The following is a 144,179-nucleotide window of genomic DNA, read 5'->3' as shown; positions in this document are numbered from 1 at the left end:
GATAAGTGTTTCTGGGTGTTGTCTAATCAGCCTATGATTGAAGTTTCTTTTCGCTTTTAGTGTGAGATTGGGGGAAAGATAATGGAGAAAGAGTTAGGACCGTGGGGTTCTATGCATTTTGGTGTCAAGGGGCAGTGGGAAGTTGATGTGGCAGGTAGCATCATGACTCAGTGGGTGCTCTGATGTAGTTTGCGCGTAGATAGGCGGATTTCTGCTAAGGGGTCTCCCCAGGCTATTGGTATAGGAGGGGCAAATCTAGGAGGTGCTGGAGGAGGTTTAGGACTAGCCCCACCCTTAGTGGTTTGGTGAGTGGGAGTTTACCCAGTATTTATTGTTCATTTCTTATTATATTTAAATTAATATGTGGATTCCTTACTGCATATGTAGTTGGGGAGAAACAGATTATGTGAAGATTAAGTGGTGCGGGAGAGGAGTAGGATTCCTTCGTATTTCTCCGACCTCTGAGGGAGGACTTAGTTCTTTTTTAGTTTCACTAGTAGTTTTGTTATCCCTTGGTGAGAGTCCTCTTCCTGTTTCCTATTTCCCAACCTGGCTTGGGAGAAAGGAATTAGTCCTTTTTTTGTTTCCTCTTTCCAGGTTGTCAGCCTGGATTTTGGAAGAGGGCTTAGGGGCTCATTACGATGCTGGACGGAAAAGGCTTCCGTTCGCCAAAAATGCACCTGCATGACCCTCAGCATCTCCGTCGGTCAAATTACGATGCAATGCAAATCCGACTACGGCGGACGGAACTCACAAAAGACCATCAACCAAGGTCTGAAAAGCTGCAAATCTGACCGTGACAGATGGGGAAAGCTGTTCAATGGACTGAAAAGGTCACTCCTGCCGTGGTATGACCACATGGCCAATTATGATGAGACTGCGTAGCTGGCGGCCCGAGCATTGCGGTCTGACCGCCGCGCTTGCGCATAGGCAAAATGAATGACGGTCGGAACCAACTAAACAACAATGCTCAAAGTGTGCTTGAACTTGAACGCTGCCCACAATCACATCACACACGCCCCAATGATACACTCCAACTGTCTCATGGCAATGAAAGCCATACCCAGCATGGAAGAAACACCTGGAGGAATCACTCATGTGGACACACCCACATACCACAATATGAAACCAACCCCTTTCTGGACCAGCATCCTTTGCACACCAGAAGCCGAGACAGGACACCATTTATGCACACAGCACAACATCACATACACCCATCTCCACACAACACCACTTCCCACCTACACACCTGACATACTTCACATAACTCTACCACTTCCTGCACCATGCACTTTTCTCACCTTTGCACCATGGCCAAACAGATAATGCCCAGATTCACCGACACTGACTTGAAAGTGATGGTAGACAAGATAATAAGGGTAGAACCACATTTGTATGGTAGCCTGGTCCAACACACCCCACTTGTGTGCAAAACCCAGATGTGGACAAGGATCTACAACAAACTCAATGCTGTAGGGACCACCCTACGTACACTGCGTGACATCAAAAGGCGTTGGGTCGACCTCAAGGGCCGGGTCAAGCATCGGGCCCAGAGGAACAACGCAGCGGCCCAAAGAACTGGTGGCGGCCCTCCCATTACTCCACTAACCTTCACTGAATGGGAGGAGAATGTGCTTGCCACACTACATCCCTAGAGTCTCACAGGAGTGAAGGGGGGAGTGGAGGGTGGTAAGTACAAACAAAATGATCACATCTCACTGTAATGTACTGTTGTGCACACTAAGTGAGCCTCAATTACCAGACAACATCAAACTCATGTAGAATGCATACTGTCAATATAAATGTCTCACAAGGCTAGCATTTCCTTCTTCTGCTTCACCTCACAGGTAGGTAGTGAACTCATGCACCCTGGCCTCCCTCCCAAACAGCATGGAGCACCCTCCCCACCCCACAGCCATGTGGCAGCAATCACCCTCGACAGTGCCTCCTAACAGGTAGATAGCCATCTTACTGGGGAGGGGGTTATTGGGACCTGCTATCAAGACCACAACTCCCACAAGGCCCTTTGTCTTCCCTCCCAAACAGCATGGAGCACCCTCCCCACCCCACAGCCATGTGGCAGCCATCACCCTCCTCTGCTTCACTTAACAAGTAGGTAGCCATCTTATTGGGGAGGGGTTTGTTGGTACCTGACAGCAAGACCACAACTCCCACAAGGGCCTTTGTCTTCCCTCCTAAACTGCATGGAGCACCTTTCTCACCCCACAGCTATGTGGCAGCCATCACCGTCGACAGTGCCTCCTAACAGATAGGTAGCCATCTTACTGGGGAAGGGTTTCTTGCCACTTGACAGCAAGACCACAACTCCCACAAGGCCCTCTGTCTTCCCTCCCAAACAGCAGGGAGCTATCTGGCCACCACATCACGCACTTGTGAGTCAGCTGTGTAAAGCTGAATAATTTGCAGCCTGTGCACACACAGCTAATACCATAGCGAGGTCATATGAATCCCAGTGTCATTGATGAAGCCACATGTAATTGCAAAGCAAAACCCAAGGACACAATGGCCAAAATCCAATGAGCAAGTCCCATTGTCTCAAATGATAAAGGCTCACATCAACACAACACAGGCATGGAGACTCAGTCAAACATCAAAAACCACAGGAGGACAGTACAAAAAGCACAACAGCAATCAGGAAGTTGCGGCATAGTAGACAAACAGTCATAGAAAAGTCCCATATATCCTAGCATGAAAAGAAGTGCATGAGCAAAGGTTTGTACCAGAGGACATGTACTTTGAAATACAATATCTTCACACATGAAATTGTTGCCACAGCCATGTCACATATTCAACTAGCAATCTATTTACCTCCACATCATGTCCCACTGCTGACGAAATGTTATGAATGACAAGTAATGGCAAGCTGAAAAGTAATGTCGTCTCAAATGAATTGTGCCAAACATGAATATTAAAGTTGTGCCGTGTACTGAACATGCTGACAATCCACCCTCTGTTCAACAGGTAACTCAGCAGCAACAGCAGGCGCCCGTGCCATGGACGAGCCCAGCCAGTCTCTCCCCCACCCCCCAAGAAGCTGAACCCTTGGATGCAGACTCCCTGTTTTTTACGGATGAGGAGGACTGACCTGGCCCCTCCGGCGTGCCCAGACAAGCTCAGTCTCCAGCCCTCACTGTCCCCACCACCACCGCCACCACCACTGCCACCACCACTCCCACAACGATGCTGACTCCGGCAGCTCCGACCTGTGTGGCAGATACCTCAACCATCACCACCGCTGCCTCCAACACTGTCCCTGTGGCAGTTGTAGCCAATGCCACCAGGCAGCCGTGGGATGCTGGGGACAGTGTGCTGCGGCAGCGCCAGGCGCCGCCACAGGTCCATAACAGCAGGGCAGGTGGAAGGCCAACTGGGGGACAGTCACACGAGGACTTTGAGACAGAGTCCCAGGTCACCATGCAAACTGTCCTTGGGGTACACCAGCGGAACCAGGGACAGATGGTCAAGGTCCTTGATGAACTGCGTGAACTCAGAAACCACAGGAGGACAGTACAAAAAGCACAACAGCAATCAGGAAGTTGCGGCATAGTAAACAAACAGTCATAGAAAAGTCAAATATATCCTAGCATGAACAGAAGTTGATGAGCAAAAGTTTGTACCAGAGGACATGTACTTTGAAATACAATATCTGCACACATGAAATTGTTGCCACAGCCATGTCACATATTCAAGTAGCAATCTATTTACCTCCACATCATGTCCCACTGCTGACAAAATGTTGTGATTGACAAGTAATGGCAAGCTGAAAAGGAATGTCGTCTCAAATGAATTGTGCCAAACATGAATATTAAAGTTGTGCCGTGTACTGAACATGCTGACAATCCACCCTCTGTTCAACAGGTCACTCAGCAGCAAAAGCAGGCGCCCGTGCCATAGACAAGCCCAGCCAGTCTCTCCCCCACCCCCCAAGAAGCTGAACCCTTGGATGCAGACTCCCTGTTTTTTATGGATGAGGAGGACTGACATGGCCCCTCCAGCGTGCCCAGGCAAGCTCAGTCTCCAGCCCTCACTGTCCCCACCGCCAACACCACCACTCCCTCAACGATGCGGACCGCGGCAGCTCCGACCTGTGTGGCAGCCACCTCCACCATCACCACACTGCCTCCAACACTGTCCCTGCGGCAGTTGTAGCCAATGCCACCAGGCAGCCGTGGGATGCTGGGGACAGTGTGCTGCGGCATTGCCAGGTGCCGCCACAGGTCCATAGCAGCAGGGCAGGTGGGAGGCCAACTGGGGGACAGTCACACGAGGACTTTGAGACAGAGTCCAAGGCCACCATGCAAACTGTCCTTGGGACACACCAGCGGAACCAGGGACAGATGGTCAAGGTCCTTGATGAACTGCGTGAACTCTGCGTGCTGCAGAGGTCCATAGACACTCATTTGGGACAAATTGCAGAGTAAATGGCCCAGCTTGTGGGTGTTCTGAGGGACCTGCATGCAGCACAAATAACTGCACACACCCGCCACCGTGGCCAGTCGGATGACAGTCACAACACCTCAGCAGCAACCACAGAGAGGGGTAAGCCCCATCACAGTGAATCCTCAGACACCTCTGAGCATGCAGCAGGTTCCATCCTGGCCAAATGGCATAGGAGGTGTCCAGAAAAGCCTCGGGGAGGATCACGTGGCAAAGTACCATGCCATATCAGTTCTCGGAGCCAACGTTGATGTCACCAGTGTCACACACAACATTGACTTTGCTGTAAATGTGAGTGTTTTTTTAGACTGTGGAATCCCACCATTGTGTGTTCTACCCGAAGTATACATGTACCATCACTTTTAACTTCAACCCTCACCTGCCACTCATTTACAAATAAACACAAAGCACACCCGTATACCTTTGTGTAAAGAGTTATTTTTATCATAGTAAGTAGCATGTTAACTCAAATTGCAATGTATCATGAGATGTGAATGCGACAATCCATTTAGAGAGTAAAGGAACCTGGAAAGACACAAGAAAAAAACAGTGATTTGATACATGATGGCATTACAGAACAAGCATTTGCAATGCAATAGGTCTCGCATTTATGAGAGTTTGAGCTATTGACATTCCAGCTAACAAAGCCTTTCATTTTTTTTAAACATAAATGAAAGGCATGGTCATTTACAATGCCATTAGCTGAAACTAGGGTAACTGCGAGAACTATTGCATTGCAAATGCTTGTTCATTCCTTCCATGAGTGAGCTGTCCTGAAATACACTTGAGGAGAGATTGCACTGCTCTGCGGGGTTCAAGGTCCCCTATGCCAGCATGAAGAATAGTCAGTCTGGGGGAGTCCTGCTGTAATGTTTCAGACCTGCGACTGCCATGGCCTTTGGCTGGACAGTGCCAACAACCCTGCAAAAATGGTGCTGTAGTCTGTGACCAAACCCTCCCTCTATAGTAGTTTGTGAAAAACAAAGAGGTTTGGTGCGCTGCGCATACAAGATGGCTGCTCTGCACCAAACTTTCAGTTACTGTGCCAGCGACTACTCTGTAGGCACAGAGATAACTGGAGGACCAGTGGTGATCTCGTAATTTGGCAGGCGGTATCCCTGACGGGGTGGTAGAGAGGATGACCTCTGCCTCCCCACCCTCCCCCGACTGGCAGCAAGGCACCTTCCATGGTCAGAATCAGACCCTTTAAAATAAACTGCACGAATTTAGGGATGTAACAGACTTGGAGAGAACTTTTTCTTCAGGAATTTGTGGCATGGATTTATTGGAAGAGAGTTTCCTATGCTATATGGTCTCCTGGAAGTTTTTATTTCCATTAACGCGTATATGCTGCAGAAAGGGTACATTTCCAATAATCCGGAGCCAACAGGCCTGATTTACATGTAGTAACGCATCGAAGCCTAGGCATTCACAAATACAGTTTGCATGCACTAACTCTTGAAAGCCAGATCTGTTGGCTTGCCCATGCTTGTAATTATATGATGCTTGCCAGAAGATATGGATGTGTCTCAGAAAGACCTACCAATGGGGCCACGCCCCTTGCTGAGGCCACGCCCCTTTTGAGCCCTTAAAAGCGTTGAATACGAACGCCTGGCAGATTGACTGTTGTCTCCTGAGGCGGAAGGCCGGGAGCGTTATTTCTGTGTTTTTAATATTTGAGTGTCACAACTTAATTGTTTTTAATACTTACCCTGCGCCCCTCTAGTACCTCTTTGGGACATTTTTACTGATCCGGACCACGCCGCGCAGCGGAGCCAGCGCTGCTGCGGAAACTTAACAGGGATACTTTTGGCGCCATCACCGGCGCTCGCCTAGGCCACGCCCCTTGCTGAGGCCACGCCCTCCTCTTTCCTTGTCCTTACTCTATAAATCATGTGTCGCTTTCGGACGCGCAGCGGACGAGCGCAGCGGGAGCGCCGTTTGCACGCCCACGGCGCGTTAGGCAAGCCCGTCTGCGCCCGTCCGCGCCAAGGTAGCGCCTTGTGCCAGCCACGCTACATGCCTCGATCTAACTGACCCTAGTCCGTTACCCTCTGGCCCTCCCTACTCTAGAGAGGCGCTCCTTCAACTGGGTAAGCTACATGCTGACAAAGGAGCCTTCACAATGCTACATACGGCTTCCCCGCGAGCAGATTTGCTGGGCAACAACTTGTTAAAATGTGGGCTTTTGAATGTACGGTCCCTGCCTAAACATAGTATCGAAATCCAACTACTCATCGAAACTCACAAACTAGATGTTCTATTTATGACGGAAACATGGACCCGTCCTGACTGCCTGGTTGATCCGGGCTTTACCTGCCCTCCTGGGTATAAATTCCTACACACCCCTAGGGCTATTGGTAGAGGAGGCGGGGTTGGTGTGATTTTTATTGCATCCTGCAATATTAAGACACTTGTTCTAGATCCGACCGAAGGAACAGAACTCTTAGGTCTATCAATTCAGACTCACTCCGGAACCATTGTTACCGGGATAGTCTGTTATCGTCCACCGGGGGCTTTCAGTCTTCCGCTTCAACAAGCGCTCTTGGTCACTTTGACCAACATTTCTATCTCGCACCACAAACTGATGATTCTGGGAGACTTTAATCTTTGGCCAAACGGCACCCTTGACTCTGGTCTCCGTAACTTACTTCACTCCTGTGAAAGCCTTGGACTCTCCCAGCTGGTCTCTGGAACTACACACAGGGGCGGACATCGGTTAGACCTACTGTTCGCAGGTCCACAATTGGTAGCCATGGGAGAAACCTTACCGATGGATTGGACTGATCACTCACTCATCAAATTCCTCTTACACTTAAAGGACGATCTTTACAAAACCCCTAGGTTGATCAATAAAATTAAGTGTAGAGACTGGAAAGCTCTTGCACGTCTGCACTCCTTAGGAGAAGTATTTCATTTGGAGCCATTCTTTGATGAGGATAAAGTGGTAGATGACAACTATTCCTCTCTCTGTTCCAGGATTACTACTATCCTCGATGTTCATGCCCCTTTAAAAACTCGCAGCTGTAAGAGCGCCTTGGTTTAATGACAGCTTAAGAGATCTAAAGCACAACTGCAAACAAGCAGAGAGACTGTGGAGACAAGACTATACTGAATCCTCTAAGGAACACTGGAAAAATAAAGTTCGAGAATATAAGAACCTAATAAAAAAATCTAAAGCCGACTACCACTCCTCCATGATCTGTAACTCCTCCAATAGCTCCAGAAACATCTTTAATATTTTGAACAGCGTCACTAACCCGGAATGTGTCAAAAACACCATTGTCCCGTCACAAGATCTTTGCGAGAAGCTCGCTGTCTTCTTTAAAGAAAAAATCGAACTTATTATTAAGGACTTGGAAGTCTCACCTGACTCTATCCCCCCCTCCGAGATGAGACTGAGTCCCACAGTGAACCAGCCAGCAGTGCCAATTCTGGCCTCTAATGATCTTTTACTTGAATTCCCTTCCCTCACGTACGAGGCTTTCTGCAAATTAGCCAGAAAGATAACCTCTGGGTCTCCATTAGACCCTGTTCCTCATAAAATATGGCAGGAATTTGATAGGGAACTCTTTCCGTCCCTTCACTTAATTTGCAATCAATCATTTGCGACTGGGACTGTTCCTGCTCAGTGGAAGCGAGCATTAGTATCTCCCCTGTTGAAAAAGCCCTCTCTTGATCCGGACTGCTCAAAAAACTATCGTCCCATCTCTCTGCTGCCTTTCCCAGCTAAAATTGCTGAAAGTTGGGTTAGCACTAGCCTTTCTAACCATCTGGAACGTCACCTACTTCTTGACATTGACCAATTTGGCTTTCGACCGGCTCATGGAACCGAGACCGCACTTCTCACCGCTATGGACGAGCTTCAGAGGCGCGCAGACAGAATGCAGGCAGCGTTTCTGATCCTGCTTGATATGTCTGCCGCCTTTGATACCGTGAACCACGACATCTTGCTAAAACGGTTGTTTGAGGCGGGAGTAAGAGGTTCGGCTCTTCAATGGTTCCACTCTTTCCTGCAGGACAGGCAGCAGGCGGTGTCAACTCCTCCTTTTCAGTCGGCCTTCACTCCGATCTCACATGGGGTCCCCCAAGGCTCTGCAATTAGCCCCATTCTCTTTAACCTGTACCTAAGACCATTGATCACACTAATTAAAAGCTTTAATATTAAAACTGTTAATTACGCCGACGATACTCAATTGATCCTCTCCCTAGAGGGAGAAGACTCTATTTCAGCTGAGGCCTTCCACAACTGTTTACGCGACACGTCTCGCTGGCTAAAAGACAACTCCCTTCAATTTAATGCAGGGAAAACGGAGATACTCTTTAGCGCTGGCACTAAGATTCCTCGACCTTTCCCTGACAACTTTTGGCCCCCGGAAACTGGATCTCCAGTTTAGCCGGTGGAGACAATCCGTAACCTAGGGGTCATGCTGAACCAGAGACTCAACATGGAGACACACATTCAAAAGACCTCTACTTGCTGCTTTGCCATTCTCCGATCCCTTAGGAAGGTACTACCTCTCCTTCCGTGTCACGCTCGTGCCCAAGTGGTTAGATGCACCATTCTTAGTCGAATAGACTATTGCAACGCCCTTTTGTTGGGATCCTCTGGTTTCCTGCTGGATAGGCTCCAAAGTGTCCAATCAGCAGCTGCCAAACTGGCCTTGGGGCTTCCCAGAAGAGCTAATGGATCGTCTTCACTGAACAAACTCCACTGGCTTCCTGTGAGGCAGAGAATACAATTTAAAGCCCTATGTATAGTGTTTAAGGCGCTTCATGGAATTGGTCCTGCCTCCCTTCGATCCAAATTTGCGTGGTACACCCCAGTCAGGCAACTTCGCTCCTCTGAAGCCAAATTGGCAGTGGTTCCCAGATTCAAGAAGGTTAGATCCGGAGGTAGATCCTTCGAGGTAACAGCCGCCAAGCTCTGGAACACGCTTCCAGTGGATATTAGGCACATCACTGAGCTTCTCCCGTTTAGGAGAAGGATCAAAACTTGGCTTTTTCCTTAGACTATTGCCTCTTACTTTAGTCCCTGCTGTCTCCCGCTTTTTGCCCCTATGGACTTCAGTCAGCGCCAGGATGCCTGCAATGGTGACAGTTCGCGCTCTACAAATGCTGAAAATAAATAAATAGAACGGTAAACACTGTTGAAAATAATGCAGTATTTGCTTTCCTAGATGCTGTTAAAAGATACAATTAAAAAGGTACACACTCGACATTTGAGTACATTCTTTATCAGTGAAACTGTATCTGTTGAGCCATGTACTTTCATATAGGCAGGCTTGATAGATGGAAATTCTGTGTTATCGTTATTTGTGCCTTTGTATTTTAAATGCCAACGTGTGAGAATAAAGTCAGGCATATTCTGCTTTGCAGAGAACCTGAGCCTGACTTGATTACTCTGCATTAATTATGTTGTTTATTACATCTTAGTTTTGCTTCCATTTTAAGGAGCCTAGTGAGGTCCAGATTACATTTGCTGTGATTGTGCTGCTGACCTTGAACAAGGGGGACCATTTAACCTTTGTCGGCGGAGTGTGCTGTTTAGCAAAACTAGGTGACCAGATTATCTGTGTAGCAACATATCTTACATTTCTTTACTTCATGATTGAATGTGGCAAAGACCCCCCTTGGCTCAGTTAATATACCATAAATGTCCCTCCACGCAGCTTATTGTACAAACCAGTCTTCAATATTTACTGGCAACTGCCGGTGCCAAAGGGGTAACGTTCACTGCAGTTGGTTTTATAACAAAAACAAACATTGAAGATTATCTGCACTTAGTGCAGCAGCTTCAGAAACTCCCCCTTATCTACCGAAGGACAGCATGACTCGACATTTTTCACCTAAATTGTTAATTTTACACACTCGTTTGCAGCTTTTTAAGAAATGCCTAGGGATGCTTAAATGTTCTGATTTTACCATTGGGTGTTAAGAACACTGCTGGCACCTAGCGATCTCAACAGATGGCCATGCTCTGCCGGTCCCGGGCAGGTGGAGAGCTGCCGGTCACTCTGATCTAGGCACGCTGAACAGGAGCAGGAAGGGATGTCTTGCACCAGTTGAAAGATGCCGAGCCATCTGATTTTTACAGGCGCGTCCAGCAGGACATTTGCGTGAGCAGACAAAGCGCTGCCTGGCTCTCTAATTTTATCAGGAAAGCAAACATAATGGATTTGCTCTTTGTACCTTGGTTCTGAAATTGTGTCCACACTTCTAAGCAATTTAAGTAATGCAGTGGAGCATGTACATTGCATCAACAATACTAATACAAGACGTGCACTCTTCTCTAAAAGAGAGAGTAGCAGGTACTATTTGTAACTGAAGTTACGATTACTGTCTTCAGCGGACACACTTGGAAGAGCAGGTTTACACAGTTCAGCTCAAACTGCTCACTCACACACACTGGGGACACTAGCCAACCTCTGTTTGCAAGCAAGCAGCACTGAAATATGGAAAGCTCCTGCCTGAGGGATGAAAAGCCGCACGCTGCTCTTCCAGAGGGAAGGTACCGGTGAAAGCTCTGAGTGACGCGCCGTCTGTGGCTCACTGACAGATGCGCCATACGTCAAAAGAACAAGTAATCATCAACACTGCACTGGCACCTCCCTTGGATGGATGTCAGCAGGCTAACAGCAGCATGCTATGATCTCACCTCACTCACCAACAGACAACAGTGCACTTCAGAACAGAACTCACAGCAGCCTCTCAGCAGAGTTTACATACATCGGCAGAAGGCGATCCGCACTTGCAGCCACTTCAAACTTCCAGTTAATTCAGAGACATTCTGCAGTTAGCAGCCAGCCTGTTTATCACCGCCGCGCGCCTCGTGAAGAGCGCCGCGCGGCCCTCTGCAGACTCCCCCTGCATTCCAACAGGCGCGCGTCGCGATCCGGTCTGCATTGCCAGGCTGTGGAGACAAGACCTGGCCGCGCGCACAACGTTATCCTATGGGAAAACGCTGCGCGCGGCCAGGTCTTGTCTTACTTCGTCGGTCTCAGACTGCTGAGACGACGACTATAGTTCTCGCTTGCGAGAACGCGCTTTCAGCGCGTTCGTCTTAGGCGAGCCCTAAAAAGCACTGCACTAGGCAACATTGTACAAGATGCATAGCAGTGAACACAGGCCAACACCATCAACATGGACAGAAGGGGGATGGGAGCACACAACTTCACCTCCCTGCACAGTTTATCCTTCAGCATCCTGGTAAATGCACTTCATTTGAAATGCTTACTTGTTTTTCCATGGAATTGAGTCACTACAGCTGGATGCAGGTTAGTGCTGTCAATCCCTAGACACGTGTTGCACGAACTCATACCACATCAGTAGTGGTAAGATAAATTGAGTTTGGTGTCTTCTGAGAAAGCTGCCACAATACACTAATGTCTCTTGACCTCTCCCTGCCCAACTCAGGCGAAACACCATAAGCTACATTACAAGTAAGCATTTTGACAGAACTGCATTTACCAGAATGCCAGGGGGTGAACTGTGCTGGGAGGTGGAGTAGTGTGCTCCCATCCCCCTTCTAACATCTATATGGATATGACATAAGTTATCCCAAAACACACAGTGATGATCAATGGAATCCTTAGCTGTGTGCCCACAAATGCCAGCATCAAAACAAATCCTGTCATGTGGTCAAAGGTGACATTGTCGCGTTCACAAACTCATGCCCTTTTACATGGAGCTTTTCATGGGTCATGTCCATTTTTAGCATTCGTTCCCAAATGAACAACAGTCCCTTATGACATACCCACACGGAATATCCTTCTCAACGGAAGTTATCTTATCCTGAATGACCACAACTGCTGCAGTTTACGGGCAGGCATCCCGTAAATAGTAACACTTGCACTACGTGTTCCTTGCTGTTGCAATGTTCTCCTTACTCTCCCATATATGCTTGGAGATAGTTAGCTGTGGCATCCCATTCCTACAAGGAAAGCTGACTTCAATTATTGATGCCGGCCCAAAGGGCTTTTGTTTCAACAAGGAGTCGCTCTTACAACAGCTGGTGGGACCTTCGAATACCAGGTGCCTTGACCGTCCCATGCGATTCAGTCACTGCGAGACCTGACTCTCCCACTTGATTTTGGTCTACTGACACACCTCAAATATTGATAGGGTCTGATACTGAACCCCTTGCACATTTTTCTACTTGTAGGCTCTGGCCTTGTCACTTCGTTGTACACTAATATAGGAGTACTACCGGGTGTCACTCCTCCTATTTACCGATTGCATTTGTCTGTTTCACATCAACCCTTTGCCACTTTTGCAGAGTGCTGGTTTTCCGAATGCTCTCACGCAATGGAAGCCCATCCTGTGGTCCAGGCCAACCCTGGTAATTTGCAACTGTATTGTGAACAGATGCAGCTCGTGTTTGGATGTATCCCATTGGCTGTGCTCCGCATCAGTTATGGACTAACCTTCCGCTATGCCTATTTCACCTGTGTGCAACCTGTGTTCTACTGTTGCTGATGCCGCTTTCAATGGGCCATGGATGTCTGCCTTTCCTACACATCCCTTGCTGATCTGGATTATGACCTGTGGGTGAGTCCTTTGTTGGCCCACAACCAGGACTGTTTCTGGGATAGCTGTTTATGGGATGCCTTTCAACGTGTCAGACAGGCTCCCAGCTGCGCTTGTGCTTATCCGTAACGGCTCCTATGCCATGCCTACATCAAGCCACTTCCAGGTTGCCTTGAAATGCTCCTTTCGTTCTCGTGGTACGAGGAGCACATCTGTTACTTCATGCTACATGATTGGATGGCGGTCCTTTTTGCTGAAGCTGATTTGGATCGTCTTTTGGAACTGGTTGCCTTCGAAGCTGCATGTGCCTTCTTGGATCCATAACTACTTACCAGCATCCGGAACTGTTGGTGACTTATTTAATATTGTCTTAACTTTGCTCGGCTCCTTCTGACATTGATGGTCATCCTTCTCTGACTTTGGCCCTGTCTGCATTTGCTTTGAATTTGCTGACCTCTGCGGTCTGTTTCACTGGGTGCCACAGAACATATGTCCGTTGGGGACAAAGTCGCATAGTATGATTCTGGCTTCCATCATGCAGCTGACACACACATAAAGCCCTGACTTTGGAGTGTAGCAAGTAGCTTTTTTTATGTCTGTCACATGGGAACTGCCCGCAGAGCTTGATCTCTCCGCGCTCCTGGAGTACTGTCTGAACATTCTCTCTGTGGTCGGAGAACAATGTCCCTTGTCATTCTGTTCTTGTCAGGCCCTATCCCCACGACTCAACATAGTCTTGCAGCTGAAAGTGAACACAGGTGCCTCTTAGATATAATTGTGCTGCTGGCTAAGGGTCCCACACTATCCAGAGTGAAAAGCGACAAGGCACATGTGATGTACATTTCACCATATATGGGCTAGGGAGTGGGTTTGGCTGTCAAAGCCCATAGTTCAGGGACATTTAATACAGGTTTTTCCAGCAGGGGGAGGGGGGATGAGTTCATGGGTCTCCCTTCAGAGGGCTTATTGATATGCCATCTTATTTATTGATATGTGGACATGTTACTCTGCTAAATTCTTTGTATGCTAAATTAATTTCTCAGATACTTTTGTGCCGTATACTGCATGTTCTTACACAGTAGTTGAAATAAAATTTCTGAACCGTTTCTTGTCTTCAAATGAACCCATTGTGGACAAGTGTGAGAGCCAGGGTGACAGAGTGTGTCTTGTTACTGCTATTCCTGAGTGATCTGAGAGTGTTGTGTCCTGGGGGGTCTGTGCACTTCTATGACTGAACGTGAGTAGGAGAACAAGTGGGGCATTATGGCTATTCGGTCCAGTTTTTCAGAGTGCTCAGGTGGTAGGATGACTCGGTCCCGGACTGCCCAAGTCCTCTAACCCTGCGCATAGTTATGTGTGTGGACAGAATTCCTGCAACAATCCTCAAGGTTTTGGAGACAACAGCATAGCACACAGACACAGCCATAGTTGCTCATTGTTAACTTACAGTCAACGGAAGTAGTTGGAGATGAGATGTTGACCAAGGTCAAGGCCTTCTTCCTCACCACTGTCATCATCACTGCGCATGTGTGGGTTTGAAGTTGGGGGTTGCTGCTGCTCCTCATCTTCCTGAATCAGGGGGATCTTCTTGTGCAAGGTCAGGTTGTGCAGCATGCAGCAGGCGACTACTATCTGGCACACCTTCTATGGGGAGTAGAGTAGTGCACCACCACTCTTGTCCAGACACCTAAATCTAGATTTGAGCAGTCCAAAAGTGCGTTCCACCATACGACGTGTTCTCACATGGGCATCATGGTAGTGGACTTCCTAAGTGGGTCATTAACCACGGACGATTGGGATACCCTGTGTCACCTATTAGTGAGGAACACAGACAAATATTGCAAGCAGAAAATGTGAGGAGAGCAGCATGACACACATACATCACAGTCATTGGCACAGCCCACTCACCAACAACCCAGGCCAGCTCGGGGTGCAGATTAGCCATCAATTATGGTATGCTGCTGTTCCACAAGATGTATGAGTCATGCGCAGAACCAGGAAACTTTGCACAGACGTGTGATATAATCTGATCCGCCCTGCATACCACTACACATTGATGGACTGTTGGTATTTGCGGTTGCGATAAATCTGCTCACAATCCTTTAGTGAAACAAGGCCAATGTGGGTTCCATCAATAGCTCCCACCACATTTGGGATGGGATGCCTCCCAGATCAAAGAAATCCCCCTTTAAAGCAACAAATTCAACGCGCCTGGGAAATTGGACATAGCTGTACTTGTACACTATCAATGATGACAGGACGTCATGCAACACCATGCTAAACATGGGCTGTGACATCCCAGAGGCGCTGGACACAGTGTACTGGAAAGACCCAGTGGGGAAGAAATGCAGTGCAGCCTTCACTTTCACTGTGGCAGACAATGCAGCAGGATATGTTCAGTTTGGTTTCAAATGGGGTTCCAAATTAGCACATAGCTCTCACAGTGTGGAACGATCCAAACGATATTTCCTGATGATGTTGATGTCCTCCATCATCGTCAGGTCTGGGACATGTTGGAAGATAGGTGGTCTCCTCCTAAGTATCCTAGCAGAGTACAAATGCATGAGATGAGTGAAAGATGGAATATGGTACACAGCTTAAGCGAAGACTCACACAAGCACAACATTGCCTTGACATCCATAGTAGTCGATGTGTATGTGTTGGAAAGTGGGTTATTGGTAGGGGCGAATGTAGATCTGCCACTGGCAATAAGGCCACTCATACAGTAGAGGGCTCAGCATAGGTCTTTTTGTCAAATGCTCATCCCTTGGTAGCTTGGCTGCGAGCAGGCAGGCTTAACTTCTAAGACAGGTATGTAACGCATTGTAAGACACCATTTCTGTTGACAATTGAGACACAATGCATGCCACACCAGTACTTGTGTTGGAAGTGCTAGGCATTACCAGTATGTCCGAGTTGAAGAGGATGGACACCTCGAATTGCCAGCCTACATCACTGGCCCTTCTGTAGAAGGGCCATGGTCTGGGATCCACAAAGCCAATAGGAAGGGATTTACAGGCAGTGTTAACAGGTTGCAAGTTACATTACACAACATTGGTACAGTGCGAGAGGCCTTGGGTCGTTTTACCTCCTTGACTCATTTAAGTCCATGCTGGTCACATGCATTACGGAGTATGTAATTTCACTCTCCTTTTCTTGAACAAGCCATTTGTGTGCAAAGGTCACACTCTATGATATCTTCACTGTGTGCATATATCACTTTAGGCTACTGTTTTGGGGGGGTGTGATGCAATTTACATGACGATAATGCAAATGCATGATGCATTTACAGGCGCAGTAGCTGGCATCCACAGGGAAAACACGCATTGGGCACGATTGAGTGATGCAGGATTGCGGACGGCGCTTCCTGCCCGACGTGGTGTGGCACCACCTAAGCGAATGAGCCATCAGCCAATGGGAGCTGCCAGCGGCTTACATTTTATAATGTCGTGGGGTGCAAGCTCTGCATCTGCGAGGCACGGCATTGGCCCCACTTGCCTTCAGGAGACCTGAGGGTGTCACTCATGTGAATTGGGTTGGCCTCACACATTGCAGTTGGCAGGTTGTCACATACATCGTGGAGCCAGCCGTGCCTGTACCCTTGCTGGGAGTTGTAGCGGGGTTGCATGAATGGAGATGATTAGTACGTACCTCTGCTGTAGAGAACAGTGGCGTCTTATCTGTCGGAGGTTCACCAGGTAGAGCATCAGAAAGGCCTGTAGCACAGGATCCATGGCGGCTCAGTAGGTCTGGATGTGCTCTGGGTCGGCTTCTCTTCTCTGTTGTTGTGTTTCCGCCATCCGCGATGTGGTGGTTCTTAGCAGCGGTGGGACTGGCTGTTTGTTACATCGTAATCTGGTTGGTGGACAGAACGTGATTTCGCATGGCAGTCTTGCTCTATAGGCTCTGTCCACCACCCTTGCGTACAGAAAAAACGTGTGTAGCCGGTAAAACTGCGTTGGACGGATATTGGCCTCTGTTGGCCCATTGTAATATGGTGGTCCCAATGACCACATGATGGGCGGAAAAAAATATGTTTTCTGCCACCGCCACCACAACGGATCGGCTTCCGTCCTGCTTCGTAATGGGCCCCTTAGTCCTTTGATGGTTCCTTGAATAATCTAAGTGATTAGGTTATGGAACACCTCACAGAAACTGTGGCTGATTTTAGATAGGGTAGATGGTTTCTTGTGCACTGGGTCAGGAGTCTTTCTTCAGTTTCTGTGGTTGAGATTGTCTAGAAGCAAGGTCCAAATTTGAATAGTTTCTTAACCTGTGCATGGAGGACCTCTGTCCCTTTCATTGGGCAGTGGATCACCATCTTAGGAAGTCATGCAAATAGTCAAAGTGAATTGCTGTGATAGAGAGTGCCAAGGAACAAAGTCTTTTTAAAAAAAACTTTTTGTTTAGATCTCTGCATGTGAGATCTCTGTCCCCTACACTGGGTAGAGGGTTACCATCTTAGGGGGCCATGCATAAAGTGAAAGAGGAGAGAGTTTCCAAAATGCAGGGCAAGATGTAACCCCAGAGAAAGTAGAGCCCCGACTGCGAGGAGATTTCTATACAAAAAAGTTACCTCTTGTACCATAGATTGAGTATATTTTTTAACCAAGACGGAGCTATAAAATTCTTCATCTCGTCTCACTGGTTCAACTAATGAACAACATGTACATTTTAGTATAACTAGTATTTCCCATATCATGTTTCAGGTGTAAGCCCAACTGATTTCAATCAAATTGATACTCATAAGTCAGGTATTTAAATTATGTTTTTTTTTCTATTTTGTAGATTTCAAATCATTTTCTCTTTCTTTCACATTAGAATACAATGATGACATATATATTTTTACAACAAACTTTATACATTACAAACACCAGGAGAAGCACCAGAAAAAATTCAAGCTAGGCGAGTATGATTAGCACTGTTCGTACCAGCAACAGAAGAATTAGCCCCAGTGATAAGCCTTACCAGGGACAGAATTATGCCGCTCCACTCGCAGGTCCCGGTCACCACATCCTCATCTCGTCATCTGGGAAGTTTCCGCGAGATAAGGAGGGAGGCTGTTGCGCTGTAGCTAGTCACATAGATCTAGTACAGAGAACTTCTCTGGGCGAGTTCCAGCAGGCGAGCAAGGTCAACAAAAAAATGCCGGTGGTCTGCGCGATGGACATATGCCTACCCCAGAACAATCCCCTTCGCGGGGGCCGAAGGGTTAGGCATCATAATTTAGCAGTATTGAGCCTGAAGCCTCCGATTGCGAAGGCAGACAGCATGGCATAAGAAACAGCATCGCGGGGGTGACTCACCACCGTGGATCGGAGAGGCAACCGCCTCTGGGACCGGTAGGGCTTTCAGACAGCCATACCTTCGAGAGGCACACAACCTGCAAGGCCTCACTGTGTAGCAAACCAGCCCTGCAGATCCAGGGGGTACTTCCCAGTTCCTAGCGAGGCGGAACAAACAGCAGCAAGGGACGAACCACCGTCTTGGACCGAGCGGTATTTCCCAGTCCCGACTCAAAGCACCAGGAAGACGATTGCGGAGGCCCCCAATGATCCGCAGGCCAGGACGGCACCGAGTAGGCGATACCGGGAACCATAGCAATGGCTCCAGGCTTCCCTAGCAGGCTTGACCATGCTCCAAATAGTAGCCATCGTCGGAGACCAGAACATCCACTTTAACTTCACGAAGTTTGTACCTGATCCAGCTTTGGAGTGAATCCTGATTTGTAGCAAGCACAACTCATCAATCCCGGTGTCTAAAGTTCAAACAAAATACCATTACTCACTCTAGAATTAATTCTGTGAACATGCTAGGAAACAGATGGGTAGATGGCGGGATTAAATGCAGGATTTTCACAGATTCGTGATCCCAAATCCTGGAGCTCCCTTTAGGTGCTCCATCTTGGCGGCCATCTTTATAACCTGTTGCCATGGCACAGGTGTTAAAGGAGCAGGAAACAGCTTCAGCATCTTGTCACTGTTGATACACACACAGCTGGGATGCGGGAAACAAAGGCAACACACCAATGATCTTTACCACACTTCTGATATAGCACACTGCCCACTCAACACAAGCTAGCATCAACAGTAACAAAGCATAACTTGTTCACACAAAATGGTTTCAATATAGGAGCCTGTATAATTTCATCTTTGATCTTTTGAAATGCATCTTGTTGTCTTTTAGTCCAACAGAACTCTGCTTTCTGCCTAGTAAGTTCCCTAAGAGGTTCCATCTTGGTAGCAAAGTCCTTGATGAACTTCCTATAATACTCGCATAACCCAGCAAAAGACAGAAGTTTTCCCTTGCTATATGGGGCCTTCACAATAGCATCCACCAGGGATTTTTTAGGAACTCCAGAAAGAGTTTGTCCTAAATACGCAACCGAGCTGCAAAACATTTTACATTTTTCATTCCTAAGTGTTAAACCATGCAGCTCTAAACGCTTACAGACTTACGATGAGAGGTAAATGAACATCTAACTGTTGATGATGCTTTGCACTGCACCGGAACTGAAAAACATTGAAATGTGCGAAGTACATTGGTCCGATGCAGAAGTGAAATCCTTGCAGCGAGGGATGCTGCTACGAAGTGCAGAAGATTGCGGAAGTGGCATGAATCGTCCACACTGACGCTGCTCCAAAGTGCAGAGAATTGCAGAAGAAAGAAGGAACGCCGATACGTAAACCACGTACATGCGTACAACGTATGCTGCAGAGGAAGCAAAGATTCTGTTCCACCTGACGCTGTGAAAGAATGCCCAGTGATCATGGAGTCAAGTCTCAAGGAAGAACGTTCAGCAATCACGTAAGTGTTTGAATACAAACAAAGCATCAGCAGATAGCAAGCAAATCCAGGAAGTACACAGTAAAGGCACGAAGAAACATAACACCAATAATAATCCAAAAACTCCACAAGAAGATTTTTTACCCTTGAAGACAGATCGCCCCTGTGCTGAAAATGTAGCAGAAAAGTGTTCAATTGTCCACAAAATTGTAATTAAGTTGTCCAAAGCACGGAGTATAAAAATGAAGTTTAATAGGTTTGAGCACAGTACATGCCAACTGCTCTGGGCAAAACCTCCTCAGCTTCTGCCACCTGGAATGTAGAACCACCACAGACCGTAGCAACGGATTACAGAAGGCATTTCAACACAAAATTGTAAGGCAAAGTAATCAAAGAAACAAGACATCATAGAATAGAACACAACCCTCCCCTTAGCAGAACAAACACAAAAGAACAAGACAGGCCTCAAGCAGCAGGGCAGTTCTATGTGGAACAAGGCAGTCCTTCTTCTGTAATGTCCACAGGGCAGGGAACAGCTAAACCACTCCCATCCTGGCAGGACGGCCCCCTCTCAGCTATACCCAGGTCCTACTGTTCACCATCTAGACCTAAGATGCATACCTGATGGGAGAGCAATTAACAGGCATAGGCATCTAGAAACTCCTAAAAGGTCTCAGAAAGTTTAGGGCAGGAAAATGCCAACTTTCTAAAAGTTGAACACACACAGATGAAGGACGGAAAGCAGAACAAATCAAACATTCACCCCTCGTTAAGAGATCTGGGTTAAATCCATTGTTCTTTTGCTCACCATGCCACCCCAGTTTAGACCCAGCCATATGCAAATCAGTCTTGACCGTGTGCCTCATGGGAACAGTCCAATCCGAATTGCCAAGCCAGGTCCTCCCTGGACCAGAAACAAGCATCCTGGGACTGCCTCCAGGCATCACCCCTCTTCAGCCAGACTAGCTTGAATTCAGTGGCACAGTGAGCCCGGAACCCACATCTGGGCATACCCGGCGCACTTAAGCGAGAAAGCAAAAGACACATGGATGATGGACGGAATGCAGAGCAAATCAAATATTCAGCCCAGTCAAGAGATCTGGGTTAAATCCATGGTTCTTTTGCTCACAATGCCACCCTAGTTTAGGCCCAGCCATATGCAAATCAGTCTTGACCCTGTGCCTCATGGGAACAGTCCAGTCCAAATTGCCAAAACCAGGTACCCCCTGGACCAGAAACAAGAATCCTGAAACTGGTTTCGGGGCATCACCCCTCATCAGCAAGGCTAGCTTGAATCTAGTGGCACAGTGAGCCCGGGACACACGTTCTTTTTGCAACTTTCTAAAAGTGCCATTTTCAAAATTGAAATCTAAAATCTGACTTTACCATTAAGAGGATTTTAAAGTACAATTCATTTGAGTCCAAACATGATGCTGCAACCTGCTTTCAACCAAAAGTTAGTACTTATTAAATGTAATAAGGTAAGTCAATGTTATGCTATGGGTAGGCTTTACACTAGTGAAAAATGAAGTTAGGGGGTTTTCATTAGCAGGACATATTAAACTTAAAAATACGCCCTATGTTTCAAATACAATGCACCCTGTCTTCCGGGCTGTTTAGGGCCTGCTTTATGGGTAGCTTATATGTATTAAAAAGGAAGGTTTAGGCCTGGCCAAAGGTTATTTTGGCAGGTCAAATTGGCAGAATAAAACTGCACTACAGGCTGGAATGGAAGGCCTGAGGCATGTTTTAAAAGACTAATCTCAGTGGGTGGCACAATGATAATGCCCACTAGAAGCATGTAATTTACAGGCACCGGAGTATTCGTGGTACAATATATGAGGGACTTACAAGTAAATTAAGTATACCAATTAGTTGTGAGCCAATTGTAACGTGCTTGAAGGAGAGAACACAAGCACTTTAGCAGCACTGGTCAGCAGTCAGCAAAGTCCTAAAAGCTAACAAAAAAGATATTCATAAAACCGGAGGGATGAAGGCAAAAACCTTTGGTGGACCCTGTAGAGAGTGCAAAGTCCAACAGCACTCCTTTCAAGCCAAAAGCCAGGGCACACTAATCAATACTTTGATTGGCTTCCCTGCTTAGGTGATAGACAATGGCTCTCTTCTGCAATCTCACCTGTCAGTTCTATGCCACTCTGATCCTAGTTGGATCCCTGTTTTACTACTCCTGAGCCACTTGAATGACCTATGAGGAACCCTTCTCCTCACATTTGGAGCCCATCTGTGAAACACCTAACCTTAATTTACTCACCTATACATCCCAGTAGGCAGACAGGACAACCTTGGCCAGCAAAGTGATTTGGCCCATTCCGGCCTTTGGACTAAGCTTCAGTCCCCAACCAAGGAAAACCCTGTCCATAAGTGAAGAAACTAATAGAGGCCACTGACAGCTATCAATGTCAAGAGCCAGGCCGTAGACCATCCACAGCCAGATGGAGGATCCAATCTGTGGCCTTGGGTAGGCCTCACTTCCAGCCTTGGTGCTGGCAAGTAGCTCCGTACTTGCCCTATAGGTCCCCAAGCCTCTGAGGTTTCTCAGAGTGAGGGGCGTAACAGCCCCAGGTATTAGGAACCCTACTTCTACTCTCCTTCCCACCAGTCCAGGGGTGCTATCCTGAGACTGGCCACTCATGCCAGGGTCTGTACCCTGAGGCTGAATAGAAGCCTGGCAGCCATTATGCCCAGGAGGGAATCAACAACACCCTCAAGGAGGACACACTCTGTCTGTGTCATGTAGGGGTCTGCCTGGTGAAGGTCTCTGGTTCTTTGTCTCTATGACAGTGCAGGGAGCACCTGCAGGTGGTCATAGGTGGGCTCACCAGAGTCGTTTTAGGCATCCCCTAATCCACTCGTCCTCCAACTGTGGACTGTTCCCATATCCTGGCTTCTCAATCTGGGCCTATGCACTCTCCTATTGGAAGTAGTACACCAGAAACCAGAGCTTACAGGGCTTCCTAGATGGTCGCCCCTCTCAGCTGTTCTAACACTGGTCATAGTTAATCTGAAAAGGAGAGGGCAGGAATGCACCATATCTATCAACGCATGGCGCGTACCTTCTTGCTGCCTGTGCTGGCGCACAACATGCTAACTAGAGCCATTACAGGCACCCCTGTGCCTGAGTTGCATGTAGGATTGTTTTTGTGACGGAAGGGACCCCTTTCTGCACAAAAACAATCCTCTGAGACCTTTTTCTTTTTCTACTTGTGCTGCAAAATGCCACACATGTAGAAAGAGGAAATAACGAGAAGCAATACAAATATTTCTCCTTGTGATGCCTCTCCTGGGAAGGTGTAGCATTTTGACGCATTCCCAAGAAGAATGAGGGGGAGGAAAATGAGAAAATATTTGAGATGAGAATAAAAAAAGGAGGGGCTTCCAGGGAGGAGAGAAAGGTGCAGGGTAGTATGAGAACAATGTCAATGGGGAAAAAGGACAGAGAAGAGCAGAGGGCAGTAAAAGAGGAACACAGGCAGGATGTGATCGAATGAAGACTGAGAGGTGAATGGTAAAATGAGAGCAGTTGAAAGGAAGAAATATTCGGTGATGGCATGGGCAAACAAAAACAAGGAACACAGACTTAGACGAAGAAAAAAGAGAATGATTATGTGTTAGATTTGGGAGTCTCTAGTTGGCATAGATAGGTACCTTTGACAAATAGGGACCCTTGCATCTAGTCAGGGTAAGGAGGTACACTCCTAAAATAATACCTGCTCACCCACTTGGTAGCTTGGCACGAGCAGACAGGCTTATCTCAGAGGCAGTGTGTAAAGCATTTGTGAACACATACAGTAACCCTGTGACAACACTACAGATGGACACCACACAGTTGTATATTAAAAAAAATAAGTATTATTTATATAGAATTAACACAAGACCACAAACGACAAAAATCCACAATACTTGTACTTAAAAATGGTAGAATTGGCTTAGTTCTCTTCACATCTTAAAATGCAACACTTTGAGTCAATGTACCTGAAGATGTGACACGCAGGGCAACAAAAGTGTTGCAGGAAAGGTGATGCGGTGGTCCCTGGCACGCAAGGACGGTGATGCATTGAAGATCTGATGCAAAGAAAGAAAGATGGCGTCTTCTTCTTGATGTGGCGTGCTTCTCCGATGTTGCGAGATGTCTCGACTCGATGCGACAGCTGCAGCGGCGACACCCTTATTCAGAGATGCGATGACAGCGGCTCCGACGGTGGTACGCTTCTCCATGGATGCGAGGCGCTTCTGCGGTGTAATGCGTCAGCTACAGCGGCAACATCCTTGTTCAGAAATGCGACGGCAGTGGCTGTGACTCGCTTCTTCGATGGTGCGAGACGTTTCTTGTGATGTGGGGCAATGCGTCAGCTACAGTGGCGACACCCTTGTTCAGAGATGCGATGGCAGCGGCAGCGACACGCTTCTTCCTCGTGAGTCGCGCTTCCAGCTCCTTGCGACACACAGTCCCTCAGAAGGACCAAAACAGCAGCAGGCACTTCCAAAGAACTCTTGGGGAGCTGGGGGTTGAAGTCTGTTGTCCCTAAGACTTCAGCAGGAGGCAAGCTCTTCTCTCAAGCCCTTGGAGATCCTTACAAGTTGATGAACGTACACATAGTCCCTTTCTCCTTCCTTTGGCAGTCAGGCAACCACTGCAGGCCAATCCCCCAAGCAGCACTTCTGCTTAGGGATAGTCTCTCCTCAGTTAGTTTCTTCTGGTTCCTCTCCTCAGCAAAGGTTTTTTCTTGTAGTCCAAAAGTGATCTAAATTCTTGGGATCAGGGTCCCACTATTTATACCCCAAAATCCTTTGTCCTCAAAGGGCAGAGGGGCCTTTGCCTAATCCAAACCAGTTCTGGTCAGTCCTGGAGCACTCTGTTTACATGACTCCTTCTCTCCTTTCACAGTGCAGGGCAGGGACATCAGACGCACCACAGGAGGTGGAGCCAGCACTGTGGAGGGAAGGCACAGCCCTATTCAGGTCCCAGGTGCAACTCCTCCCTCACATTTAGATGCAGATCTCTCTATTCACCACTGGGCTGACTCACCCTGTCTCCTGGAATACCCCAGCCCCTTTCACTCAAACTCCAGACAAGGAATACACAACCTAGCAGAGGCAGGCTTGGATAGTTAGACAAGAAATGAAATGAAATGAAATGAAAAAGAGTATTTGTAAAGCCCGGTAGCTACCCTGAGGCGTCCTAGCGCTGCGAAACAAACGCGTGAGAGAGGGCAGACGGGTTCTGTTCTAGTCCTTAAAGAGCTGGGTTTTGAGTTCTTTCCTGAAGGACAACAAGTTCGGTTGCATACATAGTTGCAGGGGTAGGGAGTTCCAAAGTTTAGCAGTGTTGTAGGAGAAGGAACGTCCACCGCATCTGGCCCTCTTAACTCGGGGAACTGAGAGTAGGTGAGAGAGGGTCGATCTGAGTTGTCTATTTGGTTGGTATGGGGTGATCAGTGAGTGGTTGATGATGGCTCCTGTTTTCCAGAATGCTCGGTGTACGATGCAGAAGGCCTTGAATGCGACTCGGTCCTTGACGGGGAGCCAATGTAGATTCCTGAGTTTGACTGATGTATGCCGTGGAATCTGGAGAAGGGTGCGCGCTGCGCAGTTCTGGACAACCTGCAGCTTGTTTAGAGTGGATTGTGGGGCTCCTATGTAAAGGGCGTTTCCAAAGTACAAGCGTGACAGGATTAGGCCTTGAATCATGATTTTTCTGGCATTGAATGTTAGGAAGGGGGTGATTTTTCGTATAAGTCTGAGTAGACCGAAGCAGGTGGCCGATAGTTTTGCTGCTTGGTGATTGAAGTTTAGGGATTTATCCAACCAAATGCCCAGGCTTTTGATAGAGTCCTTGGGCACCGGAGGGGGCCCAAGGCATTAAGGCCAAAGCTGTTTGATGTTGGGGTTGGGGTGGTGACCTAAAAGCATTAGCTCGGTTTTGTCCCCATTTAGTTTCAGACAGGAAGATGTCATCCAGGTGGTCACTGCCTCGAGGCAGTCCCTAAGATGGCCGGGGATGTGTGGGGCTGACTCAGGGCCACCACTAACTGGGTGTCGTCCGCATAGGTGATTATTTTTAACCCGAAGGGGCGGACAATCTCTACTAGGGGCCTCATGTATACATTGAAACGCGTAGGGCTCAGGGAGGAGCCCTGCGGCACGCCACAATTTAGAGGTTTTTTGGCGGAGGCAGTGTCGCCTTCGAAGACTTGGAAGGATCGCTCCTTTAGGAAGGATGCGAACCAAGAGATTGCCAGTGATGAGACTCCTATGTTGAATAGTCGTTGTAATAGTATGCTGTGGTTTACAGTGTCGAAGGCGGCACTTAGGTCTAGTAGGATGATGGCTGCTGTGCCTCCCTGATCCATGATCTTCCGGGCCTCTTCTATCACGTTGATGAGGGCAGTCTCGGTTCCGTGCATGGGTCGAAAGCCCGTTTGGGTGGGGTCAAGTAGTTGGTGGGTCTCTAAAAATTCTGTCAGAGTCTTATTGACGTGTTTTTCCAATATCTTGCTGAGCCAGGGCAACAGGGATATAGGTCGATAGTTCCCTGGGATATTGGGGTCTAGGTTGGGCTTTTTGAGGAGTGCTCTAACCATGGCCAATTTCCAAGGGAGCGGGACAGTTCCAGTGGCTACTGAGGAGTTAAGTAGTTCTAGAATAGTGGGGAGGATGTGCGTCGTGACTGCCAGCAGAGACCGTGGTGGTGCTGGGTCATTAGGGGATCCGGATTTTACCAGATGCATGATGGATTGTAGTGATGGTAGGTCAAGTGGGGGAAGGTTCGCAAGTGTCGCTAGGTTTGGTGTGGGCGGCAGTGGTTCGAAGGGCGGAGTAGGTGAGATTGTTGGAGTTGGGGCTTGTGTGTGGGGGAAGGAGGTATAGATGTTTTGTATTTTACTATGGAAGAATTCTGCCAGGTCGTCGCAGCGGGCTTGAGGGTTGATGGGGGTTTGAGATTTTTCTGGAGGTTTTAGCAGAGATTTTGCAATTTTGTAGATTTCTCTGGGTTTGGATGCAGCTGCATTGATCTTGTTCTCGTAGACTTGGCTTGTGCTGTTCTGATTTCATTTTTGTAAGTTCTTATTGCAGCCCTGTACGCCATTTTCCTGGGGAGGGAGTAGTCTAAACGCCAATATCTTGCTGAGCCAGGGCAACAGGGATATAGGTCGATAGTTCCCTGGGATATTGGGGTCTAGGTTGGGCTTTTTGAGGAGTGCTCTAACCATGGCCAATTTCCAAGGGAGCAGGACAGTTCCAGTGGCTAGTGAGGAGTTAAGTAGTTCTAGAATAGTGGGGAGGATGTGCGTTGTGACTGCCAGCAGAGACCGTGGTGATGCTGGGTCGTTAGGGGATCTGGATTTTACCAGATGCATGATGGATTGTAGTGATGGTAGGTCAAGTGGGGGAAGGTTCGCAAGTGTCGCTAGGTTTGGTGTGGGCGGCAGTGGTTTGAGGGGCGGAGTAGGTGAGATTGTTGGAGTTGGGGCTTGTGTGTGGGGGAAGGAGGTATAGATGTTTTGTATTTTACTATGGAAGAATTCTGCCAGGTCGTCGCAGCGGGCTTGAGGGTTGATGGGGGTTTGAGATTTTTCTGGAGGTTTTAGCAGAGATTTTGCGATTTTGTAGATTTCTCTGGGTTTGGATGCAGCTGCATTGATCTTGTTCTCGTAGAACTTGGCTTGTGCTGTTCTGATTTCATTTTTGTAAGTTCTTATTGCAGCCCTGTACGCCATTTTCCTGGGGAGGGAGTAGTCTAAACGCCAGACTCTCTCTAGTTTTTTACAGTGGCGTTTCTTTTCTCGTAAGTCTAGGGAGTACCAGGGGGCGGTCTTGGAGGTGCGCTTTTGGTTTGTGGTGGTAATGGGGAAAACGGAATCTAGGGATTTAGAGATCCACTTGTTGAAGTTGTCATTAGCTAAGGAGGGATCCGCATTGTGGGGAGGTTTGAGGGAATCTAGAGATAGTGTCCATTCTGCTAGGGGGAGTTTGGACCAGTTGCGTTCCTTCTGGGTGGTGGTATTGGTTGCTTGATAGGGGGCTGGGCAGTTCCAGAAGGCCGGGATTAGAAAGTGGTCAGTCCAGGGCAGGGGTAGAGGATTCCCTACCGAAAGATCTGGACAGTTGGTGAAGATAGGGTCTAGGAGGTGGCCCTTAGAATGAGTAGGCTCTAGCACTAGTTGTTGGAGCTGCAGTGCAGTCAGACTGGAAATTATTTCTGAGGTATCGTTGTCGGAAGCATTATCAAGATGGATGTTCAGGTCTCCCAGAAGGGTAAAGTTGGCGGAGCTGCATACTAGGTTGCCTATGGAGGATGATAGGGAGCCAAGGAACTGCCCCTGAGTTCCAGGGGGACGATAGATAAGAATTCCAGACAGGGTGCTTGTGGGGGAGAAGTCTAGCGCGAATAAAAGGCTTTCGCAGTTGGGGATAGGGTGATGGGAGCTGCGGCAGCTGTAGCAATCTTTGTAGATGATCGCCAGGCCGCCCCCTCTTCCAGTTGTACGGTCTGATCGCACCATTTAGTATCCATTAGGTAGAGCCTGGACGATGTCGGGGTCTGAGTCATGGTGGAGCCAAGCTTCGGTTAGAAACAGGGCGTCAGGATTGTATTCTTCTAGTAAAAGTGAGATCTCGGTTGTGTGTTTTGGGAGGGATCTGCAGTTTACAAGAAGGATACTTTGCGGGATCGTTTTAATTGGGGGGGCGAGGGAAGGCTGGAATCCACAGTGAGGGCACGTTAGGTTCTGAAGTGATGGATTACATTTCGTGGAACAGGTGAGGGCTCTTCCTTTAAGTTTGTGTAGTGCCTCGGAGCTGTATTTTCTAGGTGTGGTAGAAGGTGGGGCAGGGGTTGTGGCCACTGGCCCCGGTCGGCCGCGGACGGGCGCAGACGGCTTGCCTTTGGCGGCGCGCCCACTGCGCGCGTCCGCTGAGCGGGACAGCCGGCATTTGATTGAAATAGAGGACTGGGCTCTAGGTTACGTGACCGTCAGAGCTCCGCCGGTAGTCAGGCAAGAAAGGGTTCCTAGGCTACGTCACCCTCCACATCAATCAGGTGGTTGAGCCTGCGGTGGACCGGGGTGAGTGCCAGTGACTTTCAAAGTTAAGTTTTGTGCAGGTGAGTTTTAAAACAAACAAAGCGCCTAAAGCAAGCGGAGTTTCTTAGCTGTTTTCGGGACTTTGCAGGTAATTTAAAACAAACAGAGCGCCTAGAACAAGCGGCGCTTTCTGAAAGTGGTATTTTCAAACACAGAATGTTAAGACCAACTTCACTAAAAGATGTATTTTATCATTCTGAGTTCAGGCATACTAAACTTGAATTTCCACCATGTTCCCTGAGTCAGTTAGGATTATAAATTGTAATAATCTAACTGCCTATTCTGGCCCATGGAGAACAGGTAGCCTTGCAATAGTGAAAAACGAAAATGGCTGTAATTCACTATTAGGACATGCCGCACACACCAGGGCATGTCCTACCTTATACTTACAATGCACCCTGCCCTTGGGCCTACCATAGGGGTGTCTGATATGAAGAAAAGGGAAGGTTTAGGGACTGGCAAACGGTGCACTTACCCAGTCAGCATGGCAGTACCAGACTGCACACAGGCTCTGCAATGGCAGACCTTAGACACACTTTTACAGGCTACTTCGGTGGGTGGTACAACCAGTGCTGCAAGCCCACCAGCAGCATTTGATTTACAAGCCCTGGGCACTCCTGATGCCCTGTACTAGGGTCTGACATTTAAACCAAACCAGCCAATCATGGAATCACTAATCCATACAATAATTTACAATAGGGAGAGCAAATGCTCTTTAGCACTGATCAGCAGTAGTAAAGTGCCCAGAGTCATAAAACCGGTCAGACAAAATACAGGAGGAAGGCAAAAAGTTCAGGGATGACCCTGCAAAAAGGACCAAGTCCAACACTGGGGGAAATAGAAGCTGGAGGACATGAAGAGAGTGAAAAGAGAGAAGAGTAGGAAAAGAGAGGGAAATGGCTAATGGCAAGAAAACCATATCGGAGAGAAAAAGAGGAAAGCGGGCTGGATATGAGGAAAGGGAGAGAGACAAAATGAAATGACAACACAGAGAGACGGGCTGAACATTGAAAAGGTGATATGAAGAGTGGAGGAGAGGAGATGGACAGGAGGGACAAGAGTGAAGGTCAAAGGTAGCTATCAGGTAGATGATGATGTGAAACGAGCTGATAAAGTCATTGGAGGTTAAGTTCGGAAAATAACTCTTTATTTTACACTTTTTCACCACAACTTAACCCTCAGCACTAACCAAGCAGTAGTTAACACAATTTTGCGATTCATTTTTTGGAGATGCTTTTGTGTTTGAATCCTGGGGGGCTATTTTTTAGTCCCAATCTGACTCCGTAAGTAAGAAAACACAAGAACGCATCTGAACAAGAGTGACTGCACACCAGCCCCACTTGGTGCCTGTAAAGTGTGGCTAATGTTGCTGTACCCTAAACCAAGGAGCTCTTGGTTTAGGGTACAGCAACATTAGCCACACTTTACAGGCACCAAGTGTGTCCCTGTATACAAAGCACCTTTGCAGTGCTGAGTGGTAGCCCATCAGCTGCTATGGATTGCCAGTGATAGACTCTTCTTCCCAATCACCAGAACAATGTAACCATTGCAAGGTGTAACCTCCCAGAAATGCAGTAGGCTTGTGGTATTGGGTTTCGTCAGGTCTACATACTCTGTGAAAACTCTCGAACACCATAGAATAGAAGTTGGCACGGAAACTGGAAATGCAAAAGACAAGTTTATTAAGACCCCATGGGGTGGTGGTACATTCCTACAGCACCCTTCGGTAATGCAAGAAGTATCACACCGAACATCGGTGCGCGACCTCTTTTATACAAGTTTAACAGTAATAAAAAATAGGCTGTATACTCTTTTCACAGTTTAGGTACATATAAGGGCATTTTTGGAACACAGCCAACATGTGGGAGGAGTTTAGTACCACTGGTCAGTTGTAGAGAACATTCCTGAGAGGTGATCACTCATTAACCCGAATGCTCAAATACGCATGCGTGAGCTTGACCAGTGCTAAAAATAGCCTGTTGCCGGGCAAGATAAATGGTCATTGGTACAGAGGAAGGACAAAAGGGCATGCTGACCACGAGGCCGCATGTACATACAAAATGGCCGCCAGAAAATACAAAATGGCCTCCGCACGTTTGGTCAAGTTAACAATGGAAGTTCGTGTAGCTGAGCTAAATGCTAACTCAGTTGCTGCCAAATTACGACAGACGGCCCTTTTAGCATTTAGCTGAAGCTACCTCATAACTTAAGTAATCAGGATACTCGTCATCAATATTAATCATCATTATTTGCAGCATTTCTTCGTTAATCATTTGCTCGTTCTTGGCAATAGCTCGTTTGGATGGAATACAGGCTGTAATACATACAGAGCATAAGGTAGGGCCACATTGAATACATAAACAAAGGAAAAAGAGTATTCCAATAATCATACATAGGATCGTCAGTAATTTCCAACCCCAGGTACTAAGCAAAGTCCAGAACCAATTAGAGAATGTCCATGTACCATTTTCTGGGTGAATTTCAGCACCAATTTTATGCAATTTCGAAATGGCATCATACACGGAAGGCGAATTATCTGGAACGTAAACACAACAACTACTTCCGATAATGCGACATGCACCCCCACGATCAGCCAGTACTACATCTAGAACCATTCGGTTCTGGAGCGTTACAATTCTGGTAATTTGGAGTTCCTCAGTTAAGTTCCCTAATGCAGAGGCAGTTTCATTAGCAACAGCTTCCACAACACGTGTTAGCCGTCTTATTTTTCTGCTGTTTAAAGCAGCACCAACGAAGGAAAACAGGCCTAAATTAAAATCTACATATTGTTGCAAGGAAGTGTCTGTTTGGTCTACATTTTCAGTCTCTAATGTTCTCTTAACTCTATTTAATATAAAATCATGATATAGTACAAAATCATTATGGTACATAGGCGGGGCAATAAACACAGGGGGTAGTACAAAAGATATATAGCAAGTTCCTAACCACCCAAAGGGAAGACGATGATATCCTTTATTTCCACAAATAAAATAAGTATTTCGGGAGGCTACAAAAGCGATACCATTTGGTGTATCAAATGTGAAAGTAGTATTACATTCACTTCTCACCACCGGAATTGTACCTTTATTACGCACACACAATTCAGCCTTGGTATCAATAACAGTAATCACATGTAAACTAGACATATTTGTAATTCGTTGATTAGTGAAAATGCGAGGCGTAGATACATTGTCCGGTCGATATTCTTCCCACTCAAATTTAGTTCCTTCTGCCTGTGGGTAACCATCTCTATCATTGTAACACATTTTATTTAATCGAAAAAGTAGTCCACCTTTTGTTGTCCATCTCAGGGTAAAAAGAAGAGTGTACCAAGCATTGCAAGAACCATTATGAGAAAAGGGAAGAGGAATAAGTGGAGTTCCTCCTTTCTTCTGATGTCCAGGCAACATTCCACATACCCAACAGTTCAAAGTGTTCGTCATATTATGGGTATGATGTAGAATCTGAATGAAGCTGTTATTTAAATAAGTCTGTCTATGTCTCTCTTCATGATAAGGTAGAGTAAAATGGAAATGTTCAGATGGGATTGGAGTGGTAGGCAGTAAATATTCTCGTGCAGGAAGCAATTGTTCTACAATCCAAGCTATTACTGCTACTACCACTATAGTCACAACAAAAAGCACTGCACCAAGAATTCTCCTGTTCCTCATTGTCGTAGGTGCCATAGTGCAAAGGACAAAGTTTCAAAAAATAAACTAAAAAATAAAAATTGAGTGCTAAGATCCGAGGTAGCCGCTGGTATCTTCTCCGAGATTCAAGACGGGTGTCGCTACACTGGCCAGAACTGATCCCCCCCCCCCCCCCCTTGATATTCTCGGCTTCCGTTTTCGCAAACCTCAGAACGGTAACTCAACCAGTCTCGCACAAAAACTATTTCCTTGAACGTAGGTTATACTTCACTCCACCAGAAACAGTGTGGTCGGGAAGGCTTCCTCCGACTCGTGAGGCGTAGTAGCTGGGCTCTTCTCTACATCCAAGATGTCTCGATAATCAGACAGCACCGCAGGATTCACCAGGTCCGGAGAGACACGACGGCAGTGAGTAGAATGTATCCACCGCTTCTTATTCGTGACCCGCACAGCCGTCCGAGTTGCCAACAATACTTGTTCAGGGCCACGCCACCTCGGCTCCAAACTGCTGGTTCTCTCGAATGCACGGATCATTCACATGGTCCCCAGGACGGAGATCGTGAGCCTCTCCAATGGAGTTGTCGGGAAGCGCTTCTCGAACCTGTTGATGAAATAGAAAGTAAATCATTTGTTAATCGTGCCAAATAATCGTTCATCATTATACAAGGCACATCATGTATTAAGCGAGGCTTTGGAACTCCCCAGATGTTCATAGGCCTTCCAAACACCACTTCATAGGGTGTGAGGCCAGATCGGGAATGTGGCACTGATCTAATAGATAGTAATGCCAAAGGCAAAGCATCCGGCCATTTCAAAGACGTGGATGCCACAATCTTTGCTAGCTTCAATTTCAGAGTTGCATTATACCTTTCCACCAGACCTGCTGACTGCGGGTGAAATACAGCGTGGAATCTTTGTTTAATTCCCAATCCTTTCAGGACATACTCCACTACTTTCCCAACAAAATGAGGACCATTATCATTCCACAGATATTTACAAACACCATAGCGTGGGAAGTACTCTTTGAGTAACACCTTAGCTGTTGTCAACGCAGTATTATCCTTCGTGGGGAAGGCCTCAATCCACTTACTGAAGGCACACACCACCACTAAGACATACTTCAAGTTGTTACAATGCTCAAACTGGATGTAATCCATTTGTAAAACTTCGAATGGTGCAGTAGGTGGAATAAACCCTCCTTTAGGAGTATAAGTCCCTTTTGCAGGATTGTGCTGCAAGCATATCAGACAGGTCTGAACCATTCTCTTAGCCGTGCTGGCAATCTCAGGATGCTCCCAAACTCGTGTAAGCAATTTAGTAATTGCAAGAGCTCCAACATGTGCCAGCCCATGTGTCATTTGAACCATTGCTTGCAAATAAGCGGCAGGCAATTTCCATCTCTCCATATCTTTGCTACGCCAACAACCCTCATCATCCAACACTCCCTCTGTCCCCCAAGTTGCAAGTTCAGCTTCAGATGCTGATTTTTGTATGTCCAATATTTCTTCTCTAGCATCATGCCATCGCTCTGCCTGTGATTTCACCACATACATGGGAGAGACATTTTGTAACATGGCAGTCTCTCTTGCTATGCGATCTTCAAAAGCGTTTCCTTGTCCTATTTTATATGTCACCTTCTTATGTGCACTACATTTGATTATCGCTACTTTCTTTGGACATAATAGTGCATTCAGGAGATCACGTACTAATTCTCCATGCATGATATGCACTCCATGTGAGGTCAGGAACCCTTGTTCCTTCCAAAGTAGGCCAAAATCGTGCACTACTCCAAAAGCGTAACGGCTGTCAGTATAGATATTCACGCATAATCCAGCACTTAACTCACAGGCTTTCGTTAAAGCTATTAATTCAGCTGCTTGGGCCGATTTTTGCGGTATTCGTGCTGTTTCTACCACTGTCTTAAGTGTCGTGATCGCATAGGCTGCAGAAGTTGTACCATCTGGCAGCTTCAAACATGATCCATCAACCCATAGTTCCCCATCTACATCTGGAAGTGGCGTATCCTGTAAATCGATACGACCCTTTGTCTGTTCTTCGGTCAGAAAAACACAATCATGTTGTTCTTCCTTCTGGGTCTCAGCAACAGGATATGGCATTAAAGTAGCAGGGTTCAAAGTGGCGCACCTCTTCAGTGTAATATGTGGCGCCAACAGCGTTAACTCGTATCCTGTTAAACGAGCACTAGTTAGATGCTGTGTTTTCGTTTAGTTCAATAAAGCATCTACTGCATGGGGAACTAACACCAACAATTTGTGTGACAAAACTATCCCCTCACTCTGTCGTATGGCCACAGCTGTTGCTGCGACTGCTCGAAAACATCCAGGCAATCCTCGAGCCACAGGATCGAGTACTGCTGAGAAGTACGCACAAGGCCTCTGTTTATCTCCGTGTGTCTGCACTAAGATTGACAATGCACACCCATCCTTCTCATGTACATATAGTGTAAAGATCTTTGTATAATCTGGTGTACCTAACACTGGTGCAGAACAAAGGGCTTGTCTCAATTGTTCAAAAGCATTCTGACATTCTTCTGTCCATTCAAGGGGAATTGGTGTAGTTTTGGACAACAAAGCTAGCAAGGGTTTTATAATGTATGAAAATCCTAGTATTCACTGTCTACAAAAGGACGTCAAACCTATGAAGGCACGAACATCTTTTTGAGTGCAAGGGACTGGTGTATCTAATATTGCTTGAATGCGGTCTGATGTCAATGCACGTCCCTCCTTAGACAAAAGATGACCGAGGTAGGTCACCTTTGGTCTACAATATTGCAACTTCTTCTTTGAGACCTTGTGATTATTCTCGGCAAGGAAGGAAAGCAGGGAAAGAGTACTCTCCTCACATTGTTCCTGCGTGTCTGCTGCAAGTAAAATATCATCTACATATTGAATAAGAGCCACCCCAGACTGCAAATGAAAGGAATCAAGCTGCCTTTTTAAAGCCTGGCTATAAATGCTAGGGCTTTCTGTGTAGCCTTGGGGAACCCGACAAAATCTATATGATTTGGTATTTAATGTGAAGCCGAACAAATATCGACTATCAGGATGAATAGGAATCGAGAAGAAAGCATTCTTCAAGTCGATGTAGTGGCGGTAGGTGGAATCAAAGTGAGTAAAGTGGTAATATCAGACACCACCGGGTATTGGGGTACGACTATCTTATTAATTTCCCTCAAATCAATAATAAAACGATAGATCTTAGTGTCTGTGTCTTTCTTAAGGACCGGAAGAATTGGGCTATTACAAACATTATAGGAGACTTCCTCCACCACCCCTGCCTCAATCAAGTCATTCACAATATGTATCAAAGCCATTTCACCTTCTCTGCATATCTTATACTGTGGTATGCGGGGCAGAGACACTCCCTCCTTTACAGTAATATGTACGGGAGGAATAATCATTTGACCCACATCAGTATCAGAAGTGGCCCACAAAGTGCTTGGAAGAGAAGCTAACGCATTGGCCTCCTGCATGAGGCACGATCTCGCAACCTCTGGGTAGTTCTCGTTCAAAATAACCCGTACCCCTTCAGGGGCACAGCGTATAGTTGCTCGAAAATGTTTTAGCATATCAAGTCCCACAATATTATCTGGCGTGTTTGGAGATAACAAAAGCGGGCATGGGGCAGTAAATTTGTCAATGTGAAATGTAAGAGGTTGAGACAATGGGCTAAGAGAAGGTGTTCCATCGAACCCTATTGAAGTAATTGTTTCACCAGACAGGGGAGCCCTTGGAACCAAGTGTATGGACAGGGCGCTACGAGTAGCTCCTGTATCGACCAGAAACTGATCAGTAGAACCAAAAACATGTGCTGACATATATGGACCCCTTTGATCGACTGGTACCTCAACCGATTCCACACCCCATCCTACGCAATCCTATGCATAATTATTATCCTGAGACTCAGTAAACTCTCCTTCAGCTATCTGATACTGATTCCGTCGATCAAAAGTATTATGATCAGCCTGACCACGACCCCTCACTTCAAACCTACCGCGATCATTCGCTCCACCCCTCGACCCTGAATAACTATTCCGTGACCTTCCACTCCCCCGACCATGCTGATTACACTGTTCTCGAAGCACCGGACAATCTGAAGCCCAGTGTCCAAACTGTTTACAGTATGCACACTGATCCTCAGAAATGTCAGAACGGGTGGAAGACGCACCATACAATCCTCGTCTACCCCTATCATTCCCTCTCGACTGCGTAGCATAAACCTGAGCCAACGTCACCTTCGTCTTTAAATCCTTCGCTTTCTTATCACTACTTTCTTTAGCCTCCAATTCCTGTCGTTCATAATACTGAGCCATAGTGAATAAAGAAGCAGGGGTTGCCGTGGTCTATGAACTTTTACTAGTCTTTAATCGTCGTGCAATCTCCGGTAGGAGATTAGCCACATACTTATCAACGAACAAATGCCTGCCTGTGTCTTCCGTTAATAATTGCCCACTGTAATCATGAAACGCTTCCTCGAAACGGGAAAAGAAGTCAGAGACCGATTCATCCGGCTTCTGTTTACAAGAAGCCAACATTGTCCAATTAATTTTCTTAGGGGGGACAAGTGTTTTTAATTTAGTCAAAATAGCCGCCGGGAGATCTAAAATCATTTGACACGGCTTACATGCGGGTTCCCTATCCAAATCAGCCTGAGCTAAGTCCTTCCAATCTGCACCTAAAATCACTCGATCATCAAACTTACGAATAGCTCTCTACATATCAGGGGGCAATATTAACCCAAAGAAAAGATCAATGTCAACTAATGTCATAACACACGAAGAAATAGCACCTTCCACCCCTTCATAGAAAGCTGCTGGATTTTTACGAGGATCAGGCAAAGCATTTTTAAGTGTCATAACATCTGTTCTATTCCAGGGCGTATAAACCCAAATATATATAAAATAGCCCTTCGCATCTTTAGACGTCTTTTCATCATCTGTACCTTGCCCTTTAGGAGGGACATACAAAGGCGCAGCTTCTCGCATGGGCATAACATGAACTACAGCGCTCTTATCTGTTTCAAAGATAGGACACTCTTTCAAAATTTCCGTCGATCCGGACGCAGGCGGACCCGATGCCTTTTTCGCCGCTCGTAGTCGTGACGCTTCATCCCGCATCTAAATCAAACACTGAAAAAATTCATCCGCATCTGCAAGAACAAAAACACCTTTACGTAAATTATCACGACCAACTGATATATCCTTAGGTTCCAACTCAGATGAATACTTTCTAAATCATTCAACAACTTCATCTCTTAAATGATCCAAGAAATACAATTGTTCTCTATCAGACCACTTACGCATAAGACCATCGATTTCTGAAACAGTTATAGAATTAATATTAAGTTTACGAGCAAACCCGCGTAATTCCGAGGCTCGATCAGCACTTAGCCTGGTACACTGATCTCCCTGTCTATCCTCGTCGGAGTCCTCATCTGGGGCCATAGGCGGAACATACGGAGGCGGGCAACGATCTAGTAATGAAAAATCATCCGATTCATTAGTAAGGACAGGATAAAGAGGACGTCGAATAGGAAACTGACCATTAACTTGTAAATTACGTTCTCGAATCGCTCTCTCTTTCTGTTCCTGCAATTCTTTTTCCTGCAACTGTAAAGCTTTATCACGAGCAGCCTTTCGCTGTTCCTTGTCCGCCAAGGCTTGATCACGCTTCATTCGTTCACGCACCACTTTCTCCCACATACGCACACAATCAAACATATCCTGTCTAGACCTGCGCTGAAACAGACACTGCTCCACATATTGAACCTTTCGCAGATCAGACGACCCATGTAGAGGCCATTGCAATTCACGATCAGTTTTTGTATATTTATGCCATAATGTACTATACATAATGGGGGGAAGGCCAAATTTTATGTACATTTCACGATTAGGTGTTCCCTCTGGGGGAGCCGGCTGAGATTCATTTAATCGATAATTGGTACCATTTCCAAAACAGCACATTCCTCGAAGTGTGCTGAAAACAGGCATGTCAAAATATCACGAAAAACGCAATACTACATAAAAATGGCACTTAAATATGTCTTACACACAGTGTGCCGTTCAAACAAATACAAAGTCAGAGAAATATCCCTACATGCCTGTCTATGTGAGGTGCACTCCACATATAACTCAAAGCATAGGTCCAAATGTTAGCTAACACAAACAAATCCAAAAAGCCACAGTAAGTGTCAGTAGACTATCTTACCAATCACAAGCTTACCAAATATTCTCAAACGTCCAGGTTCCAACTGCCAAGTTCTTTAATCGAATCAGCCAAACGGGCACTTCACAACAACCCAACCGATCAGGATCTCAGTCGAGGACCGGCACCACCTGGAAGGTCGGGTCAGAAGGAAAGGAAGAAACACCGTGGGTGCCAAGACTCGGGTCACTCAGTGGCAGCGTACGCGTCCATGGCGAGTTTCCAATCCTTCATCGCGACCTCTCCTTCGGGCATCCGAGTTGCCGATGAGTCCCTTCGTGGTCGCCAATTTGTGGTATTGGGTTTCGTCAGGTCTACATACTCTGTGAAAACTCTCGAACGCCATAGAATAGAAGTTGGCACGGAAACTGGAAATGCAAAAGACAAGTTTATTAATACCCCATGGGGTGGTGGTACATTCCTACAGCACCCTTCGGTAATGCAAGAAGTATCACACCGAACATCGGTGCGCGACCTCTTTTATACAAGTTTAACAGTATTAAAAAATAGGCGGTATACTCTTTTCACAGTTTAGGTACATATAAGGGCATTTTTGGAACACAGCCAACATGTGGGAGGAGTTTAGTACCACTGGTCAGTTATAGAGAACATTCCTGAGAGGTGACCACTCATTAACCCGAATGCTCGAATACGCATGCGTGAGCTTGACCAGTGTTAAAAATAGCCTGTTGCCGGGCAAGATAAATGGTCATGGGTACAGAGGAAGGACAAAAGGGCATGTTGACCACGAGGCCGCATGTTCATACAAAATGGAAGCCAGAAAATACAAAATGGCCTCCGCTCGTTTGGTCAAGTTAACAATGGAAGTTCGTGTAGCTGAGCTAAATGCTAACTCAGTTGCTGCCAAATTACGACAGGCTCATCTAAAACGTGAAGGACAATAAACCCAATAACTGAAGTGAGTTGATCAATGCAATCTAATGGAGCAACAGGTATGGCTTAAAACTTATATGGATTTGTATATAGGTCTGTATTTGGTCTGACCTAAAAATGGGAATCCTTCTTTTCCATTACTCGTGAGATGGAAACATTCAGCACACCCCCAAAGTGGAGGAGTAGGAAGGGTAGGGGTGCTTACATGGATCTGTTGGGGTCCTCTCGAAAGGGGCTTGCAGTCGGGGAACGGTCTTGAAACTCTTACAAAATCAGCATGGGTTGATACAATCAAACTTTTCTGCATGAGTTGGGATGTGCAGACATTTTAAGTGCACCACTGCACTGGGATCTAAAGGTGCATCAGAGCCCCTAAAATGTTGGCCATTTGCTGGAGAACAGGTTATATTTGGGGCTCTATGCCCACCTCAAAAGTCAAAGTATCTGGTAGCAAACCCCACAGAGCTCGTGCCATTTCAACACTCTTTTAATGGTGCAATGGCAGTGTGCTGGTGCTGCTGCAAAGGATACATTAACCTACAAATTATTTTCATTTTGCAATAAAGAGTATGATGGAAAGTTTTTATTTGTGTCTTACAAAGCCTAAGGACCATTCGTATTGATTCTGTCCGGCTATGATGTCACATCTAGTCACCATGTTTTTGTAAGTCACCAATGACGTATGAGACTGTTTATTATTTGCTTTTATACATTCAGAGAAATCATAAATGCTTTCTTTATTTGTATATGTGTACAGAGCTGGTGGTTCTTTTTCCTTTATGGATGCATCATTTGCTACATGCAGAATACATTAGGTACCAATGTATAAACATTCTTTGTTGTAATACATCTCTTTTATAGCTCTTCAGTACCAGGCACAGTTACACACGTTTGGTCTTAAGTCTGCCCAGTGAGATGCCTGTAGAAGTAAAACTCATCACTGTTCTGTGATTCAGAAACTACTTGCAAATGCAGAAAGATATATTTATTTGGGATCTCAGAGCTCAGTTTCCGCTTTCAGCTTGTAATAAAGGATTAATTTAACATCTGCCATTTATTCAGGTCTGCAACAGTTCTTACAATTGATGTACATAGTTACAAGTTGGTAATTACAATTGTATGATGTTTGAACATAACATTGTAGCTAATACACGTAGTGGAGTCAAAAGAACACAAACATCCGAACCCCATTGCATACAAAAGCCAGGTATTTATATGGATTACATACCTACAATGGATTACATAGACCATGCATAAGGGTAATAATAGCAACCATTGTAAGGATTGTTGGAAGATCTAGCCATCATATGTAGGACAGAATCTCTAAATGGTGGAGGGGTGTGAAGCGCACAATAGTGAGCTGATTTTCAGGAACAGTATGCAGTCAGTAATAGACTCAATTCTATGACAGGACCGGAGGCCGCAGATTATGCTAATCTTTCCGTGCTTTATTTTAACAGCAGCCATTTTTAAAACTTTAACTGTGGACCACATCTCCCAAACACCCTCGGGAACATGTTGGTCAGAAAAGAAACAAACAAGGGACCACATGCCCCTTATGTCCGTTAGCCAATCACAGTGCCATGAGCCCGATATAGTCTCTCCTCCTGTCCCTGTCCTTCCTCCTTATTTGCTGCTCACAGCCCAAAGATGAGTGTTTTTCAATGTTTTTCTCATATTTGCTTGAGATCTGTGTGATAGTTTAGCGCGATCACGGGTTGTCGCTAGGCGCCCGCGATCGCATGTGCTTCTTAATTATACTTGTATTTACTTGTGTTCGCTGGTATTTACATTTAGGCCCGGTAGCAGGTTAGGTGCATTTACCTGAGGTATTGTTCCCATCAGCCCGGTGCTTCCCGCTCTGGCGGCCGTTGTTCGGGGTCAGCCTCCTCCCGGCACGCGGGTTCCTTGTGGGGCCTGCAGAAGGGCGCGGTCAGCCTCCAGCCACCAGAGGGCGCTGCAGGACGCGAGTTTCAGCGTCTCCTCGTCTCGTTGGTATCGGGCGTGAAGTACGAGTTTACAGTTGAAGGGTTCTCGTCACTCCGCGCTCGCTGCCTCTGCCCTGCCTGTGGGGTCCGTATTTGGCTGGCATTTGACACTCAAGCTTCTGCTTGGGTTAGTATGTGTGTGTGCTCAATTTCTGATGCCCTCTGGGTGTATTAGTGGCCAGCAGCAGGTTAAAGTAAGACCTGCGGGAACGGTCCTAGGCTATATTTTGTCTAAAAGGAATGAGTGGTTTAATTAGGTGCAGGCGGTGTCCCTGAAGGGTGGTTACCCCCCTCTTATTTCATATTTGAGCTCTGCCCTTTACAATACGCTGGTTCCCAGTACTATTAAGCAGTCCTCGACTGCGCAGGCTCTAGATTTGGTACAAGGTTGTGTTTTTGGAGACCTTAATCACACTTCTTAGATGCGTAGGAGGAGGATCCCCTAGCACAACTGCCCTGGGACGATTCTATCTACTGGGCAATTGAGGAGGTAATGCCTTCTATGGAGGAGCGTGTATCGCAAAAACTAGAGCAACTATGCTCTTGTTGGGCTCCCTAAGGGCCCAATGCCCCAGCTGCAACCCTTGGTACCCCTACTGATCCCCAGAGTGCCCAGGGATCGGAGTTGGTCCCTGCTAAACACCCTAGGATGGACGGGGTAGATCCAGATGCATTTGAGCGCTTACGGGAGGCTTTTGTAGCTTGCAGCCTGCTGGTGGTTACTCCAGTGCTTAACACCCCCTCCCCAGCCACCACTGCCCCGGTTAACCCGTCCCAAGGTGATGACGACCAGGCTGACACGAATGAAGAGCCGGAAACGTCTAGACCTTAGCTACCAGCGTCGCAGGCAGGACCCTCAGATTTGCAAGGGGTGGGAGGGGCGTTGGATATGTTGGATCCAGAACTCCTCATGCACCCCAGATCATCTGAATGGACCCCCTCCGCAAAGGTGGCGAGTTATGTGGTGGGTAGAACCAGGACTCCCATGGGAAAAGATGTCTGTAGTCGTCTCCGGTCCCTCTCTGGATGACAGGGTGGCTCACACACCCGAGCTAAACCCCAGAATGGCAACTTTTTTGGTCAAGTTTATAAAAGATCCTTAGAAAGGGATTGATAGATTGTGACGGGTGTTCCAGGACAAGTTGTTGGACACGAAGGGTCCACTCACAATGATTTTGGATACGGCAGAGGACGCCAAATCGTCCGGAGCCCTTATTTCTCCTGAGGCCCTCTCCGGTTGGGATCAGCGGGCCGTGGTTTTTCTCGGCTACGCAAACTGTGCGCTCTCTACAGAGTGGCGAAGGTCCTTTTTGATCAAGGTTGACCCTAAACTTGGGGACCTAGCCGACTCTGAGGCGGGAGCTGTAGCGCAAGGCGGTTTGTTTGGGAGCCCTTTATTAAGGAGCTAGGCAAGTTTGTCAACACGTTTACGTCATTGGACAAGGCCCAGACTTCTATAAAGAAGGTCTTGTCGCCCCGGGGTTTCTGGGGGGGCAGACCAGGCATGGCCAACCTCCCCACATGTCCAGGGGTAAAGGCTCCAGCCAGGAGCAGTACCAGAACCAGCAGCGGTACACAATTTTTACCCTTCCTGCGGACGCCGTGGCAGAGGTTGTGGATTCAGAGGAGGGGACAACTCCTCTGCAGCCGGTAAGTGTAACTCCGGAGGCCCTGGAGTGTGTGGGCGGCCGTGTGTCCGAATTTGTGAGTCAATGGGAGCGAATCACGTCCGATGCGTGGGTGTTACAAACTGTTCAGGGTTTTCAAATAGAGTTTTGTGGCGAGCCCAAACAGTTGGTTCCCCCCCCGGCCTATCCAGTTTTCCACCAAGAGGCACATATAATAGACTCAGAGGTCTCTATCTTACTAGCCAAAGGTTCCATTTGCAGTGCCGTATTGCATCCACTGGGTTTCATAAGCAATATGTTTCTGGTGGACAAGCCGGAAGGGGGCCAGCGCCCGGTTTTGAATCTCAGAGAGTTCAACAAGTGGTTAGTTTACCGCCACTTCAAAATGGAGGGCATTCGTCTTCTCGGAGATGTTTTGTGTCCCGTGGATTGGATGGTCTGCTTCAATTTAAAAGATGCCTATCTGGCCATTCCTATTTTTCCTCCGCACAGGAGGTTTCTTCAGTTTCAATGGAGAGATCGGGTGTTCCAGTTTGTCTCTTCCTTTCGGGCTCTCCTCCGCGCCGTGGTGCTTCCCGAAGGTCCTCCGGCCGGTCGTGCAGTACCTCCGTGAGCGAGGCACCCGTCTGATTGTGTACTTGGACGATGTATTGTTTTCTGGCCCAGGACCCGCATGTGCTTCGGGACCAGCTGCAGCAGGCAGTCACCCTCTTAGAGAGTCTTGGGTTCGTCATAAACATGAAGAAGTCTTTGCTGGTTCTGGCGCAATCAGTCACGTTTCTAGGCTTTGTGATAAACTCTGTCGACACGACCCTCAGTCTCCAGGCACTCAAACTGTCCAAGATCCATCACGAGTTACGATGTGCTCTGGCCAAACAGATGATTCCCTTTCGGCAAATAGCCCACATAGTGGGGCTGTTTTCCGCGTCCATCCAGGCGATTTTTGCGGGCCTTCTTCACTACAGGGCCTCGCAGCGCCTCAAGGCGCAACACCTAAGGAAGGGTTGCCCTTACTCCCATCTGGTTTCTCTGTCTGAGGAGGCACAGGAAGAAATATGTTTGTGGCTCTCTCACGTGGAAGCCTGGAATGGGAGAGCAATTTCTGGTTCAGCACCGGATTTCGTCATCGAATCAGACGCCAGAAGGGCCGGCTGGGGCACCAGATGTGGAGATTTCTCCACAGGCGGCTCCTGGTCCCAGCAGGAGCAGGCACTGCATATCAATTGTCTGGAGCTTCTAGCGGGCTCTTTTGCAGTTAAGTGTTGGACCAAGGAGAGAGCGCAGTTGTGTGTCCTGTTAAAGATTGACAAAGTCTTGGCGGTGCAGTATATCAACCACCTCAGAGGCACCCGATCAAGGTGCTGTCGGACCTGGCAACAAATCTTTGGCAGTTTAGCCTGGACCATCACATTTTGTTACAGGCGGAATATCTCCCTGGGAGAATCAGGTGGCAGACTGGCATTCGCATCATTTCAAATACTTCAGTCTCTGGAAACCGCATCCAGATGTTTTTTCGCTGATACAAGATCGTTGGGGTCCTTTTTCAGTGGACCTGTTTGCATCCCGGCTGGACCATCAGATTCCTCGGTTTTTCAGTTGGCGGCCGGATCCGTTGGCGCTTGCCACGGATGCGTTCCTGCAGGACTGGACGCAGGAACAACCCTATGCATTTCCGTTGTTCGCGATGATCATTTGGGTCCTAGCCCAGGTCAGGAGGCAAGGAGCAAACTTGGTTCTCATCACACCAATTTGGAGGTCTCTAGTCTGGTTTCCAGTTCTGCTGGAACTTTCTTGGGATTTTCCAATCTGACTCCACCACTTTCCAGAACTCCTTCTCAGTCCAGAGCACCTTCCTCATCAAATGGTGCTCAGCGGAGCCCTGCAACTCATGGCGTGGAGGATTACAGGAGTAGATGGTCCCTCCCTGGCCTTTCAGACTACGCTGAAGACCTCATGTCCAATTCCTGGGGAGATAGCACCATTAAACATTATAAGTCTGCTTGGCGACAATGGTGTTGTTGGAGTGTGCAACGGGGTTGTGATCCTGTGGGCGCGGGCATAGTGCATGTATAGAACATCCTAGCGGGTCTGCCACAGCAAGGTTTGGCCTACCGCTCGGTTAATACTTTTCGGTCCGTGATTTCAGTGGGACACGTGCCAATTCAGGGTAAGCCGATGGGGGAACACCCTTTTGTGTGTCGGCTCTTGCGGGGGTTTCGGTTGTCCCTTCCCCCAGAACCTCGATATTCTGAACTGTGGGATGTAAATACAGTGCTCAATTTGTTTTTGTCATGGCAACATAATGAGTATTTGTCAAGGAAGAAGTTATCAGCAAAATTAGCCATGCTTCTTTGTCTAGTCTCTTGCAGGAGAGTGTTGGATGTGCGTGCCCTAGATATCACGGGCAGGGTTTTTTCTCCCTCAGGTGTGTCCTTTACAGTCCAAAGACGGACTAAATGCCATACGAGAGTCATTGAATACCCGGCTTTCCCCGATGCCCCCAATTATGTGTGATTCGTTGCTTGAAAGCTTATGAAGACATGTCCTCTGAGTTTCAACCTCCAGGTGAAAGGCAACTTTTGATTGCTCTTAGAAAACCACACTAGGCGGTTTCTGCTCCAACAATCGCATGATGGGTGCGATGGGTCATGCAAGAAGCATGCATCAGCCTGCAGCAGTTCGGGGCCCATTCGGCAAGGGGAGCTATGGCTTCTAAGGCCTTTACGTTGAGGGCTCGGTTGGAGGATATCAAGAACGCGACAGATTGGTCTTCCGATTCTACCTTCAAATGGTTTTAGTTTAATCCTATTATTGATGTTCCTCAGTTGGTGGTCAGTAAGCTTTAAACTAGGATAATCCAAAGCCTCCAGTCCTGACATAGAATGAAAAATGTCCTAGCTATCGTAAAGGAAAGTTTCAATTCTATTAAGGACTCGGAGGTGAGGATTATCCCTCCCGGAGATTTTATTTCCTTCTTTGGCAAATGGTTCAGTGATATAACAGCTGCTTTTTCATTCTGTTTGTGTCCCACTGGTTTGACAACGTTCAGATAGCTCATGTCTTTTAATGGCTAGATTTGAGATAGTATCTTCTTCTTGGATTTCACGTTTGTGTTGGGATATTCGTTGTTTGGCCAAGCCCTGATATTGTCCTTTCCATTCCAGGAGCTGATTCTGGGAAACAGGAAGGTTGATGGCTGATGAAGATGGGCATGGCTCGTGCTTCAAAAGAGGAAGGACAGGGACAGGAGGAGAGACTATATCGGGCTCATGGCACAGTGATTGGCTAACGGACTTAAGCTCGTGTGGTACCTTGTTTGTTTCTTTTCTGACCAACATGTTCCCAAGGGTGTTTGGGAAATGTGGTCCACGGTTAAAGTTTTGAAAATGGCTGCTGTTAAAATAAAGCAAGGAAAGATAAGCATAATCCTCACCTCCGAGTCCTTAATAGAATTGAAACTTTCCGTTACGCTAGCTAGGACATTTTTCATTCTCTCTACTCAGTGAGGAGAGTGTTCAACAGTGGCATAAATAACTTTAAAGATGCACAACTTGAAGGTGGCCTGGTAATCTAGCTGGTAGAGATGGGCCAATTGTAATGACTGAGGAATGGTTTACTGTGCAATGAGGCAGCACCATCATGAATAGCTTGGGTGATGGTGCAGGTTGTGGAGTATTCTGAAGGCAAAATAATAGATCTTGTCTAGCGGGGAGACGTCAGGTAGAAATAGAAGAAGAACGTTTTGATGCACCTCTGCAGAATTGAACAGGTTCTTAGGTGTAAAGGAGGGGGTTGGGAGGACAAGTTCCTGATATCAAATAGTTGGAAAGAAGAAGCAGTAGAGGAGATAAATGATTCCAGAAGCATGCACACAGGAACCTGATCTACTACTGAGAGTATCTTGCAGGAGAGCACGATGTGTGTATCAGCATACGACTACATAAGAAGAGAAAAAGATATTATCACTAAAAGAGGTAATTTTAAGGAAGAATAGGCCCGGGAATTGAGCCTTCATGAACGCCAGCAGGGAGGAGGGTCTGTGTTGAAAGCAAAGAACACTATGAGACTGAAAAGAACCATTCGGAGAAGTTAGAAAAGCAGTCTGGTACCTTATATCTGAAGCACAAGAATGCTGTTAGCATGGCAGGTGATCAATGGTGAAAGCTGCAGAAAGAACCAGGTGAATAAGAATAGCCACAAGTCTCTGGACACTGCAGATATTGTATGGCTACAAGAGAATAGCTGTGCTAATATATGGAATGGAGCAAAGAAGAGTGATAGATTGCTGTGTAAGTGGTTAAATACATCATCCTTGAGGGATGGCTCCGACTCTAGGTCATCAATGATCTTCAGTTCTGTGGCCTCTATTTCCTCAATAGGAAATAAGTTGTTTCTGCTGGTTGCTGGAGCCCTTCATCATTGGTTGGGAGAGTCAGTTATTTGCTGCTTGCATGAACTGCGGGTGGTATTGGGTGTTTCTTGTCTTCATCAGAAGGAATGCCATGTTTTTCATACTATATTTGAAAATTAGATCCAATTCCACCAAACCATTCCTTCTTGTAGGCGGTTCAGTTATGGTGCCAGTTTGGACTGGAGCTTTCAATTCTGTGGACATCTTTGCAATTTTACTTGAATGAAGGAAGGGCCCTTGCTAGAAATGGCCCTATGAGCCATTCAGAGTGTCTTGAAGTCAGAGTCGTGTATGAGGGTTGGGTGGCATGATCAGGCTGAAATGGCAGTGATTTTCTAATCAATCAAGGTCACAGAGCTAGAACTAAAATGAAGAGAGGTGTGTGAGAGTTATAGAAGTTAATGATGTGTATGTTTCTGCTGAAAATAAATATGGCATGGTAGTGGGGAAAAGAAGTATGTTTAACGTGCCTTGGATATTGAGATAATAAGTCATAACCATGTTGTGGAAGAAGACGTACTGGGGTGCATTTGGAGAACCAATCAATCTATCATGTATTTGAAGAGTGCAGCTTGTCACTCTAGAGGGTATACAGGCACTTACTGCTGGTCTCATACGAACAGCCAACTAAGGAAGGAGTAAACACTCAAGGTCCCTCTCTGGTGGTACACAGCAAAGATCTCAAGAGCATAGAAGAGACTGCAGGACCACAGGAGAGATTGAAAGAGCACAGATGAGACTGATGGGTAACAGCACAGAATGTGTGCAAATAGCAGAAACTGTCGGAGCACAACACAGACTGTCAAGGCACAGACGTTGTAAGCAAAGCATAAGGCAGACTCATGGAGAACAGACCAGTCTGCCAGATGCAGCACAGACTACTATAGCTCAGCTGGCAATGCAGGTGCACCAGAGACACAGCAGAAGCATACCTTAGAGGAACCTTTACATGTGAGCAAAGCACAGGCTGCAGGATCATGACCAAGACTGCAGAGGCACATCAAAGACTTCAGAAGTTCCAAGTGCAGAATAAAAGATGACTGAAGAAACAGAAGGTGCACAGGAGCAGCTTATCATATAAAAGACTACAGAAGTATGCTTGAGCAGAGAGGTAGAGTAGGAAAGCTCTAGCGGACCAAAGAGATCAGGAAATCAGCAGTATCTATTTGTGAGCACTCCAACAGTCCTCTTTTTCCCCTCTTTTTCTGCTAAACCTTTTAGAGGTCGGGCCTTAATGTACTAAAATATGGAAGAAGTTTTTTGTGGATCCCTGTCTCTGCACGTGTTAGCACATTAGCTTTGCAAATACTTGCTGTATATAAATTGCTGTCATTTATATAGTACATTTTCATTTATATTAAGAAATAGCATACAGTACACACCTTTTTGGATATCTCAGTTGTACTATTTATTTCTGCTAAGCTTCATCTTCTCATGTGCGATTGCAATACTGTAATAGTGCTGAAACTTGACCATCAAGATTGGAATTGGTATCACAATCGTTAAGATGGCCGCCATTGCTGTCAACGCTGCTGCCACCTTCCCAAAGTTGGTTAATGGAATCACGTCTCCGTATCCCACAGTTGTAAGGGTGACCACAGCCCACCAGAAGGCCGTATAGATGTCTAAAAACTGGAGTTCATGAAACATGTATTGGTTTGTAGCGTAATACTCTGCGTAAAACATTAGTGCAGAAAAAAAGATTGTTTCAAAAGCCAAAACAAGCATCAAAATAAGGATCTCCTTGATAATGGATCTAAGGGAACCCAATAGGACCCTGATGATCAAACTGTCCTTGAAAAGCATGAAGAATTTAAGTAATCTGAAGATGTAACTTATACGCATAAATCCAAGAACCATCCACAGAATAGCTATCACTTCATGGTTTCCCACAGCAGAAAACTCAATGAATACAGGAAAAATGGAGATAAAATCATTAATGTTCAGGATACTTTTCATAAATTTCTTCTTGTCTGGACAAAAGGCGAAGCGCAAGCAAAACTCAACGATGAACCAGACGACACAGAAGAGCTCCACAAAAAGCAGTGGGCTGCTGCGGGTGAGTTGTAGCTGCACCCAGATGCTGGAGCTAGCATTGGGGAGGTGAGTTACTGTGGACCGTGTGACGTTAGCCTCGTAAATAAACTGGTCTCTTGTCTCTGAGAAGAATATCATGATTGCTCCTATGGTGATGAGTAGGGAGACCAGCATCATGCACTGAAAAGAGGAACAGAAGATTATTTTATTTCATTTTGTTGTATTTTATTAGTACGTTTTTAAAATATATCGCAAACAATATCTGTATAAATCATAAAGATAAGTCATCATACAATGGAAATCACGCTGTTAATCAATAGAAACTATCCAAAAGACAACTTATTAGTCTTTTCTGAAACTCCTCTATCAAGACCGAGGTAACCCAGAGGTTGCTGCTATTATCACTCTGAGGTGTGGCTGCTGCTTGATTTTTGTTTTAGTACATTTTACAATTTCCATCACAAATTTAGCTAGACTTCATGAGTTATGAGGCTCCTCAGAAATGACAACTCCAATAATGAAATGAAATGTAATACTCAAACTAATGTCCCAAACTTTAACACAGGCCATACCGAGCTCTAAATGAAATGATGCAACCCCAAATGATTGATTTAACCATCATTTCTAAAGTAGATGATCGAGGGGGCTGCAGGATCGTCAGCCCTCCGGTGATATCTAGAGTCATATTGAAGCCTTGTTGCTACCCAAAATAAAATAAAGCAAAAGGTGGGAGAAGAGCCTTTGTAGAAGCTATGAGCCTTTAGAGGACGCCGCCACAACAGAATAGGACTACCTGAATCACACCCTGAAAAATCAAGAGGTTAAAGCCACTAACAGAAATGCAGATGTGCAACCAAACAAAAGACTGACTTGTTTTGGAACATCTCTCATATTTTTGACTATGCTGAGGTTTCAGGAATCAAAAGTCAATGTTTCTGGTGAATTACCCATTACCAGAGTAATTGCACATGGCAGAACCTGCTATCAATCAGTAAGAAGTCAGTTTTACATCCTGTACCCGATGTATCTCAGGGGCATATTTACAAGCCCCTATTGCCAATACAACGTCACCTTTAAAGATGTTGTGGTGGCAATACGGGCTTTGCCTTATTTACAAGGTAGTGTTAAGCCACTTAACGTGTTTTAAGGCCCCCTAGTAAATAAGGCACCCTTTTACGCTATACTATGCGTGAAAGGGAAGGGCAATGGGTGTTGCTGTGGTCGTTCCACTGCAACACTCATTGATTTTGACGCTACCCCATATTTACAAGGGTGGCGTAAATATGGGGCAGCGGCAAAATTAAGACCACGGAAAACCTGGTCTTACCCTGGCTAAAGGAGGAGAAATATTTAATTTCTCCTCGTTTTTCCTGTTTTTATGTGTGCTGCAATGTGCAGCAGACATGGAAACAGCAAAACGCCTTTAAGTGTTTATGTGCAGGAAGGTGTTCCTTCCTGCACATAAACGATCATTTTTTTTTCCATTTTGCAACTTCTAAGTGAGCTACATTAAGTGCACACATAAGAAGTTTCAAATTGCCATTTCAGAATGTTTATGTGCGGGTAGGGACACCTTCCTGCACAAAAACAATTACTCACCTCAATGCAGGGACCCTTGTGCTACGCAGCCAAATTTAGCCCAAGGGCAGGGGGAAACACAGGGCTGCACCATATTCTGGTAAATATAGTGCAGCCCTGTGTTTCTAAAGTGACCAAGTGTGTCGTTAGCCTTCTTGGCTTAACGACACGCTTCTCCACTTTCCTTGTCAGTGCTTTACGTGCACACATACTAGTGCTTAGCCCCTACATACTTGTTAATGCAGATTGCAAGACACTCAGTGATATCAAATGAACTAACATGAGGGGATAGGATAACATCCCGTGGTCCAGTACTCAAACTGGATAGGGTTAGATTCACACCATCGTCATACACTGATGATATCTTTTCAGAAATAAGACTATGCAGCCCAAGACTCTGCCCAATAACCCGTCTGACCTCCAACAGTGATTTGAAGGACTCAGTGGACAATACTTTGAATGCTGCCAAGAGAAACAACAAATATGGACCTTCACACAGTGGCAGTTGCCACCTTCGGGGAGTGGTGAGGCAGGCAAATGGAAGGTGGGTGCTGGTGCATGCGGCCCAAAATTACATCAACAAAATTAAGGACATGCATTACATTATCGTAACTTTAAGAGCAGCACCAGGATTGGATGGAGCAGGCTTTCTCGGTGCTCCAAAGAGCACTAGATGCCTTTGCTCAATCTCAACCCAGCAAGACGGCTGGCCAAAGGGACATGCACACTTTAAACATAAGTACCCTGCCCATATCTTCTTTCTGCTGCTGCCAGTCAGTAGCTGTCTTGTCGCAGTCCTGACGCTTGGCTCGGGACGAGGTTATTGAAAAATAAAATGATAATACATTAACTGTATTACAATTGTATTTTTCATCTCTGGGGCATGGGGGCATTTCAAACCAGATTGGAAACCATTTGACAAAAGGAATATGAAGGGTGAAATCAACTCTAACTGCAACACAAACTCTCCTTTTTAGCAAATAGGAGTAATCACTCAAATGTTAAGTTGCATCAATGTATTTATTTGTTTTCAAGTTTCAAGATTTATTGCAATATTGCGGAGCACACCTGTCAGGATATGAACCTGTGAGGTTCATATCCTGGTGGTCCAAGAGGTCAAACAAAGATTCCTGGAGGTAAAGAATTAACCCACTGAGGAATCAGACCCACGACATCAATGTACCTCAAATAATAGAACTTGGAACATTGTCAAGAATCAGGTGCTATGGCAGGCACAGAGATGCAGCACAATTTGGTGAAAAAAGGATAATTTTAAAATCAGTATGCAATTCTTTTGTAACACAATGAAGGTTGAAGATCCTCTCAACGCCCACAACAACCACTAATGTGAAAGTCTGTTGAACTCGAGTCTTCATGCTACAGGAACCACCAGTGACGACCATCAACGGGAGTTCTGCACTTAGTGCTACAATATTGACAGGCTGCCTTGACTGCTAATGCAAAGTTCCAGTAATGACCGTCCACAACAACCAAACAGATATTCGCGCTAAAGCAATGACCATCCATACACCAGGCCTGCTCTTCACACTACAGAGATGATGCTTTCCCTGCTCCTCTCAGCATCCTAAACCGCAAAGATTTTGAGAGGCTAACTTTTTCAGCAGGACTTATCTAGTACTATACCAATCCCACACTCCATCATGGTTGACCTGAACTTGGGTCTTTTCCCCTCTCTAGCATGACCAGATGACTGAGAATGGCGCTTTGTGCTTTTAAGCACTATATCGACCTAAAGCTTTGAATTTGCATATCTCCAGTTCCACTGATCTAGATTTTTCTCAATACAAATTGATATTTACTATATAAATGACTGCAATTTATATACAAGTATCTGCAGAGTCTCGGTGAGGAGTCATACTCAGGTGAATGCTGGGGTTTTACCAATGTTGTTATTAGCTCTGAAGAGTGACCAGAGGCTTGAGAATGCTTCAGATAGTTTTGGAGCAATCCGGACAAATGACTCACTTTTAGAAAGCACGATATCCAAATAGATAAAAATGGAGACGCAGGGTATCGTTTTTCACATTGATATAACAACTTTTCAAGCCCGCATCAGAGTACATGAGGGGTAAAGGTTAGGCAATTTAAGGACTTGAACTCTGGAAATACTTATTTTGTATGAAGTACACTATTGCAAGTTCTAGAATGATTAAAAACGCACATGGTAGTGGCATAGTTTACTTTGTCATTCACCCAAGCCTTGATTTTCCCTAAAGCTTCCCATGTCTTTTGGTCACACATTTTGGTTAAGTGGGGAAGCCGGAACAGGTCCCAGGAATTCTGTTTTACCATTTGCAGTTCAGATCCTGGGTCCTTGTGACTACCTTGCTCATCCCGTGAAAATTGGAAAGAACTTTTATGCCTCACCACTTTCAAAAGTCACCAGCCGCCACTGATCAAACAGCAATGCAAGAAGTGGCATCTTCTATGGAAATTTGCAGTAATCACTTGATATATTCCCAAAGATAACTCAGCAAGGGGGAGGCTCTAATCCATGTGCCATTTCCGACCTCCTGTGTTTGTAGATGAAGGGGTGGTCAATGCATACTTTGAATGTATTTTACCATTACGGCATATAGCAGCGCTTAGGCTTGTTATGTTAATATAAACTGAGCAGCCTCTTAAGAAACTTCTTGAATATTTCTTCTCTGAACACGCCTATTCGAAATCATAACTAATTTGGCTAATAATGATAGCGCCCTACTGTTCTAACTACTCCTGACGGCCGAATCTACTTGCATTTTCACTATGCCTCTATAATCATAAAAGCCCCCAGATCTTAGGAGCTTTTTTGACCTATGCAAACTCTCTCCCTCCCAAGTTTCCACTCTACCTCACCCGAATCTTTCTCAGAAAAACTTGCTAATAAGATCAGTTTTACCTGTAGGGACACCCAATCTTCATATATTCACTTCTTCAAAATGGATAAGAAAATACTGCTACGCAAAAACCTGCATAAAAATCTCCCAACTAACAGGACCGTCTAAAGCATCATTGACCACTTGAGGGCCTAACATTCAGACCACTACACTTTAAAAACTGTAAAAAGCATGTAACATAGGCCTGCCCAATCAATGTATTGATCCAAGTTCCATAACAAAGTCAGGCACTTAAGAAAATATACATAACTGTAATCCGCACATATCAATTGGTGATAGATGAATCTAGTGAGTAAAAGGCTCATCTCAGTTTCACGGAGGGGTTGTTTTGCATATAGCGCTGGGCGGCCCGTCTGGGTATACCATTACATTACCTCCAAACGTATCGATGTCATGAAATTGACAGCTTCCCTTATCCTAATCCATTTCATAAACATAATCCTAACCCAAACCACCTAACATCTAACCCAAGCCCTGCATCTAGCCTAGGCTATAACTCAACTTTTAACCCTAACCCCAACTCTATTGCTAGCTTCCCTTTTAAACACAACACAAACACCAAACTCTAACATTGACCACTAAAAAAAATCGAACTCCTAACAGTAAACCATACACCTATATTGTCAACCGCAACACTAACTCTCCACTGCTAACTTTAACCCCCACCCATAGTACGGACCCTATTAGGGAATCAAACTTTATATATGGCACTGATCTAAGAGATATCCCAAACTTACAGGCATACTGTGAACCACCAGAGTTTCACAAACAGCTGCTCATAAGATAAAATTCAATCAAACTAGTTGATAATATTCATGCCCATACCACTGAGCATATTCCAACACTCTATGCTTAAATCCTAACCCCAATCCCTAAACCTAATTTTAACAGGTGCTTCGCAATCCTAAAATCTACCCACCTGTTATCACTCATCCTAAACTTACAACAAAAATCAATTATAATAATCACATAGGCGAAACCTAATGCATTTACCAATGCTTATTTTTGTGTGAAGTGGACCCTGAGTGTTTGACCCTTCCATTTCCACGGGCCTAAACTCATAATTGTGGGTACTAATGGTGTAAAGAATAGGGTGTGGATTCTCGTTTCTCAACCAATTCCTCACGACTTATAGCAATGCTTAGGCCCGTTATGTTAATATACCCTACACAGCCTCTTAAGAAACTTCCTGAATATTGCTTCTCTGAACTCTCCTAATCAAATTCATAACTAATTTGACTATGCATGATTGCACGCTAAAAATTCCCACTACTCCTCACTGCATCATCTATATGCATTTTCACTATGCCTTTAGAATCATAAAAGCCTGCCCAATCAATGTATTTATCCAAGTTCAATTACAAAGTCAGGTACTTAAGAAAATATACTTAATTAAGAGTTTTGTATAGCGCTAGCCAGACCCGAAGGTATCGGAGCGCTTTACAACATTAGCAGCGGAAAGATTACATAGTATAGCAGAAGTATAAGTGTTGATTCTAAGCATGGGCGGATTTTGCGGATTGGCAATCCGCGAATTTGCGTATTTACGGATTCGCAATCCGCGAAGATCCGCGAACTCTAGCGGATTTGCGGATTTTTCCGTTTTTTGTGTTGGCGCGTGTTCGCGCCGATTTTGGGACAAGTTCGCAATTGCGAACTTACTTTTCGGCTTGCAACGGCCGCGACTATGTTGTTTCTACGTCTGGTTTATCATCACAGGTTCACAGCACCCTCTGTTTCACCACTGCCACCCTCTGGGACACCCATGCCACCCTCTAGTACATCCTCACTGGCACCTATTAGGTTTATTTATCACTGTAGATTATGGTGGTTGAAAAAAGCAAGCACACCTGCCCTTCTTCAACTGCCATCAATTAATTTGTGTTTCATTAATGTGTCAGTAATTTTGAAAGTTCCAGTCTGGCTGGCACCTGCTTCCTTCCTTATCTGTAATTTGCTTTTTGTTGCAGTGAAATTTTTTTTTCACAGGACCTTTATGGTGCTATTCTATGAGCCTGCTGTTTGGGTCATAGCAGGGTCATAGAATAGTTGCAAACTCTGGAGGGGCCCATCAGGAAGCACTACCTTGAATGTTACTAATGTTAAGTTTGAACTTTTGCACCTGCTCATTGCTTTCAGTTTAGCTAAAATCGTTTTTTCTGCAATTTCGCGCGTTTTTTGGGGCGCGAATCCGTGCGAGATCGATTTCGGAAGCCGCGAATACGTGCGAATACAAAATTGTTTTTGTTGCGACGTGTATGTTCGCGTGATCTTGCGCGTGTTCGCGAGGCGCTTCTAGCTATACGTTTGCCAAGTTACCCTATCGGTCGTACACGGGCGCGGCCATCTTGTTGGCGTGACGTAATTCCGTTTCCGCCCGCTATGTGTAATCTCGCAAAGTGTGCTGCTCGCTAGTACAATTTCGCGCGTACTCGCAAGGAAAATCTCGCGCGAACTTACCCACGCGGTCGTGAACGGGCGCGGCCATCTTGTTTCTCATTCATTGCTATGGTTCTGGGCATGCTTTCTCTATCCTCTCTCAATCTCTGCCATCCTTTGCTTGTTTGAAGTTTTTTTGATCTAATTTTACTTATTATCGAACCCTCTATTTTTCTAGCTCTATATTTTTGTGTTTTCTGCAGCTTTTAGTTACTTTTAAACTACTTTTTTAAACTCTTTTCTTTTCTTCTTCACTATTCTATTTCTTCTTTATCATTTAAGTTTATTTCTGCCCAGACCATGGTAAAGGGAGCCGGGAAGCAGCCTGAGAAGGGGAAGGGTCCCGCACCCCGTGCCCGGCTCCCGTGCGGGCGTTTAAGGGGGGAGCAAGTGGTCCCGAGGGAGATCTTCAGCGCGGAGGAAGTGGCGGCACTGATCTTCCACGTCCAGCGCCGCCTCCCCAAGACGATCCTGGGAGGCGGCAAGATCGCGACCGGCTATGGCATCCGGGAGCGTCGCAAGCGGTGGGAGAAGGTGTGCCGGGCCATGTACAAGATCTCTGGGGTCCGGCGCACATATAACCAGGCCACCCACCGCTGGACCGATGTCATGGACCGGGAGCGGGACTTGCTGGACGCGCTCGGCGTAGAGGTCCCCGGGCTTGGTGAGTAGTAGTAGTAGTACATTTACTACTCTGTTTTATCCTGCTCTGTTATTTGCAAATCTTTGTTCTTTACCAAGAGCAATAATGCTGCCGATTACATTGAGGTAAATTATATTTCAAAATCTTCTATGCATTTCAGGTGCACTGCTCTCCTTCTCAGTAGCCTTGCTTGCTACTATGCTTCTTTGTTTTGTATGTTGTGTTCAGAAGCATTTCATTGGCCTGAGAAATTATGTATGAGTGTACTGTAAAGAAAAGAACTGCGTAATGCTAGACAGTAAGGGTCATATTTTCAATTACCGGCGCATCCCTGCAAAGTAGCAGGGATGCGGCAGTAATTGTGTGCCATGCCACCACCACCCATTGGCCCAAAACGTCACAGAAGCCTTACGCATCTGTGCCGTAAAGGCAGCGCATTGCTGGAGTTGCGTGCCAACGATGGCGCAGCTCCAGCAATGCTCTGGGGTACCCTATCTCCCCAATGCTGCATCAAGCCGTACGTCGGCTTCAAGCGCGCAGGGTTTGAGTCATGCATCATTGTCCTAAAAGTGACTGATTGACATCTTGTAGATTTCCCTCAGCCACTTTTAGGATTCGTTCCTGCGCAGGTACGCCCTCCCTTGCGCCGGAACGCCCCCTGATGGCGCAGGGCTTTACAACGTGATGCATCGCCCATATGCCCATATGTGTTTTTTTTTTTTAATATATACGCCGCACCAACACCATGGCGAGTCTTTTGTTCTGCCGCTGCGTCAGAAAAGGCACGCAACAATGGAGGAAAATCAGCCGCAACTTCCGCAAGGAACTTATAAATCAGCCCCAACAGACTGAAGTCCAGTCCTTCCTTTAGACAGTCACATGGCTATCAGAAGAAATAGTGGCGGTGGTGGCGGGTGGATTGATAGTTTGAGTATTCACTGATCTGCAAGCAGGATGGACTTTGTCTGTCACGTGTTGCGCACTGCTGCCTGCAGTGCCAGGCCTAGGCAAACCTCTTTAGTAGTCTGTTTATTGAGTTACATAGGAACTTTCTAAGTCAACGTTCCGCAAATCAGGCAATACGAATAACGTAGTATACCACATGAGATAGATCCCGTGGAATAGTTGTCTATCTATTTGCTATTTTTCCAAAATATGTTGTTATTGTTCTTTTGAAATGTTTGATTTGGTTGAAAAATCTCATCCATGTTTTCTGGTTTTTCTTTCTTTCATGTTGTACATCAGCTCCCCCCAAGGGCAAGAGGACACAGGAGGAGGGTGCTGAGGATGCAGGCCAGGATCGGGCAGGCGAGGGCTCCTTTGCTGGCCCCAGTAAGTTTACATTTTAATAAACAGTACCTATTTTTTCCTAGCGTTCCTCATTCGATTTTTTCTAAATCGTCTTTGATCTTCTTGTAGACTGGATATAAATTCTTATCCTGCCTCGAATATGACTCCCTGTGGTATTACTAGACTATTCTTATTAGTCTGTCTGTGTAGCTAACTAAGATTGGACATTTGGCAATTCCATTGGACTCCCATTATATTCAGCAATACCTCTATGCACTGTCTCCTTACTGACTAGATAGTGTGGCAGAGTCATTCAGCTCCCGAAGTCACCGATTATAGATCCCCAATGATCTCTAGATTATCGTACGCAGGACAAGAGAGTAGTACGGAATCACAGCACAGTCAAGAAGTGTCAGAGGCACTCATGCTTGCAAAAATTCCAAAACCTTTAGCTCATCCACTCTAGTCTAGAGGAACAAAAACCACAGAGTCTATTTAAGTGTAAAAGCTTTATTAAAAGTAAACACATTTATTAAAATCTACTTTGTCATAAAACTATTTAACTGTAAACGGAAAAGTGGTTAGTGCTGACGATTAATTGGACACATTTCTTGTGGTCGAGCCGAACTCTCACCTAGTTTGAACTTGATCCTGGTCGTGTTCTTAGGACTCAGGAGTCAAGCTTCTGTCTGTTAGGAGAAAAAGTGGTGCGTGTTAAAAATCAAAAGCAAGCATTCATCAGTTGTGCATAAAAGTGCAGCAAGACAACAGCCTTCCCTGGAAAATGGGACATTTTTACTATGGAGTAGACAGTCACAAATTATTACATTGTATTCTGTTTTTTTAACATTTCTCCTAGACCAAATATTATATAGTAGTGAGTGGTGTATTCTAACATTCTTAAATGTACTTTGTAGGTGTAACATCTGGTGACGGGGCCAGCGCGGAGGTGGCTGTGTTGGACTTGGACTCGGAGGCCTCTGGGGAGGAGGCGGCGGTAGAAGAGCTGGTGGCCGTTCCTGTGGGGGATCAAACGGTGGTGGCGGAAACAGGTAAGCTATATATTCCTTACTTATTGAGATTGAAGACTGCATAGTGTGCTTTCTGCACGGGTGTATTACAATTACAAATCAACCAGGTAGTAGCCTCCTCGAAATGTACTTCGACTTAGCTGTGAAGTTTTTGGTGAGAAGAATCCCAATAAGTTCTTAGACGAACGTGATGGATGGGATGAACGAAAAGCGAAAGAAGGGTGTAAGTAAGTGGGACGCGAACTTGTATGATGGCTGGCAAAGAAGAACGATATTTGTTTGCTTGGACCCAGAGGTGGCTGGGAAGGAAAGAATATGGTATGGTGCATGCCTGGGTCAATGATGAAGCAAGGATGGGTGGAAGGACAGCAGCCTGGGTGGGTGAAACAGAAACTGTATGTGTGCGTATACTTTGACTGAATGGATGCCTGGAGCATGGTATTCTCTGACTCTTACATAGCACATGTGTATCTAGAGAGAGTAGATGGTCGCCAGGTGAAGTAAGTGTTACCTTGAAGAGCATGTACCACCGCACCCGCACGTCCGTCCCAGTGCAGGGAAGGCAAGGAAAAGAAATTGTAAATGTGTCCAATACTACCATGAATAGTAGCAGTACTTTGTATTGCGTTTGCATTCACAGCATATATCTGGTTATTACGGTGGACACTCCGTACCTCTCTTAATAACTTTAGTTTACTTGTAGTACGTCATTCATGTGTGGGTGTATCACTGTTCACTCAATATTAAGCAAAGCACCTAAAGTCATCTCATCTGTCATTAAATACGTCCCATGTGAAGTGATAGATAATCAAATTAGTTAGCTTCTTCAGTTTCCTTTTCTAGTACTCATTTGCACTGTAGGGTGAAAGGTAAATTAATTAAGCAGTAGCCCTTGTAACAGAGTATTCTCAGTGCCACCCGTAATAGAAAAGTAATAGCTTCACCACCTGCATGTACTGGACCGGTACAGTAACGCAAGTCTGTCTCCATCATCATGGTGTGCAACTTTTTTTCTCGGGTGCAACTTCACTGTGCTGTGTCCATGTCATTCTGCCGGCTTGCATAAGATAACGTACCCATTTCCCTAAACAAGAGAGAAGAAGAAGAATAAGACTGGTGTACTGTCATAGTCGACTGTAATGGAAGTCCATAGTGGTCGTAGAATTAGTTCATTAAACTACCACTACTGTTAGAGCAAGGATGCAGAAGTGGGAGGTTACATAGATACTGTCCTCAATAGTTATGTACTGTGCTTTCAATTTGCTACTTGTACTCTGTGACCCAACTTTCGGCTCAATCACTTTGTGTTATTAATAAGGAGCATTGGTTACAGACTATGTCTTTCTTTCTTCATATAGTTGCTCCTTCCAAATCAACAACAAGGAGGGAGCAGGCTAGATTGGCCCGGCAACGGAGGCTGGAGGCCACAGTCGCCGAGTATCGGCGGCTGGTGGCCCTGGAGGAGGAGGAGGACACGCAGTCGAGCGGGGCAACATCTTCGACTGTGACCACTGCATCCTCCTCCGTGACTAAGCCAGCGGGACCGAGCCGGGCTAAGAAAGCCGACCGCCACCGCCAAGCAACCGAAATACCAGCTGCCCCCCACAGGAGCTGCAAGGAACGCCAACGCCGCCTACGAGTCCGCATGTCCAACCTGGAGCAGGAGGTCCTGAGGTATAAGAACTTGGTTAAGGGCCTCCGCTCCGAGCTTGCCACCCTCCGCAAGGAGTATGATGCCCATGCCGCATCATGCACCAGCACCAGCACCCTCCAGTAGTGGAGTGTCCCTTGCCCTTTTTTTATAGACTTTTGGGGGGTGGGATTTGGGAGTTGGGATCGTTTTGGGACGTTTCAGAGACAATCGTTGGGGTTAGGGTGGGTGAGGGAGATTATTTTGTTAGGGCTAAATAAATATATTTTTCAACTTTATCTGACCATACCTGTTTTTTACTGCTTTTCAGTCTGGTGGGTGGGGGGCGGGGGTGTAACAGTAACTTTGTTTTCCTGAACAGTCGTAGGACTTTAGTAGTACAACCGTCAATCTCTTGTCTACTCCGAAATAATACTCCATTATACTACCTCCCACCAAACGCTTATCTTACCTGTAATTTGTGTTAGAAATTAGGGCTAGGCCCAGGGCTGGCTCCAGGTGAAATGGGGATTAACGTTGTCAATCCTGGGCGGGTGACATTTCCTCATTGCGGTGGTACTAGTGGTGTGACACAGTGGCAGTTGCATGCCTATGGAAAAAAAGAAAACGAAACCTTGTTTGTCCTCCTTACTGTAGCATTACAACGGTTACGGTACGATCGAGAAAATAGCAGGTGACAGTACACTAGAACAGTGCCATAATGTAGCCTAACAAATGGTAAAGTATTTGCTTGCAAGTATAACTAGTACTTGCGTTGAATTTATTTGACATTGGCTACTACTACTAGAAGATATAGTACTGAAGCTGAGTAAGTCTAGAAGATATCCTCGTATTCCTTCACCAGCCTGTTGCTGCTATCACCTTATCCTCCCCAGCAAGTGTGTGGAATTATTGATGTCATTTTAGTCAGACATCAAGCAAAACAACACAGCCCGGGGGAAGAGGGTTAGGGTTTGTAAAATGGATGGGAATGGGGGTTTCTTTTTGGGTAGGTTTTGTTGAGAGAAGAAAAAAAAAGCAGAGCATGGACAAACAATAATTGAAGATACAGAGTTTACAGACAATCTTTGGTTACAAACTAAAGGTAAGCACATGCAGTCACACTCATAGAATAAAAGACAACAATGGATACTGTATCTGTATTGCGTATGTTGTTGGAGTTGTCCTGTTGAAATTGGTAAGTAAGTTGCATGCAGCAAACAATTCCTCTTATTGGCGGCACTCCTCCATTCCAGCTGACGCTTCGTCCATCAATGTGGTGGTGACCACTGACAGAAGAGACACCCTGTCCACTGCCTGCCTGGCGGATGTTGACTGAAACCCGGCCTGTAATTATTGAACGGAAAACAGGAAGTGCTATTACAATACCACTGATAAATAAATAAAAGGTATGTACGCTGTGTGGTTCAAAAAGTGACACTTTGATTTCCCTAATAGACAGTACAATATTTTTGAAATTGCGTGCTCTGTCTGAGTCACCTTTTTAAGGATCAATAAGTATGGCCAAAATATTATAGCGGATCTTTCCCCTCAAGGTGGGTGTACTACTGTGTTTTAGAACAAAATTTGACCTTCCCAGCAATGCTCCCACCAAGACCCTTACTAAAGCCAGTCGCAAAAATGTAGAAGAACCCAATCATATCTCCAAAAACGATGCCTAGCAGAAAAATGGTTACAAAACGTACTTTGAAAGTAACAGTAGGCCCAAATACAGACCGTGGATTGTATTCAAACCACTTGCCTGCAAGCAAAAGTATCCATAGCCAGCATCGCTCCAACAGTGCTCTACAACAACAGAACCGCGTTGCAATAGAACCCCCCTAAACACATGCAATCCTGCTGCTAGGGCTAACCCTAACGAACCCTAACTTACAAAAAGTGCCAAAACTGGTGTTTCCTTATGGATTTTGTCCAACAAACTTCTAGCCGGTATTAGACCTTCCCAGGAATGCCCCAGGCAAGACCCGCCAACCCACCCGCAAAAAAACACCCGACACAACACCACCAAACAGCGAAAAAGCTAAATCTCATACTTACAATGTCTCTCGGCCTTCGGTCCAAACGCGGCGCTGTGCAGCTAGGTCGTCATCATCATCAATCATCATAACTCCTGTTTTCCACCACGGATTTCCTGAAAAGCAAATGCAATCAAGATTAGACTGTCGCAGCAGTGCTTCGACAGAGACCCCGGCCGCAACCCACCCACGAACAGCAGGAAGCCCCCCAAAACGCTACATTGAGCAAGATGTCTGAAGAAATGGCAAAAAAAAGGCTTTTCCTTAAGGATTTTGTCCAAAACACTTCTATCCGGCATTAGACCTTCCCAGGAATGCCCCAGCCAAGACCCGCCAACCCACCCGCAAAAAAACACGCGACAACACCCCCAAACAGCGAAAAAGCTAAATCTCATACTTACAATATCTCTCGGCCTTCGGTCAAAAGTAACGCGCTGTGCAGCTAGGTCATCATCAATCATCATAACTCCTGTTTTCCACCACGGATTTCCTGAAAAGCAAATACAATCAAGATTAGACTGTCGCAGCAGTGCTTCGACAGAGACCCCGGCCGCAACCCACCCACGAACAGCAGGAAGCCCCCCAAAACGCTACATTGAGCAAGATGTCTGAAGAAATGGCAAAAAAAAGGCTGTTCCTTATGGATTTTGTCCAAAACACTTCTATCCGGCATTAGACCTTCCCAGGAATGCCCCAGCCAAGACCCGCCAACCCACCCGCAAAAAAACACGCGACAACACCCCCAAACAGCGAAAAAGCTAAATCTCATACTTACAATATCTCTCGGCCTTCGGTCCAAAGTAACGCGCTGTGCAGCTAGGTCATCATCAATCATCATAACTCCTGTTTTCCACCACGGATTTCCTGAAAAGCAAATGCAATCAAGATTAGACTGTCGCAGCAGTGCTTCGACAGACACCAAAAATTACACACAAACCCCCGGAACCCCGCCAAAGAGCACCTCAAAGGCAAGCAAGTCAGCAAAAACGGCAAGAAATTTCCACCTCATATTTGGTCCAAAACACTTTTGTCCATTATTAGAGCTTCACAGCAATGGGCCCAAAACCGTCAACTCATCCGCAAAGAAGTACAACACCCCCACAAGTGCTGAGTCTTTCTTCATTGTGCGTAATCCAGCACTCTGCTTGGAGGGAAATCGCAGTCTGGAGGAGGAGGATAGAGGAGCATGTTCTTCAGAACTTGTGAACCTGAGGAATGTAGACTGCGGCACCTTCAAATCAATAAGCAAACAAGTGAAGACAGTTCTGATGATGGTCTTGTTTTTGGGATTAGGTGATTAAAGTTTGAATTAAATTAACTGTGCAAAACAAAGAAAGAGAGACACAAAGCACACAGGAATAAAAGTGAATAAGGACGAAAAAGAAAGTTCTTGATTGATTGTCTCATTTTCAGGGCTCGGTGTCAGGGAATAAGAACAAGATTTCGTCATCATACTCTGCGAATTCAGGCTGGATGAGGTCAGTGGCACCGAACAGAGAAAAAATCCCCTCATCTACGTTGCTGTCCTCCTCGTCTTCATGCGGCGTGCTTTCTCGTACTTTGTAATCTGGTGGTATGAGGTGCTGATTCATCTTGATCATTGTCAGCCGCTCCACATTTTTGGGCGAGAGGCGGCTCCGTTTGGGAGTTACAATGCCACCAGCAGCACTGAAAACACGTTCAGAAGACACACTTGCGAGTGGGCAAGACAAATAGTTTATAGCCAGGTTGAAGAGCTGTGGCCACAATTTTTTTTTGCCATGCCAATACTGCAATGGCTCATCATTAAGGAAGACCTCTGTTGAGTCATTCAGATAGTCCTGCACCATCGACTCAAGGTCATCAACTGTTCCTCCACTTTGCTTACTTTTTGCTGTGCCTGTGACATTTTTTCGAGAACCATACCCCATCAAACTTAGCCAATCCTCCTCCCCAGCCACTGTTAGTGTTGTCATTGTGTGTGGTGCAGATGATCCAGTTGCCGGTGTCTTTAACGGCTGAGAGGTCACTTGTGCCCCAGCCACAGGTGCAGAAGTGGATTCTTGTGACTGCGGATGGCCTGCTGATGCTGATGCTGATGTACTGGCTTCTCCTTCAATAACCTGCCGTTCTTTTTCAAACCTCTTGGCTGACCAGGCTAACCAATGTTTGTACTTTTGAACATCTGCATCAGCGAAAGGAAAGAATGCGTTGTCTGCCAGCGCCTTTTTGTAGCGTGGATCCAGAATAGTAGCACAAATGTAATGCTGATCTGAGTTGATGTTTTGAAGACGTTCATCACCACGTAGGCGATGTAATAATTTCTCAGACAAAATGAAATGTTTTTTTTTTTTTCATCTTTTTCAAACTCAGAAGAAACCGCCATCAGTTGGTGCTCCAGTATGCACAACAATGGGATAGCTTTTCCCAAATTACAGTCCTCCTGGCTGACTGCACGCGTGAAGAACTCAAAAGGACGAAGCATGTCTGTCAGGCTTTTAACTATGTCCCATTGCGCCTTACTCATCCGCAGGTCCTCCTTCTGAGATGTAGCCTCTGTCAAGAAATAGTGATCGAGTACCGTATACTGCTCATACAGACGCTCAAGCATGTAGAAGGTTGAGTTCCAACGTGTTGCCACCTCCTGGATGAGTGCTTTCACTGGCATTCCACGTTGAAGTAGCAGTCTCCGCAGATGCTTCCGGGCCTTAAAAGAATGGCTGAAATGGTTGCACATTTTGCGGCAGGTGGCCATTACCTCGAACGCTGGACTCTCTTTATCACTCAAGAATTTTTGAACTACCAGGTTGATACAGTGCGCCAAACACGGCACTCTAACATGGTCACCAAGGAACATGGCCTTAACTACATTGGCGCCATTATCCGTGGAAACATAACCAATCTTGCGTTTTAGGGGGGATAGCATTGTCAAGACCTTTTTGTCAAACTCTTCCAAAAGGTTTTCTGCTGTGTGACTTTTCTCCAAGCCAAACATGGCTAGTGTTGCATGTTTCCGAGCAGCTTTGAAAACTTGGTCCGGGTCAACACCTGCGTTTAGCTTTGCTATAACACCTGAAAAAGAGACCCAGTGTGCAGTGATGCACATGTAATCATCGCCTGGGCCACTGGTCCACATGTCTGTTGTCAGATGTATTGTGTGAACAGCACTCTTCTGCAAAGCTGCCCCAATCGCCTGCAGCACATCTTCATGTAGTGCTGGAACCGCAACTCTGGCAAAATAGAACCGGCTCGGAACCTTCCATTTAGGGCAGAGCGTTGCAACTAATTCAAGAAAACCTACCGCTTCTACAAAAGAAAAAGGTAGAAGGTCCACAGCTAGCATTTTAGCCAGCTTAGTGTTATACAGACGCGTCAGTGGGTGGTTGCGTTCATATGGCACGTCTGAAGTAAGCATTGTTCTAATGTTGCCCTGGACCAAGCATTTACGGGCTGATAATGACTTCGTTGACCCAATTTTGCTCGCTGGTGAACTTTTGTGCGTTGGTGTCTCACTCGCTCCAACACTCTTAGTGTGCCTCACATTGGGTGTGCTGCTGACAGGGGTACTGGGTGTAAGGGAAGTGTTTGACACGTCTTCTTCCTGCTCGTCAACATCAGATAAAACATCAACGTTTCCTTGATTTTGGCCTTTCTTGATCGCAGCTAGGTGCGCAAACCATTTGACAGCGTGCTTTCTCTCAAGATGACCACTCTGGCCGCCGGTACCATAGTTGGTACCTGACTTACCACGACTAACTGCAAGCTTACAAAGGGTACAAATGGCAAACTTTGGATTTTTGGGACAAACAGTAAAGAAGTCCCAAACTGGGGACTTGAAGTGTCTGTGGGACCTGGAGGAGGCGGCGATACTGGTGGTGGTGGTCATGAAGCTAATGCCAGATGAAGTGGAGGATCTGGATTGCCCAACTTTTGTACGTTTTCCACTTTCACCGCCACTAATTAAGGTCGAGGTTGACGCAGGTCTCTTCTTGCCAGAAAGAAATATGGAAGCGGGACGAGTTGGTGTACTACTTAACTCCAATGATTGTGGTGTTTCCACTGCCTCCTCATCGACAACATCATCATCATCATCATCACGCGCAGCAGCTCTTCGGGCTAGGGTCAAAATGTCTGTTTGCTGCATGCCCGCTGGGGCTGCAGTGACCTTTATGATGACTGGGTCGTCGTTGGCAGAGTCTTCATCAGCAGCAGTATCCGCCACTTCTTGTTGAGCCTCATCACACTCCATAAGTCTGAGACTTTGGACGAGCTTCCTTTTACGCTTAAGTACCTTTGTTGGATCATGGTGTGCCTCACTCTCAGACGGCTGTGGTGCTGGTTCCCAAGTTTGATCCGTATCATCAGAAGGAGGTGTGCTTGAAGAGGATGTAGACACCACCCTTGATCTCTTCCTTGCTAGGGTTGTGGAAGACAATGAAGGATCAGCAGGAGGAGTGGCTTCCTCAAATGATACCTCGCCTTGATTGTCGATTTCCTGATGTGCCCCTACTTCGGGAGGAACAACTATTGTGGGCACTTGTGACCCTCCATGCACCTCTGCTTGCGCATCTCCTTGCGCTGCCTCTCCTTCCACATGTACTTGGGCTTGTACTTGCACATGTGATTGTTGTTGCGGCTGTGGTTGTTCAACACTCGTCAGATGAGCTACAACAACCTGTGTTGATTGAGGGACATTGCTGCTGCTTTCTTGCGATGAGCCAACATCACTGGTCGATGGTGATTGAAGAACTATACTGGCTGCCTCTGCAGCACTCAAGGGCTTGGACTTAAGTTGGCGTGGTGGTGGTGGTGGCACTGAGCCCAATGGAGCGGGGGGGGGTGCTGCCAGCTTGGTCCCCAGCAGATCCCGCTGCTGCTGCTGCAGGCATCCTTTTTTTTTTACTCCCAAAAAAAGGGGCGGGCGGCACACCAGTCTCCTTGGTAACTTGCTTCTTCTGCTCCTTACTGGCACCTTTCTTGCTAGAGGAGCTACGGGTTACTTTTTTTGGGGCCATCCTCTTCAGAGCAGGTCAGCAGGCAGCAGTTGCACGAGTTGCAGAGGGTTCTGTGTCCAGACGTGACGTCGCGTGACGTTATGCTGCACACACCGCTGCAGGACTTCTTCCTGGCACTGGTGGTTCTCTTGAGTCTTCTTGTGCACCTAAAAGCAATGGAAGACATCAGTTCAGTTATACACCCCAAAAATTCGACAAAACACAGAAAAATGAGCACAATCCCATGCCATCCTTGATGTTTACATTGAAGACACCCCACAGAAAGACTACGGACATGCAAGTATGCAACACTCACTACCACTGGGCATAATGGATGAAAAGTAGGCAAAATAAGTGCAGGCCTCAGACACTGCCTCTCCTCAAAATGGCCCCTTACACCCCAGGCACATGTTGCCTGTACCAGCCAGCACTCAAGATGGCCACCACCACCACCCACATGGCCAGTCCACATCAACAGTACACCCCCAAAAAACAGAAAAACAGCCAGAAATCACCACAATCCAACGCCATCCATGATGTTTACATTAAAGAGAGTGAGACCACACCACAGGCACACTCAGTCCATGCACCACCCACCACCCCTGGGCAAAAGGCCACACCAGCAGCCCCCCAAAAACGACAAAAAACAATAAAATAAGCCCAATCCCAGCCCATCCATGGCCTCAATTATGTTTAAATTCAAGAAGACACCCCACAGAAAGACTAGGCCCATGCAACACTCACCACCCCTGGGCAAAGGGCCCCACCAGCAGGCCCAAAAAAACGACAAAAAACAATAAAATCAGCACAATCCCAGCCCATCCATGGCCTCAATGGTGTTTAAATTCAAGAAGACACCCCTCAGAAACACTAGGCCCATGCAACACTCACTACCCCTGGGCATAATGGATGAAAAGTAGGCAAAATAAGTGCAGGCCTCAGACACTGCCTCTCCTCAAAATGGCCCCTTACACCCCAGGCACATGTTGCCTGTACCAGCCAGCACTCAAGATGGCCACCACCACCACCCACATGACCAGTCCACATCAACAGTACACCCCCAAAAAACAGAAAAACAGCCAGAAATCACCACAATCCAATGCCATCCATGATGTTTACATTAAAGAGAGTGAGACCACACCACAGGCACACTCAGTCCATGCACCACCACCCCTGGGCAAAAGGCCACACCAGCAGCCCCCCAAAAACGACAAAAAACAATAAAATAAGCACAATCCCAGCCCATCCATGGCCTCTATTATGTTTAAATTCAAGAAGACACCCCACAGAAAGACTAGGCCCATGCAACACTCACCACCCCTGGGCAAAGGGCCCCACCAGCATGCCCAAAAAAAACGACAAAAAACAATAAAATCAGCACAATCCCAGCCCATCCATGGCCTCAATGGTGTTTAAATTCAAGAAGACACCCCTCAGAAACACTAGGCCCATGCAACACTCACTACCCCTGGGCATAATGGATGAAAAGTAGGCAAAATAAGTGCAGGCCTCAGACACTGCCTCTCCTCAAAATGGCCCCTTACACCCCAGGCACATGTTGCCTGTACCAGCCAGCACTCAAGATGGCCACCACCACCACCCACATGACCAGTCCACATCAACAGTACACCCCCAAAAAACAGAAAAACAGCCAGAAATCACCACAATCCAATGCCATCCATGATGTTTACATTAAAGAGAGTGAGACCACACCACAGGCACACTCAGTCCATGCACCACCACCCCTGGGCAAAAGGCCACACCAGCAGCCCCCCAAAAACGACAAAAAAACAATAAAATAAGCACAATCCCAGCCCATCCATGGCCTCTATTATGTTTAAATTCAAGAAGACACCCCACAGAAAGACTAGGCCCATGCAACACTCACCACCCCTGGGCAAAGGGCCCCACCAGCAGGCCCAAAAAAACGACAAAAAACAATAAAATCAGCACAATCCCAGCCCATCCATGGCCTCAATGGTGTTTAAATTCAAGAAGACACCCCTCAGAAACACTAGGCCCATGCAACACTCACTACCCCTGGGCATAATGGATGAAAAGTAGGCAAAATAAGTGCAGGCCTCAGACACTGCCTCTCCTCAAAATGGCCCCTTACACCCCAGGCACATGTTGCCTGTACCAGCCAGCACTCAAGATGGCCACCACCACCACCCACATGACCAGTCCACATCAACAGTACACTCCCAAAAAACAGAAAAACAGCCAGAAATCACCACAATCCAATGCCATCCATGATGTTTACATTAAAGAGAGTGAGACCACACCACAGGCACACTCAGTCCATGCACCACCACCCCTGGGCAAAAGGCCACACCAGCAGCCCCCCAAAAACGACAAAAAACAATAAAATAAGCACAATCCCAGCCCATCCATGGCCTCTATTATGTTTAAATTCAAGAAGACACCCCACAGAAAGACTAGACCCATGCAACACTCACCACCCCTGGGCAAAGGGCCCCACCAGCAGGCCCAAAAAAACGACAAAAAACAATAAAATCAGCACAATCCCAGCCCATCCATGGCCTCAATGGTGTTTAAATTCAAGAAGACACCCCTCAAAAACACACTAGGCCCATGCAACACTCACTACCCCTGGGCATAATGGATGAAAAGTAGGCAAAATAAGTGCAGGCCTCAGACACTGCCTCTCCTCAAAATGGCCCCTTACACCCCAAGCACATGTTGCCTGTAGCAGCCAGCACTCAAGATGGCCACCACCACCACCCACATGGCCAGTCCACATCAACAGTACACCCCCAAAAAACAGAAAAACAGCCAGAAATCACCACAATCCAATGCCATCCATGATGTTTACATTAAAGAGAGTGAGACCACACCACAGGCACACTCAGTCCATGCACCACCCACCACCCCTGGGCAAAAGGCCACACCAGCAGCCCCCCAAAAACGACAAAAAACAATAAAATAAGCACAATCCCAGCCCATCCATGGCCTCAATTATGTTTAAATTTAAGAAGACACCCCACAGAAAGACTAGGCCCATGCAACACTCACCACCCCTGGGCAAAGGGCCCCACCAGCAGTCCCAAAAAAAAGACAAAAATCAGCACAATCCCAGCCCATCCATGGCCTAAATGGTGTTTAAATTCAACAAAACAGTTGTATCATGCACCCCTAACCAACCCTGGTCCTACTGGATACTGTGGCTACCCACAATATAATTTATTTAATGTTCTGAAAAAGTTCCAAAATTTTACTTGCAGCAACTGTAATGCCCCAAACAAACTTACTTGTGAAAGTTGATTTCTAATCCAAAAGTGATCCAAAGACAGTCAAAAAGGCCTCAAATCCAAATATCCAGCAGCACCCACAAAAAGTAATCCTTCCAGCTCCAGATCCAAATGAAAGTGACCAGGAGATGGACAAAGCACTGGGAGGAGCCTGCTGGACAGGAACAGGAAGTTGGAGACTGTGGGGCACTTCCTTCCTCCCCCCCCCCAAAATGGACTCCTTGCAAAAAAAAAAGGCCATGCAAATGTCAACCTGAGGAGTGATTCTGATAAAAATCATAATTTTCTGAAGGTTTATCCTGTTTGCTGGTGATTTTCTTGTGCGAAATTGCAAAATCTCTATTTCGCAAGTGCGAGATTGTTCCTTTCCGCCGCAACTACGTGTTCGCAATTGCGAACTCTCGCGAGGTGTGCTGTGCAAGGTGGCAAGCCGCGAGTACGTATTCGCGGGCGACAAACTCCCGCGGGAACACGCAGCAAGATCTAAAATGGCGCGTCACTCGCAAAGAAAAACAAATCGGCAAACGCTAAAATGACGGAAAGTGAACGCCGTGCACCACGCCGCGCGCCGCAACCAAGCAAAAAATCCGCCGCGAGCGGATTCACGGATTTTCGACAAATTCGCGAGCGTTCGCGGATTGCGGATTTGCCGAAAATCCGAAAAATCCGCGAGCGGAGCGGATTTTACGCCCATGCTTAGTTGATTCATGACAAGTCGAAAGTAATGGCACGTTTTACAAACATTGGTAGCATAGGAATCACAATACTATAACGATGGTATATTCATGACAAGTCAAAAGTCATGAACTGCAACATAACTGTAAACCGCACATATCAATTTGTGATGGATGACCCTTTTGAGGAAATGGCTCATCTCATTTCACGGAGGGGTTGTTTTGCATCTAGCGCAGGGAGGCCCGTCTGGGTATACAAATACAACTGAATTGAATTGAATGCAACAAAAAGTGTACATAATCATACAATGCCTATTCCAATTGTTAGAAAAATGCATGTTATGACAATATTAGAAATATTAAGAGTTAATTAGTCTGCAGACGATGCGTTGCAACAATGCACTACGTTATCATATTCATTCAAGTCTTTATTTGTATGATTATTAACAATCATTACAAAATTCTCTGATTTCACTTACTAAAAATATTGGAAAATAACAAATAAAATGAACATACATGTTAAAACATACATATTAAAATATTGGTATCAAAACATATAAATCGGAGCATACATATCCTGACATACACCTGACTACAAAAGTAGGTGGGCCCCCAAAATGCATATAGGGATTGAAGTGCTATTGTATGTTGCTATGGCTTACGACATTTCAAATTACTGTATCTTCCAGTCGATCTTGCCTTTTTAATGTGAATTAGATCTCAATTCATTTAAAAATAGGCGTGTTAGTGATGCCCGGGTCGCAGGACCTCACTGGAGCGATGTTGAGGCACCCAAAGGAGCATAGAGTGTGTAGACTGCTCTTTTCACTGATACAATTAAAGTTTACCCTCCTGTATTGTCCTTCTTTACACGGTCTAGTATTCCAGCACCGGACCAGTGTACCAGCCATTCCCTCAAGGGCTGGGCCTGGCCTTTACACCCACCCCACACCCATTCAATACAGGCGTCACCGGTCAGGCAGTAGCAGCTCTTGGAGGGAGTGCTGCAGGGCGGCGGGGAGGGGCAGATGGGGGGCAGTAAACTACGGCATACGGCCAAACTGAGGTAAGTACATAAATAAATAAATAAAACAAATTACATTGCGCACGCTGCATCGCCATTTGGCATTGCAACGTGCGCAATGTAATTTGTGTTTTTTATTTATTTATGTACTTACCTTGGTTCGACCGTATGCCGTAGTTTACTACCCCCCACCCTGCCCCTCCCCCGCCCCACCTCACAGCCTCGCAGCACTCCCTCCAGGAGCCGCTACTGCGGTCAGGTGACCCAGCCAATTAAAGGGCCAACGTGCTCAGGCCACTTTAGTAACCATACACACCATTTCTGTGCCCCTTATTTATTAGCATGTGAGTCTAGAGCCCACAACGTAACAATGGCGATGAGGAAGGAGACCCCTCATGCCGCGCTGCCTACAGCCATCTGCCGTGAAAGGGGTAGATACCTCTCCACAGAGAAAAGAGGGAGGACACGACCTAGAGTTGCCTCAATGCAGGAAGGAGATAGCATACAGCCAAACTGCACAAGCATCGCCCTGCAGTGGTCTAAAGACTGTTCAGGGAGTGTCCTCCCCCACACTGCCTTAAGACTTAGTCGCTCACGCAACCATTACAGGCATGAGGAGAGTCGCATTTTCCCTAGTGGCAAGCTGTCACCACCCCAAAGGAAAGGATACCCTTGTCTTCCACAGCGATCCTGAGTTGCACCCGGAATAGATTGTCCATGAGGATAAAGGTACGGCTACAATATGCTGAAGAGCTCATTAATCTTGAACCTCTGGGAGGAATGTACATGCTTTTAACCCTTTTGGTGCTTGCGTCGGCCAATGGCCGATGCAAGCACTACCTCCCTGGTGCTGCGCACGTCCATTGAACATCACCAGGGAGGGCAGTAATTAAAGGTCCGGTACATCGCACCAGAGTTTTAAAAAAAAAAGAAATTTGTACTGGGGGAGACGTGGAAAGCCTTCCATGTCTTCCCCCGCCACCCCCTCCCGCTTATCTGTGACGTCAGTGCGCCGCGAGGTGCTCTGACGTCATTGATTTCCCCACCGGAGTCGAGGACAGCCGCAGGTAAGGCTCGACTCCGATGGAGAAATCTGGCTGGAAACTGCCTCCCCAGCTTTCAGGGAGGGTTTCCTGGCCATGGATCGCAGAAGCGCTGCGATTCGCAGCCAGGAAACCCCACTAGACACCAGGGATGTCTTTGGGGAGTCGGCCTTCGTGGTGATGGTTCAGCCCCCCCTATGGGCACATTTTTTAATTAATTTCCTTGGCTTTCCCGGTTGGTCCTTCTGCTCAGTGGTCGACCCCCTGTGAGGGAAATGCAATCGTGTAGGGGGGCATATTTAAAAATGTATTTACCTGGCTTTCCCTGGGGGGCGTGATCGCCCCCCAAATATTAAAACAAAAAGATTTAAAAAAAAAGAAAAATGGCAGTGATATTAGCAGGGGGTCGGTCCTTCTGGTCAGTGGCCAACCCCCTGTGGGGGCAATTATTTATTAAGAAATATATGGGTATTTCTGTGAGGTCCACCATCGGCTCCCAGGGGAGCCATAGGCATGCACATAACAATGTGCATATTATGTAAAGAGGTTAGTGGGTTACTTATTCTGTGCCCTTTTGTTTTTTGTGCTTTTATTGGGCTAAACTGTCATACTAATGCTGCATGTAAACTTCAATGGATGGCTATGTTAGAGCTTTATGTTTTTTGCCCAGTCTTTCATCATCTTAATCTTGTGAAAAGGGTTCATTTGGGTAGAAAATTATTCTTATTATGAAAGAGAACCTCTAACAATGATGGTACGTTTTAAAATCTGCATTTGTGCTTTCCCAGAATAAATACTCAAACTATATTGCTTGCCAGTATAGATGGCATTTTACTGCTACACTACACCTTGTCCTGTCTGATGTAGCATTTCCTATAAACTGATGTACTAATGTCTCTGTGCAATGTGTGTGTGGTGTAAAGTGCTCTGACACCGTACACTGGTGTGAGTGTTGCTATAAAACTAAATGAATCTGAGAGACAGTGGTTATTGAGACTTGAGGGGCACTGTTAAATGGTGCTAGTGAGGGAATCCATGGCAGAGGTGGTCATTGGTGGGGCACCATCAGACATTGTCGCACAGTGCGCCACCAGCGCTAATGCCGGCCCTGGAGTGAATGGTATATATATGTATCTATATACATATCTATATACATACATATATATATATATCCTCATCGCTGCAGCGCGAATTCCGCCACAGTGCTGAAATTCCAATCGCGGGCGTGGTCATGACGGCTCCCAGCCGTCATCAGCATAAAATGGTGATGTTAAATAGATACATGTACTCTTTGACTGCTGGCCATTAATTAAAACAACTTTTGTTACCTGCTTTCTCGACTGGAGGGCTTCCTCTGTGCTATAAAACGGCATGATTTTCATTTGGAATAGTAAAGCAGCGATGTCGCTACGAAGCCCTGGTCCACCTGGAAGGGTGCCTTTTCTCATCATGATTCATATGGAGATATATATATATATATATATATATATATATATATATATATATATATATATATATATATATATATATATATATATATATTCAGAAATACAAAGGATGCCGCACTCCAGAGATTTGTTTCAGAGTTGCTTTATTTTTACCACGACTGGTGGTGGTGAAAATGAAGGTCATAGTGTGCAACTGTAAAGCACACGTTCACCTGTAGGCATCTTTGCGCCAAAATGATGGGCGCACTGGCTCCCACCAGCGCTAAAAGGCTGCGATGATGGGTATGTGGCAAGGTAATACTGTGTCTTTTTTCTCTCTTTCTTAGTCTTTTTGGAGAGCGTACGGATTTTGCAAAGGTCATTATTGATTTAAACACTTCACTCACGCACACACCCACCTACACTTTAAAACCAACAACCTATCTGCCTTCAATGAAGGATAGTGTTTTAAAAGGATAGTTTAGGCACTAGCAGAGATGTCATATAGTTGGATGAATGCTGACAAGGCCCTAAATTTGGTTCTGGAGTCCAGCTCTGAGGCAGGATCAGAGACTGAGACAGCAGATACTGAGACAGCATCTGAGGGAGAGGACAATGGAGCCGAATCTGGGAGTGACTTTTCAGTCGGCGCAGTTCCATACTATGACTCATCGTCAAGTGATTCTGAAGGAGACTATGTCAGTCGTGCTGTCCCCCTGCCAGCACAGTCTGTGCAGCAGGACACCCGTAACAGGTTAGAGCAACCCAGAGTGCAGGCACGTGCGCCACAAGCACAGACGGAGTGCTGTCTTGGCAGCCTCCCAATTTAGTTCAGCCCCAAATTCCGCCTTTCACTGGTGACGCTGGATGTAAAGTAGATACAGCAAATTTTTTGCCAATTGACTACTTCCGTCTCTTTTTTGGGGTTGACTTCCTAGACGAAATTGTGCAGCAAACACATTTGCGTGCCGAACAATTTCCGAGGGAGGACTCTTGGGCCTCATTCTAGGGCGCGCAAGTGGACTCCCACTTCTGTAGGGGAGTTGAAGGTATTTTTAGGCCTCACGCTTAAATGGGGGTAGTGCATTAAGCAACCTTGCTATCCTACTGGTCTACTCGCACAGTTTGGTTAACCCCCATCTTCGCACCATACATGAGCAGAGATCGTTTTTTGCTATTGCAGCGCATGCTGCATTTCAATGACAATTCTGTTGCATTTTCCCGGGACCATCCAGACCATGACAGGTTGTTTAAATTTCGGCCTGTCGTGGATAATTTGTCTGCCAGGTTTCCAGAAGTTTATACTGCTGGAAAGAATATAGCCATTGAGGAGTCCTTGATCTTGTATAAAGGGCGGCTGCTATTTAGGCAGTACATTCTGAGCAAACTCGCTCGCTATGGCATCAAGCTGTACATGCTGTGTGAGAGCTCGACTGGCTATGTGTGCAGCTTGAGAGTGTATACAGGGAAGGACACAAATCTTAACCCTGTAAGTTGCCCTCCCATGCTAGGGGTCACAGGAAAGATCGTATGGGAGCTTGTCCAGCCACTTCCTCACAAAGGTTATAACCTTTATGTGGACAATTTCTATACAGGAGTAGAGCTGTTCAGTGAGCGCTACAAAGCTGCGATACAATTCGTTGTTGCCGCAAAGGATTCCCGCAGGAGCTGGTTTGCAAGAAGCTCCAGAAATCCCAGAGCACTGCGTTGCGTTCCAATGAACTGCTCGCAGTCAAGTTCTCAGATAGGCGTGACGTGCTCACTACAATTCATGCTGAGAGCACTTCCTCTGTCACGGTTTGGGGTCCGATGGCCGAAGTCCACAAGCCCACCAGTATACTTGATTACAACAAGTACATGGGCAGAGTGGACAAGAACAACCAGGTTCGTCAGCCATACAATGTGAGTCGTAAAAGTTGCACTTGGTATAAGATACTGTTTACGCACCTGATCCAGATGGCAACATACAATTCGTATGTTGTTTATCGTGAGACCACCACAGGAAGACTCATGTCTTTCCTTGACTTTCAGTAGTCTGTGATTGAAAGTCTTACTGCTACAGAAGCAGAAGCTTCCACTTCATGTGTTCTGGAGGACATGGCGGCAAGGCTGCAGGAGCGACACTTAGCAGATAAAATTCCTGCAACACCCGAAAAGTAGCGACCATGTCGTTGTTGTAAAGTGTGCTCGATTCAGGGAAAGAGGCAGGAGACTCATGTCTACTGTCTCCAGTGCCCAAGTAAGCCTGCCTTCTGTTCTCCTACTTGCTTTATGTTGTATCACAATAAAGCAAAATACTGGGAAATTGACTGAGGTGGAGCTGCCAATAGGTTAACCTTTCAATTGGCGTGAATGGATACTTACTGTCTGTGGGCCACTCCTTCACTACGTAAGCAGCTGCAGGATATTTCTTCATCTACTTCATGATATCATGGACTTCTCAACACCTTTATCTGCTTTCAGAACGTGGTAGTTGTTCTGTTCGCCAATTGACAAGTGCATTATAGTCCCCACGCTGCACATACTGGTGGACAGAACATATGCCACGTTGTCATGGAGTACCCGTGTTTCACATTCAACCGTTCTTCGTAGTTTATGATGTTCTCTTTAGGAAGTTTCTGAAATGTTCCAGCATGTTTGCCTTAGTTTCAAAGGTAGATATGCTTGCTCAGCTCGAGAAATGTTTTTGCGGCATACTCAGCACCACCCAACTTGCATCCACAAACAAAGTTGGATAGAGCATTGTGAGAGCATTGATTGCTCGTGACAGAAATGTTCACTCAAGCTTCAAGTAGCTAGAGATGGAAGGCATTAGTATAGGGTCTCTGAACAATTGGACAGGGTTAGTCAGGACTCTGAGGACAGACACACAAACGGGTTAGAACAGCTTACAGTAGGTACGCTTTCTGAGAAATATTGCAACGGTTGAAGGCAGATAGTAAAGGTAGTATAGATACACGTCCTGACTTCTTCTTCACCCATGGATTCAAATCCATTGCTGCCAAACTCACACTGAATTTACTGTAGTACTTATGGGTCAATGATGCTTTCCATGTTTATCCTCCGTTAGAACTTAGTAGATGGTCAGTTTCCTGTATGATAAGTGCATTACAGTCACTGCACATAACAGTGGATTGGACATATGCTACGTTGTCACGGACTACTCTTGTTTCACATTCCTCAATTCATAGTTTATGATGTTATCTTTTGAAAATTTCCAGCATGTTTGCCTTAGTTTCAAAGTTAGATATGCTTGCTCAGCTCGAGGAATGGCTGTGCGGCATACTCGAGCACCCCCCAACTTGCATCCACAAACTGGAAGGAGTTGGATTTAGCATAGTGAGTGCACTAAAGGTGGATGAAAGACATGTTTTCCTGAGCCTCATGTGGCTGTCATGGAAGCCATTAGTATAGGTACACTGGGCATGCGTTCAGTAGCGTTCTGGAAGAAGGAGGTGGAGACTTGACAGGTAGTATAATATAGTCAAAGTCATTAGGTCTTGTGGCATATGAATGTGATGGGCCCTTGCATGGCGGCAGTATGTTTGTGTGAGTGCAAGTGATGTGGTTGTTTGGGCCTGTGGCTGGCGGTATGGAATTCTTGTGTGTGGTGTGTGAATGGCGTGTGAATGGACCATAAAGTGGTTGGTGCCGTGAAGTGGCTTTATGGCTCCCCTTCAGAAGGCTTGGCTTCAATATTTAATACTTTGAGTATTTGTGCTTTGAAGCCAGCGTTTCTGGAGGTGCTACAACCAATCAGTGTAAGTGGTGGATTAGCTTAATCAAAATAGTGTAATGATTTATATATGTGTCTGTTTACCGGCCTTTTGTAAGATATTTATTTTGTCAAAATAGGTAGCAGGGGACTTTCTGCCTCAGCTCAGTCATCACCTAGGCAAACCTTTACATTTTTGAGTAGTAGACAAAGGGGTAAGTACAAGGGTGAATGACTTGTGTGGCTTTCACTGCTTTTTTTTACTGAACATGCCCTGCTAGCCTCATATTTACTTCAAAAAAATCACTTTTCGCACACATATTTGTGTGGGAAAGTTGGGGCATCACTGGGTTGACACGATTTTCCTACCACCTAGCGTTCCTGAAGGTCTCCCAATAAAAATGGTGCCTCACTTGTGTGGGAGGCCCAAGTACCCGCGACAGGCTAGGGCCCAAAACGTATTGAGGCGACTTCAAAATTGGCTATCACAAAACAACCTGGTTTTGCGAGAGGGGTCACCTAGGTTTTTGGCCCGGTGCTCGGCGGCCAGCTAGGAAAACCTATCAAACCCACACATGTCTGAAAATATACACCCAGGGGGGTTTCAGGGAGGTATGGCTTGTGTGGATTTCCCCAACATTTTCTTACCCAGAATCCCCTGCAAACCTCAAATTTACCTGAAAAAATCACTTTTTCCACACATTTTTGTGTGGGAAAGTTGTGGCATCGCCGGGCAGACACGCATTTCCTACGACCCAGTGTTCCCCAAGGTCTCCTGATAAAAATGGTGCCGCGCAAGTGTGGGAGGCCGAAGTACCCGCGACAGGCTAGGGCCCAAAACGTATTGAGGCGACTTCAAAATTGGCAATCACAAAACAACCTGGTTTTGCGAGGGGGGGTCACCTTGGTTTTTGGCCCGGTGCTCGGCGGCCAGCTAGGGAAACCTATCAAACACACACATTGCTGAAAACCAGACACCCAGGGGGTTCCAAGGAGGTATGGCTTGCATGGATCCCCAACGTTTTCATACCCAGAATACCCTGCAAACCTCAAATTTAGCTGAAAAAAAATCACTTTTTCCACACATTTTTGTGTGGGAAAGTTGTAGCATCGCCGGGAAGACACGCATTTCCTACCACCCAGTGTTCCCCAAGGTCTCCCGATAAAAATGGTACCTCACACGTGTGGGAGGGCCAAGTACCCGCGACAGGCTAGGGCCCAAAACGTATTGAGGCGACTTCAAAATTGGATATCACAAAACAACCTGGTTTTGCGAGGAGGTTACCTCGGTTTTTGGCCCGGTGCTGGGTGGCCAGCTAGGGAAACCTATCAAACCCACACATTTCTGAAAACTAGACACCTGGGGGGTTCCAAGGAGGTATGGCTTGTGTGGACCCACCAACGTTTTCTTACCCATAATTCCCTGTAAACCTCAAATTTAGCTGAAAAGAATCTCTTTTTCAACACATTTTTGTGTGGGAAAGTTGTGGCATCGCCGGGCAGGGATACCTATCAAACCCACACATTTCTGAAAACTAGTCATGTGGGGCTTCCAGGGAGATATGGCTTGCATGGATCCCCCAACGTTTTCTTACCCAGAATCCCCTGTAAACCTCAAATCCTGCCACTTGACAGTGGGGTAGGGCTTCCGAGCCCACTCCCTGGGCCTGGTCACCACATCACATAATACTGTGCCCTCAGTCTCTCATTGTTCCCATTTCTGTCTGAGGTAAGTGACCCACTCCCGGATACTGTATCCCTTTGTGGATCTGCTTTTATGACTTTTTATGTTGAAATAAAGTTTGGGATGGATGGATGGATCTGGTCTGCTCTCTTTGCTCTGAGTGTCTGGAGGGTAGTTGGTTACATCCTCTCTGTGAAATGGGGAGTTATTACCTAGCCTAACTGTACTGAACCTATCTTTGGGCACATCTACCACTCTGCCTATGGGAACAACTATGTGCTGTTGCTGGAAAATATAGACAAACATTAGTATTCCTGGATTTACACACGTGTGCCTGTTGATGTGGGGGTAGCATCCCCTTGATTGCTGTGGCTGTCAAGCATAATGACACTTACCTTGATCTCTTTTACCATGGGCATTGACTTCCAGGTGCACCAGCATATACCCCACTTCAAATCAAGGCCCTGACTAGTTCAGGAATCCTTTGGGTGGAGTAGGTCAGATGTGACTCATCGCCTCTCACCAGGCCTGGTCACCCCCTCGCTCCTCCTGCCGCCTCCTGCTCCTGCCTGCTCCTGCCTGCCAGCCTTGCCAGCCTTGCTGCCTTTTTTCGCCGCAGACGCCCCCCTGTCCCCCCGAGCGGCCCAGCCTCAGCAGAGCTGCCCGCTCGCCAGTTTCCCGCCGCAGCTCGCCACAGGCCCCGCCCACCACCGGCCCATTAGCCGAGCCGCTCCCGCCGCCCAGCTGACCCGCCCTCTCGTCCCCCTTCTTATGACGCCCCCAGAGCGACCGCGCGCAGCGGGAGCACCGATTGAGCGCCGAAGGTGCGCCAAAGGTAAGCCGGTCTGCGCCCGTCCGCGCCTGGACCGCGCCCAGCGCCAGGACCCCTGGCCCCCGCAGACCCCAGCCCACCCGCCGGACGTACGACGCCGCCACCCTCAACGCCGGACGAATCCCAGGATGCTACCGAGCCACCCCGAGATGCACCCACGGACCCTTCTGCTGCAACGTCTGCAAGTTCACCTGCATCTGGACCAGCAATACTCCTGCACCAAGCAAGACCAAGACGAGCAACAGCAGCAGCCTCCTGAAATGCATCCTGCTCAACACCCGCTCCATCCACAGACACGCCATCGAGCTCTGGAACCTGCTCGACACAACCTCACCAGACGTCGCCTTCCTCACGGAAACCTGGATGAACGCCTCTTCAGCACCCGACATCGCCATCCCAGTCGGTTACAAGATCATCCGAAGGGACCGCATCAACCAGACCGGAGGAGGCATCGCCATCATCCACAGGAACACCATCCGCGTCACGACCAACACCGACGACACCCTCGCACCCGCCGAGCACCTGCACTTCCAGGTCCACATCAACCCCAAGACAACCCTCAGAGGCACCCTCATCTACAGACCCCCGGGACCACGCACACAATTCAGCGAAGACATCGCCGACGTCATCAGCCCGCACGCCCTCCTCTCCGCCGACTACATCCTCCTCGGGGACCTCAACTTTCACCTGGAGAACAACAACGACCGCAACACCACCACCCTGCTGGACAATCTCGCCAACCTCGGACTCAAGCAACTGGTTAACACCCCCACCCACTACGCCGGACACACACTCGACCCCGTCTTCTCATCCTGCAAGGACATCGCCTTCAGCCACGCCACCGGACTCAACTGGACTGACCACAGCTGCGTCCACTTCAGCTTCAGAAGGACCACGATCCACCACCACCAGCAACAGGCTGCACGCAGAAGCTGGAACAAGATCACAGCCGACCAGCTCGCGACTTCCCTGAGCAAGAACCCACCCACCAGCGCAACAAACCCAAGCCAGGCAGCCACCAACCTCGCGAAGTGGATCAGCAACTGCGCAGACGACCTGGCCCCTCTGAAGACCCCGCCTTGCAGACCCGGTAGCAAGAAAGCCCCATGGTTCACCGACGAACTCAAAAGCTCCAAGAAGAACTGCCGAGCCCTCGAGAGAACATGGCGCAGAGACCCAACACCGGACAACATGACTGCCCTCAAGCTCGCCACCCGAAAAAACCACCAACTCATCCACGCCACCAAGAAAACCGCATTCAAGGAACGACTGGACAACAACGCACACAACAGCAAGGAACTCTTCAACATCGTTAAAGAGCTCTCCAACCCCAACGCCGGAAACAACGACATCACCCCTTCGCAAGACCTCTGCAACTCCCTCGCCTCCTACTTCCACAACAAGATCGCGGACATACACAACAGCTTCAGCACTCAACCGACGAACGCCACGACTGAACCACCGCCCCCCACCACCACCCTCCGCGCCTGGACCCCGATCAGCACCGAAGACACCGTCCGCACGATGAACTCCATTCACTCCGGATCTCCTACCGACCCCTGCCCTCACCACATCTTCAACAAGGCCGACGCTGTCATCGCACCCCACCTGCGGGACATCATCAACACCTCCTTCGACACCGCCACCTTCCCGGAGAGCTGGAAGCACGCCGAACTCAGCGCTCTACTAAAGAAACCATCAGCTGACCCCACCGACCTCAAGAACTACCGCCCCATCTCACTGCTCCCGTTCCCTGCTTAAGTCGTCGAGAAGACCGTCAACAAGCAGCTGGCCGCCTTCCTCGAGACGAACGGATCCCTCGACCTCTCGCAGTCCGGCTTCCGGGCCCACCACAGCACCGAGACCGCCCTGATCGCAGCCACCGATGACATCCGAGCACTGCTCGACAACGGAGAAACAGCAGCCCTCATCCTCCTAGACCTCTCCGCGGCCTTCGACACTGTCTGCCACCGTACACTAGTGCAGCGACTCAGCAACGTCGGAATCCAGGAGAAGGCACTGGAGTGGATCATCTCCTTCCTCGCCGGAAGGACACAGAGAGTCCGCCTCCCCCCGTTCAGATCTGAAGCCACCGAAGTCATCTGCGGCGTTCCTCAAGGCTCCTCGCTCAGTCCAACCCTCTTCAACGTCTACATGAGCCCCCTCGCAGACATCGCACGCCAGCACAACCTCAACATCATCTCCTACGCCGACGACACCCAGCTGATTCTCTCCCTCACCAACGACCCCGCCACCGCCAGAGCCAACCTTCACGAAGGGATGAAAGAGGTATCCGAATGGATGAAGAACAGCCGCCTGAAACTGAACTCGGACAAGACGGAAGTCCTCATCCTGGGATCCTCACCCTCCGCCTGGGACGACTCCTGATGGCCCCCCGCCCTAGGCAGCGCACCCAAACCAACTGACCACGCACGCAACCTAGGCTTCTTCCTGGACTCCTCCCTCTCCATGACCAGACAAGTCAACGCCGTCTCCTCGTCGTGCTTCAACATCCTGCACATCCTACGTAAGATCTTCCGGTGGATCCCCACCGAGACCAGGAAGACGGTCACCCAGGCCCTCGTCACCAGCCGTCTGGACTACAGCAACTCCCTCTACGCCGGAACCACTGCCAAGCTCCAGAAGAAACTCCAGCGGATCCAGAACGCCTCAGCACGTCTCATCCTGGACATCCCCGTCGCAGCCACATCTCCGGACACCTGAGAGACCTGCACTGGTCAACAAGAGAATCACCTTCCGACTCCTCACCCACGCACACAAAGCCCTACACAACCAAGGCCCAGGATACCTCAACAGCCGCCTCAACTTCTACGCTCCCAAACGCCAGCTTCGATCGACCGGCCATGCCCTCGCCGCCGTCCCCCGCATCCGAAGAGCCACCACAGGGGGACGGTCCTTCTCCTACCTCGCCGTCAAGACATGGAACTCCCTCCCGACCCACCTCCGCCTGACCCAGGACCACCTCGCCTCAGGAAGCAACTCAAGACCTGGCTGTTCGAGCAGTAGCGGACCCCCCTCCCCCAGCGCCTTGAGACCCTCTGGGTGAGTAGTGCGCTATATAAATTCTTTTGATTGATTGATTGATTGATTGAAATGACTGGCCCATGATTTATCTGTGAACACAAAAAGGGAAATGCCTCCGAGTCAATGTGACCTTGTAGTAGAGAACATTCCATCCTTTCAAATCACACCCTTATGAATTCTGTCTTCCTACTGGAGTCTTGTTTCATCAACTTCAACAGCAAGAAGGTTATGAATTTTAATTTGCAAATCCCGAGCCTATCCATGGTTGTCCCTGGACTAGAACCTTTTATCCCGGCTATGTCATTTCTGCAATGAGAAACTTTGATGACCGCCCTTTAAAGCGAAAGTGGGATAGGACGGCTGTTTCAACTACAAACAGATTTGTTTCTGCCTTAATCCTAACATATCATATAACTGCTGCTTTTGAAGAGGCACGATGAAGTGTAGGAATCATAGCAGAGGTTGCTAACTCGACTGCGTCACCTAAAGGATTAATGGTAGTGTGAAAATGTAAAATCTAATTATTTCGTTTTTTAATTCAGCTGTGTCTCATCCATGCTCGCCTTTGTCCTGTTTTGAGCCTGGCTCTATCCTTGACACACACCTACATAAACATTAGGTAACAAATCTAAAATTGATAAACATGCAAAGTCTAAACAAAAGCTGATATCTGCAATGTGGGTTTCGTGTGTTTTTTAAACAAAGGCAAAGCCTTAGATAAAGTTTGCTCAGATAACCTATCTTATCATGCAGCTTCAGGACACGACAGTTACACAAGGCACCAAGGTTGTTGATTCTTACCGATTGTTTCATTTGTGTTTTGTTCCCAGAGCTCTGTTTAACTCTGGGCGTTCCTTGTCTGTGATCTTCCCTATAAAAACCCATGTAACCATCGTTGAAGCGTGCTCTCTCCTTGAGTATCTCTATGGTACTTGTCGGATGGATGTCGCATTCATGAATGCTCAATAAATAACCTATGGTTTGACTTCGCTCCAGTGTCGATTCCTCCTTACTTGATAAGGATCCGTGGCAAGAGTGGTGACCCTGCTCCACAAATTGGCACCCGAACGCAGAGACCCATCAAAGGCTTTCAGTCGGACCAGGGGAGGAGATTGGGTCGGTTAGATGAACTTTGCTGAGGAGCGCACCACCTGCAGAGATTAGAGCTGCTCGTGGTCCGAGGTGATTTTTCAGCTCTCCGACTCTGATCTTCCTGGCGGCTGCTGGCCTTGACTGGGACCTTCGGATGGTCATTTTTGGACCAGGGAGGATCGACAGGGGGGAGTTGAAGACTACACATGAGGTATTTGTCTGGTATCTGCTTGAAATTCTGAAACTTAGACTTTGTTTTGGAACTTGCTATTTGTTTTGATTAACATTTTTTCTTACAGGTAAATGTGAGAATATTTTTTATTTCCTTCTGTTTTTTATATCTTATTTAACATGCCTGTGTTTAGCACCCTTTGGAAGTTTTGTTGTTGCTGCTTCGATAAGCAAAGCAAGTCAGCACGCACCACCAGAGCATACGCCAAATTTTGAGATGTACATCAAGGGGTAGATTTACAAGTCCCTTGCGACACTTTTACGCCGCTGTTGCGTCACTTGCACCACTATGCGACATATTTACAACGTGACGCATCTAGTTAGGTGCATCACGTTGTAAAGCCCTGCGCTACATTATACCTGTGTCAGGTATAATGTATGCAGTGTGGGCGTTCCGTCGCAAGGAAGCAACGTAAAAGTGATGAAGTGAAATCTACAAGGTTTCACTGAGTCACTTTTACGTCCCCTCTGCGTGAAATCCTTACGCCTGCTTGAAGCAGGCATAAGGAGTGATGCAGCATATTAGGTATAGGGCACCCCTGAACAGTGCTGGAGTTGCGTCGCGCTTGCGAAACAACTCCAGCCCTGCGTCACCCTTACGCTGACAGATGCATCACGCATCTTTCTATCCTTGCGCCATGGTGCGCCGCATTGTAAATGCAAAACACACAAGATGATGGACGGAATGTTGCACAATGGCAAAACATTCACCCCCAGTCACAGATCTGGGTTTAATTCATCGTTATTGTAAATGCGGTGCATCCATGGTGGCGCAAGGGTTTTTTTGAGTCACGCAAAATAACTGGTGCACCCCTGCTAATATGCAGGGATGCGCCAGTATTTGTACATCTGCCCCCAAATATGGTATTTGTCCCATCATGTATAGTACATTATGGAACAAATATACAAAAGGGGATCCCCAGTTACAATGGCCATTAGAGGGAACCATGGACCCTCACAAACTCAAGTATTTAGAGAAACAATTGTTTTAAAGAAAGTTAGGCCAGCTATGTTTGACAGTTTGCGTATGTGGAGGAAAGAAGTGAAGGAGTGGCAGCTCAAGGCAGAGAAGGTACCAAGGAGGCAGGAAAGGAAAACAGAGTATCAGAAGTATACGTAATTGAAGGATAAGGAAGTTCAGGAGAAAAAGGAATGTTTAGATAGAGAGCATAGGTTACTAACAGCTAAAGAACATGTAGTTAGACCAACTGTAGCAGTTCAGGTCCAACAAGAAAATGTGGACTCAGATTTTGATGGGTTGTTGATAGAACGACCCCCATATGTACCCTTAACACCTCTTTCCCCTGGACCCCTAAATGTCACCCCCCCCCCTTGTACCCCTGGCTCCCCCTCCTTTACCCGCAGTTGTCCAGCTCCCTATTTTCCAACCAGTACAAGTACATGACTTACCTTCTCCAACCCAGGCTACTGCACCCCCATCCCAGGTCTCTGCGCCGCCACCTCAGGCTACTGCACTTGAAATGACTGATGATCCCGTACCTCCTGTATCTGTTCTAACCCCTCGAGTTCTTCGTTCTACTGTACCTCAGTTTCGTCAGGATGCAATAACATTGATGGTATTAAATTGGTTGAGTGATCTAGAAATGGAGGTAGGAGAAATGATTGATCAGATACAGGACTTTTCTGAAGGTGAGCTCCTTTGTCTCAATAATAGGCTCTCCCATCAATATATGGTTCAATGGGAGATGACTACAGGACAGAATGGCCCAGATGATGTTAAAGCTATTAATCGATAATGTCCGATAGGGGCCTTCCCTGCGAGTAGAGTTAATGCTGTCATAGCAATGATAACTGGATATCGTAATGAACTCGCTGACTATCCCCGAATATTCGCAGCAGTTGTCCGATTCTTGGTCTTTGCTTTATCCTGCCTGGTGACTTTCAGACTCCTGCTGAGTGATTTGCCATTGGACGCCGAGAGGCAGGGACAGCTCGGGGAAGTTCCTGATTGCGAGGAGACAGAGCGGGCGCCCGGGACTGCGAGGACCAGCATTCTCTCCTCCATCCACAGCTCGTGCCTCTTCCCAGGCGTGCTCCGCCCCCACTTACCGCCTTATTACTGCTCGCGGCCCCCGCTTCGCGGGAGCCGCTCGCAGCAGTTGTCCGATTCTTGGTTTTTGCTTTACCCTGCCTGGTGACTTTCAGACTCCTGCTGAGTGATTTGCCATTGGACGGCGAGAGGCTGGGACAGCTCGGGGAAGTTCCTGATTGCGAGGAGACAGAGCGGGCGCCCGGGACTGCGAGGACCAGCATTTTCTCCTCCATCCACAGCTCGTGCCTCTTCCCAGGCGTGCTCCGCCCCCACTTACCGCCTCATTACTGCTCGCGGCCCCCGCTTCGCGGGAGCCGCTCGCAGCAGTTGTCCAATTCTTGGTCTTTGCTTTACCCTGCCAGGTGACTTTCAGACTCCTGCTGAGTGATTTGCCTTTGGACGCCGAGAGGCTGGGACAGCTCGGGGAAGTTCCTGATTGCGAGGAGACAGAGCGGGCACCCGGGACTGCGAGGACCAGCATTCTCTCCTCCATCCACAGCTGGTGCCTCTTCCCGGGCGTGCTCCGCCCCCACTTACCGCCTCATTACTGCTCGCGGCCCCCGCTTCGCAGGAGCCGCTCGCAGCAGTTGTCCGATTCTTGGTTTTTGCTTTACCCTGCCTGGTGACTTTTAGACTCCTGCTGAGTGATTTGCCATTGGACGCCGAGAGGCTGGGACAGCTCGGGGAAGTTCCTGATTGCGAGGAGACAGAGCGGGCGCCCGGGACTGCGAGGACCAGCATTCTCTCCTCCATCCACAGCTCGTGGCTCTTCCCGGGCGTGCTCCGCCCCCACTTACCGCCTTATTACTGCTCGCGGCCCCCGCTTCGCAGGAGCCGCTCGCAGCAGTTGTCCGATTCTTGGTTTTTGCTTTACCCTGCCTGGTGACTTTCAGACTCCTGCTGAGTGATTTGCCATTGGACGCCGAGAGGCTGGGACAGCTCGGGGAAGTTCCTAATTGCGAGGAGACAGAGCGGGCGCCCGGGACTGCGAGGACCAGCATTCTCTCCTCCATCCACAGCTGGTGCCTCTTCCCGAGCGTACTCCGCCCCCACTTACCGCCTCATTAGTGCTAGCGGCCCACGCTTCGCGGGAGCCGCTCGCAGCAGTTGTCCGATTCTTGGTCTTTGCTTTACCCTGCCAGGTGACTTTCAGACTCCTGCTGAGTGATTAGCCATTGGACGCCGAGAGGCTGGGACAGCTCGGGGAAGTTCCTGATTGCGAGGAGACAGAGCGGGCGCCCGGGACTGCGAGGACCAGCATTCTCTCCTCCATCCACAGCTGGTGCCTCTTCCCGGGCGTGCTCCGCCCCCCCTTACCGCCTCATTACTGCTCGCGGCCCCCGCTTCGCGGGAGCCGCTCGCAGCAGTTGTCCGATTCTTGGTCTTTGCTTTACCCTGCCTGGTGACTTTCAGACTCCTGCTGAGTGATTTGCCATTGGACGCCGAGAGGCTGGGACAGCTCGGGGAAGTTCCTGATTGCGAGGAGACAGAGCGGGCGCCCGGGACTGCGAGGACCAGCATTCTCTCCTCCATCCACAGCTGGTGCCTCTTCCCGGGCGTGCTCCGCCCCCACTTACCGCCTCATTACTGCTCGCGGCCCCCGCTTCGCGGGAGCCGCTCGCAGCAGTTGTCCGATTCTTGGTCTTTGCTTTACCCTGCCTGGTGACTTTCAGACTCCTGCTGAGTGATTTGCCATTGGACGCCGAGAGGCTGGGACAGCTCGGGGAAGTTCCTGATTGCCAGGAGACAGAGCGGGCGCCCGGGACTGCGAGGACCAGCATTCTCTCCTCCATCTACAGCTGGTGCCTCTTCCCGGGCGTGCTCCGCCCCCACTTACCGCCTTATTACTGCTCGCGGCCCCCGCTTCGCGGGAGCCGCTCGCAGCAGTTGTCTGATTGTTGGTCTTTGCTTTACCCTGCCTGGTGACTTTCAGACTCCTGCTGAGTGATTTGCCATTGGACGCCGAGAGGCTGGGACGGCTCGTGGAAGTTCCTGATTGCGAGGAGACAGAGCGGGCGCCCGGGACTGCGAGGACCAGCATTCTCTCCTCCATCCACAGCTGGTGCCTCTTCCCGGGCGTCCTCCGCCTTCTCCTCTCTTTTTGTACTTAATTGATTTCCCAACGCGCATCGCGGGTCGGAGCCCGGGCCCTCTGAGGCCCTCAGAGACTGAAGAAGGCTGTGCTGTGCCCACCCCTTTTAAAAAATATTTTATTTGTTATAACGTGTATTTGTAGGTCTGTGACTGTTTTATTGTGCATTACTGTTCCAGTGACACCTTGTGCCCTCCCTAGATTAATTTGAAATGAAATTAAATATATACAACCTTATGCATCCTGGAACCTCCCCCACGCCCTATGCCGTTTTTGGTTCCTCTTGAGACATGATCTTCTCCCTTTAAATAAATTACTAGCTAGATGGTATGGTTCTCCGATAAATGTAATTTATGTAGCAATAACAACTCAATCCAGGCTATTGCCCATATCCTTTTCATATGCCCTGCCCTAATGGCTCATCGCCGAAAGTGGGTGAGACCAATATGTTTACAGTTAAGCATTTTCTCTGCTAAATCTTTACTCGATGCCATTTTCAACCCTCCCAATGAAATGTTTTGTTACAGAATTTTTAACTTTTTTAAATGTTTCTTAGAATTATATTAATAGATATGATTTCCATTCTCCAGTCTCTGTATAAATAGAATGTATTTTAATGGATTTTATGTTTTGTAATTTTTGTTGTCATTTATGTTTTGTTTATATGTGGATCTCAATCGAGTTCCAAATCATATTCAAATAAAATTGAAATTGAAATTGAAATACTCGCAGGGAAGGCTCTACTATGAGGGAAGCCGCACCACAGTTCATTCCTGGAAGAGGGAATGCAGATAATGACGACCCAATTAGTGCTAATGCTAGAGCTAATTTTTTGTATAATTGGATATGCATGCCCTGGAAAAGAATGGATGTACTCACTTTAAAAGCCTCCCTACCAGACATACGGAAAAATCCTAGATGATTTTATGATGATGTACAGGCAGCCATTGATTCTTGTATCATGCTTTTAGCAGATATTGATATGTTTTTTGGTATGATCCTGCCACCAGATATGTGGCGACTTACCCAGAAACAGGATCATGCTGTTGATTTGGAAGGAGATTGGGCTGCCATAATAACAGCTTATAGAGATAAGAAACCTGGTCAGAAACCTAGTCAGGTCATACTGGATCTTCCTGGTCACATAATTTCTTACATAAAAATGATGGTTCAAGCTAGAAAAATAGATTGGGCACTCCTTACTGCTTGTAAACAAAAAACAGGGAGAGGCCGTCCCTGATTTCTTTACTCGCTTTGAGGAAGTGTTCCATGATTTTAGCGGGCAAGATATATCTACACCTATGGATGCACATTTATTTGAAGATAGATTTGTGGGAAATTAGCTTCCTGAGATATCGGTACGCTTAAAGAATTCTGAGAGCAAATGGCTTCAGTGACTCTGAAAGCTATATTAGATATGGCTCAGTATTACCAGAATCAGGTTACCACTAAGCAAGAACGAAAATAAGGAAAACTAAAAGAATTGAAAACTTAGGGGATGATGGTTCATGCCTATGGACCCCAAGGTCAAGGCCGTGGCCAGAATTATGGTCAGAATTATAGACAAGTACCTCCAGTATGGCCACCGCGTAGAAATACTCCATTAGGGCTGGATCAGTGTGCTTATTACAAAGAGAAAGGACATTGGAGTTCTGAATGTCCTGTTTTAGCTGTTGGTGGGAGAGTAAGGGGACAAGTGAATAGTAATCGAGGGACTTCAGTTCCCCTACAGCAGCCACAGCAGGTTCAAGCTCCAGAGAGGAATAGGTTAGGAAACTATTTTGATCAACGAAATAATCAATATTCTATGGAGGATTGGGAATCAGAGGAAAATGTGGGAACACATTTTGCCTAGGACACCGTAGGACAAGGAGGACCAGTTGAGATACCTGTAGATCAGTCAGGGCCCTATATAACAGCCACCATACTTGGGCACGATCAGATATTTTTAGTGGATACAGGGGCAGCATGTAGTGTGATATCTCAGAAACTGGTCCCTGGGATACCCTTGTCTGGCCAAATGATCACATCTATAGGGTTTGATGGAACACCAACTCCTAGCCCTGTGTCCCATAAACTACCTTTGCAGGTTGAGAATGTCATCACTCCAGCCCCTTTTTTACTTCCCCCTCATGCTCCAGATAATCTGATGGGAATTGATCTCTTGAAATATTTTCATGCTACTATACATTGTTCCCCATCTGGAGTACGTGTTATTTTTGGGAAAACAAAATTGCCTAAATAATATAATTTTTCTTTATGTTCGGATCTTGATTCTGTCCCTTCATGTATTTGGGCTACTGCTGACACAGATGTGGGAAGAATGGACATTTCCCCAGTACATATACAGGTCCAAGGGGATGCTTCCTTACCAACGGTCCCACAATATAAAATATCAAAAGATGAGGATGCATTGATATCTATCATTGATGACATGATACGTACAGGAGTTGTTGAGGAAGTTTCCTCTAATGTATGCAATAGACCCATTCTCTCCATTCTAAAACGGGGCGATGGAACAAGGGATAAGATTTACAAATTTGTGATTAATTTTAGAGAGGTCAACAAAATAGTGATCCCTCAATATCCTGTTGTCTCTGATATTACGACTTTGTTGACATTAATCCCACCTACAGCAACTGTATTCTCTGTTATCGACCTCTAAAATGTATTTTTCTCTATTTCTATACATGAAAACAGTAGATATCTTTTGGGGTTTTCATTACGAGGTCGCTCATTTAGATTTTGTAGGGCTCAACAAGGCTTTACAGAAAGCCCTAGCATATACAGTCAGGCACTTAAGCGACAGTTGGATGAACTTCTTTTGCCACCAGGAGTTACACTAGTGCAATATGTTGATGATATTTTGCTAGCTGCAGACACAGCTGAGCATTGTAAAGAGACCACTCTCTCTTTTTTACAGCACCTTGCTATCAAGGGACATACAGTCTCTAAGAATAAACTGCAATATTGTCAATCTGAGGTCACTTATTCAGGTCACCTCTAGTCTAAGGAAGGTTGCACTCAAACTAAAGGCAGTGTTCAAATTATTCTAAAAATTTCGATTCCAGGTACCCAAAAAGAAGTCAGGGCACTTATTGGAATTACTTCCTACTGTAGATCCCAAATGTCTCCCTTATCATCAAACCTCTTTTGTCTCTTGTTACTAAAGACACTCCCTCTACTCTACCATGGACATCTGAATGTCAGGAAGCATATCAGCAGCTCTGTGCATCCCTTTGTTCTGCTCCAGTGTTAGGCACTCCAGACTATGCAAAGCCTTTCATATTATATGTACACAAGAGAGAAGGATGTGTATTGTCAGTTTTGACACAGCCACATGGTAATAAGCATCGTCCCTGTGCTTATTTTTCAGCTTTATTAGACCCGGTGGCCAGAGGACTTCCAGGTTGTCTCAGAGCAGTTGCCGCCACAGCGATTTCTATATGGCAATCTGAGGGAATAGTGTTAGGTAACAAGCTTATGGTCATGGTACGACATTCCTTGGATGTACTTCTGAATCAGACTAAGACACAACACTTGACTAGCGCTAGACTCACAGGATACAAACTCACACTTTTGGCACCTCATATCACACTTAAGAGATGCTTGACATTGAACCCAGTTATATTGTTACCTTTGCCAGCAAAAGAAGCTCATGATTTGAATGACTGTATTTTTTTCACAGAAGAACAAACTAAGGAAAGAATAGATCTAAAGGGTACACCTGTGTTAGACCCTGTGGGAGAACTATGGGTGGACGGTTCTTGTCTAAAGCTGTAGTGTAGTTCCTATTATCCCAATAGGCTCTGCGCATTGGAATAATATCTTCAATAGTATAGACGTAGGACAGAGGTTAACTAGGTCTTCTACTGACGATATTAGACTTAAGTTTTGTGTGCCAGCTAGCTCAGAGTTCACTAGAAACTTTCTCGAATAGGCGAGGAGGAGTTTAACCTCCCTGGATAGACAAGAAGGGATTTAGTTTCTGACAACCATAGAACATGACAACTTTGCTCTCCCTGATCAAGAGTATATCTCTCGAGTCGTGTGAAAACAAAAGACAGCTATTTTACTCAGTCAATACGTGCATACTTAGTTTCACCAGATTGTAGAGAAAAGAAGAGAAGGGCGTTTTCAATAAAAGGTGTTATTTATTGATCAGTCTCTTTTCTCATACAAGAGAAATGAATCGCTACAATTGCAATACTTATAGTTAAGTAAAGTGCATACAGTAAAAGCAGGATTATAAAATAATACTGTAAAAGCATTGATATGGTTTCTTAGCCATATGATACTTTAAAATGGATAAAAGATATACATACATATATACATTGACTAATCGTACTCAACTGTTGCTTCTAACTACGCCTACCCCGGTGTACCTGACCTAAGCCTAATACATGGGAGGGAGTAAGTAAGTAGCAGTTTTAGTTAAGTTTGTTTTGCCAAGAATCTGACTCAAGAATTCTCTGTAAGGGGTTAATCAGTTCAGTACCTGGGATTTAGAAGGCAGGAGGGCTGGTATCCCAGTTACCCGCGAGGGCAAGCTGGAAACGCTGGAGGCTGGATTCCTCGGCAAGAGGAAAGGCAGCGTCTTCCTCAGCGTGTCAAAAGGGAGGGGCAGCGTCCGTGGGCTCTCTGCATCAGCTGGGCTCTCCGGCAAGTAGTCGCTGCTCCAAGCTCATCACCACCGTGTATTTACTTAGGGCAGCGTCGGTATATTTATACCTGAAAGGTGCCGGGTTTGACGTAAGGATGGACATAAGACGTCAATAAGGATGTCATTAAGAACTGGTCGTTCTTACATTCTTTACAGGAGTTCTCGAACGAAATCAAAACAATAGCAGCGGGGATTTCCCAGGTTTGCTGGAGGCTTGGTTTGTTTAGAGAACTCGGTGTGCTTTCTAGGGGGCTGGAGGAATAGTGCTTGCTCAATGTGACAGCATGCGCTATGACTAATCTGAAAACGGGTTTCTGTGCCGTTGTATGGATATTAGTGAATTATAACCGGACAAGGATCAGAAATAGGAGTATCGATACAGGTCCCTAGATAAACATACTACAAAGCTATCTGATGTCACTACCTCTGCATCCTATGCCATAACTACATTACAGACTGTGGTGGAAACAGCCCGTATCCCACAAAAATCTGCCAAAACAGCTGAACTCATTGCACTCTTGAGAGCTTGAGAACTTAGTCAGGATTAATTGTAAACATGTATGCAGATAGTCAGTATGCCTTTGGTGTGGCACACAACTTTGGCAAGCTGTGGAAGGAACGGGGATTCCTAACCCCCCATGACTCTAAAATACAACATGGTGAACTGGTAAATAGTCTTCTTACTGCTTTGACATTGCCAAAGAGTGTAGCCATTATCAAATGTAGTGCCCACAAGAAAGTTACAGACAAAGAGGGACAAGGAAATGCTTTTGCTGACGAAGTTACACGAGAAACTGCAAGTGCACTCGCAAGTAAAATGTATGTACTACGATCCCAAGCTGAAAGATGGGGAAACATGTATACAGAGATTAAGGATATACAGCAATCAGCCACTGAACAAGAAAGGGCAGAATGGCAAAAGGAAGGAGAGTTAGATGATGAAGGATGTTGGAGATTAAAAGATATGTTGAAATGGAAATTGCCCTATGCCTATGTATTGCCTTTTGTAACTATGGCTCATTGACCTGCTCTTGTTAGTGCCAAAAGCATTATTTTCCAATTAGATCCAGTCTGGGATAGTCCGTTTACACGGAAAATGGCTGAACATTTGGTTAAAAATTGTATGATCTGTTTACAGCACAATCCTGGGAAGGGAGTATCAAACCCTACTGGTGGATTTTCTCCACCTCAGGTTCCCTTTGAAGCACTCCAAATGGACTACATTCAATTGGAGCGCTGTAACAATCTAAAGTACATATTAGTTGTAGTCTGTTCTTTCAGTAAGTGGGTAGAAGCCTATCCCACCAAAGACAACACAGCCTTGACAACAGCTAAAATTATTTTTAAGAATTCTTCCCTTGTTACGGGGTTTGTAGAATGTTATGAAGTGACAATGGCCCCCACTTTACTGGGCAGATAATAGAATACCTAATGAAAGGTTTAGGGGTAAAACAGAAGTTTCATGCTGCTAATTATCCTCAGGCAGCGGGTTTGGTAGGAAGATACAATGCCACCCTGAAACTCAAACTACCTAAAATCCAAGCAAAAACGGGACTTAAATGGCCTGATGCTTTGCCCCTAGCGTTATTATCTGTTTGTTCCATCCCACACAGTAAGGTTGGATTTTCTCGCTAAGAGATAGTCTTTGGTAGGCCTATGAATGTATGGGGACCCCCAAGACCAAATGTAAAGAAATACAGTACCCTGTTTTGAGTGATTATCTTAAAAACTTGACTGAAAAACTGTTTCTGATTCATCAGCAGGTGCGTGAAGCTATTCCAGACAAAACAGAGGGTCCGGGCCATAGTCTCCAACCTGGAGAGTTCGTAGTCCTAAGAAACTTACAGCATTCTAAGAATCTGGAACCTCGCTGGAAAAATGTCGAGCAAGTGTTCCTGGCAACCCGAACTGCTGTCCATGTCACCAACAGACGTCACTGGGTACATGGAAGCCACTGCCAAAGAATCCCAGCAACTGTTCTCCAGCCAGAAGGGAGAAACGATCTGAAAGATATCTTACAAACTCAGAAAAGTGTTGCTCCCCTGAATGAAGATTCTTTGGGGCAGATTTACAATAACTGGCGCATCCCTGCGTATCAGCAGGGATGCGCCAATTATTGTGTGCCATGCCTCCGCCACCATGGATGTGCCGCATTTACAATGCGGCGCACCATGGGGCAAAAACGGCACAAATGCGTGACGCATCTGTGCCGTAAAAGCAGCGCATTGCTGGAGTTGTGTCGCAAGCGCAACGCAGCTCCAGCAATGCTCTGGGGGCCCTATCTTACAATGTTGCGTCAATCCTTATGCCTGCTTCAAGCTGGCGGTGGGTTTTAACGCAGCATGGGCCCAAAAGTGACTGAGTGAAATCTTGTAGATTTCACTCAGCCACTTTTAGGAGGCGTTCCTGCGCCGGAACGCCCCCCCCTGCGCAGGAACACCTCCCCCTGCGCAGGAACGCCTCCTTCTGGTGCAGGGCTTTACAACGTGATGCATCTCCCAGATGCATCAAGTTGTAAATACCCCGCACCATGGTGTATCTTTTGCGCCGCCGCTGAATCACAAAAGTAACGCAACGGCGGCGTAAAAGGGGCGCAAGGGGCTTGTAAATCTGCCCCTTTGTTTCCTGATCAAACTACACCTTCAGTAGCAAGGTACGATCTACGACCAAGGAAGGGAAGGAGCAGATAGAGATACCGGAGGACCGATTTCAATTAGTGGAACGGTTCGGCTGCAGCACGGTGGGATCACAGAATCAGAGGGGGCTGTGATACGTGTTCAGTGTTGCCTGGATCTCGCTCCGACCTGTGATTGTATCGAGACCGAGAAGGAGAAATGCAGAAATTGGGATCTAAGTTGCGAAACAAAGACAAGACTCTGTGTGTGGTGACTCTGATCATACTATTGATAATGTTGGCAGCAGTTTTTTGGACAACGGAGAAACTGATTGCGGCTCAAACCCTATTGCCCGCTACTACTCCTGTCCCCACAGAACATTTTTATTTTTCCGTTCCCTACCATGAACAGAAACATCGGGTGTCTTACCTCAATAACACTTTCATACAAATGCTACATCATACCAACAATGCTACGAACATTACCAAATTTTTGGGTAAGTGGAATGATGCCAGCTCATCAGAAAAAGGGAGAAACACCTGTTATTCCCTTGCAATTCTCACATAATGGTTCCTGTAGAGCCTCGTTTGCATTATTGAGGGTCACTGAAATAAGTCACAAGGTTTTTGCTGATGTGGGTAGACTCAATGCCCAGCTCAACAGGGTCTGTTACCCTGATGAAGAAGGAGATTCCCAAGCCAAAGGAACTGTATGGGAAATGGAGGAATATTGCAGAGGAAATTCCTCCACCAGATATGTTTTCCCCAACACCCGAACAGCTAAGGGTAATGGTCCTCCTGTTCTCACTGTAACCAGAGCCCGAGCAGAACTTTGTGTGAGCAGTATCGGCAGTATTCCTGTGGGAAAAAGTGACTGTACCACTGTTTTAAATATTACTGGAACAAACAATAGCACTTTTCTGTCTTCCCACATAACTTACTTTATTTGAGGAAATAAGAGTTACTACCAATTACCCGTTGGTTGGTCTGGGATTTGCTATGTGTCCTTTTTGCTTCCCCCTATGTTAATTAGCACATGCCTCCTATCACAAAGACCAGAAATTGTTTAAAGACATCTCTTTAAATAGATTTAAAAAAAACATAAATAGTGATGAAGTAGATCAGACTGATACAGCTTTGCAGAAATACGTTGATTTTAATCTGGGACTCTTTTTCTTTGTTGGTGCAACCCTAAATAGTAGAAAGATTAGATGCCTAACCCGAGTAGTAGAAGCAGTAACTAATCAGACAGCAAGGGCTTAGGAAATATTACAGAAGAGCGCCACACTACAAGGATTGTAACTCTTCAGAATAGAATGGTGCTTGATGTAGTGCTCGTCGATCGTGGCGGAGCATGCCGCATCATCGGTAGTAGCTGTTACATGTTCATACCTGACCACGCCCCTTCTGTATATAACGCCATTTCCAAGTTACATAAAATAGCTGCAGAAATACATCACGACCGAGGAACATGGTCCTGGTCTGGGTGTTTACAGGGACTTATCTCCACTTGGGGTTGGAAGTTATTAATGGGAATAGTAATCAGAGGAGCCATCTTTCTCACTTGCTGCTGCTGCATTCAATGTGCCCCTATGATATGTACCACTTGTATAAACGTCTGTGGTAGTATTAAACCTTCCCCGGTCAGTGTTCATGAACCTAATCAAGAAATGATGTTGCAACTTGAAATAGATAAACTAATGAATATTAGTATATGAAACTAACACGTGTACCTTTTCTGATAGATTCAGCACAGCTGAAAAAGAAGGACTGTGAAAATGTACAAACTAATTATTTCGTTTTGTAATTCAGCTGTGCCTCATCCATGCTCACCTTTGTCCTGTTTTCAACCTGGCTCTATCCTTCACACCACACCTACATAAACAGGTAACAAATCTAAAATTTAGACATTGAAGGCTGCGTAAACATGCAGCCTTCAATAGGCTAGATCTCGGCCATCATGTATGCAGAAACCCAAACAAGGTCACCGACGCCGGTGTAGAAGGCATTGTCCCCCGAACGATTCCCGCATTATCGGATGATTTTTCCCGCGGCTATCGACATTGAGGAACCTTCCTCACAGTACAGATACTGCGCCCAGAGGCTCCATCAGAGCCAAGGTAGATCTAATATTCAGGCATGTGATTTAAACAGTCCTGATGATGATCCCATTATACGTCTAAAGGGATCGAAACTTTGTCGACCTCTTGAATAGTTTCACACAGACAATCACTGTGTTACATTAGTGTGATCACTTTTATGGATAGCTTGTTTTGTATTTACACTGACCCAAAGCTTCCTCTCTCTTTTTTCCTGAAAATCCTAATGTTTATATGTATGTTTGTTGTGTTCTCATGTACTGGATGCAGGATTGCATCCCACGTTATTGTTGGTTGCTCTTAAAATACTGTAAACATTTACTTGATTAAATTGTATGTCCGGCTGGACACTACGGAATATAGTACTTATTACAGACTAGATTTTTTCTAATGTTCTAAATGATTTTTTAAGGACCACTGTTGTTATTTAAGGTAAAGATGCAAAGTCAGCACAAAAGAACAGCTGATGTCTGCAGTGTGGGTTTCGTGTGTTTTTTCAACAAAGGTAAAGCCTTAGATAAAGTTTGCTCAGATAACCTATCTTATCATGCAGCCTCAGGACGCGACAGTTACACAAGGCACAAAGATGGTTGATTCTTACTGATTCTCTCATGCGTGTGGTTTTCCCAGAGCTATATTGACCTCTGGGCGTTCCTTGTCTGTGATCTTCCCTCTAAAAACCCACATAACCATTGTTCAAGTGTGCTCTCTCCTTGAGTATCTCAATGGTACTTGTCGGCTGGAGACCGCATTCATGAATGTTTAATAAACCTATGGTTTAACTTTGCTCCAGTGTCGATTCCTCCTTACTTGATAAGGACCTGTGGCAAGAGTGGTGACCCTGCACCAAGCAGATTAAAATTAATCTGGTCCACAGTAGATCAGCTAGATGCTCATGCCAAGATGCTGATTTCAGAATAGAATGGCATTGGATAACATTTTAGCAGCAAAGCAGGAGTTTGTGCTATTGTGCCCTCTGAATGCTGCTCTTACAAGTACCTCCCTCAGCACACACAAGCAAATAAACCACATATGGGATTTTTCTAAGAAACTGCATGAGCTTCAGTACGGGCTAGATTCAAGCTCCTTTGCATCTGGACGCAGCTTGGTGGACTTTTTGGCCACTGGTGAATTCAATGTCCAGTTTTGAGATACCATAAGACATGTTTGCCTTTCCTTTCAAGGGTGACTCTGTGCATTGCATTGATACTCTGACAACTTCTTGAGGTAAACAGGAAGGGAACACCTGGGAAGCAACTAGGGCCATATCACGATGAACTTTGCTGCCTCGGTGCAGAGCGAGTGCCTGACTTTATGCACCTGAGGTGCATAATGTCAATACATTTGACCTGAAAGTTTTCCGAGGTAATGCTTCATTTTCAGACAGTGCAGTGAGCTATATTTGCCTCTTTCGTTTTCTTAGCTGTGCTGTCTAATGGTAATGCACTAACTCAGGGAAATATTCGGTTAATTGAAGTGATTTTACACACTGCAGGTGCACACAAACAGTTGCTGTCCTTTGTGCTGAGAGCAAGGAGAGGCCATGATGATGGGACACCTAGTCTGTAGTCTTAATACAAAATATTAACACTGGTGAAATACAAACAATGATATTCCGAGCTTTAGACTCCTACCAAACACATGTCTAGAAAGGTTCATCGCTGCCTTCACTTTGTCACACATTAGATTAATTCTATGCTGTAGTGGGACTCATGCAGAGATCGCATGTTTTCAAAAATTCCAAGAAGAAAGTACTAATTAACATATTTAAAGACATCACAGGAATTTACATCACACAACATTTGACATGAGTGGGGACATAGCAAATGTCATTCGTAAAATCTTTTTTAAAAAGTAAAATAAATATAAAATGAATGGATTAACAATGGATAACATATGCCAATGTCTACATTAAATAAGCAGACTATGTCATACTCAAGTGGCGCGTCCAAGCTCTGATGTGTCCAGGGCATTCTCTCCCAAGAGCTGCAATGGGATTTGCTATGTGCTGTGAGTGCTTTCTTTGGACTTTTCAGCTCTTGGGGTCTGCTCTGTACACAGTAGAAATAACCACAGAACCAAACTTGGAGGACTAACATTATTGACCTAGCATGACATTCAGACTGTTGTGAGTGAGAGCTTAGCCTGACCTATAAGTGTGATGGTTTAACATGCGATGAGTGACACTTGAGTTCTCCAACCTCAAAGAATTCATAAAGCAGTATAATAGAGCTTGCATGCAAGTGCCCATATAAAACATGAGGAATATTACCACGGCAGATGCAGAAGAAGGCGGTATTTTGAAAAGTGCCCAGATCCGCGGTTGCCATCTTGCTCTGCAGCTGAAGTCTGTTCTTCCTGTTGAATTTGTGGTGAGAAACCCTTCCTCGTCGGTTTGATCCTTCTCAGCCCAGATGTTGAAATCTTCGAGGTCACAGTCCTTGCTGCTCAGGTTTAGCCAACAACACCGAGCCAGATGTGATTCATTAATATCCCAAAACTCCAGCTCCTCCACAAAGACAGACCTGCAGATTTCACTTGGGAAGTGAAGTCGCCCTGTTCGGTAATATTCCATCACATAACCAAAAACACTGGGATTTCTGTCAAAGAAGAACTCGTTCAGATTGGGGTCAAAGTCGTAGGTGCTGGGGGCGTGAGATTCAGTGAGGTTGGCAAGCTTGGTCCCCGGAAAAGTCTTCAGTGTGCTGGAGAAGGTTTTAAACCGGACACCTCCAATGTTAATGGTTAATGTGCTGTCTGAGGCCTCCATTTTCTGCACTGTGAAATATTGAAACACTTGATGCTCTTCTCGTCCAGTCAACCTGAAATGTACACAAAAAACTTTTAAGTTGCTATGAGTATATATCTGTGATATAGTAAGGGATGGGGCATGGAAGCAATCTGTCACAGATTTCCAGAGTATGTTTATTCGCATGATACCACTTTCTCAATTAGCACAAAAGTGCAATTTCACTTTAAAATCTGTTTTCTTTTCTTTGGGAAAAGATAGTTCCATCACCATTCCAACCTTGAATAATGATTTATTCCATCTCTTTCCTGGACTAATTATTTGACTAACTCCAGGGTGGTATTGCGCCTTGAAACTGTTTGTAAACCTAGCTACTGTCATTTGTGTCACTATCTCTGAAATGTTTGTTATGTTTTTTCTTTCCCCCACTCTTGCTCTCTTCGATCTCCCATTTACCTCTTTCAGTCTATTTTGATGGGTGGGTTTCCCTAGAATTCTGTAATTTTGCCACTTTGAGAGCCACTAGAGCTTCTGTGATTTTTACATTTAAAAGTAGGACCTCAGTCATGGTGCTATTATTATGGTATCAAGGTTTTCAAAGGAAGCCACAAGAGTGGATCCTCATGAAGATTCAGGAACAGAGAGCAGCTCCTCTTTAGTTCACCATTATGCGAGTTACAGTTCTCTCATTGTGCACTGATTTGTCAATAGGTTAGGATCCAGTTGTTGGTCGTAAGGGTGTTTATAAATTGCTATAGTAAAGCATCTGGTAAATAGTACTGGTTTAATGTAATTTTTTAATTTTCATTATTTACTCGTCTCCTCTTCACAACAGCAATTGTCGCTATGTAGGGAAACAATTTCCACTTTATTTAGTTACGAATCCTCCAGTATTCCACTTTTAACCACCCTATCTCGCATCATTGCAACTAAATAAAAAAAAACTCGAAAGGTTTCCATTATCCTGACTACCAATTCCATGCTTTCCCTGCATGCATGAAGAAGATCTATTTAATTTCGGTTTTAAAATCCCGCTTTACATCCAGAGTTGGGTTGTTACCTGAGAGACGGAAAGAGAATGAGGTGAATTTATATAATGACGGCCCTAGCATCTCCCCAACATTCCCGACTGATTACTTTTCTATTTTACAAGTTCAACTGATTGCAAAACCACTACTAAAGCAGTGAAATTTTCAAGGTTATGCTGACATTTTACAAAAATGCTATCCCTTTACTGATCCCTTAGAACACAAAGTTGGTTTCTGCTCAAAACCAGATGTTCCAGCATTAAAAAACAATAGGTCGGTCATCCAGAAACGATTTGTTTTTCTCTCAATTAAATTCAAAACAATTGCTTCTCTCAAGGGAGAGGGCGATTCTTTGGAAATACGGTAATGAGGGGAAAGGGGTAGGGAGGGTTTACATGGATGTGGCATTTATTGAAATGTTTTTCAGCCCATCTTTAAAACTCTGTAACCAAGTTATATTGCACCCAGATTTTTACCCAAAGTTAAGTATAAAAAGTGTAATGAAAAGATAGGTTTTGTTGTAGGATACTTTTCCTACCTTACTGTCAGACTTGGCATCATTGGCGTGAGTCTCCCTTCCATTTTGACAGATTGCCTCCTCTGTTTTGATATGTTTTTGCTGGTTTTGTGCTTTGGGCACTGTGCCACTGCTAATCAGTGCCAAAGTGCAAGTGCTCCCTATGTGAAATTGATATATTAATTGGTTATTCCATGATTGGGTTATTTGATTTATCTGTCAGCCCCTAGTACAGTGCACCATGGGTGCCCAGGGTGCATTGTAAGTATAAGGTAGGACATGCTCTGATGTGTGTAGCATGTTCTAATAGTGAATTCCGGCCACTTTTGTTTCTCACTATTGAAGGGTACCTGTTCTCATAGGCCAGAATGGGCAGTTAGAGTATTACATTCTTATAATCCTAACTGACTCAGGGAACATGGTAGAAATTCGAATTTAGTATGCCTGAACTCAGAATAATAAAATTAATCTTTTAGTAAAGTTGGTTTTAATATTCTGTGTTTGAAAATACCACTTTTAGAAACCAGGTATTTTCTTGCCTAACTATCCAGGCCTGCCTCTGCTGGGTTGTGCATTCCTTGTCTGGGTTTTTGAGTGACAGGGCTGGGGGATTCCAGGAGGTAGGCTGGGGCAGCCCAGTGGTGAATAGAGAGATCTGCATCTAGATGGGAGGGAGGAGTTGCACCTGGGACCTGAATAGGGCTGGGCCTTCTCTCTACCATGCTGGCTCCACCTCCTATGGCTTGTCTGATGTCTCTGCCGTGCACTGTGAAAGGAAAGGAGGAATCATGTCTACAGAGTGCTCCCTCCCCTGTGCTGGATCCACCTCCTGTGGGGCGGCTGATGTCTCTGCCCTGCACAGTGATAGGAAGAAGAGAGTCATGTAAACAAAGTGCTCAGGAACTGGTTTAGACTAGGCAGAGGCCTCTCTGCCTTCAGAGAACAAAGGATTTTGGGGTATAAATATTAGGACCCTGATCACCTCCGCACGGGTAAGAATCACAACGCATCCCCTACTCTGCGTAAGCATTGAGGCACGACGCATCATCTCCCCCGGATCACGAAACTGATGCATCTTCCCTTTTGCGAGCCTTTTGTTTACTTTGCGTTAAGCATCCAGGTACTTTGTTGAGAACTTTGTCGCATTTATCATCAACTTAAATTAAGCAACTTTAATCATCTTTTAAGTAATCTTAAGTGTAGTATTGTGGATTTTTGTAGTTTGTGGTCTTGTATTTAAGTATATATAAAGAATACTTATTTTTATAAACACCTGTGTTGTGTTCATCTGTAGTGTTTTTACTGTATTACTGTGTATATTCACAAATGCTTAACACACTGCCTCTGAGATAAGCCTGTCTGCTCGTGCCAAGCTACCAAGGGGGTGAGCAGGGGTTATTAAGGGGTGTAATCCCCTTATCCTGACTTAGAAGTAAGGGTCCCTATTTGGACAAAGGTGAATACCATTGCCAACAAGAGACCCCCAGATCTAACACTTACTCATATTCATGAAAATATAAATACAGAAACACATAGAAACATAAGAATTGTGGCAGAGGGTACATCAGTCCAGCATTTTGTGGAATTACTAACACGCAAACATATCCAACCCGAGGAACTGTTAAAAATGTTTGCAGTGGAAAATCATGCCGTAGTCTATCTTACGACAAGTTTTTCATATTTTCAAATTGTTCACTTTATGTGGACGTGTGTCTATCTCAGAATTATTTATCACTTTCATATTAATCTCGAAACCCTTACTCACTGCTTCTAGATTCAAGCTTTATTGCAAATGCTTACAGGTGTTGACAGATGTTAATTAATCTGATGCCAGAAATCACCTATCTGGTTGTCACCTTTCTCAACGACTAATGCTACATGTGCAAGAAGAAGGAGTTCACTTCCATGGACCAGTACAAGTTCTTCCAAAATGTCAGCAGTGCCCAGTGCCACACACAATGGGAGATTTACTAAGGTTTTACACTGTGTTTGCATCACAAAAGTGACTTACTTTCCATCGCTAAACTTGTTTAGCACTGGAAATAACGGGAAAGTAACGCAAAGCAACGCTACACGCTGCTTTGCATTACTTAGTGCTAAGGGGGTGTACCATGGGTGGAGCATGGGCGTTCCCGTGAAACCACCCAAGGTTTCTGAGACTAAATCCTATTTACTAAATGGAGTAGACAGGGTTTAGCATCAGAAAACTGTGCCCTTTTGAAGTAGGCTCAACAAAGGTGAAATGCTTTCATTTCTCCATCCTTTTCCGATTTTGGACATGTAGGGCACTTTAAAGCACACATACAAAGATGGAAAAGGGTTAACGTTAGTCTAAGCATAGTATTTTTTACAGGAAGGGTACCCTTCCAGTACAAAATCTATGCTAGACTCATGGATACATGCTGGCACCATGGTGCAAAGGTGTCTCCATGGCACACGCAGCTGATTTCAGCGCCGGCGATAGGAAAAGGGGAGGAGTGCCATATTTGTGTAAATATGGCACTGTCCTCCTCTCTCCTTTTCACTCAGCGTAGCAATTGCGGCTACTGCACTGTGCTGCGTGAGTAAGTGATAAACGTGGCTCACAGTGTCTTCCTTCTCCTGTTAGCATTTTGTGAACCTGCTGCAGCCACAATCTGCAGACATTCCTACCATGAAAATAGGCTGTAGCAGTTACATGCTTCAGCCTATCTTTACAATTCATATACATATTTGCAACTGCGGTAAGCCTGTGCAGATCACTTGGCAAGGCTGGTCAGACTGTATGATGTGATATGGAGCACTGGTCCATCAGGGCATTGATGTGACTGCTGCACCACAGACTGCAGACCACCAAGGAATCCACCAGTATCCTGGTAGAACAGGGTTATAAAATTGCCTTATGTTTTTCAATCTAATAGCCGCTCATGATTTGACTTGTTTGCTGGACCTGAGGTTGCCTCCATGGACGTCATTTAGGGATCATCAGGGGTTGCATCTGCAAACCCCTGGCTTGCCCTTTGCTAACACTAGCACTCCCTTTGCGACCCCTGGTCTCAGAGTTGGCAAATTCTGTGCGAGAAACACAGGGGCAGCTGGGGCTCAGCTCTCTTACTTTCTGTCAATTTATTATTATACTAATAGTGAGTAAATACAATATATTATTCCCTAATAGTGTAGTATAAATGGAGTACAATAAGCTGGAATAGGCCATTCCATGACAGCTGAGGTAAGTAAAAATGCTTTTAAATATATGTTGTGTGCGTGCTTGCTGGTGAGAGCGTGTATATGTGTGAGAGAGTGTATATGTGTGAATTTGTGTGTATGTTTAAGTATGTGTGTGAGTGAAAGTGGAGGTCAAACGGTGTGTGATGTCACTTCCGCTACCCATGGCATTTCGGTGAATAGACGTCCATGGTTGCCTCAATCATGGCATCTCTGATCACATGATAAATTAATACCTGGTATTGATGGCGACATGACCCATAGAAACCCAGGTTCCTCTGTCATGGAAGAAAATTCTTAATATTAAGGAACTTTAACATGAGAATATCCGTCCACAGTGCACCTGATACATGACGTTTTGTGCAATATAGTGAGGGTCCTACTCACAAAGTAGGCCACCTACTTGATTTGTTTTTAGGTTTACTACTCTTCTCTTGTAATCTAGCTTTGCCTCCATTCTCGGAGACAGATTGGTCAATACTAAAAGTCTCTGGGACAGATTTACAAGCCCCTTGCAACACTTTTACGCCGCGGTTGCTTCATTTTGTGACGCATCAGCGGCGTAAACAAAGCGCCACGTTGCGACATATTTACACCGTGACACATCTAGTAAGATGCGTCACGTTGTAAAGCCCTGCGCTACATTATACCTGCGTTCCGTCGCAAGGAGGCCCCGTAAAAGTGATGCAGTGAAATCTACAAGATTTCACTGAGTCACTTTTACGTCCCCGCTGCGTCAAAACCTTACACCTGCTTGTAGCAGGCGTAAGGAGTGACGCAGCACAGCAAGTATAGGGCGCCCCCAAGCAGTGCTAGAGTTGTGTTGCGCTTGGGACACAACTCCAGCACTGCGTCAACTTTACGGCATTAGATGCGTCACGCATCCATTTATTCTTGCGACATGGTGCCCCACATTATAAATGCGTCGCATCCATAGTGGCGCAAGGGGTTTCTGCTTTGACGCAAAATAACTGCCGCATCCCTGCTGATATGCAGGGATGCACTATTTATTGTAAATCTGCCCCTCTATGTTTACCCAAATAACTATGCAATATCTGTATTCAAAGATATATGTGGACAAGAAATTGAAAATCTTTAGCGCCTCGTGAGCTGCAATCTGCCTAGATTTCAACACAACTAACAATAAGCATCACAAAATATCTAAATTTCTTGGTAGATAAATGTTATAATGAATGCAGAAAATAGATTGCCCTATTAAGGGAAAACTAAAAAGGAACTAAAAGCAACAACCCCTGAATCATACCAGACGTACTAATTCAATTTATCACTAATAAACAATGGAAGGAAAAACAGGATACTGTAGAGAGAGTAGCAATCAATAACAGATACTGTCTGTCATTCTTGTCAGGCCCCATTAGCTGGATTTTTTTACACACAGATTTTAAATATTCTAAAAAGAAAAATCAGCAAATAACTATTAACGCCTTGTTAATTTCTACTCAAAGACCACCTGAGTGCAGCAAAATGACAGGGATGGCTCCTCCGTTGGAGCGGAGGAGTGGCTCCTCACTTAAATGCCCCCAAAGCCATTTTATTTTTCATCATCCCGTCCTGAACCGAGTGTCAGGAAGGGGTGGGGTCTGCTAAGAGGCAGCAGGGAGGAGTGGTGGGCAGCGGGCTGCCTGTGCACTGTTTAAAATGTGCATGTCTCTTTGGCCGACAGTCTTGTGATGGCCATCCAGACAGGGGCGTAACACAGGCCACTGCAGCCCCCGCGGTGCGGGGGGCCCTGTCAGCACCGCACTTCTGCTGCGGAGCTCTAGAGTGAGTCCGGAGGGGGCCTCTTCACGTACCCTGCAGGGGGGCCCCCTCATGGTTCGTTACGCCACTGCAGCCAGACATGCGTACTTCAAACCAATGCAGGGCTCCAGTGTGCTGGGGAGCACCGAGAGAGGCTGCTCCCTTCATTCAGGGCACTGCTCTCCTGCTGATTAACAGCATGTGAGCAGCGCCCGTATTGGTGAAGGGATTTTGCTGGTGCCCACACTGCAGATGAGAAAAAAGAGGTCCGAGATACAGAGCAGAGGACGTGCTCAGTAAGTGTGTTTAATTTTGGAGGGTTGGAGGGGAGACACAAGGGAGCCAATTAAAAAGATGTGAAGAAGTGCTTAAACACAAAAAAGTAGCATCTACAAAAATGCACAGTGGAAGGACACAAGTAATGCATCCATGCAACGGGGGAGTGACAAACGCATGAAAGGGAAGGAAGCTTAAGCCAGACTTTGGTCAATAAAAAGCAAGCAAATTATAGAGACAATAAAGCCAACTGGTAGTAAACAATGGGGGGGATCTAAGCCCACTGATAAAAACAAGGTCCGGAAGAGACAGTATGTGTGCTGTCTAGGCAAGACCTAAAAAGATGTAAAATGGCCAAATTCAACCTGCAGAGCACTATATGCTAAAAATGAGTTAATTCACTGTTACATTATGTTACGTATGTTTTGCAGATTTGTAGAGTGCAGTATCACCAGGACGGGTATCCTGGCACTGTGCAGATGTGAGTTTAGGCACTGAATGGGCCTATTGTGACTATTCAAAAAAGCCTGGTCTTCAACTTCAAAAAGTGAGGAGGCTCGCATGTGTAGCTGGAGGTCATTCCAACTGTAGGAGCGATGTAGGAGAAGTATTGACCGCTAGATTTGGTTTTCTATATACATGGGATCCGTGCAAGTAGGAGGCCGGACGAGCGGAGGTGTCCTCAAGGTTTATGAAAGCAGGTGCGATTGTTGATGTACGCTGAGCCAGTGTTATATATTGTCTTGAATGTGTGGGTGAGGAGTTTGAATTGTGCTTGTTTGTGAATGGGAATCCAGCAGTGAGCCTTCTAGGTGTGGTGTGATGTGAGGGCGAGATGGGAGGTTGAGAGTGATACTGGTGGCCGAGTTCTTAAAGGTTTGCAGTCTTCTGATGAGTTTTTAGGTCGAGACTATGCCGTCCCGTAGGGATGGTGGGCGAGATTTATAATAAGGCTTCCGAAAAGTCTCCCCAAACTGCGGATTAGGTACAGTTCATGTGAGGCAGGTGCGTGCACATCGCCAGCCACATCCCACACCATGCCTGGGCATCAGACTACAAAGGAAGCAGCTCCCCCATCTGACTCCGCGCAATGCCAGAGCTTCCTTTGGAGTGCCCTGGCATACCTGCGTGCAATTGCAGGGAATTAAGCAGCAGCTGCAGGGGTTGGTTCAGTACTGGGCTACAGGCAATGCAGAATCTTTGCTTACTTACGAGTCATACACAGCGCACATGCACCAGATGGTATTCAGGAGCTTTACACAAACGAGCCAGTGCAAAATAGTAATTTTTTCTTGTGTCCTCTTGTTTGTTCTCTCTAGCATCACCCTCATCACACTCTCCTAACGAGTCTTCCTTCTCCCGCATGTGACCCTACTTGAACCCCTCTCGGATCCATCTTCATTCTTTTCTGCTTTTCCCTGTTTCTGTCACACACTCCACTCCTTTGTGTCTCCTTTCTGGCCTCTTTCCTACTTAACTTTTCATCCTTTCTCCTTTAATCCAATTTCCACCTTCTGACAAGCCCTTCAAGCACTGTTATATTAACATTTGTATTTCTCTCTGTCTTATGATGTCTGCCCTGCCACCATTTACTTCGGACCCTCACACACCCTCACACCTCCTCACCCTCACACACCCTCACCATCACACACCCTTACCCACCCTCACCCTCACACCCCCTCACCCTCATACCCTCACCCTCACACCCTCACACCCCCTCACACACCTCACTCACCCTCACACACTCACCCTCACCCACCCTCACTCTCACACACCCTCACCCTCACACCCCCTCACTCTCACATCCCCTCACCCTCACATCCCCTTACCCTCCCTCACACCCTCACCCTCACACCCCCTCACCCTCACATCCCTTCACCCTCCCTCACACCTTAACCCTCAGACCCCCTCACCCCCACCCACCCCCTCACCATAACACACCCTCTCACCCTCACACACCCTCTCACCCTAACCCTCACACACCCTCTCACCCACCCTCAACCTCACACCCCCTCAACCTCACACCCTCACCCTCACACCCCTCAGACCCCCTCACTCTCACACCCCTGACCCTCACCCTCACAGACCCTCACCCTCACTCCAATTCACACACCCTCACCCTCACACACCCTCACCCTCCAACACACTCACGCTCACACCCTCACACTCCCTCACCCTCACACCCCCTCACACCCTCACCCTCTCACACCCTCACCTTCACACACCCTTACCCTCACACCCGTCACCCTCACACCCTCACCCTCACCCCATCACCTCCACCCCCGTCACCCTCACCTTCACACACCCTCACCCTTACCCCCCTCACCCTCACACCCCCTCACCCTCACACCCTCACAACCCCACACACCCTCACACCCCTCACCCTCACACACCCTCATCCCGCCACACCCTCACACCCCCTCACCCTCACACACCCTCACCCTCATCCCCTCACCCTCACACAACCTCACCCTGTCACCCTCACCCCCCTCACCCTCCCTCTCAGACACCCTCACCCGCACACACCTCGCCCCCACACCCCACACTCCCTCACCCTCACACACCCTCACCCTCACACCCCCTCACCCTCACACCCCCCTCACCCTCACACACCCTCACCCTCACACACCCTCACCCTCACACAACCCCTCACCCTCACACACACTCACCCTCACACACCCTCATACCCCCTCACCCTCACACACCCTCACCCTCACACCCACTCTACCTCACACCCTCACACCCCCTCACCCTCAAACTCCCTCACCATCTCACCCTCACACACCTCCTCACCCTCACACACCCTCACCATCATACACCCTCACCCTCACCCACCCTCACCCTCACACCCCTCACCCTCATACCCTCACCCACCTCACTCACCCTCACACACTCACCCTCACACACCCTCACCCACCCTCACTCTCACACACCCTCACCCTCACACCCCCTCAATCTCACATCCCCTCACCCTCACATCCCCTTACCCTCCCTCACACCTTCACCCTCACACCCCCTCACCCTCACATCCCTTCACCCTCCCTCACACCTTCACCCTCAGACCCCCTCACCCCCACCCACCCCCTCACCCTAACACACCCTTTCACCCTCACACACCCTCTCACCCTAACCCTCACACACCCTCTCACCCACCCTCAACCTCACACTCCCCTCAACCTCACACCCTCACACACACGCTCACCCTCACACCCCTCACTCTCACACCCCCTGACCCTCACCCTCACAGACCCTCACCCTCACCCTCACTCCAATTCACACACCCTCAACCTCACACACCCTCACCCTCCAACACACTCACCCTCACCCTCACACACCCTCACACCCCCTCACACCCTCCCACCCTCACCCTCTCACACCCTCACCCTCACACACCCTTACCCTCACACCCGTCACCCTCACACCCTCACCCTCACCCCATCACCCTCACCCCCGTCACCCTCACCTTCACACCCCCTCACCCTTACCCCCTCACCCTCACACTCACACCCCCTCACCCTCACACCCTCACAACCCCACACCCTCTCACACACCCTCACACCCCTCACCCTCACACACCCTCATCCCGCAACACACCCTCACACACCCTCACACACACCCTCACCCTCACCCCCCCACCCTCACACCCCCTCACTCCCCCTCACCCTCACACCCCCTCACACACCCCCTTAGCCTCACACACACCCTCACCCTCACACCCCCTCACCCTCTCACACCCCCTCACCCTCACACCCCCACCCCCTCACCATCACACCCCCTCACTCTCATGCCCCCTCACCCTCAGACTACCTCACCCTCACACACCCTCACTCACCCTCTCACCCTCACACACCCTCTCACCCTCACACACCCTCTCACCTCACACACCCTCTCACCCTCACCCTCATACCCCTCACCCTCACACCCCCTCAACCCCCTCACACCCTCACCCTCACACACCCCCTCACACACCCTCTCACCCTCACACACCCTCACTCTCACACACCCTCACCCTCATCCCCTCACCCTCACACAACCTCACCCTGTCACCCTCACTCTCACACACCCTCACCCTCACACACCTCACCCCCACGCCCCCACACCCCATACCCCCTCACCCTCACACACACCCTCACACCCCCTCACCCTCACACACCCCTCACCCTCACACACCCTCACACACCCTCACACACCCTCACCCTCACACACCCTCACCCTCACACTCCCTCACCCTCACACAACCCCTCACACACCCTCACCCTCACGCACCCTCACACACCCTCACCCTCACACCCACTCTACCTCACACCCTCACACCCCCTCATCCCCTCACCCTCAAACCCCCTCACCATCTCACCCTCACAAACCCTCACTCACCCTCACAACCCTCTCACCCTCTCACTCACCCTCACACTCACACCCCCTCACCCTCACACACCCTCACACCCCTCACTTTCACACACCCTCACTCACCCTCACCCCTCCTCACCCTCACAACCATCTCACACACCCTCACTCACCCTCACACCCCCTCACCCTCACACACTCTCACCCTCACAACCCTCTCACCCTCACTCACCCCCACACTCACCCCCCCTCACCCTCACACCCCCTCACCTTCACACCCCCTCACCCTCTCACACCCCATAACCGTCACAACCCCTCACACCCCCTCACCCTCACACACCCTCACCCTCACCCTCACCCCCTCACCCACACCCCCCTCACTCACACACCCTCTCACCCTCACACTCCCTCACCCTCACAACCCTCTCACCCTCACACACCCTCACCCTCACACACCCTCACCCTCACTCACCCACACACACCCTCACCCTCACACACACCCCCACCCTCACACACCCTCAGACCCTCACAACCCTCTCACCCTCACACAACCTCACTCACCCTCACACCCCCTCACTCTCACACACCCTCACCCTCACCCTCACCCACCCTCACACCCCCTCACCCTCACACCCCCTCAACCTCACACACCCTCACTCTCACACCCCCTCACCCACCCTCTCTCACCCTCCCTCCCCCACACAACCCTCTCACACACCCTCACACCCCCTCACCCTAACACCCTCACCCTCACACCCCCTCACACACCCTCCCTCACCCTCACAACCCTCTCACCCTCACAACCCTCTCACCCTCACTCACCCCCACACCACCCCTCACACACCCTCACCCTCACACACCCTCACCTTCACACCCCCTCACCTTCACACCCCCTCACCCTCACACACCCTCACCCTCACAACCCCTCACCCTCACACACCCTCACCCTCACAACCCTCTCACCCTCACACACCCTCCCTCACCCTCACACCCCTCACCCTCACAACCCTCTCACCCTCACAACCCTCTCACCCTCACTCACCCCCACACCACCCCTCACACACCCTCACCCTCACACACTCTCACCCTCAGACCCCCTCACCCTCACACACCCTCACAACCCTCTCACCCTCACACACCCTCACACCCCCTCACCCTCACACACCGTCACCCTCACACCCCATCACCCTCACAACCCTCACCCTCTCACTCACCCTCACAACCCTCTCACCCTGACACACCCTCACACCCACTCACCCTCACACCCCCTCATCCTCACACCCCTCACTCTCACACACCCTCACTCACCCTCACCCCTCCTCACCCTCACAACCCTCACTCACCCTCACACACCCTCACCCTCACACACCCTCACCCTCACACCCCCTCAACCTAACCCCCCCTCACGCTCACACCCCCTCACATACCCTCACCCTCACACCCCCTCACCCTCACAACCCTCTCACCCTCACAACCCTCTCTCTCACTCACCCCCACACCACCCCTCACCCTCACACCCTCACACCCCCTCACCATCACATCCCCTCACCCTCACACACCCTCACACCCCATAACACCCCATAACCCTCACACACCCTCACCCTCATACACCCTTACACCCCCTCACCCTCACACACCCTCACAACACTCTCACCCTCACACACCCTCACACCCCCTCACCCTCACACACCCTCACACTCACGCCCCCTCACCCTCACACCCCCTCACCCTCACCCTCCCTCACCCACACACCCCTCACACACCCTCACACCCCCTCACCCTCACAACCCTCTCACCCTCACACACCCTCACACACCCTCACCCTCACACCCCCTCCCTCTCACATTCCCTCACCCACACTCACTCACCCTCACACTCCCTCCCCCACACAACCCTCTCACACCCCTGCACACAACCTCACACCCCCTCACCCTCACACACACTCACACCCCCTCACCTTCACACACCCTCACACCCCCTCACTCATCCTCTCACCCTCACAACCCTCTCACCCTCACAACCCTTTACCCTCACACACCCTCTCACCCTCACTCACCCCTCACCCTCACACCCCCTCACCCTCACACACCCTCACATCCTCACACATCCTCACACCCCCTCACCCTCACACACCCTCACCCTCACACCCTCCCACACCCTCACCGCCCTCTCACCCTCACCGCCCTCTCACCCTCAAACACCCTCACACACCCTCACGCCCCCTCACCCTCACACACCCTCACTCAGCCTCACACCCTCACCCTCACACCCTCACACACCCTCACCCTCACACCCCCTCACCCTCACACACCCTCACCCTCACACCCCTCACCCTCTCACAACCTCACTCACCATCACACCCACTCACCCCCACAACCCCTTCACCCTCCCACACCCTCACACCCTCTCACCCTCACACACCCTCACCCTCACACACCCTCACTCACCCTCACAAACCCTCACACACCCTCACCAGCATAGCATAACAAAACATAGCATAGCATAACAGAACACAGCATAGCATAACAAAAAAAGCATAGGATAGCAAAACATAGCATAATACAACAAAGCATAGAATAGCAAAACAAAACATAGCATAACAAAACAAAACAGCATAGCAAAACACAACAAAGCATAGCATAGCATAACAAAACAAAGCATAGAATAACATAAAGCATAGCAAAACAAAACATAGCATAGTATAACAAAACATAGCATAGCATAACAAAACACAACAAAACATAGCAGAACAAAACATAGCATTACATATCAAAACATAGCATAACATAACAAAACAAAGCATAGCATAACAAAACATAGCAAAACACAACAAAACATAGCACAGCATAACAAAACATAGCATAACAAAACGAAGCTTAGCATAGCACAGCATAACAAAACATAGCATAGCATAACAAAACACAACAAAACATAAAATAGCATAACAAAACACAACATAGCATAGCATAACAAAACAAAGCTTAGCATAGCATAGTATAACAAAACATAGCATAACAAAGCATAGCATAACAAAACATAGCATAGCAAAACAAAGCATAGCATAATGAAACACAACAAAACATAGCATAGCATAACAAAACATAGCATAGCAAAACAACACAAAACATAACAAAACACAGCAAAACATAGCATAGCATAACAAAACAAAGCATCGGATAGCAAAACTAAACATAGCATAGCATAACAAAACAAAGCATAGGATAACCATGAAGTGTGTCTGACCTGCTGGCCAAGCTTTAAAGTCAAAAGAATAGCCGAGTGGTCGGAGAGATGGCAAGGGAGGTATACTATCTCAGTCAAGGACTCCTTGAGACAATAACTAAACAAAGCATAGTCGATTCTCGACTTATGCTTATATTTAAAGTTCCGAAAAGAGACCCCAAGTTTATTACCTTCCCTTTCTCTCCATAGATCCGCTAGGCCCAACTGTGTCATTATTGATACTAGGGTTTGCCTTGATTTAGAGAGTACGCAGGGTCTGGAATTAGGTGTTTTATCTAGTTTAGGGTTAAGCACAATATTAAAATCGCCAACCCAAATAACCGGGTCCTGGGAGGTTACCAGGTGATTTCGGATAGTGTCCAAGTAAGAAGGGTCGTCCTGGTTTGGGCCATAGTAGCCCACTAATGTTCTAATCAGACCGTCTACCAATAATCTTGATATGAGCCATCTCCCACTATTGTCCTCTTTATTGTCTAATATCTGAACTTTCGCTTGTTTTTTAAAGATAAAGAGGATCCCTCTTATATTTGCATTTTGGTCTGTGCAGATAAATTTGTCAATCCATTTCTGCTTTTTTAACATGTCTGTAACTTCTGCCTTGAGGAGATGTGTCTCCTGTATGATTATGACCTGTGCGGGGGAGTCTCTCAAGTATTGGAGAATTCAATGTCTTCTGCTCCTCACGCGCAGGCCATTAACATTCCAAGATAGGTATTGAATGGAGGTCATCTTATTGCCTCCCTCTCCTTACTCCATCCTAACCAAAAATACCAGAAGCCTGAACCACTCAGGCACGAATTCTGACAGCACAAGACCTGGATATATCCATTGTCAGGACACACAGAAAGCTTAGAAAGGCTGACCTATGAGGATATTTTTTTTTAAATTCCCCCCCCATCCAATGTACCCCCCCTCCCCCCCCTGGAAAATACCCCCTTACTTACACTGGCCAGATGTATAGCCAGATTTGCGTCCTCTAACAGCCCCCCACCTCCTACACTGCTTAGGCTGACAAAACACCTACTAAAGAAGTGCTGGAAAAGTGGCCAATACGTGATTAATATTAAAAAAACACCTTTTCCGCTTTTTATGGTTATTTATTATATTATATTTTGTCCCAATTTTTTCTCCATTTATTTCTCCCTTATATCCTCAAAATTATCTCCATTAATTTATTATTATTATTTTTTTTATTATATATATATATTTTTTTTCCCCTTCCCTCTCCTCAAAAAAAAAAGAAAAAGACCAACCAACCAACAGATTTTGAGAATTATGGGAATTGTGGCCTTGTCAAAAAGCTCCCGGACATAGAGACTTTTGTCCTTTTACTTTTATATGATGGACTAAGGCTCTATATTCTATATTCTAACTTGCCCCCCGCGAGCGATCCCTAATAGATTCCAACAATTCGTCGGCCTCGAGAGGGGATCAGATGTTGTACATTTTATTATTGTACATCACCCGCAAAATCGCGGGGAACCTCATCTGGACTGTTACCCCCAAGGATCTAAACTTCTCCATTCATTTGATCGGACTATTTTATTAGAGGACGAGGAAATCAGTTTCCTTGTAGCAGAGTCTAAATCCTTTTTGGAGATCAATCTGGAATCTGCTGTTATAGCCACGGTGTGGGAGGCACTGAAAGCCTTTTTGAGAGGGTGTATAACCAACAGAGCCTCCCACAGACGAAAGACTTATAGGGAGATGATTAAAAATCTCGAGCTGAAATGAAGTTAATCTAACAGAAACTCGGTACCTCCATAGGTTCAATAGAAGAGCAAGAGAAGCTGGCTGAGCTGAAAATCAGCTTGAAAACATCTTACAAGAAAGGGTTGCTAAGAGATGGGAGGCAAGCAAGATCTCTCATTTCGAATTTGGGGAGGCTGCAGGCAGGGTTTTGGCTTGGAAAATAAAATCTGACCAAGCACAAAATTACATCAGAGAAATTAAACTGGAAGGTGAAGCAGCGTCCAGGATCACTAATTCGGATATTGGGAGAGCCTTCTAGGAATTTTTCCTGGGGATTTATAAGGAGGATATTGTGGATGGCCAGGTGGCAAGGGATTCCTGGCTCGATAAAATCTCTCTGCCGACTCTTTCAACAGTGCAAAGTAGCCGCTTGGAGATGGAAATCTCAGAGGCAGAAGTGGGTAAAGCCATTGGACAACTTAAGCGAGGGAAGGCGGCCGGCCCTGATGGCCTACCAGGAGAGCTTTACCGGGGTTTAAGCGTAGCCATTGTTCCAACAGTGACGGCCCTTTTTAATAGTATTCTTCAGAAGGGGGAGGCACCCACAAAGTCGTGGAGTGAAGCAACGATTGTCCTGATTCTTAAAAAACACAGTTGATGGACAGAATGTAGAACAATGTCATACATTCACCCCAGTACAAGGATCTGGGCCTAAATCCATCGTTTTTTTGCACTCCACACCACCCTGGGTTAGACACTGGCTATATGCAAATCAGCTCTGACCCTGTGCCTCATGGGAACAGTACAGTCCGAACTACCAAGCCATGTCTTTCCCAGACCGGAATCAAGCATCCAAGGATCGGTTTCTGGCTATCAGCCTTCATTCAGCCTGGATAGCTTGACTCCAGTGGTGTGGAGAGCCTGGGACTCACGTCTGAGCATACCCAGCCCACTCGGGGTGAAAATTGCAAAAAACACAGTTGATGGACAGAATGTAGAACAATGTCATACATTCACCCCAGTACAAGGATCTGGGCCTAAATCCATCCTTTCTTTGCACTCCACACCACCCTGGGTTAGACACTGGCTATATGCAAATCAGCTCTGACCCTGTGCCTCATGGGAACAGTCCAGTCCGAACTACCAAGCCATGTCTTTCCCAGACCGGAATCAAGCATCCAAGGACCGGTTTCTGGCTATCAGCCTTCATTCAGCCTGGATTGCTTGACTTCAGTGGTGTGGAGAGCCTGGGACTCACGTCTGAGCATACCCAGCCCACTCGGGGTGAAAATTGCAAAAAACACAGTTGATGGACAGAATGTAGAACAATGGCATACATTCACCCCAGTACAAGGATCTGGGCCTAAATCCATTGTTTCTTTGCACTCCACACCACCCTGGGTTAGACACTGGCTATATGCAAATCAGCTCTGACCCTGTGCCTCATGGGAACAGTCCAGTCCGAACTACCAAGCCATGTCTTTCCCAGACCGGAATCAAGCATCCAAGGATCGGTTTCTGGCTATCAGCCTTCATTCAGCCTGGATAGCTTGACTCCAGTGGTGTGGCGAGCCTGGGACTCACGTCTGAGCATACCCAGCCCACTGGGGGGTGAAAATTGCAAAAAACACAGTTGATGGACAGAATGTAGAACAATGTCATACATTCACCCCAGTACAAGGATCTGGGCCTAAATCCATCGTTTCTTTGCACTCCACACCACCCTGGGTTAGACACTGGCTATATGCAAATCAGCTCTGACCCTGTGCCTCATGGGAACAGTCCAGTCCGAACTACCAAGCCATGTCTTTCCCAGACCGGAATCAAGCATCCAAGGACCGGTTTCTGGCTATCAGCCTTCATTCAGCCTGGATAGCTTGACTTCAGTGGTGTGGAGAGCCTGGGACTCACGTCTGAGCATACCCAGCCCACTCGGGGTGAAAATTGCAAAAAACACAGTTGATGGACAGAATGTACAAAAATGTCATACATTCACCCCAGTACAAGGATCTGGGCCTAAATCCATCGTTTCTTTGCACTCCACACCACCCTGGGTTAGACACTGGCAATATGCAAATCAGCTCTGACCCTGTGCCTCATGGGAACAGTCCAGTCCGAACTACCAAGCCATGTCTTTCCCAGACCGGAATCAAGCATCCAAGGACCGGTTTCTGGCTATCAGCCTTCATTCAGCCTGGATAGCTTGACTCCAGTGGTGTGGAGAGTATGGGACTCACGTCTGAGCATACCCAGCCCACTCGGGGTGAAAATTGCAAAAAACACAGTTGATGGACAGAATGTAGAACAATGTCATACATTCACCCCAGTACAAGGATCTGGGCCTAAATCCATCTTTTTTTGCACTCCACACCACCCTGGGTTAGACACTGGCTATATGCAAATCAGCTCTGACCCTGTGCCTGACTGGGGGTGAGTGTTTGATTTGTTCAAACGCTCCGTCCATCATCCCCTTTTGTATCGCTTTGTTCGCCCTAAGTGTGGCAGGGTATGCTCAGACGTGAGTCCCTTGTTCACTTGGCCACTGGATTCAAGATAGCCTGGCTGATGAGGATTATGAATCCGAAACCGGTCCCAGGGTGCTTGTTTCCGGTCCAGGGAAGACATGGCTTGGCAGTTCTGGCTGGACCGTTCCCATGAGGCACAGGGTCAGACTGATTTGCATATAGCCATGTCTGAACTGGGGTGGCTGAGTGAACTAAAGAATGGTGATGGATTAAACCCAGATCAGTTGACTGGGGGTGAGTGTTTGATTTGTTCAAACGCTCCGTCCATCATCCCCTTTTGTATCGCTTTGTTCGCCCTAAGTGTGGCAGGGTATGCTCAGACGTGAGTCCCTTGTTCACTTGGCCACTGGATTCAAGATAGCCTGGCTGATGAGGATTATGAATCCGAAACCGGTCCCAGGATGCTTGTTTCCGGTCCAGGGAAGACATGGCTTGGCAGTTCGGGCTGGACTGTTCCCATGAGGCACAGGGTCAGACTGATTTGCATATAGCCATGTCTGAACTGGGGTGGCTGAGTGAACTAAAGAATGGTGATGGATTAGACCCAGATCAGTTGACTGGGGGTGAGTGTTTGATTTGTTCAAACGGTCCGTCCATCATCCCCTTTTGTATCGCTTTGTTCGCCCTAAGTGTGGCAGGGTATGCTCAGACGTGAGTCCCTTGTTCACTTGGCCACTGGATTCAAGATAGCCTGGCTGATGAGGATTATGAATCCGAAACCGGTCCCAGGATGCTTGTTTCCGGTCCAGGGAAGACATGGCTTGGCAGTTCGGGCTGGACTGTTCCCATGAGGCATAGGGTCAGACTGATTTGCATATAGCCATGTCTGAACTGGGGTGGCTGAGTGAACTAAAGAATGGTGATGGATTAAACCAAGATCAGTTGACTGGGGGTGAGTGTTTGATTTGTTCAAAAGCTCCGTCCATCATCCCCTTTTGTATCGCTTTGTTCGCCCTAAATGTGGCTGGGTATGCTCAGACGTGAGTCCCTTGTTCACTTGGCCACTGGATTCACGATAGCCTGGCTGATGAGGATTATGAATCCGAAACCGGTCCCAGGAAGTTGTTTCCGGTCCAGGGAAGATATGGCTTGGCAGTTCGGGCTGGACTGTTCCCATGAGGCACAGGGTCAGACTGATTTGCATATAGCCATGTCTGAACTGGGGTGGCTGAGTGTACTAAAGAATGGTGATGGATTAAACCCAGATCAGTTGACTGGGGGTGAGTGTTTGATTTGTTCAAACGCTCCGTCCATCATCCCCTTTTGTATCGCTTTGTTCGCCCTAAGTGTGGCAGGGTATGCGCAGACGTGAGTCCCTTGTTCACTTGGCCACTGGATTCAAGATAGCATGGCTGAGGAGGATTATGAATCCGAAACCGGTCCCAGGATGCTTGTTTCCGGTCCAGGGAAGACATGGCTTGGCAGTTTGGGCTGGACTGTTCCCATGAGGCACAGGGTCAGACTGATTTGCATATAGCCATGTCTGAACTGGGGTGGCTGAGTGAACTAAAGAATGGTGATGGATTAAACCCAGATCAGTTGACTGGGGGTGAGTGTTTGATTTGTTCAAACGCTCCGTCCATCATCCCCTTTTGTATCGCTTTGTCCTGATTCTTAAACCAGGGAAGGACCCGACTGAGTGCGGATCCTATCGGCCAATTTCGCTCCTGAATAGCGACTACAAAATCTTCGCTACAATCATGTCAACTAGATTGGGTAGAGTAATTGGCTCAATTATCCACCAAGATCAGAAAGGGTTTATAAAGGGGCGTCAGTTAGCTGATCTCACGCACGATTTGGTGGGGGCTATAGACATCGCCTCTACCTTCTCTCTTCCTTTGGCAACCCTCACTTTAGATGCAACCAAAGCCTTTGATAGGGTCAATTGGCCCTATCTGACCGCGGCTATGAGGAAATTTAAATTTGGAGATGGCTTCTGTCGAGTAATTGATCTCATGTATAAGGCCCCATTGGCTAGGTTGCTAGTTAATGGGGTTCTGACAGAGCCCGTTAAAATTACGAGGGGCACTAGGCAAGGCTGCCCGCTTTCTTTCAGTCCCTTCTCTTTAACTTGTACATCGAGCTGTTTGCTCAAGTGTTAAGAGAAGAGGTTAACATCCCTTCTTTTAAATTTGAGGGGTTGGAGAGGCGGGTAGCCCTTTATGCAGATGACATCCTGATTTATACGTCTGATCCGGATTTATCATTCTCTATAATATTAAGAGGGCGGAAGAGTTTGGGCGGATTTCGGGGTACGAAATTAACGCAAGTAAAACAGAAATAATGGCTTAAACATCGCCAACATACAACTTGATGTGACCCCCTCCATGCGCTATCTCGGCATTCGAATGACTCAAGAGGTTGGAAATATCGTGCAAAACAACCTAGATCTCTAATGAATGTCTAAAGCTACTAAGATCCTGGGCTTGTCTTCCACTTACTATACTAGGGAGGACAAGCTTAGTAAAGATGTCTATTCTTCCCAAATTTACATTTATTTTTAATACCATCCCCCTGGCCTTTGATGCTAAACAGCTAGATAAATGCCAGCGGGAGATACATTCTTTTATCTGGAAATGCAAAGCTACTAGACTGGCATGGAAGAAGTTGAGAAGGAGGAGGGAAAAGGGAGGGCTATCACTACCCGATCTACAGTACTATGCATGGGCTTTTCAGTTGTCCCATTCTAGAATGCTATTGAAAACACCATCAAATTTGTCAATAGGGGTAATGTTTCAAGCCATGTTAGTAGGGGCGGACCTACCAATTGATGGATTCTTGTTTAAATTTGGGGACCAGAATTTTTTTTTTTAAGTTACGTTAAAAATTCTCCAATCTTTGGCTAAAGTTTGGGTGCAGATTAAAAAGAGGATAGGGCTTTCTTATTTCTCAAACTTTGCACCCATGTGGGACTCCCCGGGCTTACCACCATGCTTAAAAGACAGTCTGGCGATCCCTGTGAAGGACGCTGGGATTGTAAGATGGGGAGATCTGCTGGCAGGGGTGTCAATGGTGGCATGGGAAGAGTTACGGGACAGGGTAGGCCCGGGTCTATCTAGATTTAAACACATGCAGCTTGATAGCTGGGCTCTGGCCTTGTGCAGGAAAGGTGTCCCTCTGGGGAAAGAGAGTAACCTGGAACATCAGTTGGTAGAGAGGCAAGGGGGAGGCAAAGAGGTGGCTCTTTGGTACTGGAGCATTGTGGAGGAGTGGATGGGGATTTTACTCTCCCTGATGAGCTGTGGGGGGGCGAGCTAGGCTCTCAATGCGAGGAGTTATGGATAAAATCTTTTACTCTTCTGTGTAAAACCGTCAAACCAGCATGGCTGAGGCGTAACCATCTCTTTACGGCACATCGCGCCTACCTCTCCCCTTTAAGGTTATCAAAATTCCAGCCAGGAAAAAGCTGTAACAAATGTAATCTCCCCGAAGCATCTGACATACATATTTTTAAGGATTGCCCTGCCATTTGCAGGTTTTGGGAAGAAGTAAAGTCGTCATTGGATTCTTTTCTCAATACTTCATTGTCCATCACGCTGCCATTAATAATTTTTGGTTTAGATGAAAGTGTCTCCGGCAAGGCAAGGTCTTATCTTTTTGATAGAATTCTTTTAGCAAGAAGGCAAATTTGTAAGTTTTGGGTTGATACCACGGTACCATCACATGCAGGCTGGCTAATGTCCCTATATGAAACATCTAAGGTGGACTCGGCCAGACTATGCAGTAAACGAAATTTGGCTTTCTGGGATCTATTGGTTCAGTGGAGATAGGGGTCCCGGGTTTTTTTTTTCCCCTGGTCCTATGATTATGCCTACAACACTCCATGGACCTCGGGTTGTCGGTCCCCTCGGATACTGTAATGGTCCAAAAGGTTGGAAAATACCTTGATGGAGTAACTGCTAGCCCATCCCCCTCTCCCCCTCTTGTCTTTTGGATTCTTCTTCCGCCATTATGGTAATCGTGTCTTGGGATGGGTAACAATTAAAATCTTCTTGTCTCTCAAGGCAGGACACATAAGGTGGTTGGCGTTTCTTGAAAAGAGGGTAAGGCAAATGAGGACAAAAAAAACAAAGCATAGGATAGGAAAACAAAACACAGCATAGCATAACATAACAAAACACAACACATAGCATGACAAAACATAGCAAAACACAACAAAACATAGCATAGCTTAGCAAAACACAACAAAACATAGCATAGCAAAACAAAACATATAATAGCATAGTAAAACATAGCGTAGCATAACAAAACATAGCATAGCAAAACAGAGCATAGCATAATAAAACACAACAAAACATAACATAACAAAACATAGCATAACAAAGCATAGCATAGCAAAACATAGCATAGCATAGCAAAACATAGCATAGCATACCAAAACATAGCATAACAAAACACAGCATAGCATAGCATAACAAATGTATTTATTTATTTTATTTATTTATAGGCTTGTATAGCGCTAGACTCGACTCCCGAAGGAGTATCTCTGCGCTTGGTTCACCCATCAGGAAAAAGGAACAGTGCTCTTCAGGATCTAGCAAAGAGGGAAAGGCTATATTTAAAACAAAAAGGTCTTGAACAATTTCCTGAAGGCTAAATGATTAGTGCATAGCAGGAGAGTAGCAGGCAGTTTGTTCCAGAGACTGGGGCCCAAAAATGAGAGAGCCCTCACACCCAGTCTCGCCCTTCTAACAGACGGGACCTGTAGCAGGTATTGATTGCTGGAACGGAGGGTACGTACAGGATTGTAGGGGACAAACTTCTCAGCCAGGTATAGAGGGCCAGAGCCATAAATACTCTTATGGATAATACAGCAGATTTTGAATTTCACCTGTTGTCGAATTGGGAGCCAATGAAGCTGTTCCAGAAGAGGGCGGGAGGGGGTTCTGGGCGGGGCATTAAGAACTAACCTTGCAGCGGTGTTCTGAACCACTTGGAGTCTACTTAGCAAGTTCTCGTTTGCTGATATTAGTAGCCCATTGCAGTAGTTCAGGCGGCTAAGCACTAAAGCCTGGACAAGGGTCTTTCTAGAAGTGTCTGGCAGTAAAGGAAACACTCATCTAAGGAGTCCAATTACATGGGAACAGGACCCAGCTGTTTGATTGACATGCTCCTTTAAAGACAGCCCTTGGTCCAACCGAACACCCAGGTTCTTTACTGTCTGCATAGGACTGGGGACGGGGCCCAGATCTAATGGCCACCAGTCCGGCGACCACAATAGTGGAGCCTCCCCAAACAGCATAACCTTGGTTTTCCATACATTACATTGCAGGAAATTCGAGGCCATCCATCGAGACACAGCCCTCATAACTTTAGAAAAGGAGTGCTTAACTGCAGCAGTCAGAGTCTGAAAAGGAAAAAGCAGCTGAGTATCGTCAGCGTACGACACGGGAATAAATCCATATGATCTCATAAGATCAGCCAGGGGGGCCACATACACATTAAAGAGTGTGGGACTCAGACACGAGCCCTGTGGCACCCCCTTGCTAAGCTCCACAGGTGCCGAACAGAAGGGACCCAAACTGACACTCTGCGAGCAGCCAGATAGAAAACTCTTCAGCCAGGACAGAGCCAAACCCCTGACCCCTGCCTCTTGCAGACGACTGAGCAAGATTTCATGCGATATCGTGTCGAAAGCTGCGGAAGGGTCCAACAGCACCAAAATCACAGAACTCCCCTTATCCTCTGACATTTTAATGGTATCAGTACAAAAGGGGGTGGTGATAGACGGAGCATCCGAACCAATCGAAAACACTCACACCCAGTCAAAAGATCTGGGTTTGATCCATCACCGTTCTTTAGCCCACACTGCCACCCCAGTTCAGACATGACTAAATCAGTCTGACCCTGTGCCTCATGGGAATAGTCCAGCCCGAACTGCCAAGCCATGCCTTCCCTGGACCGGAAACAAGCTTCCGAGGACCGGTTTCTGGCGTTATAGCCGTCTTCAGCCCGGCGTGGCTTGGCAGTTCGGGCTGGACTGTTTCCATGAGGCACAAGGTCAAGACTGATTTGCATATATCTGTGTCTGAACTGGGGTGGCGAAGTGAGCTAATGAATGATGATGGATTCAATCCAGATCTGTCACTGGGGGTGGGTGTCAGAAAAGTTTCAGCGCTACATCCATCATCTCCTTCTGTTTGCTTAGTGCACCCACTTACCAGGCCCCCACCTTCCCTTTTCTTACATGTAAGGCACCACTTAGGTAGGACCAAGGTACCCCCATGGGCAGGATGCAGTGTATGTGAAAGGTAAGACATGTACTGGTGTGTATCACATGTCCTGATAGTGTAATACTGCTTATTTCGTTTTTCACTATTGACAGGCTGTCTGTTCAATAGGCTAATATGGGAGCTGCACTGTAACATCTTACAAATGTAACTCTTCATAGGGACAAGATGGATAAATAGAGTTTAGGCTCTCTGATCTCAGAATTTTCTAACACATATTTTAGTGAAGATGGTTTTTAAATTGTGTGTTTGAAAATGCCACATTTAGAAAGTGGGCATTTTCTTGTTTAACATTCTATGTGCCTCTGCCTGTGTTGGACCCGGCCCCATGGCGTGGTCCTACCCCTCCCGCATGGCGGGCCCCGGACGACATCGGCCCTCCTCAGAGTCCCGGGCGGCCCCTTCCGCCCGGTCCTGCACGCACCAACACTACCGGTCCGGTTACCATCACGGGCCACCACACCGGCCTGACTCCATCATGGGCCCATCACGTCCTGAGCACGAGGCCTCGCCCGACTCCATCTTGGGCCCACCACGTCACGAACACGTGGCCTCGGCCCCGGCCCAGGCCCCAGCGGAGCCCCGACATCGAGGCGCCAAGATCTAACCAGGTGGTCGAGTGGCCACTCGACAGATCCCGGAGGAAGGGGAGTTTCGATGGGCCTCCAGCCGTCCCCGGACGCCTGGTATCGATCGCCCCCGGCATCCCTGGGTGCTGGCTCCACCCCCCTGCTGGGTGTCTGGACACCATCTTCCCGGCCCCTCTGGCCCCCAGGCGCGAGGGTCCGGACATCAAAGGACTCCAGTCCTATATCTGGGCCAGCCCCGGAGTAGGACGTCAGTTGTATCCTGGACTGGAAAGCCTACTGAGGCTGTCACGGCCGACACCAGAAGAACTCCTTTTCCCTGTAACCTGAGGATACCCTGAGAGCCTGCTGGCGCTGCCGCGGCCCACCTTTGCCGAATCATCTTGAGAGCCTGCTGGCGCTGCCGCGGCCCACCTTTGCCGAAGATTCTTGAGAGCCTGCTGGCGCTGCCGCGGCCCACCTTTGCCGAACCATCTTGAGAGCCTGCTGGCGCTGCCGTGGCCCACCTTTGCCGAACCATCTGGAGAGCCTGCTGGCGCTGCCGCGGCCCACCCTTGCCGAACCATCTTGAGAGCCTGCTGGCGCTGCCGCGGCCCACCTTTTGCTGAACCATCTTGAGAGCCTGCCTGGCGCTGCCGCGGCTCGACCTCTCGGAACCCCCGGCTCGAGGATTGAGAGCTGTGCGCAGGGTATCCCTTCCTGCACCCCAACCGAGACTGTCCCGCTACCCTGACCCTTTTACGAGACTTTACAGACCCCTCGGTCTACTTGTACATATCGCTGAGAACTAGCAACCTTTATTTCCTGATAAAGCTTACGAACTCGACCTCTGGTGTGGTGTCCATTTGTAGTGTTGTGGTTACTCTGCTGTAAGATCCTAGGAGAGGGCCCTCACCCAGGAGGCCTCTCGGTAACGCTCGGCTACTTCTTGACAGAGAGGTGGACCTAGGGGAGGTCAGTCAGACACCTTCTGCCTCCCTCGGGGTCGCCTTTCTAACAGCCTGTTTGTGTATTCCCTGCCTAGTTTTGGAGTGACAGGGGCTGGGGATGTGGATTCACTTTGAACAGTCCCAAAGGGGGGTTGAGGTGTGTTCTGCCTTTGCTGGGTGACTCATAGTTGTGCTGAATAGACATGGGATGCATTTAGAGGAGTGGGAGGAGTTTCACTAGCACCTGAATAGGCTGTGTCTCCTGGCACAATGCTGTCTTAACCTCCTGTAGTGAAGCTGGGCCACAGAGGGCAGAACTGATGCGTCATCGCCGATGCCACCTCATTTCCCCTGTCCTGGACTCAACACCTCGCCTCCTCCCAGACTTGATGCCTCATATCCCCTGTGGCCGAAAGTAACCGGCTTTGCCTTGGCACCTACACCTCACCTTCATGATGCCGTGCATTGTATATTGACTTTGTTTCCAATGTACTGTTGTTTGGGGGTCAGTGTGACTCCGTCCCCAGCCAACGCACCTCGTGGTCGGCGCAGTCCTTTGGATTTGTGCCTGTCACAACATCGTAATAGCCCCAGTTGGAGCTATTTGTTTCTACAGTTCTATTTTTTAATTAATCATTCTAAAAGTGTTATCTTGATACATGTATGTTGGATTTTTGGCATTTTGGTCAGGTTTGCTTTAGATAAAGATACCTTATTTTTCTCAACTGGTGTGGTATCCATTTGTGGTGTTATCACTGTGTTATTGTGTGTTTGGGTACATATATTTACACATATCCTTTGGGTTTAACCTGAATGCTTCTGCCAAGCTACCAATGGGGTGAGCAGGGGCTATCAAAAGTGTGTAACTCCTTCACCCTGACTAGAAGGAAGGGTTCCTACCTGGAGAAAAGTGCATACCCCTACCAATTAGAGACCCCCATTTCTAACAGGGCAGCTGTGTCTCCTCTGTCTAGAGTCATGTGAATGTCAACCGTGGCTGTGATGAAGGCAGTTTCCATGCTGTGGTTGGGTCTGAAACCAGACTGAGTGGTGTTGAGGAGTCAGTGGTCTTTGAGTTATTGGGTGAGGTGTTTGTGGAAGATTTCCTTTAAGACCTTGACCAGGGATGGTACCAGGGAAATAGGTCTGTAGTTGGGAAGCATTGAAGCATCAGCAGAGGGTTTCTTCAGCAGGGAGAAGACAGTTGCGTGTTTCCACGCACCAGGGAAGGTCACAGAAGAGATGGATGCTTTCAGGACAGGAATGAGCATGGCACTGACGGGGTACAGTTCTCTGGAGTAAGCTTGGTTGGGCAGGGGTCGGATGGTACCCCTTAGTTGATGGACTACATGTTGGTGGCAGTTTCTTATGGAGTGATGACAGGTTATGTGGTTAGCATAGGTTCTTTGGAAAAGGTCAGGAGGAGTTTGGAGAGGTCTGTTGGGTCTGGTTGCTGGTTGAAGTGGCTGTAAATGGTGGTGACTTTGTTGCTGAAGAATTGAGAGAGATTCCTGGGTTGGGCTTCCTGGACCTAACCAATGGTCCAGCCTGCCTATCTGTACCTAGTGGGCTACAGTGTCAAGTGCTGCGACTAAATCTAGATGGAGCTACATAGCTACTCTTCCTCTTCCAGCGGACTTAACAGATTTCCCTGACACCCATAACAGCTATCTCAGGACTTCTCATTTGATGGAAATCTGATTTAACATCAGTAAAGAGGTATCATCTTCCATGTGAATTAGCAGCTTGTTAGCACTTAAGTCTGGCTAGCATGGGTAAACTTGAAATTGGTCGCCATATCTGGAATAAGGGTTGCCAAAATTATTAGTTCTTTTGTGAAGCAGCCTGTTTTCAAAGAGGCATTAACTACACACAAAATCATGATTGACCAGTTCAAAAACATTAATGCACGCTTTAAGTAGCACAAGAGACCAAACTTCCATTTTAAAACCCATGTGATGTTGAGTGCATTCTCTCTATAAGATACTGATGAGAAGACTGCTACTGTACAACACAGCTACAAACATTGTCAAAGCTAAAACATCATGTAAGTGAGACTCATTGGTTTCGCCATTGCTTATTTACCATAGAGGCGTTTGGAGGGTCAATTGGACCAGGTTACATCTTTTTTAGCATATAGGGGTCTACAAGTTCAATGAGGCAATTGACATCTTTTTTAATGTATGGAGTCTGCTAGTTCAATTGGATCAGTTTTCATTCTTAATTTAACATTTAGGGGTGTGTAGGTTCATTTGGGTCAGTTTACATCTTTTTTAGCATACCGGGGTCCGCAGGTTCAGTAGGGCCAGTGTTGGACTTGGTTCTGTCTGCAGGGTCATCCCTAAACTTTGCCTTCACCCTCATGTCGTCTGAACCCGTTTTCCTTGGCTTTTAGGACTCTGCACATTTTACCACTGCTAACGAGTGCTAAGGTGTGTGTCCTCTCTCCTTTAAACATGGTAGAATTGACTTATACCCAATTGGCACATTTAATTTGCTTGTAAGTCCCTATTAAAGTGGTACCCCATGTACCCAGGGTCTGTACATTAAACTCTACTAGTCGGCCTGCAACACTGATTGTGCCACCCATGTAAGTAGCCCTCTAAACATGTCTCAGGCCTCCCATTGCAGCCTGTTTGAAGCTTCTAAACTGCCATATCAACCTGGCAAAACAAACCAATTGCCAGGTCCAAACTTTCTTTTTCAGAACATATAAGTCACTCCTAGGGTAGGCCCTGAACAGCCTAGGGGGCAGGGGACAGTATATTTAAAAAGTAGGACATGTACTTTTAAGTTTTACATATCCTGGTAGTGAAAAACTTGTCTTCGTTTTTCACCACTGCATGGCCTAGCTCTCTCATAGGATAACATTGGAGTTACCCTATTAGCATTTAATAAACTGTAACTTTCGATTGGGAGCAGGTAGACAGATTTAGTTTGGTGTCTAACGAATTATAATTAAAAGCCCTCTTTAATGGTAAACTCAGATGTTTGTTACAATTGTGATAATGCCACTTTTAGAAAGTTGCCATTTTCTCATCCTGACCATTTGGTGCCTGCAGCCTGTTCCTGGGTTGCATGACTAGGTGTAGCTGGAAGTATGTTCTTGTGTATTGCTCCCAGACAGTGAGACAAATGGAAGTTAGGTGTTAGCAGGTGTTGGCCTGGACTCTGCCATCGGTGAGCCATGCCCTCCCATGTGCTACCACCCCAGTCCTGGACCTGTGGAAGTAGGCTTGAAGGTGCTCTGCCAGCCCATCTATGGATGCAGCAGAACCGATGCATCTCCTCTGTGGCACTGTGCATCTCCTGCAGAACCGGCACACCGTCTCTGTTGCACAATGCATCACCCTCAGAACCAACACACACCTCTGCTGCATGGACTTTCCCATTGCATCACCCTTCACAGCCCATTAGAACCACAGCTGCACGACGCATCTCAATGGAAGGACATCGCCTCACCCAACGCAGCCCATGGGAACCACCGCGGCGCGACGCACCTCCACACACAGACATCATATCACACTTCGTAGATCCCCAGACTGCTGCTGCATGACACAATGCCTCACCTGTGACGCATCCTCAGTGCAAGACTCCACAGGCTAGATTTACTGAATTCTCACTTAAAGCAGCAGCCAAAAATGCATGAGAAGGAGAGAGCGCAATATCTACAGAGATATGGCTCTCTCCTCCCCTCTCCCTAGCGCTGGTTCAGAATTTGCTGCCAAGTGCCACGTACACACATTTGAGCCCTAGTGCAAGGGTGTGTGCATGAGTCTACTATAGGTCTTGTACTGGAAGACTACCGTTACAGTACAAAATATTATGCTTAGACAACTTTTAAAACTGTTCCTACTTTGCTAGTGTGCTGTACAGTGCAGCACACATGCAAAGTCAGAAAAGAAAGGTGGATGAAAACCTTTCTCCTTTTAACGCCTGCTTTCAAATGGCGTTAATTTTGTTTGAAAAACTCTGTCTCAAATTTTTGGTAGATAGGTGTTTGCATCAAAAAGCAAGAGTGGTTGTATGGGAATGCCCATGTAACAGCCCCTTGATGCTAAATTCACAAAGCAGAGTTTTCTGCTACTTTGCGATACTTTTAGGCAATTTCCAGTTCAAAATAAGCTTTGACCTGGAAAGTAAATAACAAAAAAACATTTTGTGCTGGTTTGCATCACTTTGGTGCTGCAAACACAACACAACATGTTGATGAGTCTGGCCCGCATATCTTCACAACCAGGATTAAGGATTCAGCGGGCCTGAGTGGGTCCATTGCGGTCAGCCCGAACTTGTGACTTTGTTCTGGTCCGGCACGACCAGATAACCACAGTTGGCGCTTTGTGGTGTTTAACACTATTTTCGCTGAAATCTTTAAACTTTGCATATCTCTGTTTCTACTGATTGGATATTTGTGGTTTTGGTCTTGATTTATTTATCTAAATTACTCTATTTTTCTAAATAGATGTGGGATTTTTCTTGTGTTGTGTTATCACTTTATTACTGTTTGAAGTGCCGCATAAATACTTTACACATTGCCTCTCAGTTAAGCCTGACTGCTCTGTGACAAGCTAACAGAGGGTTGATCACAGGTTAATTTGGGGTTTGCTTGTGAGTTCACCCAGACAAGGATTGTGGTTGCTGCTCGAGTAGGGTTTCACCTCCCTCAACCAGTAACCCAGTTTCTGACAGCGAGTTTATATCTTTTTTTCAACATGTTGGGTCTCCAGGTTCAATTAAGCCTGCTTACATCAGTATTTTCTGCTTATCCTTTCAGTCAATGCATGATTCTCTCTTCTCATTTTATAGGGAAGCGTGGTCTGTGTTCTGTAGTGTCAACTTTATGCAGATAACGCCTAGGATGAGGCAACTCTGGTGGACCGGTCAATTACTGGATGAAAACTGTATACATATAAGAGTGAATAATGCAGGTCACTTTCCTTCGCTAAAGTTACAAAATATCAATCCATACGAGTTAAACAATTTCTACAAAAAACATTCCAAAACCTGTAAATAATTTTTGAAGGGAAGCTAAAACACTAAAAGGCACTGTGTATAAATATTTGAGAACGAATACTCCTCTGATACCCCCATGAAATTTAATTCTGGCTTTGGACCTGCCCACACTGGTGTGACTTTCTCACTTCATGCTAGTAGCTGTTTGGTGTTTCATTCCACCTCCTATGGACTGCTTGAGCTGTAATACATGTGGGACTATTTTCTAAAATTGAGCGCTTGTCTGGTTGTTCCGCTTTAGCTTCGTTCCGTTTTTCTTATTCCAGTGCCCGCATTGGACCTGTCTCTCTCACTCTATGAGAATGACTCTTCCCTAACCCTTTCCCTATAGAAGAGTAACAAGAGGCATGCCCTATGTAGGTACTCGCACAAGGAATTCTGAGCAGACAGAATAAATATATTGCTATGGTTATAGGGAATGCTGGGCCTATTTCTCCTTAGGCCCTGGGTGCCACTGCACCAGATGCACCACTAATATCTACATCCCTGGACTTCTTAAAAGTTCACGGAATTATCAGACATTAAACTCGTTGTCAAATAGATACATTGCATAAAGAAAGCAATCTTGTTTTTCACTGCAGCAGACTTTAAAAAATACATATTTTCGTCAGGATTCAACATGCAAGTCAGACTTGGCATTACCAATGCTTGTTTACATAGTTGCAGTTAGAATCCACCACGGTAACCATCACACCATTTTTTTGGGGGGTTATTTTTATATAGCGCAAACTTGACCCGAAGGTACTGGAGAGCTGGACACCAGTTACAGTACACATTTATGTTCAATAAGCACGGGGAAATTAAGTGATTTGTCCAGAAACACAGGATGTTGAGGCGACGCCGAGACTAGAACTTGGTCCTTTATGCCACAGCTTCTCCCCTCCTCAAGTCAGTGAATAATTCATTATATAACATTTTACAAAACATTTTTGAGCGTTGCACAATCCCATTTAAAAGTTAAAACCACCCCTTGTTTTTCATTCCAAATATCGACCGGGAGCAGGAGCAGCAACGCCTCCCGGGGTGAAGAGATGGGGTGGGGGGGCTTAATGAAAGCGCTGTTGCATCCCACCTTCCGCCAACAGTAATTTGAGCGCTTATTTTGTTGATATTTTTGGGGGTTACATTCGTGATTTTATTAATCGCCATCGTGCCGCGTTGTGATTTATATGGCGCTTCCTACTCCTGAGAAGGCGTTGAAGCGCTTTGTGACGAGGCGCTCGCATTCTGAAAATAGTTCCATCTTCGCCCGTTAGTGCTCTTGAACTGACAAATGAAAAGGGGGCATCAAACCGTTCTCTCGCTCTCTCTGCTCTCTCTGCGTCACATGTAAATGAGGCATGCTCAAAAAAACAGCTCTAATGGCGTTACATGCAAACGGTTCCGTGTCTTACCTTTCTGCGTGTTGCTCTGAGTCTGAAGCGACAGTTTGAGGCGACTGGCGGGGGGTGGGGGCCTACAGAGGGGACTGGACGACGAAGGCAGCTGTTTCAGGGAAGAGTGAAAACAGGAAGTTAGGGGGCTTGACTGCTAAAGTTTGACAAGAGGAGCCAGGAAAAAAGAGTTAACAGATGTTTTAGCCATAGCCACAGAACGTCCAATCAGTAAGTACGTTTTGTCCTGTGAGAGTACCAGGGTCTCTGTACAGAAACATGTGCAGTTTTACATGCTCTTTGGCCCGTAGCCACGAATGTTCTGATTTTTAAACATTTCAAACAAAGCCGCTTCCTTATTCTTGTGTTAATAATGGTGGAAGAAATGTAAATTTGTCAGGAAACGTGCAAATGCTTGCCATCTGGGCGGCGATATAATAATATTGAGGCTAGGTTGTTGCATTTAATCTGGGGGCATGCTTTATGATCCCGGCATTGACGACGACTTTTCCCGGCGCATTATGTAAACATATGTAGTGTTTTAGAACAATGTGTGATGTAAACACATTGAATATAAAGTGTATTTTTTTTATTTACATGATGGATTCCCCTTCCCTCTATCACAATCTTTTTTTAAAAAATTTAAAGTTTATATAGCGCTAGCTTGACCCGTGGGTATCAGAGCGCTTTACAAATACACAGGAGATAAAGGTTGCATTACATAGCATGATCTAAGGAAGCAAAAAACAGATATAAGCAAAAATATAATAATTAGGCAAACAGTGAGTAAGAGGGAGACAAAATTATGGGTGGTTGACACAGTCCAGTAACCATCTATCCTTGATGGTCAAGTGAGGGGGAGTCAACTAGGTTATTAGAGTCTAGGTTTGTTGACATTGGTCAGTAAAGTATTTGCTGAGGAGATGGAGTTTCAAGCCCCTTTTGAAGCAGGAAAAGGAGGGGTTGCATCTGAGGACTCTAGGGAGTAAGTTCCACATCCTGGGTACATTCCCAGAAAAGGATCTGCACTGAGTGGTTTTCCTTTTCAATTTCGGAGGGATGAAGAAGAAGTGAGTTGGAGCTTCTCAGAGTTCTGGATTTTCCTGCTTTTACCATTTTTCTGTTTAGGTAGTTGGGCCAAGGTGAGTGAACGGTTTTGTGTGTGATGCAGGCCAGTTTTTAAATGCATCTACCTTCCATGGGAAGCCAGTTGAGGGTTGGTGTGATGTGTTCAGGTCTTTTTACACCAGTTATGAGTCGAACTGCCATGTTGAGGACTGACCTTAGTGAGGCTAGGTGAGCTTTCGGCATCCCTGTTAGGATGGTGATCCAGCGCTCTGATTGAAAAACTGTCTCATAAACGCAACCTATCTCCATAATACTCACCATTAATCATGAAACACATATAAAGGCCCATAACCCATGAGACAATTTTTGAGCAACTGAATCATGTGGCCTAATTAATCAGAACTATTCACAAACTATTTACATATTTATTTACAACTGCAGTTTATTTAATCTCACCATGGTTTTAAACTCATATCATTTATAATTAAGCCACTAAGGCGAATTGATCAACTAATGGAAACTAGACCATGAATAAACAAGACCAGCTTGTCTTTTCAAATCTATTTATTAACTTTATTTATCACTAGCAGCCCGTCCCGACCTTGTCCGGGAGCAATCAGGCTTCAGGGCCTCCGCCCGCCCCGGCCCCCGCCCGCCCCGACATTGTCCATGGGTCCCCCGGAGTAGCAGCCCGTCCCGACCTTGGCTTCAGGGCCCCCGCCTGCCCCGACATTGTACGTGGGTCCCCCGGAGCCTTACCTCATCCGCCGCACCTCCCTGCGCTCCTGAGTTCACCGGTCCGCCGCTCCTCGCCGCTCCTCCACGCCTGTCTGCCGCTCCTCTCCACTCCTCCCCGTGCTCATGTCCGCCGCTCCTCCTCGCGCTCCTGGACGCCACTCCTCCCCGCGCTCCTGATGTCAGCACGCACGTCGCGGCCGGCGCTACTTCCATGGGACTACTTTTTTTTTTCTCGTAAATTTTTTAAATAACTTATATTTTTTAATTTATATAGCCTATGTCCATCTGCACACCCTGACAATTACAACGATGTATCGGGTGTGTGGATTGGCGCTGTGGTTTCCGAGTTTACCCGCCTCAAAGGTTCAAAATTCTTCCTTTATAATAGTAGTATAGAGTATAGATAAGGAAAAAGCATTTACGTTTTAATTCTTTATTGCAAATAAGAAAGCAGGATTTTTAATAAGCAATCGAATTAATGAACTGACATTTTTAATAGCAAATTCAGAAACATGAAAATTAGCAAATAACAGTTTCCATTCCCTAAATCTATTTCCCTGACTATTTCTCACTCCACCTAGAAAGGAAACATCATTTAAAGTCTGCTGTCCTTACGTGCGCCAAAGTCCATCAGCATGTCACATCAATCAGGCGAGAGAGTTTTTGCCCTGCTCATGATGTCATGTTTTATACCTTTCTTTCTATCTAAACTTTCTACATTTTACATTCTTTCAATGAAATCCAGGCTCCTTCTTGGCTGATTCATGTCAGTCCACTGTTAGGTCATCTCCGAGTTTGACCAAGACCAGGCTTCACATAAGCCCTATTGTCTATTCATTTCCACATTCCTCCATTTCCTCAGGAAAGATACTCTCCCTCGAGTTCAGAACATTACTTCCTAATCTTGGCAGACACACTTTCTTCCTGTCCTTGAGCCTTCTCTCCGTGAGCACATTTTATTCAAGCAACAAACTGTTCTTTCAATTAATGATAGCTGTGCAACAAAAATCTCCATTTCTGCACATATGCAAGGCTCCACTCTGGACAAGGTTTCATGTCTGCATCTCTGTCAGCCATTTTTCGAACCATCTTTAGGCATCACTCTTGGAAACTATTATTAAACAAACACAGGACATCAATTAATTAAAGAATTGAAACCCATTCTGTTACCCACCCCCAATGCTAATTAACCCTGTTAATTATGTTACCTAGCAAAGCACATATAAGCAGCATAATATTTACCTTTCCTTAAGGAAACTGCACGAATCTCCACGAGCTTTTATCACAGAAAAGACATAACATAAGCACATAAATAAGCACATGCCATTAATTAAACAGCCGCATTTAATACTGACAAAGACAATAGACAAAGTTAATTTATTATTTTTCTTTGCGTTTGCAACATAAAGCACATTAGTTTATCCTGTGTGTACTAATAAATGCATTTTTAAACTAAGTTGATTAATAATTTTCACCACAAACTATTAGTATAATTATAATTATGGGAGATTAACTTCACAAGTTTGAGCAAAATTTTGCTCTTCACCTTGCTTCATCAATGGCGTTCCCATAGTGCAGTTTGGAGAGGACTAGAGATTGTACTATTGTCTTGAGATCATCTTGGGGAATGGAATGTTTAATTTTCTTGAGGTGTTTTAGTGAGTAAAGCGCACCTTTTGCAGAGTTTTTGTTGAGGTCCTTCATTGATAGGTTCTTGTCCAGGGTAATGTCTAGTGACTTAACCGAGTTGGATAGGACGAGGGAGCAGTTTAGGGCATCAAGATTCTTGAGCCAGTCTTGGAGTGGTCGGTGGTTACTTTTAGGAGAGAACACTATTAATTCCGTTTTGTCTGGGTTCAGCTTTAAGTGGTTTGCGTTGCACCATGTTTGGATCTTGGTTAGTGAGACATTGTGGTGACGGATGTCGCTGGGAGATTTGATTTTGTAGTAGATTTGTGTGTCATCTGCATAAAGGTGGTAGTTAACGCCTGCTTGTTTCAGAATGATTGTCAGGGGTTCCATGAAGAGATTGAAGAGGGATGGTGAGAGTATCGATCCTTGCGGGACCCCAAGTGTGACTTGTGTTGGCCTAGAGAGACAGGAGTTGATTTTAATTTGTTGCGAACGGTGCTGAAGGAAGCAAGTGAACCATTTTAGTACTATGCCATCAATGCCAGAGCGCCTCTTCAAAGTCTCAAGTAAAGCTGGATGATTTATTGTGTCGAACGCCGCTGATAGGTCAATAAGGATGAGGAGACAGGCTTCGCCTTCATTTAAGGCTCTGTGGATATCGTCAGAAATATTGAGCATAGCTGATTCGGCGCTACAACCTTTCCTGAATTCCTATTGAAAGGTGTCGAGGAGGTTGAAATCATCAATGTGTTTGTTGAGTTGTTGGAAAACGCACTTCTCCAATGTCTTAGCTAGGAACGGGAGGTTAGAGATAGGTCTGAGGTTGTTGAGATCGTTAGGGTCTGCTCCTAGGGCCTCATTTATGAAAAGTGACGAATCGCTGCGTGAAAACAGCGATGCGTCACTTTTCATTGCACCCTCCTTGCGACACCAATGATGCTTCATATTTACAGTATGATGCATCATTGCGCAAGGAGTTACAGATACGTCAGTATTTCTGACGTATCTGTGTGGCACAAAAGTGACGCATTACTGGAGTGTGGCACAAAAGTGACGCAACTCCAGCAATGTGTCCTTTCACATGGGGCAAGCCCCATGTGAAAGGGCCTGCGTCGGTCCTACGCCTGCTGTGAGGCAGGCGTAAGAAATTGACGCATTTGCGTCATAAAAGTGGCGCAGTGAAATCTTATAGATTTCACTGCGTCACTTCTAGGACCTTTTCTTGCATCAGAACGCCCCCCTGCATACATTTTACCTTGCGCAGGTATAATGTAGTGCAGGGGTTTACAACGTGACGCATCTACCTAGATGCGTCACTTTGTAAATATGGTGCAACAAGGCACATTTTTTACGCTGCTGGTGAGTCACAAAAAGTGACGCACCGGCGGCATAAAAGTGACGCACGGCTTGAGAATGGGTAGCTGTGCGCCATACAAGTGTAAAAAATAAATAAATAAATGGGTGTGATTTGTCCTAGTTGAAGGGAGTCTGAGACACAGCCTGACGTGAGAGAGGAGTTGATGATTTATGTCCAGAAAGGGGTAATGATGTGATTGAGTTTTTTTTTACTATTGTGGATGGGAGGGGGTCCATAGTGTGGGAAGAGGGCTTTAAGCTTGCAATTTTATTAAAGACCTCGTTTTCTGACATGAGTTTGCAGTCTGACCAGTTAGCATTATTTTTCAGTTGGAGGACATGGTTGTCCTTGGTATGATCTCTTTCTGTTTGGTCCAGGGTGCTTAAAGGGGGGCGGGTTAAGAGGGAGGGAGGATTTGAGGTTTGGATGAAGGATTGTTCAATTTTTGTGACTTTATCTGTGAAGAAGCCAGCAATTTCTTTGCAATGATCTTTGGTGGCTTTGATTTCGTGTGGGGATGTGCCGGTTGTTTGACTTTTAACAATGTTGAAGAGCTCTCTAGGTCTATTCTTTGCCTGGTCTAGTTGGTTGCGGAAGAAGGTAGCCTTTTCTCCGAAAATGTGTTTTTTATAGGCCAACCGTGCAGATCCAAGATCTAGGTTATTGGGGGCTATTCGGAAGCAAAAGGTCCTCAGCAATCATAGAGGAGGCTCCCTGGGGGGAAGGGAGGTCCGATTCCTCACCAGCTCGGTGCGGGGCATCTAGAAAGGATCTGGTTACTTAGTAGCGAGGTCAAAAGGCAGGAGGTAGAAATCACTCAGCCTGGTCCCCCTGCAGAAACTCAATAAACACCTTCTTGGGACCTTGATGGCCCCACCGGAATTAGAGGAGGCCCGTCAATTCTGCAGCATAAGAGGCAGTCAGCCAACCAGGGAGAACGTGAGAAAATGGACCGAGTTGCGGTTGGGACCCAGCAGTCACCACCTGAGTTGAAGGAGGTTCGACGATGATTACACAAGGTATTGAGGCGGCCAACAACCCGGGAGGTTGCGGGAAAGGTCCAGGTGGTGGAAGGGTTTGAATCCCGCGAATGCCAGGTGCAGCGCTGTTGTGGGGAGCAGATACGCCCTTGGGCCTGCTGTGGGGACCTGAACGCCCTTGGGCATTCGAGCGCTATATACATTTTTAATTAATTAATTAATTAATTAATTAATTAATTCATAATGTCACGGTGCCTCGTACAGCATTACAACAATAATCGGCGTAGAGGAAGGGAATGAATCTGGCAATGCCCGGGGCTGCGCCTTGGTCAGTCACGCCGCACATGCATGTTTTGAGTCAGCACTTCAAGTGTAAAGGGCTCCTCCTGGAATAAAAATGTACTGTGATAAGTCTTCTGCTGTTCCTGTGAACTAAGTTTGTGCAATATCAAATGCACACAATAAAGTAAATACTAAACATTTCAAACCCAGGGCTAACTTTCTTTATGTAAAAAACAATCTTTCAAACTATATATATATATATATATATATTCACTTAAAAAACCATAGGTTTTATAGACGTTATAGTTAGGAATTAGCATTTAAAAAACCTTTGAAATTCACAAAAAAAACATAGGTTTCAGGGACGTTATAGTTAGTTGGACATTTGACTAATATAAAACGATAGAAATTAGACTGTTATAGTTAGTTGAGCTAACTATAACTCGCGCGCCCGCAATGCACTGCTGATGACGTCACATATTACATCACTCATGACATGGTCAGTGACATCACTGATGATATCTCAAATGGCATCACTGATGACATCATCCACGTGATAATCTGATGCACATACTGATGCCCTAATATAAACGTTGATACACCCACTCTAAAATACAGACTACTATTTTTGAAACCATACATACAACAATGCCAGATACAACATACCACCCACTATTTCCTAGGTCTACACACACATCCAGTCACTTATACATGCAGTTACTCATCAATACAGTACTATAATATTCACTCATACACCTATACATACAGTCACACTCCGCCACTCATCAATAGAATTACTCACACACCCAGTCAGTCATGCAAAGAATCAATCACATATCCATTTACTCATGTATACAGTTATACACACTAACTCAGTTATTTATACACACACCACATCACTTATTTATGCAGATACTAACACATACTTACTGTCTTATACAATCACTGATACAAGCAGTGATAGTTAGCTCAACCAACTATAATGGGCACATTTCTCTGGTTTTATATGAGTCAAATATCCAACTAACTATAACGTCCCTGAAACCTATGGTTTTTTAGTGAATTTCAAAGGTTTTTTAATGCTAGTTCCTAACTATAACGTCTGTAAAACCTATGGTTTTTTCAGTGAATTTCAAAAGTTTTTTAAATGTTAATTTCATATTTAAATATTTATAAAACCTATATTTTTTCTATTTTTTGTTGTTGTAATATTTTGGAACTCTATTATCTTTTTTTTTTTTAAACTATAAAAATTATGTAATGTTTTATATCTTCCCCCAAAAATGTATGTCTTTTTTTTTGTTGAGAAAACTGGAGTCCCGTACCAGTAGTGTACCAAGCATCAGCACGTGAATCCTATTCGCCATATTGCTAAACTCGTAAATGATGAGCAGTTCGTATCCGACGGGTTGCGGCACCGCGTCCCGTGTAACTGATCCAGCGGCCTATAGGAAATATGCCATTAGCAACCTTACCCAACTTCACAATACTCACCAAAATGTATTCGTATGCCCATAAACTAATATGACATATTTTGACCAACTGAATCATGTGACCTAATTAACCTATTCACAAAATATATACATTTATATACAACTGCAGTAAAACGAATTCATCACACCTTAACAAACCCTATGATTAATTAAGCCACTGTGGCGATTAAATCTGCTATTGGTAACATAAACTCATGAAATAACAAGGCCAGCTTGAATTTCAAAGTATGTTTTATTAACTAATATTTAGAATGTGCATTAGGATTTTTATTAAAGCATTTTTATTAAAGACTTTGCAAATTGGTAATGACAGTTTCAAGTAAAATTTAAAAGTATAATTCAAATAGAAAATAGCAGTTTGACATCATTAAAATTCTAAGTTCCTGACTACTCTTGTTATGTAAAAGAATAAAGTCTCTAGGGCCTACAGGGTCTCTTACGTGCTCCAAGAGAAATCCGTCGGCACGACACTCCCATCTAGAGGTCAGCAAGAAGCAGCAGCCTCTTCCCCGGGGGAAGAGTTTTTATACCTTTCTACGCTAAACTAATCTATGAAAACTTAAAATTTTCTGCTCAAGTCGAGGTCTGATTGGCTGTCAAGTGACATGCCATCGTGACATTATGTCTTCTGAACCTTAGTTCCGTCTCTTTCGTAGAGTCCATTGTCCTTTACTTTTCGAATTGCGAAGCTTCCTCCAGTTTGCAACATTATTTTAACAGAGTTCATAGCTTCCTCAGCCTGTCATACTCCTCTGCCGGTTCCTGGCCTTGGCCTTGCTTGACTAAAGAACAGTCAGCTCATCACGTTTCATTTTTCATCGTGTTAATAATTTTTGGCAGGGGATGCGACCACATTTGGACTCTTGCTTTTCTCCGAGCAGATTTTTCTCTCAATCACGAATGCACTAGGCCTCAAAAACGCTTTCACGTTAACTAGTATATAAACAAACATAAAAGAATAATTAATGCAAGAAATGAAATTCGTTCTGTTACCCACCCATCATTGCTAATGATTAACCCATTTAGTCTATATTACCTAGCAGAAGCGAACAATTAAAGCAGGATTTATATCTACCATTCTTCACTTAGTCCAGCAGGATTTCTCCGCATACCTGTATAAAATAAAAGACACCACGTAGACAAAAGCATACATAAAATAAGCACATGCCATTAATTAAATAGCCGCAATTAATAAGACAAATAGACAAACAAACAAGGTTAGTTAATTAATTTTCAAAAACGTACTTGCTGCAACATAGAGCACATAATGTTAAACCCGTGTATTTGTGTATGCAACTTTAATCTAGGTTGAATTAATAAACACACAACACACATCATAATTAATATTATTAATCTTTTATGGAAGTGT

General features: G+C 46.5%; 1 protein-coding gene across 2 annotated transcripts; it reads right to left on the bottom strand.

The window, feature by feature from the left end:
- Nucleotides 1-38,967: 38,967 nt before the first annotated feature.
- On the bottom strand, nucleotides 38,968-135,411 carry LOC144800195 (voltage-gated potassium channel KCNC3-like). 2 transcript variants are annotated; one of them, XM_078671661.1, is made up of 4 exons: nucleotides 135,282-135,411; nucleotides 102,062-102,611; nucleotides 49,055-49,889; nucleotides 38,968-39,119 (listed from the first exon to the last, which is right to left on the bottom strand). In XM_078671661.1, the coding sequence occupies exons 2-3, from the start codon at nucleotides 102,557-102,559 to the stop codon at nucleotides 49,077-49,079; spliced, it is 1,311 nt and encodes a 436-aa protein (XP_078527787.1). In that variant the 5' UTR covers nucleotides 102,560-102,611; nucleotides 135,282-135,411; the 3' UTR covers nucleotides 38,968-39,119; nucleotides 49,055-49,076. The 2 variants fall into 2 exon arrangements, with proteins under 2 accessions (XP_078527787.1, XP_078527786.1); XM_078671660.1 differs by lacking the exon at nucleotides 38,968-39,119 and having other exon boundaries at nucleotides 40,214-49,889.
- Between the last annotated feature and the right edge of the window lie 8,768 nt (nucleotides 135,412-144,179).

The sequence above is a fragment of the Lissotriton helveticus genome, chromosome 1_2, assembly GCF_964261635.1.
Source record: "Lissotriton helveticus chromosome 1_2, aLisHel1.1, whole genome shotgun sequence".
NCBI classification, from domain to species: domain Eukaryota; kingdom Metazoa; phylum Chordata; class Amphibia; order Caudata; family Salamandridae; genus Lissotriton; species Lissotriton helveticus.
Note: the sequence above shows the minus strand (reverse complement) of the source record. Positions and strands in the feature narration are given on the sequence as shown.

What these genes read in the sequence shown, in the direction of transcription:
- LOC144800195 (XM_078671661.1), bottom strand. Translation starts at nt 102,559, where the DNA reads ATGGAGGCCTCAGACAGCACATTAACCATTAACATTGGAGGTGTCCGG. An exon ending in CTTCTTCTGCATCTGCCGTG is followed by an intron (nt 49,890 to 102,061) that starts GTAATATTCCTC and finishes TCCTCTTTTCAG; the next exon opens with TGCATGATGCTGGTCTCCCT.